This window comes from Chelonia mydas, chromosome 1 (genome assembly GCF_015237465.2).
Source record: "Chelonia mydas isolate rCheMyd1 chromosome 1, rCheMyd1.pri.v2, whole genome shotgun sequence".
Lineage (NCBI taxonomy): Eukaryota > Metazoa > Chordata > Testudines > Cheloniidae > Chelonia > Chelonia mydas.
The window spans coordinates 259385239-259498579 of NC_057849.1; the positions used below are offsets into that span (position 1 = coordinate 259385239).

The window sequence follows — 113341 nt, forward strand, 5'->3', positions numbered from 1 at the left end:
GTCGATCGTGTTTGACTGGTCGATCCTGGAGACTCTCCCAGTTGATCGTGATCTCTGACGGTGTAGTGGGGTGCCTGCTGCCTCTAAGGCAGGGTCCCTGCCTGCCCTGGGCCCACGCCACTCCCAGAGTGGCCAGCACGCCCCCACGGGCCCGGGGGAGGGGGAGCAGGGGTCTCTGCGCACTGCTCCTGCCTGCAAGCCCTGCCCCTGCAGTTCCCATTGGCCAGGAATGCGGAACTGTGGCCAATGGGAGCTGCAGAGGTGGTGCCTGCAGAGAGGGAGAGTGCGCGGCCACATGCCCCCTCCAGAGACCACAGGGGTGTGTTGACCCCTTCCAGGAGTGGTGCGGGGCTGGGGCAGGCAGGGAGCCTGCCTTATCCCCACTGCGCTGCCACCCGAGGTAAGTGCCGCCTGGTGGGAGTCCGCAGCACCCCAATCCCCACCCCTGAGCTCCCTCCCAGAGCCCCAAACCCCTACCTCCTCCTGCACCTCAACACTCTGCCCTAGCCCAGAGCCCCCTCTTGCACCCAAACTCCCTCCCAGAGCCCACACCCCTCCCCCCCTCCTGCACCCCAAACTCCTGCCCCAGACACTACAACTCCCCCGGCCCCAGCCCAGAGCCCACACCCCCTCCCGAACTCCAACCTCCTGCCCCAACCCCATGAAAGTGAGTGAGGGTGGGGAGAGCAAGCGACAGTGGGGGGGGGGGGGAAGGAGTGAGCAGGACAGGGCTTCGGGGAACGGGGGGGGTAGATCCCCTGGGTTGCCCTTAAATTCAAAAAGTAATCTTGGGCGTAAAAAGGTTGGACACCACTGGCTTAGAGCATCTTTACCAGAAATGCTACAGTAGCACAGCTGCATTGGTGCAGCTGCGGCGATGAAAGTTTCTAGTGTGGACCTGCCCTTAGTAAACTGGGTGCAAGCAAACAATAGGTATTTCAATAAGACCAAATGTAAAGGCATGCAGCCAGGAACAAAGAATACAGGCCATACCTAAGGGATGGGAAACTCTATTCTGGAAAACAGTGATTCTGAAAAAGACTTGGGAATTGTGTTGGATAATCAGCTGAACATAAACTCCCAGTGCAACACTGTGGCCAAAAAGGCTAAGGCAATCCTTGGACGTATAAACAGGGGAATCTGGAGTAGTGCAGAGGTTATTCTACTTCTGTATTTGATACTGGTGCAACCACTACTGGAATAGTGGGTCAAGTTTAGGTGCCCACAATTCAAGAAGAATGTTGCAAAATTGAAGCAGGTTCAGAGAAGAGCCACGAGAATGATGAGAGGATTGGAAAATATGAAAAAGATTTGAGGAGCTCAATCTATTTATTTATCAAAGAGAAGGTTAAGAGCTGACTTGATCACAGACCATGAGGAACAGAAATGTGATAATGGGCTCTTCAGCCTGGCTGACAAAGATGTAACAAGATCCAATGGCTGGAAGTTTCCTGGTGCAAGTGCTGGAGGAACCAACTAGGGGCAGAGCTCTTCTTGACCTGCTGCTCACAAACTGGGAAGAATTAGTAGGGGAAGCTAAAGTGGATGGGAACCTGGGAGGCAGTGACCATGAGATGGTCGAGTTCAGGATCCTGATACAGGGAAGAAAGGAGAGCAGCAGAATACGGACCCTGGACTTCAGAGAAGCAGACATTGACTCCCTCCAGGAACTGATGGGCAGGATCCCCTGGGAGAATAACATGAGGGGGAAAGGAGTCCAGGAGAGCTGGCTGTATTTTAAAGAATCCTTATTGAGGTTACAGGGACAAACCATCCCGATGTGTAGAAAGAATAGTAAATATGGCAGGCGACCAGCTTGGCTTAATAGTGAAATCCTTGCTGATCTTAAACACAAAAAAGAAGCTTACAAGAAGTGGAAGATTGGACAAATGACCAGGGAAGAGTATAAAAATATTGCTCGGGCATGCAGGAGTGAAATCAGGAAGGCCAAATCACACCTGGAGTTGCCGCTAGCAAGAGATGTTAAGCGTAACAAGAAAGGTTTCTTCAGCTATGTTAGCAACAAGAAGAAAGTCAAGAAAAGTGTGGGCCCCTTACTGAATGAGGGAGGCAACCTAGTGACAGAGGATGTGGAAAAAGCTAATGTACTCAATGCTTTTTTTGCCTCTGTCTTCATGAACAAGGTCAGCTCCCAGACTACTGCACTGGGCAGCACAGCATGGGGAGGAGGTGACCAGCCCGCTGTGGAGAAAGAAGTGGTTCGGGACTATTTAGAAAAGCTGGACGAGCACAAGTCCATGGGGCCGGATGCGATGCATCAAAGTGTGCTAAAGGAGTTGGCAGATGTGATTGCAGAGCCATTGGCCATTATCTTTGAAAACTCATGGTGATCGGGGGATGTCCCGGACGACTGGAAAAAGGCTAATGTAGTGCCCATCTTTAAAAAAGGGAAGAAGGAGGATCCTGAGAACTACAGGCCAGTCAGCCTCACCTCAGTCCCTGGAAAAATCATGGAGGAGGTCCTCAAGGAATCAATTCTGAAGCACTTAGAGGAGAGGAAAGTGATCAGGAACAGTCAGCATGGATTCACCAAGGGCAAGTCATGCCTGACTAATCTAATTGACTTCTATGACGAGATAACTGGCTCTGTGGATGAGGGGAAAGCGGTGGACGTGTTGTTCCTTGACTTTAGCAAAGCTTTTGACACGGTCTCCCACAGTATTCTTGCCAGCAAGTTAAAGAAGTATGGGCTGGATTAATGGACTATAAGGTGGATAGAAAGTTGGCTAGATTGTCGGGCTCAACGGGTAGTGATCAATGGCTCCATGTCTAGTTGGCAGCCGGTATCAAGTGGAGTGCCCCAAGGGTTGGTCCTGGGGCCGGTTTTGTTCAATATCTTCATAAATGATCTGGAGGATGGTGTGGATTGCACCCTCAGCAAGTTTGCAGATGACACTAACCTGGGAGGAGAGGTAGATACGCTGGAGGGTAGAGATAGGATACAGAGGGCCCTAGACAAATTAGAGGATTGGGCCAAAAGAAAGCTGATGAGGTTCAACAAGGACAAGTGCAGAGTCCTGCACTTAGGACGGAAGAATCCCATGCACCGCTATAGACTAGGGACTGAATGGCTCGCCAGCAGTTCTGCAGAAAAGGACCTAGGGGTTACAGTGGACGAGAAGCTGGATATGAGTCAACAGTGTGCCCTTGTTGCCAAGAAGGCCAATGGCATTTTGGGATGTATATGTAGGGACATTGCCAGCAGATCAAGGGATGTGATCGTTCCCCTCTATTCGACATTGGTGAGGCCTCATCTGGAGTACTGTGTCCAGTTTTGGGCCCCACACTACAAGAAGGATGTGGAAAAATTGGAAAGAGTCCAGCGGAGAGCAACAAAAATGATTAGGGGACTGGAACACATGAGTTATGAGGAGAGGCTGAGGGAACTGGGATTGTTTAGTTTGCGGAAGAGAAGAATAAGGGGGGATTTGATAGCTGCTTTCAACTACCTGAAAGGGGGTTCCAAAGAGGATGGATCTAGACTGTTCTCAGTGGTAGCTGATGACAGAACAAGGAGTAATGGTCTCAAGTTGCAGTGGGGGAGGTTTAGGTTGGATATTAGGAAAAACTTTTTCACTACGAAGGTGGTGAAACATTGGAATGCGTTACCTAGGGAGGTGGTGGAATCTCCTTCCTTAGATATTTTTAAGGTCAGGCTTGACAAAGCCCTGGCTGGGATGATTTAGTTGGGGATTGGTCCTGCTTTGAGCAGGGAGTTGGACTAGATGACCTCCTGAGGTCCCTTCCAACCCTGATATTCTATGATTCTATGAAGTTGAAGCTAGATACATTCAGACTAGAAATGAAGGGCAAATATTTAATAGTGAGGATAATTAACCATTGGAACAACTTACCAAGGGTCATGGCGGATTCTTCATCACTGGCATAACTACTGGAACTTGAGGTGGAAGGAGTGCTGCCGCACCTCTGGCTTGAAGTGGTTTTCATCATATGCAGGGTTTACAGTTTAGTTCAATGACTCTCAGCACCCCCCACTATACAAATTGTCCCAGCATCCCTGATCACTAGAAATTTTTAAATCAAGATTGGATGTTTTCTAAAAGATATGCTCTAGTTCAAACAAGAATTAATTCAGGGAAGTCCTATGATCTGTGATATCCAGGTGGTCATAGTAGATAATCACAATGGTACAAGTGATAGCAAAATAGCATGGTAGGATAAATATGAAATTAAAGAATTAGAGTTAGCTTAAGTTTGGTTAAGTATATATATGTTTTGTAAAAAATGGCCCTGACTACCAAGTAGAAGTAAAGCCTTGAAAATAATAAGTTATAAGGCCAGAAGGAATGAAGTAGGGCGGCTGTCTGGTTGAAAGAATAACAGATGAGATAAGAGGAAGTTTCTAAAAAGAAGGTCTCTGACCAGTAGGGATGAGTGCACATGGTTTTAAATAAAACAAAAAGAATCAGTCTTAAAATGAGCCAACACAACCTTTCCTATGTTAAAGCCTATGTGAGTCCAGGTGCAATGGGAAAACTGTAGGGACGTAAGAAGGAGGGGAGGAAAGGCCTGGGGAAGACAGCAGGTTGTAGTTTTTAGTTGCATTAAAACTGGAAATAAGGGTGAGCTGTCTCAAATTGGTTTTTAGATGAAGTCGGTAATTGAAAATGACATCACTTGCTTGTTAAAGGGTATAAAAAGTAAAGTCTTAAAAGGGTTCATTGTGAATCCCTGCCTGACCACATTGAAGCTGACCAATATGGATCTGAGCACCCCTTGGCTTAGGCCATTTGTAACTATCTTGAAAAAATGCTTATAAATGTTTTGTTACTGTTTGACTGTAGTAAATTGCTTATTAGCTAGGCTTTTTAGGCATGTCTAGAGCAATTGTATAAGTACCATGTGGCCTTTAGATTTTATAAAGGAATTTGTGTTTAAAATAGTCTTTGGTGGTTTCCCATATTAATAATTTCAAATATTATTAATAATTCTAACATGGGGTTTATAGCCTATCTGCAATTCTAGCTGCAGTCACTAGAGGGCAACATAGATAACACACTATGGACAAGTCACCGCTGTAGTTAGTGTAACTTTTAGCTATGTTAGGGAAAAGGCTCAAACCCATTTGAGCAGGTCTGGGATTCTAGCCAGTAGAAGACAGTGCTGCCACACACTGGGAGGACAGACAGACACATATAAATGAAGCATATTTCATAAACATATATGAGAGACAAGGTGGGTGAGGAAATATCTTTTATTGGACCAACGTTTGTTGGTGAAAGAGACAAGCTTCTGAGTTATACAGAAACTGCAATAAACATATGTGTGTTTTTATTCAGAAAGTTGGTACTGCTGGGATAGGAGAGTTGTAGCTACATTGTTGCCTGTATGTGCAGTTGAACTGTTTCGTCTCTTCTTCTTTTGTACATGAGTTGTATTTTATATGGATCTTTCCATGAGGTATTTAAAAAGTCAAGGTATTTTAAAAAACGTCATAATGAGTATCACCATGCAGTATCATGATGCAGTGAGAGGAACTCTTTGTCCTTCCTGGAGATGATCATTCTACATCCTGAACCATGAGTATTGCTTACACAGGAGCCGACTTCTAATGCTGCTGGTGGGTGCTCGACCCTCCCCCCACCTGCCCCCGGTATAGCATGCAATAACTACCCAGAACATTATTTCTTCCCTGTTTCCTGTGCTCAGGAGAGCAATAAAAGTCAATGAGATAGAGATGGCAAAATCAGTTCTTGATAAGCTGGACAGCTGGAGCCAAGATTTCCTGCAAGAAGTGGAGAAGATGGGGAAAAAAGTAAGCTCTTTTTCTCTAGAAACTTTTGGCAGTGAATCAGCTGGATGAGAGACAAGTCTAGTAAGTCATTTAGAGCCAAACATTTAAAGGTATTAAGGCACCTAAAGATGCAGATAGGTGCTTAGAAGGCACCTTGGAGGTGCTTTTGGAAATCCCACTATGGCCTAGATCCTCAAAGGCATTTAGGTGCCTAACTCCAATTGAAAGCAATGTAGGTTCAGCGCCTAAATATCTGTGAGGATCCGGCCTAGGTGCCGCTCTGGATCTTTAAGCACCTTTAAAAATCTGGTCCTTTGTCCCTCACCTCACACTGTAGCAGGCTTGGGTTTAATACCCCTGAACCAGCCATGTTAGGTACATGAAGAGTTTTGAATACTTCACCCCAGTGGTGAGCTGGAGCCAGTTCGCATCGATTCACGCAAACCGGTTCTTAAATTTTGATACAGTTTTAGAACCGGTTGTTAACCCGCTTCCTCTGAGGGGGGCGCTGAGGCTTTGATGGGCTCCAGCCGGGAAGTGATGTAATTCCTCCTCCGGCCGCTGGGGGTGCTGCGCTGCAGGAGCCATGTGGGCTGCTGTCTGGCCCTGGACACGAGCCCTGTTGCTGCTGCTGCTCCCCTGGCCCTGGGGCTCCCGCTGCGGCCTGGTGGGTCCCCGGCTGCTCTGCTGGGCCTGGGCTGCGTCCTGCTGCTCTCCCCACGAGTACCCACCACCCTGCCCACAGCCAGCCCCTGCCGCATCCCCTACCCTGCCCGCAGCCAGCCCCCGTCTCCAGCCACCCCCTGCCCTGCCCGCAGCCAGCCCCTGTCTCCAGCCGCCCCGCCCGCAGCCAGCCCCCGTCTCCAGCCCCTGCTGCACCCCCTGCCCTGCCCGCAGCCAGCCCCTGCCACACCCCCTGCCTGCAGCTAGCCCCCGTCTCCAGCCACCCCCGCCCTGCCTCCAGCCACCCCTGCACCCCCCGCCCTACCCGCACCAGCCCCTGCCGCACCCCCGTCCTGCCCGCAGCCAGCCCCTACCTCCAGTCAGCCCCTGCCCTGTCTCCAGCCAGCCCCAAACCCCCTTGCCTCCAGCCAACCCCGCACCCTCCTGTCTCCAGCCAGCTCCGCACCCCCTGCCCTGCCCGCAGCCAGCCCTGCACCCCCTGCCTCCAGCTAGCCCTGCCCCAGGCCCCTGTCTGCAGCTGGCCCCACATCCACTGGTGTCCTGCAGTTCCCAGAGCAGTAACCCTGCACACCTGCTTCAATGAGGGGGGGCAGGGAGCAGCTGGGACCCACACATGTGCACACCCTAGGGTGACGAGACAGCAAGTGTGAAAAATCAGGACAGGGGGTGGGGGGTAATAGGAGCCTATATAAGAAAAAGACCCCCAAAATCAGGACTGTCCCTATAAAATCGGGACACCTGGTCACCCTAGCACACCACCCTAGCACACATGTGAAACGGAGCTCATTTCTAGTTCAGGCCCATCTTTTAAAAAAAGAACTTTAGGCAGGGTTAACATACATCTGTATTTTCCTGGACAGGTCAGGCTTTTTGGTTCTTAAATCGCCGTCCAGGACATATGGTAACCCTGTTGGTACAAAAAATACATACTGGGGTACATCCCTTAAATCAGAACTTTTTATAGGGAACCGGTTGTTAAGATTTTGGCAGCTCATCACTGCTTTGCCCTGTCCTAAATAGTCCCACCACTGCTTCTTTAGCTGCTTATTTAAGTGCTTGCTCAATATTTGCTTCACCAGAAGCCACATTTGTATTTCAGCTTCTCTGACCTGAGGAAGGAATTTGAGAAACAGACTGACATCTCCAAACTGAGCATGAAAGCAAGTACAGGAGAAGGGCAGGAAGAAAGGACAGACAAGAAAAGAACAGGGGGCTCAAGGAGCCTAGCCCCTTATTTCATCTCCACCCATTACTTTCTCTCTTTGCTCTTAAATGATCTCCTCTTCCCGCATCATCATGGCTAGTTTTAAAATGCATTAGGGTCAGATTGCTTCTGGCCCCTACATGAGTATGTGTGTGTGTGGGAAGTGGGGGTGAGGGGGTCATAAGGAGCCTATTTAAGGGTCTGGCACAACTGTAGTCCCTGCAAATGTGGGAGCGTTCCCTCCAGATTCCTCAGGGATGCACAGAAAGAAGGGCTGAAGCAGTGTCACGGCCCCATTCCCTCCTCTACACCCTCTGGCCATGCAAGCTGGGTTTGCTGCAGCCCCTGAAAGGGTGTAGAAGTAGGGGCACTTCCCAAGCACACCATTACTCCTGGGGGAATTCTGCGCATCAGCGGACGCGCAGAATTCTTCTGTCCCGAATAATTTTGTATTTTCCCGCCTAAAATACATTTTGCCCAAGAAGTGCTGCAGTTCCACCTTTTCCCCACCAGAGACCGCTACGGCACCAGAACAGCCGGATGCATGAATGCCACTCGCTGTTTCTGGTGCCACAGCGGTCTCTGGTGGGAAAAAAGAGGAACTGCAGCACTTCTGGGGGAGAATGTATTTTCTGTGGCGGGGGGGAATTCTATGGCCAGTGCGGCAGAATTCCCCCAGGAGTAGAAGTTCATCACAGCACCCTGCTCATGGAGCCAGGGTTGGACAGAGTGGGGCACACAGAGCCGCTGGGAGGTCACAGACTGGGGTTCAGATCAGCTAATAGGGGGGACAGACTGGGGCATGGGCTCAGGAGCTAGTGGGATGACAACGCTGACCCTGGGGATGGCAGAGGGGGGCTGCAGAGACCCCTGGGGATGGGGAGTAGAAGTTCATCATAGATGGGGATGCGGAGTGTGGGGACAGGGGCAGACGTGCCTGGCTGAATGGGAGAAGCTTGGGGTCAGCCAGGGTCTGCATGGGGGAGGCTTCCCAACTTCCTAACAATCCCCCCTCCCCCTCAAAAAACCTTCTCCCACCGAACACCCTCCAGATTCACTCCTAGGCTCCTTTCCTCTCCTTCAGCACCTCCATTACCCCTGACTCCCCCAAGCCTTTGCACTACCTCTGACAGGTGCAGGAAATACAGTTCTGTATTTTAATTTAAATGAATTACTCAAAGTTCTGCATTGACATGCCTAGTAAGGAAGCTATTTGCCAAAAAAAAATTACCAGAATCTTTTTTTTTTGCTCTGTATTGTTACAGACATACTTGCTGACAGATATTTTGAAATAAATTACCAAAATAATTGAAACTGGCATGTGTTATTGTGACAAATAAAATATACGGAATTTTGCAGAATTTTCAAATAATGTGTGCAGAATTTTAAATTTTTTGGTGCAGAATTCCCCAAGGAGTAACACCATGCTCAGGACTTGGCTACACAAATGTGTTTGGCAATGTGGTAGCTTTACAGATGTAGCTACAGGTACTGCCACCAGGGTAATCTATACTGGGGTAAGTCACTTTTTACAGCACATCTCTGCTAGGGGGGATTGCGCAATGCAAAGCAGCGTGAAGTCAAGTCTCTATCACAAAGAACACTTCCATACAAGGCTTTCAAAATGACAGCTGCAGCTGCCAAGTCCTATAACAGAGGTGGGCAAATTACGGCCCGCGGGCCACATCTGGCCCGCAGGACCCTCCTGCCCGGCCCCTGAGCTCCTGCCCCTGGAATCTGTCCCCTGGCCCCTCCCCTGCTGTTCCCCCTCCCCCACAGCCTCACCTGGCTCCACCACTGGTGCAACGCTCTGGGCGGCTGTGCTGGGAGCTCCCAGGGCAGCGCAGCTACAGAGCCCAGCCTGACCCGGTGCTCTGTGCTGTGCGGTGGCGGCGGCAGCATGGCCCGGCTGTAGCGCCGCCAGCCACCGGTGCACCAGGCAGCGCGGTAAGGGGGCAGGGAGCGGGGGTTGGATAGAGGGCAGGGGAGTTTGGGGTGGTGGTCAGAGGGCGGGGGTGTGGATAGGGGTCGGGGCGGAAACAGGGGGTTGAGTGGGGGCAGGGGTCCCGGGGGAGGGCAGTAAGAAAGGAGGGGGGGTTGGATGGGGCAGCAGGGGGCAGTCAGGGGCAGGGGTTCTGGGGACAGTCAGGGGACAGTGAGAAGTGGTGGTTGGATGGGGCAGGGGTCCTGGGGGGCAGTCAGGAATGAGAGGAGGAGTTGGATGGGGCGGCAGGGGGCAGTCAGGTGACAGGGATCGGGGGGGGGATGGGGCAGGAGTCGCGGGGAGGGCAGTCAGGAAGGAGGGGGGGTTGAATGGGGTGGGGGGGCCAGTTAGGGGCGAAGGTTCCGGGGGCGGTCAGGGAGAAGGGGTGGTTGGATGGGACAGGGGTCCCGGGGGGGCAGTCAGGAATGAGAGGAGGGGTTGAATGGTGTGGTGGGGGGCAGTTAGGGGTGGAGGTCTGGGGGCAGTCAGGGGACAGGGAGCGGGGTGGTGCGGATAGGGCAGGTGTCCCGGGGGGCTGTCAGGGAACGGGGGTGGGGGTGGGTTGAATGGGGCAGGAGTCGGGGGGTGGGCGGATAGGAGGTGGGGGCCGGGCCACGACCCCCTCCCCTAGCCAGCCCTCCATACAATTTCCAAAACCCAATGCGGCCCTCAGGCCAAAAAGTTTGCCCGCCCCTGTCCTAGAATAACCAAGTGCAGCTCACAAAAAACAAGTCTTGTCTGATACAAGTGCCATACCTACACCACATGCTTCAGTCAGACATGTCCCCTGCCCATTTGTTCCTTTTGCTCAGGCCCAGCTATCTATCACCGTCTCACATTTCTTCCTAGTTAGTCTCACTTTCTGGCTGGCAAGTTCTAGCCCAGCATTTCCAGCATTGCAGGAGAAGAGTTAAAGTTAAAGAAGACGCTTCATCTTTGATATCTAACGTAATGGTAACACATCTATTTGTAATGCAGTTTAAAATAAGTTTGATGCAATGAGATTTGCCTGCCCTAAACTGACTGACCGTGTCTCTAACATTTAGTACAACATCTCTAGTTTGCAGCTTTGTTTGTTTCTTTTTCTTTTTCATAAAGCTGCAAAATGCTCTCTTTTCTACTTTCCTGCAAAGCATGCTTGGTCACCAAATAGGTAAGAACTGATTTTGTTTTAGTACCTTATGGAAAAGTCCTACAGAATTTAATAAGAATGAAACCCATAAAGTTTCATAGAAAATTACTTTGAAAACCTAAAAATTGCAATAGAGAATGAGATCTCTCCTATAAAAAATGTATAAATAGGATAGCTTTAACTAGCTATTCAATAATTTTTTTTCCAGAAGAGAGAGATGTTTATGCAAATCATTGTTTGCTGAAATGGCTTATGTTTGCATATTGTTCACTAGCTACTCTAGGGGACAATAAAGCACTTGAAAGAGGTATCCAAGCATTTAACCAGAATCCAGATAGTGATTTCGAAAGTGAAAACATTCTGGAAGGAGATTAATGTTATGAACAAAGGACTATGAAAGAGAAATGAGATGACAGAGATGTTGTTTCCTGGTCTGTCAAAATATATCTCTGAAGGTGTGGCATCTGCTGGAAAGGTAATGAGTCCTGTGCACGGTAGCAAGGCACACTTGGGCTGTGATTCTGGGCTGCTGTGTGGCTCCTTTACACTGCTCCTGCAGAGCAAAGAGGATGAAAACCAAACAGATCTTCCCACTGGGGAATCTGCTTCCACCAACCCAGTGTAAGAGGGATTCGCTAGTGGCATAGGGCCTGCAGAATGGGCCTTTACTGCTTCCCATTTGCAGCCCCAAGTTTCGTATTGTGCCGTGGGAGAGAAGAGGCATGTGGGGTGAGGGAGTGGGTATGGCTGCAGAACTCATAACTGGTATGTTTCAGAGTAACAGCCGTGTTAGTCTGTATTCGCAAAAAGAAAAGGAGGACTTGTGGCACCTTAGAGACTAACCAATTTATTTGAGCATGAGCTTTCGTGAGCTACAGCTCACTTCATCGGATGCATACTGTGGAAATTGCAGAAGACATTATATACACAGACACCATGAAACAATACCTCCCCCCACCCCACTCTCCTGCTGGTAATAGCTTATCTAAAGTGATCATCAAGTTGGGCCATTTCCAGCACAAATCCAGGTTTTCTCACCCTCCGCCCCCCCACAGACAAACTCACTCTCTTGCTGGTAATAGCCCATCCAAAGTGACCACTGTCTTCACAATGTGTATGATAATCAAGGTGGGCCATTTCCTGCAGAAATCCAGGTTCTCTCACCCCCTCACCCCCCTCCAAAAACCACACACACAAACTCACTCTCCTGCTGGTAATAGCCTATCCAAAGTGACCACTCTCCTTACAACCTGCATGAAAATCAAAGTGGGCCATTTCCAGCACAAATCCAGGTTTTCTCACTCCCCCACCCCCATACACACACAAACTCACTCTCCTGCTGGTAATAGCTCATCCGAAGTGACCACTCCCCCTACAATGTGCATGATAATCAAGGTGGGCCATTTGTGCTGGAAATGGGCCACCTTGATTATCATGCACATTGTAGGGGGAGTGGTCACTTCGGATGAGCTATTACCAGCAAGAGAGTGAGTTTGTCTGTGGGGGGGCGGAGGGTGAGAAAACCTGGATTTGTGCTGGAAATGGCCCAACTTGATGATCACTTTAGATAAGCTATTACCAGCAGGAGAGTGGGGTGGGGGGAGGTATTGTTTCATGGTGTCTGTGTATATAATGTCTTCTGCAATTTCCACAGTATGCATTCGATGAAGTGAGCTGTAGCTCACGAAAGCTCATGCTCAAATAAATTGGTTAGTCTCTAAGGTGCCACAAGTCCTCCTTTTCTTTTTGCATAACTGGTATGTAGAAAGTAAAAAAGGAAGTGTTATTTATTTATTCCTTCTCATAACACAAGAACTAGGGGTCACCAAATGAAAATAATAGGCAACAGGTTTAAAACAAACAAAAGGAAGTATTTTTTCATACAACGCACAGTCAACCTGTGGAACTCTTTGCCAGAGGATGTTGTAAAGGCCAAGACTATAACAGGGTTCAAAAAAGAACTAGTAAGTTCATGGAGGATAGGTCCATCAATGGCTATTAGCCAGGATGGGCAGAGGTGGTGTCCCTAGCCTCTGTTTGCGAGAAGCTGGGAATGGGTGACGGGGGATGGATCCCTGGATGATTACCTGTTCTGTTCATTCCCTCTGGGGCACCTGGCATTGGCCACTGTCGGAAGACAGGCTACTGGGCTAGATGAACCTTTAGTCTGACCCAGTATAGATGTTCTTATATTCTTATTAGGGCTGTTGATTAATCGTAGTTAACTCACGCAATTAATTCAACAAAATTAATTGCAATTAAAAAAATTAATCGCGATTAATTGCACTTAATAGAATACCAATTGAAAATGTATTAAATATTTTGGATGTTTTTCTACATTTTCATATATGTTGTATTCTGTCTTGTAATTGAAATCAAAGTGTATATTTTTCATTACAAATATTTACACTGTAAAAATGTTAAAGAAATAGTATTTTTCAGTTCACCTCATTCAAGTATTATAGTGCAATCTCTTTATCGTGAAAGTGCAACTTACAAATATAGATTATTTTTATTACATAACTGCACTCAAAAACAAAACAATGTAAAACTTCAGAGTCTACAAGTCCACTCAGTCCTACTTCTTGTTCAGCCAATCGCTAAGACAAACAAGTTTGTTTACATTTATAGAAGATAATGCTGCCTGCTTCTTATTTACAATGTCACCAGAAAGTGAGAACAGGCATTTCAATGGCACGTTTGTAGCTGGCATTGCAAGGTATTTATGTGCCAGATATACTAAACATTCGTATGCTCCTTCAAGCATTCCAGAGGACATGCTTTCATGCTGATGACGCTCATTAAAAAAACAGTGTGTTAATTAAATTTGTGACTGAACTCCCTGGGGGAGAACTGTATGTCCCCTGCTCTGTTTTACCCACATTCTGCCATATATTTCATGTTATAGCAGTATCGGATGATGACCCAGCACATGTTGTTCATTTTAAGAACACTTTCCCTGCAGATTTGACAAAATGCAAAAAAGGTACCAATGTGAGATTTCTAAAGATAGCTACATCACTCGACACAAGGTTTAAGAATCTGAAGTGCCTTCCAAAATCTGAGAGGGACGAGGTGTGGAGCATGCTTTCAGAAGTCTTAAAAGAGCAGCACGCCAATGCAGAAACTACAGAACCTGAACCACCAAAAAGGAAAATCAACCTTCTGCTAGTGGCATCTGACTTAGATAATGAAAATGAACATGCGTCAGTCTGCACTGCTTTGGATTGTTACGGAGCAGAACCCGTCATCAGCATGGAGGCATGTCCCTTGGAACAGTGGTTGAAGCATGAAGGGACATGTGAATCTTTAGCACAACTGGCAAGTAAACATCTTGTGATGCCGGCTACAACAGTGCCATGTGACCGCCTGTTCGCACTTTCAGGTGACACTGTAAACAAGAAGCGGGCAGCATTATCTCCTGCAAATGTAAACAAACTTATTTGTCTGAGTGACTGGCTGAACAAAAAGTAGGACTGAGTGGACTTGCAGGCTCTAAAATTTTACATTGTTTTATTTTTGAATGCAGTTTTTTTGTACATAATTCTACATTTGCAAGTTTAACTTTTTTGATAAAGAGATTGCACTACAGTGCTTGTACGAGGTGAATTGAAAAATAGCATTTATTTTGTTTACGGTGCAAATACTTGTAATCAAAAATAAATATAAAGTGAGCACTGTACACTTAGTATTCTGTGTTGTAATTGAAATCAGTATATCTGAAAATGTAGAAAACATCCAAAGATATTTAAATAAATGGTATTCTATTATTTAACAGTGCAATTCATCACAATTAAGTTTTTTAATCGCTTAACAGCCCTAATTCTTATGTTATGTTGAGCGTCTGAATGGTTCCTTGGGGATAGCTGCTGCCAGGACATAAGTTAGACCAGACTTTGGAGCTGCTCTAGCTTATGTTGGGGACTGAACTGGCTTATGGACCTCTTGTCTTTCTGAGGTATTACCCATTTCACTCTCTGTTGGTCAAGGCTGTTGGCAGCTATGATTATGTTAGGCACACCCTGCACTCTTTACACTGACTCGCTGCAAAGCAGGAGCTGGAGTTTAATTTGGCCCAGATAGTTTTTTAAAAGATTTTAGGTCACCTTCCCAGCTGGTGTAAATCATTGTCGCTCCATTACATCAGTGGAGCTGCAACAATTGACAACAGCTGGGGATCTGGGTTCTTAATGGTACAGACCCTGGCCAGATTCAAGATCTCATTCTGGAGCCTTTTTCTCTGGGTTATATTTATATTCTGAAGTCACCAGCTTTTCAGGGATCCCTCCACTACAGACCAGGTGGTAGGCATTTTTGTCCTCACTTGGGTGATCTTCTGAAAGTCACTCCTCCTTGAGATTTGTTTTAGCTCCTCCCTGACTATTTTTAAATGACACTAAAATGTGTAGTGCTTTGGGGGAGAGGTGCTTTATAAATACAAATAGTCACTGTGTTATTATATTGACTGATCGAATAGAAAAGAACAATGTAACTTGGATTAACCTTCAGCCTCTTTATTTTCATTTTATATTTTATTAACCAAGGCATGTTACACCATAATAAATAGTACATTGTGTTGGCTTGGACATTGTATTCTTGTCCTGTCTTATAATTCTAAGATGAGATGCTAGATAATTTGTTTGAAGATGGGAATCTTGGCGAGTCCAAAGTTAGATGCAGAAATTAATAGGTCAGTTTGAGTGGATAATACTGTGTCCATGTTTTGCATTCCAGGAGTAGAAAGGTGTGACAGGGCGAACAGAAATGAGAAACCAAACCATAATAGCCATGCGTTCTCACAACCTTCTAGGCATTGCAGTAGATATGGTGTTTGTTATGGCGGTTTGCAGGTCAGTTTGTCCATGCCTATCCCCATCCAGATTTAAATCTCGGGCCTTTCCCATCCCAATGTTTCTGTTCCCATTCAGATCTGGATTGTATCTTCTGTAAGGAGCATGTCTACTAGAAAGCATTTTGACAAGGAGCTGGATGGCATATTTCAGTTCCTGGAAGTGGACGTTGAAGAATTTCCCCCAGAGAGCATGCAGAGAAGCCAAGCACCTGCTGAGGAATATTAAGAGGGAATCTGATCGTTTACCAGCCCTTCAGTAACAAGACAAACAAGTGAGACTGATCACTTTCATTTAGTTCCTCGCATTGGATTTCATAAACTGCCTTCCCAAGCCAGATCTCCAAGCTTATGAGCACATGCTGAGAAACCTGCACAGGAGGGAGAGCATTTCTGGGGGGAAGAGGACTCTCTGACTTAATTGTCTGATTGGATCAGATACAATGGATGGTAATGATAAAGGGCCTGAAAAAATCATGTAAGTCCAGTACTTAAATGATCTGAGGCCCAGTCCTGCTGTACATAGCTGGGCAAAACTCCTATGGAAGTCAATACAAGTTTTGCCTGAGAAAGGATTGCTGGATCAGGGCCATTCATTCGTAGGTATTGATGGAAGGGCAGGAATGAAACATTTTAGTTCCAGTGGTCTTAACCAGGAACAAGCAATCAAATGTCTCCTATGCAGATGATGCTACAAAATAAAAGAACCGGGTCTCCTATTGTGTGTAGCATTTGTATAACTGAAGGGGCTGATCTGTTGCAAAAGCCTAGGACTGTGAGTCACCATGTTATTCCCCCATCCCCCACCTCCAGTGAGAGGGAAACTTGCTTGTGCTTAGCTGGGTGTCAGCTCCTTAATACCAATAGCCTTTTAGCCACCCAAATCTTGCAGGTTAGCAATAGGTGCACCCAAGTGCCCAAGCCCCTTTGAGGCATTCCCCTGTAGTGCCCAGCACTTTATCCACTGAACACTCACAGAAATACCAGGCCTGCTGTCCTCAAAAGGACAGTGCACGTACTAACTTGAATGATTTATCTCAGGATTACTGCTTTGCTTAACACCACCGCACTTAGATATATTTATAGTAAAAACAAGACTAAGCTATTAAACTATTAACAAAGAACAGAGATTCAAAGATTCAAATGATTAGTGAGTAAGGCTAATGGAAACAGAATGGTTACATATACAAGAAAATTAATACATGCTTTCTAGAGACTAAACTTAAGTTCACAAGCCAAACCCGTTTCTAAAGAAGTTTATTTTACCCAAAGCCTTTTCTGCAGCTTTTCAGCGAAGTTTGGTTGAGATCCTGTTTTCACAAATGTAAACTACTGTTGATTTACTTCCTAGGTGCAGGATAAAAGGGTGTCTTTTTGTCTTTTCCCTATATCTCCCAAAGTTCATTGTCTCTAGTCAGGGGCAGTATCACTTCCCCATCACTTGTTTTTTCCAGTGTGTTCTTCTCTATTGACTTCACGTGTCTCTGTTGACTTCCTTTGTAGATGGGGATTCCACTGTGCTAGATTACAATCTTAATTTACATTTTGGCAGAGAAAGACACATTATCTCCTGTCTGAAAGAAAACCTGCCTTCCTCTTTGGTTGGTGACTCATACCTTGATACTGAATCTAAACATATTTCCAGTACAGGCACATAACTCCTCACATAATATCTGTACATACATTTCACAATCCTATTAATGACCAGTGCAACCCTGGTTTTAATTTGAGACCTCTCATGGCATTCTTTATGGATAACTACTATGAAAGCTATGTGCAAAGTACAGTGAGCTTGTCAAACCTGTTAGGATTGCTGCTATAAAGCAGTGAACCCTTTGCCAGCAGGCACCAGTGGTCTCTGTGTGTCATCCCCTTCCAGATCATATGCTACAAGAGCTAAAACCTGGGCATTTCCTGACTAAAAAAGACAAACTGCAAGGCTGCTGTTTCACTATTTTTTTTATTGTTTTATAACACAGAGGTATAATTGAATTCCAAACACCATTCCATTTAATCATAGATTACAGCTTTCTTGTACACTAGTCTCCCACATGCCAGCACGGGCCACAGAAAGTTTAATGGCATCCTATCCTCCACGTTTTTATTGTCCACATGCTGTATGCAAGAGATTGGGATTCTTTCCTCTGTGGGCCACACAGCTTTAATGGGCGGGTTCTGAAGAAGCAACAAACAGTAAATTTTGTAGCACTCTGCTGTGAAATGTACAAGTGGCTGAAACGTCTGTAGATCAGGAGAAAGTGAAGGCTGAAAATAAAGTGAGGACAGTGAGTATCGTAGGGGTTTTGCAATGTTCTTATGCTAATTGTTAAGCAGATTCTACCACCACCCTTTGACTCAGTTTGCAGCTTATAAATATGAAGTAACTAACACCAGTAATGGAATTCATAAGCCAGAACTGATAGTAGTGAGAGAGACACATCCAGGGTTTTATTTAGTCTGATCTCCCCATCAGGAGAAGTTCTAGGTTATGGGACTCAGCCTGCCAGAGGCTGACAAAATTCATGGGCTGCCTTTTCTCCCACATATCCAAACAAAGCCTTTCCGGAGACCAGAGAAACCAGAGATTTTTGAAATGTCCAAATTGCAGGCTGACCACACAGCTCCATTTCAGTCCTGATAGACATTTACCACAAGAAACCGGACAGAATCTGGTTTTATAGAACTGAAATATAGGTATTGAAATCAGGGTTCCACCCACATACTCTTGTCCCAGTTCCACATAGCACAACGTAATGTATGCCCAGCTCTCATGGCCAAGCACAGAAGCCAGATGCACATTCTCTATCAGCCCGTTCTGGCTGATGGAAGGTGTGGCATCAACAGGGTGTGAAGGGAGGAGCATCTAGAGCTCCTCAGCCAGAGGCGTTACCATGATGTGCAGCTACACTACAAACATACTTTGGTATTTTAAATACATCCCTGAGGGGGTGTGAAAAATCTACTCCCCGAGAAAAGCATTTATACCAACCTAGCCCCCCGTGTAGTCAGTGCGAGGTCGACAGAAGGGCTTCTCCCGTCAACATAGCTACTTCCTCTCATAGAGGGATGTCTTCTGTAGGCGTAGTAGCATCTTCACTGAAGCGCTACAGTTGCACCGCTGCAGTGTTTTACGTGTAGACCTGCCCTTTGCGGGGTGGTGGTGGAAAGGGAGGGGCTGGACAGGAAAATTCTTGGGGTTTGGTGAATCCCACCCCCATGGTAGAAGTGGACAATACAGCACAGAACTCAGCGGTGTGTCTTTTAATACTGTGAGTTTCACAGACATGTTTGGAAATGGAACCCCCTTCCCAGGCTTGGCATTTACTCACCCCAATCTTGTCTTGGTAATAGTCTTCTCCATAGTTAAAATAGAGATTTTTAAGGTGATTCTTTATCTCTCTTGCCAGCCCAGGAGGCAACTACAAACCAAACAAAGAACAAAACAGCCTGAGTTAGCCAATATGAAATGGGAATAATCCACTTCCTGGTTATTGGCCCAACTGTGATTTGGAAACTTCCAGCGCCAAGGGTTTGGGCAAATGTCCAGACTGGGACATGGGGTTGAAAGGACACTTCTAACTCTTGTAAGTGCATTCCAGCCAGTCAATGGCAGGATTAGTGTCTCTCAGTCATGTGACCTACCACACTACATATGACTCAGTCATTCTCCTATCACACCAATTACAAATATAAAGGAATCACAGTTCTCCCCTCTGCTCTGCCTGTCCTGCACATCTCACAATTTAGCTCAGGTTATTTCCATTGTAGCTGCCTGTCTACGTTAGGGCTTCCAGCATCGCTCACGCTGGTGGCACTGAACCAGGTTGAAAGAAGAAAAGGAGTACTTGTGGCACCTTAGAGACTAACCAGTTTATTTGAGCATGAGCTTTCGTGAGCTACAGCTCACTTCATCGGATGCATAGCATATCGTGGAAACTGCAGAAGATATTATATACACACAGAGACCATGAAACAAAACTTCCTCCCACCCCACTCTCCTGCTGGTAACAGCTTATCAGCAACTGTGGGACACTTGATATATTTCCCTCTTGTGAATAAGGCGGTAGAGAGGTGGCAGATCTAAGCAGGTTACCCAGCTTCCTGCTGCTACCCAAGTCCTACTGCCCTATAATGTTAAATACCTGTTGGCTGTCAAAGAAGCTTGTAGTTTTCTTTGAAACTGGAATCTCAAGGAGTTCAAAAATTCGCTCCAGTCTTTGTGACAGCTCTTCTTCACATTTGGAAAACACAGTCTGCAGTGCAAAGGTAACAACAGAGCACTGTAAATTCTGATGAGGCTCAAGAGTCATGGTGCAGTACATACAAGACTCAAGCCTCATCTGCAGTAGAGAGGTCATTCGACTGAAACAACCCTTAATCAGTAAAAATGCAACTTGAATCCATGTGCAAAAATGCTTCAGGCAGCTGTCAGGGATTGAAGTTATCTCACTAATAGCTAAAAGTTAATCAATTAAGTGAGTGCCAGTGTGGGCGCCTCCCACTGCACAATTGGTGCAGACATTTCTGACAAAAGTTACTCCATTTCTGTGCACCTGTGCTGTCCTCTTAATTGTACAGTGATAGTTTTTTCCCCAATACACCCAGCCTTGAAGTAATAATTAAAAATCAAAATTAGATCTCCTATGTGGCTCGGCACAAGGAATCACAAGGAAACCAGACAAGATGCTGCAACACTCTCAGCTGATGCCTAGTTGGATTGAGAAATGGCAACGAGAAATTGAACCTGCTCGTCTGAATGCCAGGAATGTGCAGCACCATTAGGTTGGTCTCCATGGCATTCCATAGGCCCTGCTGGGCTGGAAAATAAGAGCTAACAACTCAGTAGCTGACCCTAGTGGGACACTTCCCAAGGGCATGCAGGGTTGTGACGCATCTCACTACCACTGGCCCTTAGCATGAGGACGTCTTGTCTCTACCTGCTGTGCGTCAGCTCCCCGACTCCCCCAGACTCTGGCAACACAAGCCCTGCTTTCCAGGCCTCTGCAGGCCTCACTTCTCTGTACAGGTTAGCAAGAGAAACCCAGCAACTCCTGAGTCCTCTGTGTGTCCCTCTGGAGCATCCAGCCTCTAATTCATTGAACACTCTTAGAACTCTCAGATTTTCTGCACCCAGGACACACCAGCTTACTAGAGTCAACTCAGGATCACCACTCCACTTAACATACAGCACTTAGATACATGGATAGTGAAACAAGAATAAGGCTTTTTTTATCAAAATGCACAGATTCAAATGATAGTAAGTAACAATACTGGTTACATATAAACCATAACATGCTTGTTACAGCCTAAGCTAAACTCACAAGGTATTCCCCTGTCTCTTACAGGAGAGTTTACTCCCAGGCTTTTCCCCAGCATTTTCAACCAAGATGGCTGAGATCCCCCTTTCATAAAATCAAGCCAGCTGGAAACTTGTCTTCACAGACTGAAGGATGCCAGAGCATCTCCCTGCACCCCCCAGATATACCAGGACAGACCTTTGATCTTCACCTGAAAAGAGGGCTCCCTTGCCTGTTTATCTCTTTCAGTTAATTTCCTTCTGAAGTCTCCGCAAACTCTTAATGAGCATTTGGCTTGGTATGGGAATAGAATTCTATTGTAAGACACATAACGGCCCACCAGAGAGATAAGTGTCGCCCTCCTCCTGTCTGGACAGTTTGGCTCATGATGCACTATATTTCAGTGACCTGCCTTCAACTACCAGTCCCACAGAGCCGAATTTTCAGCAGATACACTTAACTCCTCACGTATTCTCCATACATTCCTTTTACAATGATTATGATGTCACGTGTGACACAGGCTTTCATTAGAGACCACACCTGACATTCTTTTGATGAAACCAGCGGATCCCCGTACCTCTATGTCCTCGGCCAGTTGGCATCAAGAGGTGCTTAGGTCACATCTAGTTTCCTGCTTGAGTGTGCAAGTCCTAAATGCCAGGTCATTAGACTGGCTCCTGCAGTGCTATTATTTTTTCCAAGACTTTATACATTTGAGTTCTAGGATATGAACAGAAACAAACCTTAATTATGGTGCTACCTTTTTCATACGTCATTGGGAAGGCAGAGCCATTTGCAGCACATTTGGCTTTCTCCCATTCATGTGTCCTGAGCCTGTGGTACATCTCCAGCACATCTGATTCTTGACAAGGGTCATTCAGGTTCTCAGAGAACTTATGGCTTCCCATTGCATTGGTCAAGACAGGCTCCAATCCAGGGCTAAAAGGCGGGTTAAAAAGTTCATTTTAAAATGAAAGTGCTAGATACAAAGGAGAAACATCAAGAATAAAGGGATATTCATAAAGGGATAACTAATAATAATCTGGAAATACTTTATGAATTGCCATACAATTCACAAGACACAGCCTCTACTCTGCACTTCCCAACCCTAAACTGATATCTGCCTGACCCGGGAGCATCCGGGTGTGCCAGATTCTGCCTGGAAAAATATCACTCTCACAGCGATATTCTGCACGTGGCAGCTACCATGATCTAAACAGCACTTGGGTTTTGTCTCGAGAGCTTGCCTCTTTCATCTGCACTTGGGTATTGGGGCAGACACAGAGCTGCCATAGTCGCCCATCTCACTGTAGCCAGTAGCACACAGGCTCCATGGAGGCTGAGAATCTGGAGAGGGGACACTTCAGCTGCCAAGATGGCATAGAGGCGTTACAGCAGGGGCGGGCAAACTTTTTGGCCTGAGGGCCACATCGGGTTTCAGAAATTGTATGGAGGGTCGGTTAGGGGAGGCTGTGCCTCCCCAAACAGCCAGGCGTGGCCCGGCTTCCGCCCCCTATCCCCTCCCTGCTTCTCGCCCCCTGATGCCCCCCCTGGGACTCCTGCCCCATCCAACCCGCCCTGTTCCCTGTCAGCCCCCCCAGGACCTCTGCCCCATCCATACCCCCCCCCCGCTCACTGTCCCCTGACTGCCCCCGGAACCCCCGCCCCTGACTGACCCCGCTGTCCCATCCAACCCCTCCTCTCATTCCTGACAGCCCCCCCAGGACCTCTGCCCTATCCAACCCCCCTTCTTCCTGTCCCCTGACTGCCTCCGGAACCCCTGCCCCTGACTGCCCCCTGCCCCCCCATCCAACCCCCCTCTCTGTCCTGACTACCCCCCCGGGACCCCTGCCTCATCCAACCACCCCTTCTCCCTGACTGCCCCCAGAACCCCTGCCCCTGACTGCCCCCCTGGGACTCCTGCCCCATCCAAACCCCCTTCTCCCTGTCCCCTGACTGCCCCCGGAACCCCCACTGACCCATCCAACCCCCTCTCCTTCCTGACTGCCCCCCCGGGACCCCTGCCCCCACTCAACCCCCCTCTGACCACCCTGCCCCCTTACCCCCCTCCCCCCGAACTCCCCTGCTCCGTGCCCCCTTACCGCGCTGCCTGGAGCACCGGTGACTGGCGGAGCTACAGCTGCGCCGCCTGGCTGGAGCCAGCCATGCCACCGCGCAGCACAGAGCACCGAGTCAGGCCGGGCTCTGCAGCTGCGCTGCCCCAGGAGCTCGCAGCCCTGCTGCCCAGAGCATTGCGCCGGCAGCGCAGTGAGCTGAGGCTGTGGGGGAGGGGGAACAGCAGGAGAGGGGCCGGGGGCGAGCCTCCCAGGCCAGGAGCTCAGGGGCCGGCAGAAGGGTCTCGTGGGCCGGATGTGACCTGCAGGCCATTGTTTGCCCACCTCTGCTTTACAGTGTTGGGAAAAGGATCAGGCTCTTTGTAGAAAGATAAGCTCTGGAGGAAATATTTACAAATCCCCTACATTTGCTCGAAGACTCTTTTTTCTTTCTTCAGCTTTTCACATTCTTCCTCCTTCTGATGAAACTTTTCTGCACTGACCATTCTGGGAAGCTCCATGAAACAGATTCATGGACAAAATAAATATCACCAACCAACCAATGATGCACAAGAGAAGACGAGGGTTAGCCACCCATTCCAGAAGTTATGAGACAGTCCCAGCTTCTCACCCATCTATTCTGCAAGCCCAACTCACAGGACAGTTATTGTCCCAGATGTATTTATGGCCTTGCAATGTTGTGATGATGCCACCGCCAAATGCAGTGTTGTTACACTGTGGAGGCAGGATGTAATGTTGTCATCCAGTGACGCAATGTCATGACATGATTTCTTGTTTCACAGGTTGAATACATCAAGGCACTTAATAGGATTCATTTAGATACTGCAGGGATTTGCTAGCCCAGATATTTATACTCAGGAGGAAGTTAATGTGTATTACAAACTATGGTCTGATCCAGCACCCACTGAAGTCAATATCAAAACTCCCATTGACTTTGATAAGAGCAGGTTCAGGTCCAGTGTGTCAAAACCTTGGGTAATAAACATCTTTTGATGGACAAGCAACATTGCTTGTCCCTAACTCCCCAAAATCCCCTTTTCCCTGAGCACTGACATGTGTGCTGCTGTCTTCATGCACCTTCATGAAGTTTGTTCACAAGGTTGTATTTCTAGAGCCCCAACAAGTTCACAGGTGACAGATGTACTAGACAGATGGGAGGAGGGTGACTGGCCCCAGGTGAAGAGGCAATTCACAGAATAGCAACAAAAATACACAATACTCACAGCAATCAGTCTCACTTGCTGCTTCTTGACTACAGATGAGACAAACAATGTTGAATAAAAAACGCAGATGGGAATAAACCCAGAAAAAAAAACGCAGATGGGAATAAACCCAGAAAACTGAACTTTGGAGAAGTTCAGATCCAGATCCAGATCCAGATCCGGGTCCGGCCTTTATAACTAGCCTAATGTACTTGGTTGAACAAAATCTCTGGATCCAACTTGGTTTGAATTTGAGGGGGAATTTGGATCTAGCCCCAATCGCTGTATCATGGATCACTTTCTGTTAACAACTTGAACCTTTGTCCTACATCAACCAAGTCTTGAGTTTGACAAAATTCTAAAAAAAACACTGTACCTGTCCCATGAGGCATTGCAAACCCTCCCCAAAGCACCCTGAGGCCAGTTGCACAGTGGGATAGGTACCCACAGTGCACTGCTCTCTGTATTGATGCAACAGCTACTAGTGTGGATGCACTCTGCCTATACAAGGAGCTAGTGTGGACATGCAACAGCAGTTTTAACTTTTGCCAACCAAACTTTGTAGTGTAGACAAGGCCTCAGTGCCCCCATCTGTACAATGGGGATAACAGCACTGCTCTACCTCACCAGGGCTGTGAGGAGAAATAGGTTAGACATTGTGAGGTGCTCAGATACTATGGTGATGGGGCCACATAAGTACCACAGCTAGAGTGGGAACTTCTCTATATCACACTGCTATCCCTTCCCTGCGGTTTGGCCCCTTCTTTTCACCTACATCCCTCACATCTCCCTCTTTTCTGAATGTAACCTTGGCTCAGAGGGCTTCCCTGTATTTCTTCTGAGTTTCTTCTGCATTCTCTCTTCAACACCCCCTGCAGAGGGATTCCTGTTTTACAGGCTCATTAATGACTTCCAGATCCTTGATTTAATCACCAGCCCTTTCTTATCTTAATCCCCTGCCTCTGTTTGTAAACAAAATACTGACTCCCTGCCCCAGGGGCACAAGCTGAGAGCAGCCCCCCTCCTCTGAAGAACCTACATTCCACAAACATGCTGTGCTGCAGTGAAGAGTTTCTCCAGGGAACAAGAAACCTCCTGTTTTAAACTTGGGCAGGGGTGTGTGTGTGCCCCCCCGCTCTGCTCCCCTTAAATGGTGCCCACTGGCAGATTAGCCACTGGGGCAAGGGGGCCTGCACCCAGGGGCCCCAGCCAATTGGGGAGAAAAAGGGACACCCCCACACCCTAACGTGCTCTGCCCACCCAGCGCTCCTGCCCCTATTTTCCCAGCAGGAGGGTGGGGGGAGTGCAGGAGGAAGGAGTGGAGGGGCCCTACTTGCTCTGGCCAGAGCCCCACAAAAGCTTAATCTGCCACTGATGGTGCCCCTGGGGGGAAATTTGGATCTAGCTCCAATCTCTGTATCATGGATCACTTTCTGTTAACAACCTGAACCTTTGTGCTACATCAACCAAGTCTTGAGTTTGACAAAATTCTAAGAAAAACCTTTCAGGTTTGAAAAAGATTGCTTAGCTATTTCCCTTACCATAGAATATCAAAATTGGAAGGGACCTCACAACGTCAACTAGTCCAAACCCCACGCTCAAAGCAGGGCCAATCCCCAATTTTTGCCCCAAACGGCTCCCTCAAGGATTGAACTCCCAACCATGGATTTAGCAGGCCAATGCTCAAACCACTGAGCTATCCCTCCCCCTTATCTTGGCTGCCTCTGTATTTCCTTTTTCTAGCTGGGATTGGAAACTCCAAAATGCCATGGAGAGAGGCTGTTGTCATTGTAATGCCATCCTGACCAGGCACAGAAGTTGCAGGAAATCTCACACTAAAGCCTGTTCTTATCCAATTTCCAGCCCAGTTATATGGGACTCAGATAAGGTTAAAGAAAATCCTTACTTTTGTGTGTTAATTGGAACCAACCTGTTTGAAATTTGCTCATCACTATTCTTGATCTTTTTGGAGGATTCATTTTGGCATTTTATGCTTGTGAATTGCATCTCTAGGGTACTGCCTCTCTTCTCTCCCCCACAGTTCACCCCTTTCCACCCTCACCAGAATCCCAGCTGCCACCCTTCCTTTAGGAGCTTGTCAATGCCACCCCTTAAATAGCTGTTAAGATGTCACTGCTAAGTAATGCAGGACTCTCCCTTTCCTCTAGGAGCAGAATATGTCATGGCAGCTGCACTCACAGTCCTGCCAAGTATATGTTTACCACCTGCCCTTTCTATATCAGGAAGGGTGGCTTTATCCTGTGTCCCGCTGATGCACAAGGGGGTATTACCTATTCAGAAAACGATTTGGAATGGAGCTAAAATTCATCATAGTGTTTCACGACATGACATGATTTCAAGATGGAAATCACACAGCATTATAAGGCCGTGGTGTTACATCACACTGTCAGATTTGCATTGCAAGACAAACTGAAGTTGGTAGCAGCCTCAGGACCTGACCATGGACAGCGATACCAAGTCAGAGAAATGTAGCTGGTCCAATCACTAGGCATGTTGATATCTTAGTATCAACACCCACAAGCAAGGAGAAAGTCCACATGAAAACGTACAAGACTTCTTTGATATGGTAGATACTTGAGAAAGAATCACAATTCTTTTCACTCTCATTGAGGCCTGACCCTCTCCACTTACCTGAACCGTTCTTGCAAAACTTCTAGTCGTTTCTCTGCGCCTTCAAATCGAGCATTCATTTCCCTTCCGTCAGGCAAAGAATGATGCAAAGGGATTAGAGTTAATAAAATATCCATAAAGTAATAACATCTGCAAAAGCTGAAGCCCCTCCCAAAATTCTTAGTCAGCACTTCAGCAAAAAAATCGAAACAGTCAAGACTTATATGGCTAAAAACATATCTGCCTAGCTGGGTGGCCATGGCTCTGCCCTGCCATGTGGGAGACCTGTGATGATCTTAGCCACCCTCTCTCTGCCTCTTTCTCTAGGAGTCAGCGCCAAGCAATGGTGCCAAGGCAGATCACTGAGCCTCTGGAGACAAGAAGGGCCACACATTGTCCCTCTAGCCAAAGAAGGGAACAGCGTCTCAATAAAAGGCAAGGAGGACAAATGACAAGAACAGTGTGAACCTCAGGGATCCATTAGGAACATGAACACTAGTTTGGCCCCAGGTGTAGGCGTCTAAAATGGAATATAATTTCAGATCACCAAACTTACCTGAGTTTGTCTTCCACATATTTCACCCGTTGTTCCATCTTGGTTTCATCCAAATTTGTGAGCTCATCCTGTGGAGCCTCACTTTCACCGCTGGAAGGCAGAGAGCTACTGAGGATGACCGATAACTCATTAGAAGTCTTTCCAACATAAGAGTGACAACACTAACAACACTTCTATCCAGTAAACCCATACCATCACAGAAAAAAGAGGAAACTAATACAATCTAAAAATGTCAAAACAAAAAACCCTACACCAAGCAGATGTTTTACCCCAAAAAGAGTGAAGTGCCAGGGTCTCCGTGAAATCCACTCAAGACTTCACCATTACTACTGATTTTATGTGGAAGGGATGGGAGACAGTATAAAACCCTAAAATAGACAGATTAGCAATTATCACTAGGGCAGGATGAACTGGGCAAGATAAAATAAGAACTCACCACACAAAACTTAAACTGAATCTAAAACCATTTCAGAGGTTGGAAAAAAATCTGGCTTGCTATTTTGCTTAAACCCAGTGTTCAGTATTTTAAAGATACCTTTATTTTAGAGAGCATCAGTTAGAAAAAGAGAAAGATGGAAATAGGTTGTAGCATTCTAAAGATATTTTTCAGTTTCATGGATGCTTCTCTGTTTCCTGGTTCTTCCAAGGACCAGAAATGCCAATATTGTTCTGGAGAGATTTCCAGCTCAGTTTTGCAGGTTCAAGATATTCCTGCAATTCAGTTAATGACTGAGTAAGGATCTGACCCCCTGCCACCGAACCCCAGTGTCAGATAAAGGATGAGGGAGCCTGGGGCCATTGGTAACTGCAAGTCTATAATTCTCTTCTAAGGCTGGCTCATGAACTGCTGTCTAATATTAACGGAAGGAGCAGTTCTCTGGTTCTTCACTGGGTGTCACTGCGGTTGAAAACCTCTCTTTTGAAACTGAAACAGGTTCCAAACTGTGCAGCTTGAGCTTGCTCCATCTGTACAATGATCGGACCGAAAACTCCAGATTCAAATAACCGCAAATTTTAGGGGAAGTCCAGCTTTGGAGCTGAATTGTGCAGCTCCATTCCATCTATAGTTAAGACTTACTGCACAAACACATACTGGCCAAGCTTTTGCAGCTGACCATGGGATGATTCAGGATGTGTGTGTGTGTGTGGTGCCTGCGGGTGAACTCAAATGAGCAGAAAAGGTCAAGTTCAGCAGTGGTCAGTGAAAAAGCAAACCCTGTTCTCCCCTCACAGTATGTGCGGGAACAATCATTTTGCAGTGAAACCACTTTCAACAAAAATGGCAATTTTCTAACTGGGGGAAAATCAAGGCACTTTAAGATTTCATTCAGGGGGAGGACAGGGGACGTGCAGAATTTTGTCATTTTTGGTTGCAAATATCTGTGGTCTTCAACCTGGATTGAAATTTGCAAATGCTCAGATTAAAAAAAAATAAATGATGCTGTCTCTGCCTGCAAACACTGACAACAGGAAGAACTCTGCATGAGAGTTTCACAACCATTTTTAAACAGAAACTTAGAGCTCGTATTACACATGCTGTGATTACCCACTGAGTTCTCATTGCCCAGCATACCTGGTGGTCTCTTCTGAAGCCCCTGTTCTGCGATCCAACTCCTTGCACTGTGAAACCTCTGGCTGAGCTGTGCCTGGCTTAGGCAAAGCGCTTTGCTCCATGCTTCTATTAAAACAGCAAATGTCTCTTCCAAACTTTCCACACCGAATGCAAAACTAATTTCTTTGACTTCGCTTTCTTATGATAGTCTATTTGTACACTGTCCCCCTTCGCCCACTCACACTCCCCTGACCTAGAAGCAATTTAATGCAGCTCTCCTGCAGGCTGAAAAAGAGACTATTATTGCTATTTATAGTTTTAAATATGTGGGACGTGTTTAAATGTGTTGATGGTATCCAGAGCAGTGGACAGACAATCTCTTTGCAAAACCAGCGTAGAAGGCCAAGAGATTTGCTGCCTTGGTAGTGGGAGCTTGATTTCGGACACAATCCAATTTCTATTGAAGTAAATGGGAGTCTTCACAGTAGAACTGAGTGAAAAATTGATTTTTTGGCTTGTTGGAAGTTTCACAATTAAAAAAAAACGTTACAGTTCAAAATGAAAATGTAAATCTTGAACATTTTCAGCAAATTGAAAATTCAAAAATAAATCAACACAAAGTAAGTCTCATTTTGGCTCGATTGAAATGTTTTGTTTCCACAAAATTGAAATGTTTTATTTTGATTTGAGCTGTTGCATTTAAAAATAAAATTAAATGAACATTTGAAACAAAGTTGTCTCCAACTAAACTATCAAAATTCTTTGGTCAGAAAAATATTGAAACAGTCCATTTGGCATTTTTCAGCTTGACGTAAAAAACTCAAAATGAAAAACGTGGCAAAACTGACATGAATTTCCAAATGTTTGGCTGTTGCCAAATTTTTTGGTGTTTATTGCCCCAAAAAAGTTTCCTGTGAAAATTTGCTCAGCTCTATATACAACACCCCTCCTCAGTCACACCCACCAACAGAAGCAAGCCAATAAACACAAAGCCTACAGCCTGATCGAGCTTTTTCTCCTACAGCCAGGAAAGGACAAGAGAGAGTTTTTTATTGCTATTTCTAGTTTAAAATACTCAGGAGACGCTCAGATACTACGGCAACAGGGGCTAGATAAGTAGTGGACTAGACAGAATCTAGTTGTAATGCTAGAGAAGTGGGCAGCCAAGAGTTCTGATGATCCAGCAGCCGGAGGCTGGAGAAACATTAAATCCTTATCTGGACTCAGAATCTGTCGTGACCTCAGCCACCAACAGTCATCGGCCCATGAGAGGGATAATTGATTTAGGACCTGATCCAACTCCCATTTAAGTCACTGGAAATCTTCACACTGCCATCAGTGTGAGCTGAATTGGGACCTTACAGGCTTGGCCAGCCGTGATACTTATAGAGTTTAATGCAACAAAAACATCAGAGTTTAATACTGTTTGGTTTTTTTATTTTCTGGGTAACCCTGAGCAGGGCTGCTGAGTGCTTTAGCCATCGCTGGGAAGTTGCTGACCCTTCACATTGCTGGGGTGTGGCCAGGGCTGGATTAACCCTTTGTGGGCCCCTTCCAAGTGTGGGCCTGGTGCTATGGTGCCACCAGAGCCATTGTAAACCCAGTAGTGACCTTGAGGGACTTTTGGAAAACTAGCAGATTGCTACAGCTCTGCTGTCGTTTTGGACTTAGAAAATTTGACTCATTTATTAATGTATTTTACCTGCTTTACCTTCTCGTTTCTTTTTCTTAGTTGATAAATCTTTAGTTAGCTTAAAGTTAGTTGGCTGCCAGCATTGTTTTTGGTAACATCTAGAGTAGCAACTGATCTGAGGTAAGCAACTGATCTCTGGGATTGGGAGTAACCTAATGTGATGTGATATTTAGTATAGTGACCATTATCACAAAGTCCGGTTTATCTTCGTGGCAAGATAGGCTAGAGAGTCTAAGGGGACTGGCTGTGACTCCATGGTAAGACTAATATAGTGATCCAGGAATTCATGTTTGTTACTGGATTGGTGAAATCTGATTATAGAATATACCACCAGTTTGGGGTGTCTGCCCTGTTTCTGACACTCTGGCCCTAGATTGGCGCTCACAGTTGCTATGCCTTTGTGCAGGATTGGCCTCCAAAACTACCTATGGACCATGTGATCTCAGGGGCCCAACAATTCCCAGAGGTCCCCCAATGGAAGCAGGATGAAGACTGCAATAGTGAAGTGGGCACAGACATATGGAAGGTGCCAAAGCCCCTTTCTTGACATTTTCTGGGTTTGCTACCTTGTTTAAGTGGCTCCATCATTCCCCTTTTCCCAGCATTCATCCAAGATATCACTGAATGCAGGGAGCCAACATCTGAGACTTAGTTCCGAGCCATAAAAAGGTTAATCAGTTACACTTAATCTGAACCCATATTATGAATTTCCCCAGAAGTGGAAATTCTGTAAACTGCAAACATTAACATTTCCTCCTCTCTTTCTCTTCAGAAACACAATGTCAGGGGAAAGGAAAGCAAAGGTAGTGCTGGGCTGTCAAGGCTGATTCCCCACTCTGGCATTTCGAGTGCAGAATGTGGAGGCCTGCAAGGATTCTAAAAATTAATATTGGCCACTCCAGGCTTGTATTAAACTCCCAAGGTTACAGCTTTTCTCTGACCTTGGATGGGTAGATGCTGCCACCACCCAAGTGCAAAACCCCTTTGAGAACCCAGGAAGGCGCACTTGTGGGGTACCCTCAAGCTCTTTCCCCTCCCTTACGGGGAAGAGCAGAGAAAGAAAAAAAAAGGAAATCAGCTGTTGCCACCAGCTAATTAAACAACATGTGCACAAACCTCTTAGGACACAAAATCCAATCGCATTCTTTAAAAAGGTAAATTTTATTAAAAACAAAAAGAAAGAAAATAAATCTGGAAACTCAGGCTATTGCTAGATTTAAAAAAAAACCAACCACTTATAAGGATTAAGCGTCAAGAATAACTTTCTTGAGGTCCAGCTTAAAGGTTACAAGCAAAACAAAAACATTTGGGGTTAGCACAGAGGAGTCCACAAGCCATAAAGAAATAAAAAAAGAGATAAACCTAATCACGTCTTCCTAGATATTTCCTGATCTACTTACATATCTGGGGTTTCAAATGAGTAGTTTCTAGGTATGATACCAATGATTTTTCATATCTGGCCCCAAGCTTTTTAAAGCATAGTTACTTCCTGTCTGCTTCTCCTGAGAACAACCACAGACAGACAAAGGGGAAGATTTTGCCCCAGTTTTAAAAAGTTCTAGCCTTCCCATTGGCTCTTTTGGTCAGGTGCCCACTCCCTTCCTTTTACCTATACATCATAGAGTGACTTTTTAACCCTTTACAGGTAAAGCAAGTAAAGAACAGCTACTAAGAGGGATTTTATAGCTAACTGGCTGGCTGACTCCCCCCCACACACTTTCATTTATCACATGGGCTTTGGCAGAGGAGAGGGTTGGAAACTCCCATATTTTGGGGCAAGAGAGTCAGTCAACTTCTAATTTAGGAAGAAACAAAGCAACTGCTTATTCAGTTTGTTAAACACTGAAATCTCACATTCCTGCTGCCCTTTGCTTGAGGCTCATTCTATTTTGATTGGTGCTGTGGGAGCAGCAAGGCAGAAGGGCTCTTATTATTTTGCATCTCTTTCCCCATTCCTCCCCCCACCCGCACATTTTAGGCATCCAGTCCATGAAATCCATTCCTTAATAGGTCTAAGGGAGAGTGGTCACTTATGGAGGTCACTGACACCCCTGGAAGTGTGTGCATGGGATTACGTCTTTTAAAGGCACTCAGTGTTATTCAGGTTCTTATGACTTTTCTACATAGGGGGTGGGGGGTGTTATTCTGGGCTAATGCACATTAGTATGGATTAAAAATGCCTGTGTATACACATTGCAACCATATAGACATTGCAACCGACTCTCTATTTGATGTGAATTCTGGTGTCCTCTTTTAAAGTGGACTAAGTTTGGTGTGAATTGTATTAGTTCAGTCTATTCATGTACACGTTGTTGCTATGAATTACTTTGGTAGTCCTCCAACTGCTATACCACCCTGTTTTGCGGACATCGATGACTAGCTTTTCTGTTTACCTGCGTGGCTCCACTGCTACCATTTTTGGTGGATGTGAGCTAGAAGCGTTTCCATTCTTCAGGCCCCACTTAGGGATGCCAACTTTCTGATTGCAGAAAATGGAAACCCTTGCCACGCCCCTTCACAGAGGCCATGCCCACGCTCACTCCATCCCCCCCCCCCCCGTCACTCACTCTCCCCCATCCTTGCTCATTTTCACTGGTCTGGGGCAGGGGGTTTTGGTGTAGGAGGGGGTGAGGGCTTCAGCTAGGGGTGTGGGCTCTGGAGTAGGGCCAAGGGGTGCAGGAGGGGGCTCTGGGCTGCGGCACAGGGTTGGAGTGTGTGGGGGATGTGAGGGCTCCGGCTGGGGGTGCAGGCTCTGATGTGGGGTCAGGGATGGGATGGGGCTGAGGGGTTTGGAATGCAGGAGAGGGTGCAAAGTGTGGGGTCTGGGAGGGAGTTTGTGTGCAAGGGGAAGCTCAGGGCTGGAGCAGGGGGTTGGGATGTGTGAGGGGGTTCAGGGTGCAGGCTCTGGATGGTGCTTACCTCAGGCAGCTCCCAGAAGGGGCCGGTATGTCCCTGCGGCTCCTAGGCGTGGGACAGCCAGGCGGCTCTGTGCGCTGCCCCTGCCCAGAGGTGCTGCCCCTGCAGCTTCCATTGGCCGCCCCTGAACCTAGGGGCTGCAGGGACATGTCAGCGGCTTCCGGGAGCTGCACAGAGCTGGGTAGGGAGCCTACCTTAGCCCTGCTGCACTGCTGACAAGACTTTTATGGCCTAGTCAGTAGTACTGACCGGAGGCGACAGGGTGCCTTTTTGACTGGGCATTCCAGTCAAAAGCCAGATGCCTGGCAACTCTAGTCCCACCTTCCCCCCCTCCCTCACCAATGCCATTAGTTCTCACCTCTGAACATATTTTCAAAATGGCTGCTGGACTAGCTGGGCAATGGACTTCTATCTCATACTGAATCCTTGGCCATCAGCTCTCTACAAACCCATCCCACAGGGAGCACATATCCATCTGCCAATTTCCTTCTCCCTTCCCACATCTCTCCAGCCTGGTGAGTGCCACCCTTGCCCTAACCCCATTCACATGCTCAAAATGGTAGCCATATGGTGCAAGCACAGCCGCATCCTTTCCCTCCCATAATGCAGCAGAATCAAATAATGATACTATATAGTTGTGTGGAATTCAAAAGTTTGAGAGAGTTGTTACAGGAAAAAAAAGTTTGATTAATATTCACAGTTCACATGTGGCAGACGTAGGCACAGACACCGCATGCCCATAAAGGTAGTAAGGCTACTGCTCCTGGCTGAGGTACATATGCCTTGTACCTGGGAGTTGTACTGTTGCCACTGCTCGTCACGCCAGGTCTGAGAATGATTCTCTCCCACTAATCAATGCTGGTTTCTGAAGCCCAGAAACGGTGCAGCACTTTGTGAAGCTGCTCCAGGCACAGCTCAGTGTCGTCCTCTTCCTCCTCCTCCTCCCGCAGCTGCTGCTTTAGCTGAAATCCAAAACCACAGACACCCACTGCCAAGAGCTCATATAAAGTCCTCTCAGCCTCTGCGTATTGGCAGTAGAGCAGCACAACATGCTGTTGCATCCATGCTGGCCGACGGCAATTTGAAAATGGCACTAACTTGCCCAGAAAGAGAGGAAGCACGGGAAGGAGGGAGCAGATTTATGGGATTTGTGGAATTTAACCCCAGTCCCAGAATACCACTCTCTTCCACTATGTATCCCACAATGCACTGCAAGAAAAATCCCAGCACGTGCACAGCTCAGCAGCCAAGTAAGGACCATGGGATATGTGACACTACTCCCCATACTCTTCACAGAAATATTGTTATGATATGAACATGGCATAACTAAGATGTGTTTTATGCAAGATGGGTCACGTGAGGTATCATTGGAAAAGTTATGATTTACTGGATACGATGATCCTATCTGTATGCCTGTATCATTTCTGTATCTGAAGTTAGGAATATTGACTATGTACCCATTACAACTGTGTTTGCACCTGGGAATTGCCTACCAGACAGAATGCAATCAGCCTGGAATGGGTCATTAGGGAGAACAATAGGACTTTGAAGATGCTAATCTCCCTCCTTCCTGAGAAGCTTCCTGGGATGCTGCTTTGACACTGCAGGGTCATGTAATCATGTCACCTGGTACTGAATTCCATCTTGGACTTCTGGTATTTTTCCACTGGGAGGAGGTGGGGAGAATTCAAAACAAAGGATTCCCATCATATGTAAATCGTATTTAAGGCTGGGGAATGAGTTAATCTTGGTTCTTCTCTACTTTCTCCCCACCCAAGAAGAAAGACTTCTGAAAACACCTCAACAAACAAAGGGGGAGGGGGGCAGGGGCTGAGCCCAGGCAAGAAAGGTCTAGCCTGTGAAAGGAATTCCTGGAGATCGAAGCTGCAAGCAGTGCAGTTTACCTTCAAGAAACTTTGCAACCTGCCTAAAACAACACTTATGGTGAGAATTTGCTACTATTAACCAGTTACTTTAGTGTATTAAGCTTAGTTTTTGTGTTTTGTTTTATTTGCTCAGTAATCTGCTTTGATCTGTTTGCTATCCCTTATAATCACTTAACATTTATCCTTTGTTGTTAATAAACTTGTTTTGTTTTCTAAAACTCAGTTTGTGCAATTCATAACGGGGAGGGGGAAAAGCTGTGCAAATCTTCCTCCACATTGAGGGAGGGAGCGAATTTCATGAGCATACACTGTACAGTTTTCTGGGCAGCGCAAGACAATATAATTTTGGGTTTGCACCCCAAAGGAGGTGTGTACTTGAGTGCTAGGCAATCCCCGAGATGAGTCTTCCCACACAGAGTTGATCTCAGTGTCTGTGCGCCTTTGCAGCTTGGTGTGTCCCTACCTGTGTGCGCGCGCTAGAGGAAGCTTGAGGGCCTGGCACAGCAGGACTGGGTGAGGGGGCCAACGCTAGTTGAACGGACGGGCTCAGTGGGACCCCAGTACATCAGGTGGCACCCTGGAAGGGGGGTCCAACCCATCACAGGATACACACCTGAAATGCCACATCCTTAATGAGTACCAAGCCCCCACCATGTGTACACAATGATGCGAACTGAAAAAGGACACAGCTGTCCCATGGGTACACTATTAGCCAGCTTATATAGTGCATCAATTCAATGCAAACTAAACCCCTGTGTAGACAAGCCCTTATACTGCCCTTATCACTGTAGTATCTGAACACCTAAAGAATTTCTGTTTTAACCAGCGGATAACACTGATGTCTAGGGCACCAGGGGATGTTCGCAGTCACGTCCCACTGTAATAAAAAAAGTAATAAAATAGCTCAGATACATCAACGTACTCTAGCGCAGATTTATATAGCCCTAGGAACACCAGCTTTCTGTGCAAGCAAATACAATAGACACAGGACTTGGAGGGTTAATGCCAAGGGCGCCATTTAGGGAGGGCAGAGGGGGGGTTTCAGCCCCCCCTCGCGTTTCGTACCCTATCTGGGAGCAACACTGCTTACTTCTCTCCCCCCAGCCAGGAGTGAGACGCAAGCAGCTTGCGTCACTTACTCCTCTCCCCCACCCTCCCATCACCAGCCAGGAGCAATGTGGCTCACTCTTCTCCCCGCTTCCCTCCCTGGACTGGCTATTCCTTGCTCAGCCAATAGGAATGCAGAGGCGTGTTAGGGGGCTTATTCCTTCACCCACTTACTTCCCTGGTCCTTTTCGCATGAACAGAGAGCAACAGTACCCGAAGTCCAAAGGTGCAAACAATTCAATGTTTATTGCGGTGAACTTCCAGCAAGCATGATTCCAGTTTCCTTCCTTAGTGTCCCCCTTCCCATCTCTGACACCACAGAGCCTTACCTGTGTCACTGTTCCCCCCCTTAGCAAAACATGATTCCAATTTCCCCACCCCCATTCCCTCTTCCCATTTCCCCCTACTTCCTGACTGACTGCAGACTATATAGTAAAACTTGAGTTCTGCTTAGCTATACCTTAACCAATCATTTTACTGAAATTGAACTAACCAGTCCTAACATATTGTAACATGATTATTTAACCAATTATATCCCACCACCTTAATTAGTTTACACACAGCAAAATTAATTATACAGCAGACAGGAACAATCACAGAACCAGACAGAGATTATACAGACAGACAATAGCAAAGAGGGAACTATAATGACAAAACAATACAGAAGTGAGGATTTCACATCCCAGCTATTGATAAGTGAGTTCTTGCCAGACAGGATGCTATCAAACTAAGTTTCCTTTTACATTTTCTAGGCACTTCCCTTTCTCTGGAGGCGATAGGCATTATCAGGACAGGATTGTATTCCTAACAGCCCAATAGCACCTTCTTTCAATGTGACTAGGTTGGAATGTGAGGATGTGACCGGTCGCTTCCCAGCTTATGGCTGCCTCTGCTGCTTAGCCAAAGGCCTTAGCCTCAGAACAGGGCCTCAGACTGTCACAGTAAGAGAAGGCCCTTACACCGGCAGACAGTGATTTTGATTCTCTCTTTTATACCTCTGTAACTAGCTAAGTGATAAGAATACACCTAAATTCTTAGAGTATAGGCCTTTACAGACAGGTCGGAATATCTATATCCTAACAAGGTGTATCTGGCAGAGCCAATAGCAGGTCTGGGAGCTTTTGCAGCACTTTTTTCAAATTCATTTTCCGGAAACAAACAAGCTCAGGGGGAGTCATGGGGGGAAGGAAGCCCTGGGCTTAGGCTAGAAGATGCTTGCTGAAGATTTCATCATGATCTGCTATTCACCTTCACATGGTGACATGTTACAAAGGCAGGAGCAAGCCCCTTGTGCGACACCAGTAGACACAGGGCTACTCAGGACAGGACTGCTCAGGAGGGGGAGGGGGCTGCTGTCCCAGGCACATTCAGGAAATAACTATCCCCACAGACAGACAGACACCAGCTTTGGAAGTTTCAGGCTGCAAGAGCAGTGCTGGAGAATGACCATCTGAGGTCTTTCCCTGCTGTCAAGAAACAAAAATGTGCTGTCACATCACAAATATTGTTTAAATTACACTTAAAATGTTCCCATTTTTCCCCAACTCTATTTTCTGGGGGAATGGTAATACCCCAGCATGGCCATTTATTCTATGTGAGTCTTTCCTTTGTCTACAATGGGTTTGGGGTCAGGTTACCAGGTAGGGCCATACAGGCTGTTACATAAATGCTTGTGCTGATTCCTCTGTGAATGCTCTGATTTTACCAAATCTCCCCAGGGTTGCATTTTTCTAGGACCTTTTTCCCAGAACACCTTTTGAGGAGCTGCTGCCCCTCAAGCAGCCATCTTGCTCCTTTCTGCTGTATCTCCTCTTCCAGCTGGTAAATATTCTTATCTCTTTTCGTACTTACTGTTTAGTATTTCTGAGGGTGGCAGAGATCTCAGAAACTTGAGTATGATCAGTGAATTTCATGGAGGTGATATTCAGTCTATCAAATCCTTACAGCAACACACGAGAAACCTCCTTCCAACTTAATCCTTTGTATTTATCATAATTATTTGTATAAACTCTTCAGTGAACATAAACCTAAGCCAATGTGAACAATTTGTAAGATTTGGCTGCCAAAATTTGTTTGTTATAGATCTATGCTTCTAACATCCATCATTTAATTATACTCTAGGTAGTGATTCTTTTTAAAGGTACAGACCAGGGGTCGGCAACCTTTCAGAAGTGGTGTGCCAAGTCTTCATTTATTCACTTTAATTTAAGGTTTCGCATGTCAGTAATACATTTTAACATTTTTTAGAAGGTCTCTCTCTCTATAAGTCTATATATTATATAACTAAACTATTGTCATATGTAAAGTAAACAAGGTTTTCAAAATGTTTAAGAAGCTTCATTGAAAATTAAATTAAAATGCTGATCTTATGCCGCCCCTCAGCCCGCTGCCAGTCTGGGATCCCAGCCCTGCCCACATAGAGTGGGTACCTACCTTCTCCCTGGTTCTAGCCATTCTCTTCCTCTCTCTCTCTCTCTGCACTGAGCTGAGGGTGGGAGCGCACTGAGCACAGGGCTGGGGGTGAAGGAGCAGGCTGGGGGCTGGGGTGCAGGGTCTGTCCAGGAGCTAGAATGAGGGAGGGGGCTCAGGGTTGGGGCAGGAGGTTTGGGTGTGGAGTGCTTACCTGGGCAGCTCCCATTTGGTGCGAGGGTGCAGGTGGGAATGTGTGTGGGAGGGGTGCAGGAGCTCCCGTTTGGTGCTCAGGGTGGGGGTGGGAATGTGGGGGGTGCAAGAGTCAGGGCACAGAGTGTGGGAGGGCTGGGTGTGTGAGGAGGGTGCAGGAGTCAGGGCTGGGGTCGTGGGGGGATGCAGAGGTCAGGGCTGGAGCCTGGGGTGTGTGGGGGGTGCAGGGGTAAGGGCAGAGGACTGTGTGTGGGGGCGGTGCAGGGATCAGGGCAGAGGGCTGGGGGTGTGTGTGAGGGGGTGCAGGGGTCAGGGCAGAGGGCTGGGGTGTGTGTGTGGGGGGGTGTAGGAGTCAGGGCATGGGGCTGGGGTGTGTGGGGGGGTGCAGGGGTCAGGGCAGGTGGGTGTGGGCTAGGGTCATGGGGGTGCTCCCAGTCCCCTGCCCAGAGTGGCTCACGGCAGGGGGCTGGAGTGGATATGCCCTGATTCCACCCCCCTTCCCCAAGGCCCCGTCCCCACCTCTTCTCCGCCTCCTCCCCGAGCAGTGAGCAAGCTGCGGCTCTGCTTCTCCCCCTGCCCCGCAAGGGACATCAGCTGACCGGCGGCAGGGAGGGAGAGGAGGTGGGGCAGGAACCCAGCATGCTGGGGGAAGAGGCGGGGGGGGGGCGGGGGGGAGCTTGCCTGCCCTGCAGCAACAGCCAGCATGACCAAGCTTCTTCACCCTGCCCCCGCGGGGAGGGGGCAGGATTTTTAATGGCTCGCTGCTGCCTGCGGGGGTCTACAGTGGGCTGAGCAGGGCCGGGGGCTGGGACCTGGCAAGCAGCAGTGTGCCACTAAAAATCAGCTCCCATGCCATCTTTGGCAGGCATGCCATAGGTTGCCGACCCCTGGTATAGACCTTAGTGTTAATAAAAAAAAATTATTTAAATAAATAGATTGGGCTACTTTAGGGCTAGTTTTTAAGTGACTGTGGACTAGATGCAGTAGAAAATAGCCCCAGGAATCAAGGTTAAGGTTGCCCCCCCCCCTCAAAATCTGAAATGGCGCCCCTGATTAATGCCCAAAAGTGAAAGTCAGAAGATCTGTGTGACCTGATACAAAGTCACCACAACCAAAATTCTCTAATGTGCATACCCAAGGTTAGGCATCTGAATCCATATTTAGGCATCTAACATTTTCAGCGGTGCGGAGTTCCTGCAGCTCATATTGGCGCAGCAGGAGTTATAGATGCACAGCAACATTGAAAACCAAACCACTTAGGTGCCTAACTGTGCACTGCTTTGCCTAATTTTAGGTACCCAAGTTTGAAAGTTTTGGCCCTGGGCATTTATCACTCTCTGGTGCAGCTTCCCATCAGTAAAATGTCGAGAATATTTACCTCAGAGCGGTATTTGTGATGTTTAGTTCATTAATCTTTGAGGAGCACTTTGGAATGCTTGGATGAAGCCATTGGATTGTTTAGGATCATAGAAGATTAGCGTTGGAAGAGACCTCAGGAGATCGAGGCAAAAAAAGGATTGAGTACTTCAGCTTTTTCCTCATCTTCTGTCACTAGGTTACCTCCCCCATTCAGTAAGGCTCCCACACTTTCTCTGACCTTCTTCTTGTTGCTAACATACCTGTAGAAACCCTTCTTGTTACCCTTCACATCCCTTGCTAGTTGCAACGCCCATTGTGCTTTGGCCTTCCTGATTACACCCCTGGATGCTTGAGCAATATTTTTATACTCCTCCCTAGTCATCTGTCCAAGTTTACACTTCTTGTAAACTTCCTTTTTGTGTTTAAGCTCACCGAAGATTTCTCTGTTAAGCCAAGCTGGTTGCCTGCCATATTTGCTATTATTTCTGCACACTGGGATGGTTTGTTCCTGTGCCCTCAAAACGGCTTCTTTAAAATACAGTCAGCTCTCTTGGACTCCTTTCCCCCTCAGATTAGCCTCCCAGGGGATCCTGCCCATCAGTCCCTGAGGGAGTCAAGGTCTGCATTTCTGAAGTCCAGAGTCCATATTCTGCTGCTCTCCTTTCTTCCTTTTGACAGAATCCTGAACTTGACCATCTCATGGTCACTGCTGCCCAGGTTGCCACCCACTTCTACTTCCCCTACCAATTCTTCCCTGTTTGTGAGCAGTAGGTCAAGAGGAGCATGGCCCCTAGTTGGTTCCTCCAGCACTTGCACCAGGAAGTTGTCCCCAACACTCTCCAACAACTTCTTGGATTGTCTGTGCACTGCTGTATTGCTCTCCCAGCAGATGTCAGGGTGATTGAAGTCCCCCATGAGAACCAGGGCCTGTGATCTGGAAACTTCTGTTAGTTGTCCAAAGAAAGCCTTTCTACCTCCTTCTCCTGGTCTGGTGGTCTATACTGGACACCCACCACGACATCATCCTTGTTGCTCTCGCCTCTAAACTTAACCCAAAGACTCTCAACAGGCTTTTCTCCAGTTTCATACTGGAGTTCTGAGCAATCATACTGCTCTCTTACATACAGTGCAACTCCTCCACCTTTTCTCCCCTACCTGTCCTTCCTGAACAGTTTATACCCGTCCATGACAGTGCTCCAGTCATGTGAGTTACCCCTTCCAGTCTCTGTTATTTCAATCACATCATAGTTCCTTGACTGTGCCAGGACTTCCAATTCTTCCTGGCTTGTTTCCCAGGCTTTTTGCGTTCATGTACAGGCACCTAAGATAAATCATGGAGCAGGTCCTCAAGGAATCCATTTTGAAGCGCTTAGAGGAAAGGAAAGTGATCAGGAAGAGTTAGCATGGACTCACCAAGAGCAAGTCATGCGTGACTAACCTGATTGCCTTCTATGACGAGATAACTGGCTCTGAGGATGACGGGAAAGCAGTGGACATGTTATTCCTTGACTTTAGCAAAGCTTTTGATACGGTCTCCCACAGTATTCTTGCCAGCAAGTTAAAGAAGTATGGGCTGGATGAATGCACTATAAGGTGGGTAGAAAGTTGGCTAGATTGTCGGGCTCAAGGGGTAGTGATCAATGGCTCCATGTCTAGTTGGCAGCCGGTATCAAGCGGAGTGCCCCAAGCGTCAGTCCTGGGGCCGGTTTTATTCAATATCTTCATTAATGATCTGGAGGATGGTGTGGATTGCACCCTCAGCAAGTTTGCAGATGACACTAAACTGGGAGGAGTGGTAGATATGCTGGAGGATAGAGATAGGGTACAGAGGTGTAATAGTAGGATTTTATGTTTGTATTAATATAATTTAGAATGAAGGATAAAGAATAATAATGTAGCATGTATTAAATGTATTGGTGTATGATTTGATCATATCCTGCCAGCCACCCTTTTCGAATAACAGAAAGGAATGGCCTAATGGGCCATTGGTAGAAATACATCAGCCAGAATCTGTGTCTGGACTGATTTCAAGGCAGACACAGACCTTTGAGGGTCACCAATTTGTTGTAGGTTTAGCATTTTAAAGTAAGTAAAAGAATGCAATGATTGTCTTTCTTTTTCACTGCAATTTGATGTTTCTGTTCAAAATGTTCTGTGTAAATTAAGTCTGTTTTGTGTGTGAATGAGGAATGTACGTGTTAAGAGATAAATGTGAAGGCCATCACTGAACCAGATGTATGAAAGAGGAACCAGAGACAAACGCAAGGGCACCAGGAGGCTGCAATATGCTCCTATTGAAGTGTTAGAGGAGGGCAGATTGACGACTCTAAAGATGAGACAGGCACCTATCAATGGGGACAAGATAACTGTGATAAAGAATGAGAAGGTCAATTTAAGAAAACAAGCACTCGTCAAACAATTGATTACAGCATGACGGAGCAAAACTCATTGGTCCCAGTGAAGGAAAATCACTATATAAACCGGGTGCCTTGCCATGAAACTTTGGGTTCGTCCTGCCAAGACTTCGCTGGAGCATCGTGTCATGATCAACGGAACCCGGCTCCTCCCTACCACTGATCAACCTAGCTGGCCACTAGGTTGATCCGGACTGGTAACTATAACATTGACGGGCGGGACAGTGTGCATGGTGTGTGTACGTGTGACTGAAAAGCATATGCTAACTGCTGTATTCTCAATAAATGCGACGTGTTGCCTTCTCCCCTATAAAAGATCTCGTGTGCTTTGTATAAGCATAACAGAGGGACCTAGACAAATTGGAGGATTGGGCCAAAAGAAATCTGATGAGGTTCAACAAGGACAAGTGCAGAGTCATGCACTTAGGACGAAAGAATCCCATGCACCGCTACAGACTAGGGACCAAATGGCTAGACAGCAGTTCGGCAGAAAAGGACCTAGGGGTTACAGTGGACAAGAAGCTGGATATGAGTCAACAGTGTGCCCTTGTTGCCAAGAAGGCTATTGGCATTTTGGGCTGTATAAGTAGCAGCATTGCCAGCAGATCGAGGGACGTGATCATTCCCCTCTATTCGGCATTGGTGAGGCCTCATCTGGAGTACTGTGTCCAGTTTTGGGCCCCACACTACAAGAAGGATGTGGAAAAATTGGAAAGAGTCCAGCGGAGGGCAACAAAAATGATTAGGGGGCTGGAGCACATGATTTATGAGGAGAGGCTGAGGGAACTGGAATTATTTAATCTGCAGAAAAGAAGAATGAGGGGGGATTTGATAGTTGCTTTCAACTACCTGAAAGGGGGTTCCAAAGAGGATGGATCTAGACTGTTCTCAGTGGTAGCAGATGACAGAACAAGGAGTAATGGTCTCAAGTTGCAGTGGGGGAGGTTTAGGTTGGATATTAGGAAAAACTTTTTCACTAGGAGGGTGGTGAAGCACTGGAACGGGTTACCTAGGGAGGTGGTGATATCTCCTTCCTTAGAGGTTTGTAAGGTCACGCTTGACAAAGCCCTGACTGGGATGATTTAGTTGGGCATTGGTCGGGCATTTAGTTGGGCATTGGTCCTGCTTTGAGCGGGGGGTTGGACTAGATGACCTCCTGAGGTCCCTTTGAACGCTGATATTTTATGATTCTATGATAACTAGCCGATTGCCCTACTTTCTCAATATGAATTGGGAGGCCTCTCCTGTTGCACCCTCCTCCTTGTGTTTCCTCCCGGTATCCCACTTCCCCACTTACCTCATGGCTTAGGTACCCATCCACCGCAGTAGGAGTACAAACCATTATATATTTTCCTCTTGTAACCTCGGACTCTGTTCAGATTCTTAGGGGACAACTGAGTGTTGCTGATTGCTGTGGAGGGAGGACCTGGAATTAATCAGAATTTTGTTCTTAATAAGGTTGAAATGATTGAATAAATTAGATTTAATTATTTAAAAACCACAGCACACATTGAACTTGGCCTGACTTGTCACTCTGGTATAAATGCTGCTTAACGATGGTCAATTCTTACTCACAAACACAGAGCTAAATTGTCAGCACAATTTGGGGATTAGGAAGACCCTTGGGTATATTGGCAGGGTCTCCAGAGCATTGGTGGGATATTGCCCTTTTGGATCAGGGAGATGAGGCTGGGCTAGTGAGATTCTCTCTCTCTGATACACACACACACACTTACTCCTCCCACACCCCATTTTTCCCCTCAGCACGCCCCCTATTAGTAAAAAATACAACTTTTAGAGAAACTCCTTGTGACTTTTTATTTCTGCCGGTGGGTCTGAGAGCATTGTTTGTGCCTTTATAATAGCAGCTTTGTAGCAGCACTCTCCTCCCTGCCCAGCCTATCTAATCTGGGGATGAAGAAGAGAGGCAGGAATAGGGGACAGAGTAGCAGCTGTGTTAGTCTGTATACACAAAAAAAGAAAAGGAGGACTTGTGGCACCTTAGAGACTAACAAATTAGAGACTCACGAAAGCTTATGTTCAAATAAATTTGTTAGTCTCTAAGGTGCCACAAGTACTCCTGTTCTTTTTGAGGAATAGGGGACCAAATGTTACAGATGGTGGAAGGATTAGTTAAACCTAGCACTTCATGAGAAGCAGCTAGGCTGTAATGGGCGGATAGGAGGTGAGGCTGCATTTCTACTGGGCTCCAATCACCCTTTGACATCTACTACAACTGGTCACTTATGTATATTCAGCCTTTGATCTCTGTGATCCTGGTGAGTTCAGTGAGACCTGGAACTCAAGGTTTATATTTCCATATCCTGCATTTCCCTTTCCTTATTCTTAATTACTAAAGACATTTTCATGCAAACAAGATACTTGCTCCTTAACAGCTCATCTATATCTCCTCCCACGGCTTATTCTCCAGCAGAAGGCATGATCCTGTTTGTTGTGGAGCTACATTGTGATGATGTCACATGCAGTGAACTGTGACTCCCAACCGTGGAGAATAAGCAGCAGATAATTTAAAAATGGAGATTCTGTTTTCACGCAAATGACACTTGGAAGTAATCAGGGATGAAAAGTACCTACAAGTTGAGACAGGCAGGAGCAAAAGTATGTCTAAGAAAAATGTTTTCCATGAGGTATCTGGAGACATTTAATACCCTATTTGTAAATCCTACACTCTCCTGTGTGTGTCCCCCCTCCCCATCCGCCCCAAGCTAAATTACAAGAACTGAAACCCAGGCATTTGCTGGATTAAAAAAAAAAAGACACATACCACCAGGCTGCAGATTTACTTGCTTTTTATTGCTTTTTGACACAGGGGTATAATTTGACTCCAAACAGCCATTACTTTTAACCATAGATTACACCCTTTCTAATTAGCTCTTCCCCACAGACCAGCACGGGCCACAGAAAGTTTAATGGCATCCTATCCTCCACGTTTTTATTGTCCACGTGCTGTATGCAAGAGATTAGGTTTCTTTCCTCTGTGTGCCACACAGCTTTAATGGGCGGGTTCTGAAGAAGCAACAAACAGTAAATTTTGTAGCACTCTGCTGTGAACTTTACAAGTGGCTGAAACATCTGTTGATCACAAGAAGGAGCAGGCTGAAATAAAGCAAGGACAGGGATTTTTATCTTATGTGCTCTGTGATGTTATGATAATTGTTAAACAGACTCTACCACCACCCTTTAACTCACTTTGCCGCTTCTAAATATGGATTAATATCAGTAACTGAATTCCTAAGCCAGAACTGATGGTAGTGGGAAAGGCATGTCTGAGGATCCTTTATTTTCTCTGATCTCCCATCCGGAGAAGTTCTAGGTTCTGGGGCTCAGCATACCAGAGGCCTGGCATAATTCTAGTAGCCATGGGCTGCCTTTGATCCCCATATCCAAGCAGAGCTTTGCAGGCGGCGGGAGAAAGAAGAGCTGCAAAGTGATGCAGCAGCTCCATTGCAGCCCACATAGACTTTTACCACAAGAAACAGGACAGAGTCTGGTTTTGTAGAGTTGGAATATGGTTATTGAAACTTGGATTCCACCCACTTACTGCTTTCCCAGTTCCACATAACATAAGGTAGTATACGTCCACCTCTCATGACCCAACATGGAAACCAGATATAGACACTCTATGAGCCCCTTCTGACTGATGTAAGGAGTGGTATCAGTGGGGTGTGAAGGGAGGAATATCCAGACCTCCTCAGCCAGAGAGGTTTCCACAATGTCAGCTTTGAGGGGGGGTGGAAAGAGGAGTAAAAGGGAGGGGCTGGACAGGAAAATTCTTGGGGTTTGGTGAATCCCACCCCCATGGTAGAAGTGGATGGTACAGCACAGAACTCAGTGGTGTGACTTTTAATACCGTGAGTTTCACAGACATGTTTGGAAATGGAACCCCCTTCCCAGGCTTGGTATTTACTCACCCAAATCTTGTCTTGGTAATAGTCTTCTCCATAGTTAAAATAGAGATTTTTAAGGTGATTCTTTATCTCTCTTGCCAGCCCAGGGATCAACTACAAACCAAACAAAGAACAAAACAGCCTGAGTTAGCTGATATGAAATGGGAATAATCCACTTCCTGGTTATTGGCCCAACTGTGATTTGGAAACTTCCAGCGCCAAGGGTTCGGGCAAATGTCCAGACTGGGACATGGGGTTGAAAGGACACTTCTAACTCTTGTAAGTGCATTCCAGGCAGTCAATGACAGGATTAATGTGTCTCAATCATGTGACCTACCACACTACATATGACTCAGCCATTCTCCTATCACACCAATTACAAATATAAAGGAATCACAGTTCTCCCCTCTGCTCTGCTTGTCCTGCACATCTCACAATTTAGCTCAGGTTATTTCCATTGTAGCTGCCTGTCTACGTTAGGGCTTCCAGCATCGCTCACACTGGTGGCGCTGAACCAGGTTGAGCAACTGTGGGACACTTGATATATTTCCCTCTTGTGAATAAGGCGGTAGAGAGGTGGCAGATCTAAACAGGTTACCCAGCTTCCCACTGCTACCCAAGTCCTGCTGCCCTATAATGTTAAATACCTGTTGGCTGTCAAAGGGGCTTGTAGTTTTCTTTGAAACTGGAATCTCAAGGGGTTCAAAAATTTTCTCCTGTTTTTGTGACAGCTCTTCTTCACATTTGGAAAACACAGTCTGCAGTGCAAAGATAACAATAGATCACTGTAAATACCGATGAGGATCAAATTAGAAGCATGGTGCAGTACGTATAAGACTTAAACCTCATCTGCAGTAGAGAGGTCATTCAACCATAACATCCCTCAACCAACATAAATGCACCTTGAATCCAAGTGCAAAAATGCTTCAGACAGCTGTCAGGGATTGAAGCTATCGCGGTAATCTGTGGAGGTTAATCAATTCAGTGAGTGCCAGGGTGGGCACCTCCCACTGCACAAGTGGTGCAGACATTTCGGACAGCAGTCACTCCATTTCTGTGCACCTGTGCTGTCCTCTTAATTGCACAGTGATGATTTTTCCCCCAATACACCCAGCATTGGAGCAATAATTAGAAATCAAAGCTAGATCTCCTAAGTGGCATGGCAGAGCACTAGTCACAAGGAAACCAGACAAGATGCTGCAACACTCTCAGCTGATGCCTAGTTGGATTGAGAAATGGCAACAAGAAATTGAACCTGCTCGTCTGAATGCCAGGACTGTGCAGCACCATTAGGTTGGTCTCCATGGCATTCCATAGGCCTTGCTGGGCTGGAAAATAAGAGCTAACAACTGAGTAGTCAACATGGGGGGCGCATGAACCACCTGTTCAGGGAGGCTTCAGAGTGGAGTCTGCTGCTGAGGATACTGGAATTAATCTGAAAACTGGACAGGTAAGTATCTCCCTCCTCCTGTCTGGACAGTTTGTCTCATGGTGCGCTACATTTGAGTGACCTGCCTTCAACTACCAGTCCTACAGAACCTAATTTTCAGCAGATATACTTAACTCCTCACACATTCTCCATACATTCCTTTTACAATGATTATGATGTGACGTGTGACACAGGCTTTCATTAGAGACCATACATGACATTCTTTTGATGAACCCAGGGGATCCCTGTACCCCTATATCCTCCGCCAGTTGGCATCAAGAGGTGCTTGGGTCATATCTAGTTTCCTACAGTGCTATTATTTTTTCAAGACTTTATACATTTGAGTTCTAGGATATGAACAGGAACAAACCTTAATTATGGTGCTACCGTCTTCATACGTCATTGGAAAGGTGGAGAATCTTGCAGCACATTTGACTTTCTGCCATTCAAGTGTCGTGAGCTTGTCGTACATCTCCAGCACAGCTGATAATCGACAGGGGTCATTCAAATTCTCAGAGAACTTATGGCTGCTCATTGCATTGGCCAAGACATGGTCCAATCTAGGGCCAGAAGGGAGTTAAAAACTTCATATTAAAATGAAAGAGCTAGATACAAAGGACACATACCAAGACTAATGGGCTTTTAATTCATAAAGAGATAACTAATAATAAACCTGAACTACTTTAAGAATTGCCATGTAATTCACAAGCACACAACCTCTGCACTTCCCAACCCCAAACTCATATTCCCCTGACCAGTAAGCATCTGAGTGTGCCAGCTTCTGTCTGGAAAAATATCACTCTCACAGCGATATTCCACATGTGGCAGCAAGCATGATCTAAACAGCACTTGGGTTTTGTCTTGAGAGCTTGCCTCTTTCATCTGCACTTGGACACTGGGACAGACACAGAACTGCCATAATCCCCCATCTCACTGTAGCCAATAGTACACATGCCCCAGGGAGGCTGAGAATCTGGGGAGGGGATACTTCGGCTGCCAAGGTGGCATAGAGGGGTTATAGCATTGGGAAAAGGATCAGGCTCTTTGTAGAAAGATGAGCTCTGGAGGAAATATTTACAAATCCCCTACTTTTGCTCCAAGACTCCTTTCTGTTCCTTCAGCTTTTCACATTCTTCCTCCTTCTGATGAAACTCTTCTGCGCTGACCATTCTGGAAAGTTCCCTGGAATTGATTCACGAACAAAATAAATATCACTAACCAACCAATGATGCACAAGGCAAGACTAGGGTTAGCCACCCATTCCAGAATCAAGTTATGAGATAGTCCCAACTTCTCTGCAAGCCCAGCTCACAGGGTGGCAAAGTTTGCAGATGATACTAAACTGCTCAAGATAGTTAAGACCAAAATAGACTGTGAAGAACTTCAAAAAGATCTCAAAAAACTAAGTGATTGGGCAACAAAATGGCAAATGAAATTTAATGTGGATAAATGTAAAGTAATGAACAATGGAAAAAATAACCCCAACTATACATACAATATGATGGGGGATAATTTAGCTACAACTAATCAGGAAAACGATCTTGGAGTCATCGTGGATAGTTCTCTGAAGACGTCCACACAGTGTGCAGCGGCAGTCAAAAAAGCAAACAGGATGTTAGGAATCATTAAAAAAGGGATAGAGAATAAGACTGAGAATATCTTATTGCCCTTTTATAAATCCATGGTACGCCCACATCTTGAGTACTGCATACAGATGTGGTCTCCTCATCTCAAAAAAAGATATACTGGCATTGGAAAAGATTCAGAGAAGAGCAACTAAAATGATTAGGGGTTTGGAACGGGTCCCATATGAGGGGAGATTAAAGAGGCTAGGACTTTTCAGCTTGGAAAAGAGGAGACTCAGGGGGGATATGATAGAGGTATATAAAATCATGAGTGGTGTGGAGAAAGTGAATAAGGAAAAGATATTTACTTGTTCCCATAATATAAGAACTAGGGGCCACCAAATGAAATTAATGGGCAGCAGGTTTAAAAGAAATAAAAGGAAGTTCTTCTTCACTCAGCACACAGTCAACCTGTGGAACTCCTTGCCTGAGGAGGTTGTGAAGGCTAGGACTATAACAGGGTTTAAAAGAGAACTGGATAAATTCATGGGGGTTAAGTCCATTAATGGCTATTAGCCAGGATGGGTAAGGAATGGTGTCCCTAGCCTCTGTTTGTCAGAGGGTGGAGATGGATGGCAGGAGAGAGATCACTTGATCATTACCTGTTAGGTTCACTCCCTCTGGGGCACCTGGCATTGGCCACTGTCGGTAGACAGGATACTGGGCTGGATGGACCTTTGGTCTGACCCAGTATGGACATTCTTATGTTCTTATGACAGTCATTGTCCCAGATGTATTTATGGCCTTGCAACGCTGTGATGCTGCTGCCACCTCACGTGACATTGTTGCATTGTAGTAGAAGGATGCAATGTTGTCGTACAATGATGTAACGTCATGACATGATTATTTGTCTCACAAGGCACAAGATGGGATTCATTTAGATATTACAGGGATTTGCTAGCCCAGATATGTAGGAGAAAGATAATGTGTATTACAAACTACGGTCTGATCCAGCATCCACTGATGTCAACATCAAAAATCCCATTTACTTTGTTAGGAGCAGGTTCAGGTCCTGTGTGTCATAACCTTGGGTAATAAACATCATTTGATGGACAAGCAACATTGCTTGTCCCTCCCTCCTGACAATCCCCTTTTCCCTGAGCACTGACCTCTGTGCTGCTGTCTTCATGCACCTTCATGGATGTTGTTCAAAAGGTTGTGTTTGTAGACTCCGAACAAGTTCAAAGGTGACAGATGTACTAGATTAACAGTTCTCTAACTGTGGGGCAGGACCCCAAAGTGGGTCGTGACCCCATTTTAATGGGATCGCCTGGACTGGCTTAGACTTGCTGGGGCCTGGGGGATAGCTACCCATAGTGCACTGCTCTGTGTCGATGCAAGAGTTCCAAGTGTGGATGCACTCTATCGACACAAGGAGCTAGTGTGGACATGCAACAGCGGTTTTAATTAAAGCGGCATAACTTTTGCCGACCAAACAAGACCTCAGTGCCCGATCTGTACAATGGGGATAACAGCACTGCTGTACCTCACCAGGGCTATGAGGAGAAATAGGTTAGACGTTGTCAGGTGCTCAGATACTATGGTGATGGGGCCACATAAGTACCACAGGTAGAGTGAAAACTTCTTCATACCACACTGCTATCCCTTCCCTGGGTTTTGACCCCTGCTTTTCACATACATCCCTCAAATTTCCCTCTTTTCTGAATGTAAACTTGGCTCAGAGGGCTTCACTGTATTTCTTCTGAGACCCCTGCATTCTCTCTTCAACACCCCCTGCAGAGGGATTCCTGTTTTACAGGCTCATTAATGACTTCCAGATCCTTGATCTAATCACCAGCCCTTTCTTATCTTAATCTTGCCTCTGTTTGTAAACAAAATACTGACACCCTGCCCCAGGGGCACAAGCTGGGAGCGACACCTGCGGGGGGAGGAGCAGAAGCCCTCCCTGCTCCCTTTAAATGGTGCCCACTGGCAGATTAGCCACTGGGGCAAGGGAGCCCACGCCCAGGGGCTCTGGCCAATTGGGGGGCCCTGGAAAAAGGGGCACACCTACACCCCGACGTGCTCCACTTGCCTAGCGCTCCTGTGGGGGGAGCGGGGGGAGCCCGAATTTCCCTGGCAGGAGGGGCAGGGGACTGCAGGAGGAAGGGGTGGGGAGTTCCCACTTGGTCTGGCCCAGGGCCCCACCAAAGCTTAATCTGCCACTGATGGCGCCCCTGTCCAAATTGGTCTGAAATTGGGGGAAAATCTGGATCTAGCTCCAATCTCTGTATCATGGATTACTTTCTGTTAACAACCTGAACCTTTGTCCTACATCAATCAAGTCTTGAGTTGACAAAATTCTAAGAAAAACTTTCAGCTTTGAAAAAGATTCATTAGCTATTTCCCTCATCCTGGCTGCCTCTGTATTTCCTTTTTCTAGCTGGGATTGAAAGCTCCAAAATGATATGGAGAGATGCTGCTATCATTGCAATGCCATCCAGAGCAGGCACAGAAGTTGCAGGAAATCTCACACCAAAACCTGTTCTCACAGAATTTCCAACCCAGTTATATGGGGTTCAGATAAGGCTCAAAAAACGTCTTTATTTTTGAGTGTTTATTGGAACCAACCTGTTTGAAATTTGCTCATCACTATTCTTGATCTTTTCGGAGGTTTCATTTTCGCATTTTATGCTTGTGAACTGTGTCTCTAGGATACCGCCTCTCTCCTCTCCCCCACAATTCACCCCTTTCCACCCTCACCAGAATCCTAGCTGACACCCTTCCCTTTAGGAACTTGTCCAAGCCACCCCTTAATTAACTGTTAGGAGGGCACTGTATAAAAGATACTCCCTTCCCTCTAGCCCCAAGAACAGTGTATGCTACCACGGCAGCTGCACTCACAGTCTCTGCCAAATATAAGTTTATTACCTGCCCTTACTGTATCAGACTAGGTGGCTTTATCCTCTGTCCTGCTGATGTGCAAGGGGGTATTACTTACTTAGAAAATTCTTTGCAATGGAAATAAAAGTCATCATATTGCCTCACACCATGACATGATTTCAAGATGCCAATCACATGGCAAAATAAGGCTGTGGTGTTACATCACACTGTCAGATTTGCCCTTCAAGACAAATTGAAGTTGGTGGCAGCTCTGGACCTGACCCTCCAGCGTCAAACATTCCCTGGACTGGTGGAAAGAAACATACAACAACTGTGCAGGCATTCCGTTTGCACAACCCCCATTGACGGAGAGAGATGCCCAGCAGGAGAAATGGAGCTAGTCCAATCACTGGGCATGTTGATATTTTAGTATCAACACCCACAAGCACTCCGTAAACTTGGTGAAGAGAAAACCACACTTGGAAACTTTCAAGACTTCTTTTCTATAGTAGATATTTAAGAAGGAGTCACAATATTTTTCACTGTCATCGAGGCCTGAACCTCCCCACTTACCTGAATCTTCCTTCCAAAACCTCTTGGCGATCCGCCATACATTTAACTAGAGCATTCATGTTACTTCTGTTGGGCAGAGAATAATGAAAAGGGATTAGAGTTAATAAAATATCCATAAAAGTAATAACATCTGCAAAAGCAAAAGCTAAAGCCCCTTCCAAAATTATTAGTCAGCCCTTCAGCAAAAAAACGAAACAGCCAAGACTTATATGGTTAAAAACATATTTGCTTGGGCTGGTGGCTTAGAGATCACTGCTCTGCCCTGCCCTGTGGGAGACCTGTGATGATCTGAGCCACCCTCTCTCTGTCTCTTTCTCTAGGAGTTAGCGCCAAGCAATGGCGCCAAGGCACAGCACAGAGCCTCTGGAGACAAGGAGGGCCACACATTGTCTCTCTCGGCAAAGAAAGGGCTAGCGTCTCAGTAAAGGGCAAGGAGGACAAATGACAAGAATGGTGCAAACCTCAGGGATCCATTATGAACATGAACAATTGTTTGGAGACCCCAAGGGTAGGGGTCTAAAATGGAATAAAATTTCATATCACCAAACTTATCTAAGTTTGTCTTCCACAGATTTCACCAATTGTTCCTTCTTGGTTCCATCCAAATTTGTGAGCTTGCCCTGGGGAGCCTCACTTTCACCTTTGTAGGGCACAGATGTATCAGGGATGACAGTTAACTCATTAGAAGCCTTCCCAACATAAGAGCGGCAGCACCAACACCACCTTCTACCCAGTAAACCCGTACCATCACAGAAAAGAAGAGGAAGTTAATAAAACATATATATAAAAAAAATAAAAAACCCTACCCCAAGCAAAGTTACCCTAGAAAGAGAAGTGCCAGAGCCTCCGTGAAATCCACTCGAGATTTTGCATTTGCGACTCATTTTTATGTGGAAAGTGCTAAGATACTACCATGACGGGTGGCAGGATAGAACCTTAAAATAGGTTAATGCTAGCAATAATCACTGGGGCAGGATGAACTGGGCAAGATAAAATAAGAACTCACTACACAAAACTCAAACTGACACTAAAACCATTTCAGTTATGAAAAAAAATCTGTCTAGCTGTTTTGCTTAAAGCGGATTTCTTTTTCGTTAAAGGCACTTTTTTTTATTTTGTAGAATCCCATTTCGAGAAGGAGAGAGGCGCAAATAGATTGTAACATTACAAAGATATTTTTCAGTTTCATGGATGCTTCTCAGTTTCCTGGTTCTTCCTAGGAGGATAAATGCCAATATTGTTCTGGAGCGATTTCCAGCTCAGGTTTATAGGTTCAAGATGTTCCTGCAATTCAATTAATGACTGAGCAAGGATCTGACACCCCTAGCCCCCATATAAATGCAGCTTGATGAATTTTGTTAGAAATATTGTGTTTGTAGAGTCCCAACAAGTTCAAAGGTGACAGATGCACTAGACAGATGGGAGGAGGGTGACTGGCCCCAGGTGAAGCGGCAATTTACAGAATAGCAAGGAAAATACACAATTCACACTTCTGATCACTATTCTAGATCTTTTCGGAGGTTTCATTTTGGCATTTTATGCTTGTGAACTGCGTGTCTAGGATACCGCCTCTCTTCTCTCCCCGACAGTTCACCCCTTTTCACCCTCACCAGAATCCTAGCTGACACCCTTCCCTTTAGGAGCTTGTCCAAGCCACCCCTTATTTAACTGTTAGGAGGGCACCGTATACAAGATTCTCCTTTCCCTCTAGCCCCAAGAGCAGTGTATGCTACCACGGCAGCTGCACTCACAGTCCCTGCCAAAAATAAGTTTACTACCTGCCCTTACTGTAACAGACTGGGTGGCTTTATCCTCTGTCCTGCTGATGTGCAAGGGGGTATTACTTAGAAAATTCTTTGCAATGGAAATAAAAGTCATCATATTGCCTCACACCATGACATGATTTCAAGATGCCAATCATATGGCATAATAAGCCTATGGTGTTACATCACACTGTCAGATTTGCCCTTCAAGACAAATTGAAGTTGGTGGCAGCCTCTGGACCTGACCCTCCAGTGTCAAACACTCCCTGGACTGGTGGAAAGAAACATACAACAACTGTGCAGGCATTCCGTTCCCACAACCCCCATTGACAGAGAGAGATGCCAAGCTGGACAAATGGAACTAATCCAATCACTGGGCATGTTGATATTTTAGTATCAACACCCACAAGCACTCCGTAAACTTGGTGAAGAGAAAACCACACTTGGAAACTTTCAAGACTTCTTTTCTATAGTAGATATTTAAGAAGGAGTCACAATATTTTTCACTGTCATCAAGGCCTGAACCTCCCCACTTACCTGAATCTTCCTTCCAAAACCTCTTGGCGATCCGCCATACATTTAACTAGAGCATTCATGTTACTCTGTTGGGCAGAGAATAACGAAAAGGGATTAGAGTTAATAAAATATCCATAAAAGTAATAACATCTGCAAAAGCAAAAGCTAAAGCCCCTTCCAAAATTATTAGTCAGCCCTTCAACAAAAAAATGAAACAGCCAAGACTTATATGGTAAAAACATATCTGCTTGGGCTGGTGGCTTAGAGATCACTGCTCTGCCCTGCCCTGTGGGAGACCTGTGATGATCTGAGCCACCCTCTCTCTGTCTCTTTCTCTAGGGGTCAGCACAGTGGTGAGCTGGAGCCGGTTTGCTAGAACCGGTTGTTAAATTTAGAAGCCCTTTTAGAACCGGTTGTTCCATGAGGGACAACTGGTTCTAAAAGGGCTTCTAAATTTAACCGGCCAAAAGTGGCGCATTAGGCGCCGTCTCCACGGGTGCTCCAGCCCTGGAGCACACAAGGGGAAAATTTGGTGGGTGCAGAGCACCCACCAGCAGCTCCCCACCCCACCCCCAACCCCAGCTCACCTCCGCTCCTCCTCCTCCCCTGAACGTGCCGCCCCGCTCTGCTTCTCCACCCCCCCAAGGCTTCCCGCAAATCAGCTGTTCGCGCAGGAAGCCGGGGCAGGCTGAGAAGCAAGCGGCAGCTTCCCGCTCAGGCCCAGGGAGGCGGAGGTGAGCTGGGGGGGGGGGGGCGCAAGGAGGGCAGCCCACGCCACAGCAGATAACCCGTTGTCAAGGTTCCTCCCCCACTCTGAACTCTAGGGTACAGATGTGGGGACCTGCATGAAAAACCTCCTAAGCTTATCTTTACCAGCTAAGGGCAAAACTTCCCCAAGGTACAAAATATTCCACCCTTTGTCCTTGGATTGGCCGCTACCACCACCAAACAAATACTGGTTACTGGGGAAGAGCTGTTTGGACACGTCTTTCCCCCCAAAATACTTCCCAAAACCTTGCACCCCACTTCCTGGACTTACCTTTAGCTTCTTAACCCTTTACAGGTGAGAGGAGATTTCCTCTGGCCAGGAGGGATTTTAAAGGGGTTTACCCTTCCCTTTATATTTATGACACCCGTGGAGGGGGGCGTGCAGGGGAACCGCTCCCCACCCCAGCTCACCTCCGCCACCCTCGGCCTGAGTGGGAAGCCGCGGCCTGCTTCTCAGTCCTCCCCGGCTTCCTGCCGAACAGCTGATTCACGGGAAGCCGGGGGGTGCGGAGAAGCAGAGCGGGGCGGTGGCTTCAGGGGAGCGGAGGTGAGCTGGGGCCAGGCATGGGGTGGGGAGCTGCCGGTGGGTGCTCTGCACCCACCAAATTTTCCCCGTGGGTGTTGGCACCTAAGGCGCCACTTTTGATGTGATCAGTGGGGGGAGCGGCCACTCCCCCCCAGCTACGCTCCCCCGCCCCTAGGATCCAGAGGGACCTGTTGGATGCTTCCTGGGAGTTGCCCCAGATAAGCACTGCCGGGACTCTCCACCTCGCCCCCCGGCAGGTGCCTCTGGCTCTTAGGGGTGGGGTGGGCACCCACTACGGTGGCCCACGAGACCCTCCTGCCCGGTTCTGAGGACAGTCAGGGGACAGGGGTGAGGGGTGGATGGGACAGGAGTTCTGGGGGGGGTGTCAAGGAACGCGGGGGGGTTGGATGGGGCAGGAGTCCCGGGGGGGTGGGGGGGGCAACGACCCCCTTGTGGGGTGAGGTGGGAACCCGTTGTTAAGATTTTGGCAGCTCATCACTGGGTCAGCACCAAGCAATGGCGCCAAGGCACAGCACGGAGCCTCTGGAGACAAGGAGGGCCACACATTGTCTCTCTAGGCAAAGAAGGGGCTGGCGTCCCAATAAAGGGCAAGGAGGACAAATGACAAGATCGGTGCAAACCTCAGGGATCCATTATGAACATGAACAATTGGTTGTAGGCCCCAAGCGTAGGGGTCTAAAATGGAATAAAATTTCATATCACCAAACTTATCTAAGTTTGTCTTCCACAGATTTCACCAATTGTTCCATCTTGGTTCCATCCAAATTTGTGAGCTTGCCCTGGGGAGCCTCACTTTCACCTTTGTAGGGTACAGATGTATCGGGGCTGACAGTTAACTCATTAGAAGCCTTCCCAACATAAGAGCGGCAGCACCAACACCACCTTCTACCCAGTAAACCCGTACCATCACAGAAAAGAAGGGGTAGTTAATAAAATATATATAAAGAAATAAAAAAAAATAAAAACCCTACCCCAAGCAAAGTTACCCCAGAAAGAGAAGTGCCAGAGTCTCCATGAAATCCACTCGAGACTTCGCTATTGCTACTCATTTTTATGTGGAAAGTGCTAAGATACTACCATGACGGGTGGCAGAATAGAACCTTAAAATAGGTTAATGCTAGCAATAATCACTGGGGCAGGATGAACTGGGCAAGATAAAATAAGAACTCACTACACAAAACTCAAACTGACACTAAAACCATTTCAGTTATGAAAAAAAAAATCTGTCTAGCTGTTTTGCTTAAAGCAGATTTCTTTTTTGTTAAAGGCACTTTTTTTTTATTTTGTAGAATCCCATTTAGAGAAGGAGAGAGGTGCAAATAGATTGTAACATTATAAAGATATTTTTCAGTTTCATGGATGCTTCTCTGTTTCCTGGTTCTTCCTAGGAGCAGAAATTCCAAATTGTTCTGGAGCGATTTCCAGCTCAGGTTTATAGGTTCAAGATGTTTCTGCAATTCAGTTAATGACTGAGCAAGGATCTGACACTCCTTGCCCCCATATAAATGCAGCTTGATGAATTTTGTTATAAATATTGTGTTTGTAGAGTCCCAACAATTTCAAAGGTGACAGATGCACTAGATAGATGGGAGGAGGGTGATTGGCCCCAGGTGAAGCGGCAATTTACAGAATAGCAAGGAAAATACACAATGCACACTTCTGATCACTATTCCTGATCTTTTCGGAGGATTCATTTTGGCATTTTATGCTTGTGAACTGCATGTCTAGGGTATCGCCTCTTTTCTCTCCCCCACAGTTCACCCCTTTCCACCCTCACCAGAATTCCAGCTGACACCCTACCCTTAAGGAGCTTGTCCAAGCCACCCCTTATTTAACTGTTAGGAGGGCACTGTATACAAGATTCTCCCTTCCCTCTAGCCCCAAGTGCAGTGTATACTACCACGGCACCTGCACTTACAGTCCCTGCCAAATACAAGTTTACTACTGAGCAAGGATCTGAAACCCCTCTCCCCCATATAAAGCATGAGGGAGCCAGGGGCCAGTTGGAACCACAAGTCTATAATTCTCCACGAGGGTTCAGAGATAAAACAAAATACAAGGATGAAAGCAATGATACTCTTCAGTGAGACTTAGGTTCAACACCACCACTGGCTTATGAACTACTGTTTAATATTAACGGAAGGAGCAGTTCTCTAGCTTTTCAGTGGGTGTCACTGCTGTTGAAAACCTCTCTTTTAAAACTGAAACAGGATCCAAACTGTGCAGCTTGAGCTTGCTCCATCGTACAATGATCAGAGCCAAAACTCCAGATCCAAATACGCTCAAATTTTAGGGGAAGTCCAGCTTTGGCACTGAACTGTGCAGCTTCGCTCCATCCATAGTTAAGACTTACTGCACAAACACATACTGGCCAAACTTTTGCAGCTGACCATGGGATGATACAGGATGCATGTGTGTGGTGCCTGCGGGTGAACTCAAATGAGCAGAAAAGATCAAGTTCAGCAGTGGTCAGTGAAAAAGCAAACCCTGTTCTCCTCTCGCAGTATGTGCGGGAACAATCATTTTGCAGTGAAACCACTTTAAACAAAAATGTCAATTTTCCAGCGGGGGCAAAAGCAAGGCACTTTAAGGTTTCATACAGGGGGAGGGCAGGGGAAGTGCAGAATCTTGTCATTTTGGTTGCAAATCTGTGTTCTTCTATCCCGGATTGAAATGTGCAAATATTAGCAAACAAAAACATGCAGTCTCTTCTGCATGCAAGTTTCACAAGTATTTTTAAACAGAAAATTAGAGCTCCTATTAAACATGCTGCGATTACCCACTGAATTCCCATTCCCCAACATACCTGCAGATCTCCTCTGAAGCCCTTCTACTTTGTTGTTGGTTCTTCAAGTGTGAAGTATCTGCATGAGCTCTGCCAGGCTTAGTCAACTTGATTTGATCCATGCTCCTATTAAAATAGCAAATGTGTCTTCCAAACAGGAGGGGACAGAAGAGAGGAGTTGCATGGAAGCTGATCCACAGGAGTGTGGGGAAGAGCTCCAAGTATCAAGCATGTTCTTGCTTGCACAAACAAGCAGGGAAAGCAGCCCTAACTAGGTCCTTGGTGCTTTCAAGATCCTTTGCAGCTCAAAACCTCAATAGAGTTAGGCTGACCCCTCCTTGGAGAATTTATGCAGAGAGCCCTGGCTCCCACGCCCTGCATCAGAGTCTGCAGTGATCACCCAGCCAATTGAAAAGTAGGGGTAGGGTTTCATACTGCAGAGTTAACTGTAAAACTGTTTCACTTTCAGTAGTCTGTTCTAACTGGCTGTGTAAGAGTCTCTCCCTCTCTCAAGTTCATGAGCAAGGCAAGCAAGTCCTTGTTCATTGTTGCCATTGATTTTGGCACATCTTACAGTGGCTACTGCTTTTCTCTTGCGACATGCATGGATCATCATTTTGTTCTGTTTGCACAGTACCGAGCACAAAGGGACCCTGGTCCATGGCTCCTAGGGTGCTACTGTACCGCACTGATGAGTACACCACTCCACTGTACACTGCCCTGCTACATCAGCAATGGGTGCTGTCATAAATATAAAGGGAAGGGTAACCATCTTTCTGTATACAGTGCTATAAAATCCCTCCTGGCCAGAGGCAAAGTCCTTCTACCTGTAAAGGGCTAAGAAGCTAAAGAGAACCTCGCTGGCACCTGACCAAAATGACCAATGAGGAGACAAGATACTTTAAAATCTGGAGGGGGGGGGGAACAAAGGGTCCTCTCTGTCTGTGTGATGCTTTTGCCGGGACCAGAGCAGGAATGCAGGTCAGAACTCCTGTAAAGAGTTAGTAAGCAATCTAGTTAGATATGCGTTAGATTCTGTTTTGTTTAAATGGCTGATAAAATAAGTTGTGCTGAATGGAATGTATATTCCTGCTTTTGTGTCTTTTTGTAACTTAAGATTTTGCCTAGAGGGATTCTCTATGTTTTGAATCTGATTACCCTGTGAGGTATTTACCATCCTGATTTTACAGAAGTGATTCTTTTACTTTTTCTTTAATTAAAATTCTCTTTTAAGAACCTGATTGTTTTTTCATTGTTCTTAAGTTCCAAGGGTTTGGGTCTGTGTTCACCTATGCAAATTGGTGAGGATTTTTATCAAGCCTTCCCCAGGTAAGGGGGTGTAGTGCTTGGGGGGATTTTTTTTTTGGGGGGGGGAGACGTTTCCAAGTGGGCACTTCCCCTGTTATTTTTGTTAGACGTTTGGTGGTGGCAGCAATAAGGTCCAGGGACAAAAGGTAAAATAGTTTGTACCTTGGGGAAGTCATAAGCTTAGGGGGTTTTTCATGCAGGTCCCCACATCTGTACCCTAGAGTTCAGAGTGGGGAAGGAACCTTGACATGGTGGCAGAGGTGGGATCAATTTGAGATTTTTTGGGGGGATCATTTTGAGATCAATTTGAGATTTTTTGAACCAGATGCACAGATTTTAAAAGGACATTTTTTTCTTTCCTTTGGGCTGCTTGGAAACAGGTTTTAAGCTGAAAGCAGTTAGAGTTTTTTTTGTCTCTGCCTGGGGGCCAGAGCAGAGACAAAAGAGAGCTTGCTTTTGCGAGCTGGAGTTTTCTCTACCTAAAGGCAGTGTAGTTAACCTCCTGCAGGGAAATTTACAAGTTCTTCACAGACCTGAAGAGGTGGGGGTTTTTTTTAGCTAAGAGCAACTAGAGGGTTTTTCTGTCTATTTGCCTGGAGGCAAAGGAAAAAGAAATGGAGGAAAAGGAAAAAGCCCAAGAGACTGCCCACAGGAGAGCTATGGAGGCAAAGGAAAAAGAATGGAAGCATGCTGAGGAGGAAAGGGAGGCTGCTCACAGGAGAGCTATGGAGGCAAGGGAAAAAGAACTGGAGGAAAAGGAAAAAGAGAGGAAGCATGCTGAGGAGGAGAGGAAGCATGCTGAGGCAGAGAAGGAAAAAGAGAGGAAGCATGCACTGGAGATGGAGAAGGCAAAGGCTGAGCGGAATCTACTGGATAACCCTAACCATCCTTCCCCAACAATCCACAAATGGGAGTGACTATGTCCACAGTATGATGAATGCAGTGATATTGCTGAATATTTTCTAACCTTTGAGAGATTGTGCACTCTCCATAAAATTCCTGAAGCTCACAAGATGACCACATTGGTCGCAAAATTGACTGGAAGAGCTCTGGACATATTCAATAAGATGCCTATTGATGAGGCTTCTGACTATAATAAGTTCAAGGATTTGGTTTTAAAGCAATTTCAAATTACATCTGAAACGTACAGAGTAAAATTTCGAACCCTTAAGAGAGGGCCTGAACTAAGTAATGTGCCTTATCTAAACAAGATGAAGGATCTGTTAGATAAATGGGTTCAAGGAAGGGGTGTCACTAGCTTTAACGGAATGTATGATTTGATAGCTCAGGAGCAATTCCTGAATATGTCCAAGGAGGAAATAAAACAGGTGTTTATGGGATAAGGAAATGGACTCAGCAGAAAGTCTTGCTTCTTATGCTGATCGATACGAGCAGTCCCAGACCGCCAGAGAGGTGGGGCAAGCTGGAACAAAATGGGTGGAGGGAGGAGAGAGGAACAACCCTGGTTGCAGTTGAAACGGATACCAGAAGGGACACTCTCAGACCACACCCTACTACCGGGGGGCAGCCCAAGGCCCCAACTACACACCAAGGAATACTCCAGACACCTTATCGTCCTGCCATCCTGCCACACCATTCTCCAGCAACCCACCTCGCGCCAGTGACCCGTCAGCTGGACGATGTTTTAAATGTAATGAGCCGGGGCATGTAAAGGCCAACTGCCCCAAGAACCCCAACAGATTACAGTTCATTGCACCGGAATCACACCAGAGGTCCTCAGGCCCAGATACCTCCCAGATACCCTTGGAGCGGAGGGAAACTCTGAGTGTGAGCGGGAAGAAGGCCACCGCGTGGAGGGACACCGGAGCACAAGTGTCGGCTATCCATGCTTCCTTAGTGGACCCCAATTTAATCGACCCAGAGATCCAAGTGACAATTCAGCCCTTCAAGTCCAGCTCTTTCAATTTGCCTACAGCCAAGTTGCCTGTCCAGTACAAGGACTGGTCAGGAACGTGGACTTTTGCAGTCTATAATGATTATCCCATCCCCATGCTGTTGGGGGAAGACTTGGCCAATCATGTGAAACTAGCCAAGAGGATGAGAATGGTCACCCGCAGCCAGGCTAAGCATGCCTAGCTCTGTTCCGGAAACTTCTACCAGGTCCCGGTCAGAGGTGATGGAACCGGACCCCATGCCAGCATCTGTAACAGCAGTAGTGGATTCAGTCCCAGAGACCCAGACAGAGCCAGTCCCAGAACTGGAACCGGCGGAACAACCAGCACCAGACCCATTGCCAGCACTGAATCCAGTACTTGCAACCTCAACACCAGGGCCCCACCGAACCTGAACCGGCAGCAGCCGATATCCCTACACAAGAGGCTCAGCCGGAGCCTGAAACCCAACATAGTGCCCCAGTGGAGAGCGGTTCACAGTCAACGGAAACAGCCCCATCCCCTACATCGCTTCCAGAGGGACCAAGCCTAGGTCCACACTCCAATGAGGAGCTGATGTCTCCAGCATCAAGTGAACAGTTCCAGACCGAACAGGAAGCAGATGAACGCCTCCAGAGAGCTTGGACGGCGGCACGGAGCAACCCACCGTCTCTCAGCTCTTCTAATCGATCCAGGTTTGTTGTAGAAAGAGGATTTTATACAGGTAACTCTTTCTGGTGGACATCAGGAAGACTGGCATCCTCAGAGACAGTTGGTAGTTCCAACTAAGTAATGGGCCAAGCTCTTGAGCTTAGCCGACGATCATCCTAGTGGCCACGCTGGGGTGAACAGGACCAAAGACCGTTTGGGGAGGTCATTCCACTGGGAGGGAATGGGCAAGGATGTTTCTACCTATGTCCGGTCTTGTGAGGTATGCCAAAGAGTGGGAAAATCCAAGATCAGGTCAAAGCCCCTCTCCAGCCACTCCCCATCATTGAAGTTCCATTTCAGCAAGTAGCTGTGGATATTCTGGGTCCTTTTCCGAAAAAGACACCCAGAGGAAAGCAATACATACTGACTTTCATGGATTTTGCCCCCCAATGGCCGGAAGCAGTAGCTCTAAGAAACACCAAGGCTAAAAGTGTGTGCCAGGCACTAGCAGACATTTTTGCCAGGGTAGGTTGGCCCTCCGACATCCTCACAGATGCAGGAACTAATTTCCTGGCAGGAACTATGGAAAGCCTTGGGAAACTCATGGGGTGAACCACTTGGTTGCCACCCCTTACCATCATCAAACAAATGGCCTGGTGGAGAAATTTAATGGAACTTTGGGGGCCATGATACATAAATGAGCACTCCAGTGATTGGGACCTAGTGTTGCAGCAGTTGCTCTTTGCCTACAGAGCTGTACCACATCCCAGTTTAGGGTTTTCACCATTTGAACTTGTATATGGCTGCGAGGTTAAGGGGCCATTACAGTTGGTGAAGCAGCAATGGGAGGAGTTTACACCTTCTCCAGGAACTAACATTCTGGACTTTGTAACCAACCTACAAAACACCCTCCGAACCTCTTCAGCCCTTGCTAAAGAAAACCTAAAGGATACTCAAAAAGAGCAAAAAGCCTGGTATGATAAACATGCCAGAGAGCGTTCCTTCAAAGTAGGGGACCAGGTCATGGTCTTAAAGGCGCTCCAGGCCCATAAAATGGAAGCATCGAGGGAAGGGCCATTCACGGTCCAGGAGCGCCTGGGAGCTGTTAATTATCTCATAGCCTTCCCCACCTCCAACCAAAAGCCTAAGGTGTACCATATTAATTCTCTAAAACCCTTTTATTCCAGAGAATTAAAGGTTTATCAGTTTACAGCCCAGGGAGGAGATGACACTGAGTGGCATGAAGGTGTCTACTATGAAGGGAAAAGCGATGGTGGCATGGAAGAGGTGAACCTCTCCATGATCCTTGGGTGTATGCAGCGACAGCAGATCAAGAAGCTGTGCACTAGCTATGTGCCGATGTTCTCAGCCACCCCAAGACTGACTGAACAGGCATACCACTCCATTGACACAGGTAATGCTCACCCAATTAAAGACCAACCTTACCGGGTGTCTCCTCAAGCTAAAACTGCTATAGAACGGGAGATCCAGGATATGCTACAGATGGGGGTAATCTGCCCCTCTGGCAGTGCATGGGCATCTCCAGTGGTTCTAGTTCCCAAACCAGATGGGGATACGTTTCTGCGTGGACTACCGTAAGCTAAATGCTGTAACTCACCCAGACAACTGTCCAATGCCACGCACAGATGAACTATTGGGCAAACTGGGACGGGCCCAGTTCATCTCTACCTTGGACTTAACCAAGGGGTACTGGCAGGTACCGCTAGATGAATCTGCCAAGGAAAGGTCAGCCTTCACCACACATGTCGGGCTGTATGAATTTAATGTACTCCCTTTCAGGCTGCGGAATGCACCCGCCACCTTCCAAAGTCTTGAAGATGGTCTCCTAGTGGGACTGGGAGAAAATGTAGTTGCCTACCTTGACGATGTGGATATATTTTTGGATTCCTGGGCAGAACACCTGGAACATCTATAAAAAGTCTTCGAGCACATAAGGGAGGCAGAACTAACTGTTAAGGCTAAGAAGTGTCAAATAGGCCTAAACAGAGTGACTTATCTTGGACACCTGGTGGGTCAAGGAACTATCAACCCCCTACAGGCCAAAGTGGATGCTCTCCAAAAGTGGCCTGTCCCAAAGTCAAAGAAACAGGTCCAATCCTTCTTAGGCTTGGCCGGATATTACAGGCGATTTGTACTGCAATACAGCCAAATCGCCGCCCCACTGACAGACCTAACCAAAAAGAAACAGCCAAATGCCGTTCAGTGGGCCGAAGAGTGTCAGAAGGCCTTTAACCAGCGTAAAACGACACTCATGTCTGACCCTGTGTTAAGGCCCCCAGACTTTGACAAACCGTTCCTAGTAACCACAGATGCGTCCGAGCGTGGTGTGGGAGCCGTTTTAATGTGGTGTAACATGTGAACTTAGTGCTAAGGACAGACTGACATCCCTGGGAGACAGAAGTCTGTGTTTCTCGCAGAACAAATTCAGGACGGGCAGTGGCAGTGTAAGCTTCCTACAGACAACCTATGCTCCGCATTGTGCCCCAACTCGGCCAGAGAGTGTGGGTATCACAAGATGTCAGTTTTCACACACATTCAGTTCTGACATCTCAGCAGACTACTCAGAAGGGACTTAGCATCAACTGGGATGTGGACACTTGGCCTCTGGGTACTAGACTGAGACCTACCAACTCATTTCGTACAGGCCACTGAACTTCTAGCAGATGGTAATATCTCGCAGCTATTACCAACTTTGGGCTGGGTTTGAGTAAACTATTTATTGGACACCAACAGTGTGCTTGGTATTGCATCAACTCATCTAGACATTTGCCTAGTTTTACAACAGGCTACATCAAAAGCACTAGCAAAGACAGTACAAACTAAAATTTCATACAGACAAAATGAGAAAGGAAGCAATTTTTCAGTAACAGTGTGGCTGTGACACTTCTGTATTTTTATGTCTGATTTTGCAAGCAAGTAATTTTTAAGTGAGATGAAACTTGGGGTATGCAAGACAAATCTGACTCTTGAAAGGGGTACAGTAGTGTGGGAAGGTTGAGAACCTCTGCTCCACAGCATGCAGAAATTAAGGCTGTGTCTACAGTAGGGACCTTACAGCAGCACAGCTGTACCGCCACAACTGTGCTGTTGTAAGGTCTCCTGTGTAGCCACTCTTTCTCAGCAGGAGACAGCTCTCCTGCCAGCATAATTAAACCACCCCCAAAGAGCAGCGTTAGCTATGCGGGCAGGAGAGCTTCTCCTGCAGACATAGCGCTGTCCCCACCAACACTTTTGCCAGTGAAACTTACGTCAGTCAGGGGGAGGTGTTTTTCACACCCCTGACTGACAAAAATTTTACCAACAAAAGTGGTAGTGCAGACAAAGACTAAGACTCCTTGGGCAAGGAAAGATTATAAGCTAAAGAACGGGCAGCTCTGTATCCCAATTTGCAGAGCACATTTGCCAATTGTGAGATTTTTTTTTTACTTTTGTAAAGATACAGACTCTCTTTAGGAAGCAGCCTTTTATTCAGCTAAAGTGAAGGCAATAACTTCTTTTTAAAAATTAACTAATTTTACTCATTTTGGGGGGCTTAGGTGGAACCATAGACATCACAGTACATGAAATCCAAGAAAACCAATCCCTGAAAGAATTACATAAGGCATCAGGAGGAGGATGGGGAGGCGATACAGTGGATGAAAACTTCAAAGAGTTCCTGAAGGAGATCTTCCAAGATGGAGTATGGGAGGAATATACACAGAATCACCCAGCAGAATGCCATAAAATGATGTACGACTTTGGCCTTCAGAAATGCTCTTCCAACAGAGAAGAGGTCTACATGCATTGCTACCACAACCTAACAAAAGTGGGAGAACACAAGCAAAAAGACATCTCCCTCTTCTTTGACGGTATAGAGGGAGCTCTGTGGTGCAATGGGACTATCATGATTACATACGAAAAAATGAAGAGCTTTTTTGCCTACAGTCTCAGACAAACCATTGGTGCCTTGCAGCAAATCCTCAACAAGCCTGAGATGGCCAAAGTCCAATATATTATACTGGTTGGGGGCTTTGCTTCCAGCATTATCCTGAGGGACGAGATCTATCAGACCTTTAGGAAGTACCATATCCTGTGTCCACAGGAATCTCAGGCAGCTATTATAAAGGGAGCCATTTTATTTGGGCACAATCCACAAACTGTTGCCTCGAGAATCAGCGCTCTGACATATGGAGTAAAGATATCTGAGGCATTTGATATTGCTGTCCATGATATACAGAAAAAGACAGTCTCAAAAGCTGATAATTATGTATATTGCACAGATCTCTTCAAGAAGTTGGTGGGAACTGGGGATTTGGTTGAGGCAGATGAGGTTGCCAGTTATACTTTCACTCCCACAGAACCAGATCAGACAAGTGTGATTTTTAGTTTCTATTGCACAGAAAAGGAGGATGCAAAATACATAGATGAGGAAGGGCTGAAGATGCTCGGCTCCCGTACCGTGCCAACACCAAACACAGAGCTGGGGAAAAACCGCCAACTGAGACTGGATATTAAATTTGGGCTAACGGAATTTAAAGCCACAGGTACTGATGTTACGTCTGGTGAAAGTCGGACGGTTATGATAGATTTTTTAACAGTGTAAAGATTCCACAGTTCAAGGACACGTAAGAAGAGCATCAGACTTGGATGATTCAAGGGACTATAGGGCTCAATTAGGAGAATATATGAGCTGTCACAGTGGAATAGCCAAGTGGACCATACAGTCCAGTAACTCACTTCCTGCCACACTGGAACAAACCAATAGTCTGTCTAGTCTGATAATCCTGCCTCTTCCCAGACTAGTCACCCATTTAGTCTGATATTCTGCTACCTGCCATTCCTGACTGGACCAACACAATTTGTCTAGTTCAGTATTCTGTCCCCTCTCATGCTAGATTAGACCAATGGTGCAATATCTAGTCCGGCACCCTGCATGCTACACTACTGGATCTGAACACAGTGGTCCATGTAGTCCAGTATAATTATCTATATCCCACTAGATCAGATTTATCGCCATCTAGCCTGGTATCCTGTTTGCTGCCAGACCAGGCCAATGGTCTCTCTAGTCCAGTATTTTTTCTGCAGCTGTATTTTCTTATGCTAGCATCTTGTCAGACATGATTTTCTAAAGACTGAAGTTAATTCTGCTTGCTGTGATTTTACTGTATTATGACAAATATTCAAATATATGATTGTATTTTTTTTTAAAAATCAGAGAAAGTGTAAACATGTAATATTTTGCAACAGTGAAATTATGTTAAAGAAATCATAGAATCGTAGGACTGGAAGGGATCTCGAGGTGTCATCTAGACCAGACCCCTGCACTCCTGGCAGGACTAAGTATTATCTTGAATTAAATATCTTAACTACTAACTAAATATAGGTATATTGAACAGGTTGAAAGACAAAAAAACTCTGAACCATCGTACATGGACAATTACAAAATGTTATGAATTTTGGGGCTTTTAGATATGAAATTGTGAGAATGTGGTGATAATTTAACTACATCATTTAAGCAAATTGGCATCATTAATTGAATAGATATTCATGGGCAGATTGTACCACACAGCTCTGAATAATAATGCTGCTGCAAACCCACTTTGGGGCACTAGCAGTCTCTGTTTAGGGGAGTACAGGGCTTAGATTGTAACCAACCCTTTCTTAGTAACCAGATTAGTTAGAGCCAGACTCCTTGGCCTTTGCACAGAGGAGCCTGAGACAGTTGAGAGTCAATCTCAACTGTCTCAGCTCCTCTGTGCAAAGGCCAAGGAGTCTGGCTCTAACTAATCTGGTTACTAAGAAAGAGTTGGTTACAATCTAAGGCTCTGATCCTGCTGTCTGATCTGTGTGAGAAGACCCCTACACCAGTTTACTTTAATAGGGCTTTGCATGGACAGAAGGATCTGCCTACACAGATCCACTGCAGAATCAGGGCCTAATTAACTATTATTGAGGTCCTGTATTGTACATTTCTACACTCTCAGAAGTGAAAATTACCATGTCAAAATACAAACTGTTACCTAGGTTGATACACTGTATTAGAATTAGCTCTTGGGATATTTTACATTAGATTTCTGTCCCCTGCCCTAGAGTGATCACTTTAATTTTACTAGCTGTCCCTGGCATATGAAAAGTAGCATTCAAACAGATAAATTGTCACCTTTTTTGACTGCCTTACCGGGTATAAAGGCTTGAAAGATTTTTTTTTTTTTAAAGAAAAAACCTTGATGGTTTTTACATTCAAAATTGTGTCTACAACAAAAGGTTTTGCTGCAGGACTCTGGACAATTGGATTGTCTCTTATGCTGGTTGACTGGAGCCCATGCAAGGGCCATTCTGGGAGCTAGGGATCAGCAAGGTGCAGCACTACCCTGGTCATAGCTCCTTTTGTTTGCCATGCCCCCTACCCTGGGGGCTAGATAGGGGTTGGCATATAAACCCCTGTATAAAGCGATCTTCCACTGGCCAGGTAAGCCAGCTTTTGTGTTTGTTTTGTGTCACTGGAGAGACAAGGTAGAGTCAATGGGTGTCACATAATCTCCCCTTTTTTATTCTTTAAGAAAGGAATTTGTATTTACACCCTTGCAAAGCACAACAGTTCCCCTGCCTCTACTGATCTGTATGTTGTTCTCTTACAATGAAGGAAGTCCAATCTGATCACAGGACTGGAAGCTAGGTACTCTCGAATTCTAACTCCAACTCTGCCACTGATTTGCTATTTGACCTCGGACAAGTCATTTAGGGTATGTCTACACTACGAAATTAGGTTGAATTTATAGAAGTCGGTTTTGTAGAAAGTGGTTTTATACAGTTGATTGTGTGTGTCCCCACACAAATGCTTTAAGTGCATGTAGTCGGCGGAGTGTGTCCACAGTACCGAGGCAACTGTCGACTTCCGGAGCGTTGCACTGTGGGTGGCTATCCCACAGTTCCCTCAGTCTCCGCCGGCATTTGAATTCAGGGTAGAAATCCCAGCGCCTGATGGGGCTAAAACATTGTCGTGGGTGGTTCTGGGTACATATCGTCAGGCCCCCGTTCCCTCCCTCCCCCCGTGGAAGCAGGGGCAGACAATCGTTTTGCGCCTTTTTTCTTGAGTTACCTGTGCAGACGCCATACCACGGCAAGCATGGGCCCGCTCAGCTAACCGTCACCGTTTGTCTCCTGGGTGCTGGCAGACGTGGTACTGCATTGCTACACAGCAGCAGTTAATTGCCTTTTGGCAGCAGACAGTGCAGTATGACTGGTAGCCGTCATCGACGTAGTCCTGGGTGCTCTTTTAATCAGGCGCCTGGGAAAAAATGGGAGTGACTCAGCCAGGTCATTTCCCTTGTTTCGTCTCGTGGCGATTCAGTCCTACAGGCAATGCGCTGTCTTTTAACCTCCAGCCAGCAGAAGATAATGGCTAGTCGTTATACTGCACTGTCTTCTGCCGAGCACCCAGGAGATGATGATGGCTAGCAGTCGTACTGCACAGTCTGCTGCCAGCAAGATGTATAAAGATAGATGAAGTGGCTCAAAACAAGAAATAGACCAGATTTGTTTTGTATTCATTTTCTCCTCCCTCCCTCCTTCCCTCTGTGAAATCAACGGCCTGTTAAACCCAGTTTTGAGTTCTATCCTTGAGGTTTTGAGTTCTATCCTTGAGGAGGCCATTCAGTTTCTCGCAAAGCCACCCCCTTTGTTGATTTTAATTCCCTGTAAGCCAACCCTGTAAGCTATGTTGTCAGTCGCCCCTCCCTCCGTCAGGGCAACGGCAGACAATCGTTCCGCGCCTTTTTTCTGTGCAGACACCATACCACAGCAAGCATGGACCCCGCTCAGATCACTTTGGCAATTAGGAGCACATTAAACACCACACGCATTATCCAGCAGTATATGCAGCACCAGAACCTGGCAAAGCGATACCGGGTGAGTAGGCGACATCAGCATGGTGACGTGAGTGATGAGGACATGGACACAGACTTCTCTCAAAGCATGGGCCCTGGCAATGTGGGCATCATGGTGCTAATGGGGCAGGTTCATGCAGTGGAACGCCGATTCTGGGCTCGGGAAACAAGCACAGACTGGTGGGACCACATAGTGTTGCAGGTCTGGGACGATTCCCAGTGGTTGCGAAACTTTCGCATGCGTAAGGGCACTTTCATGGAACTTTGTGACTTGCTTTCCCCTGCCCTGAGGCACAAGAATACCAAGATGAGAGCAGCCCTCACAGTTGAGAAGCAAGTGGCAATAGCCCTGTGGAAGCTTGCAACGCCAGACAGCTACCGGTCAGTCAGGAATCAATTTGGAGTGGGCAAATCTACTGTGGGGGCTGCTGTGGTGCAAGTAGCCCACGCAATCAAAGATCTGCTGATATCAAGGGTAGTGACCCTGGGAAACGTGCAGGTCATAGTGGATGGCTTTGCTGCAATGGGATTCCCTAACTGTGGTGGGGCCACAGTTGGAACCCATATCCCTATCTGGGCACCGGAGCACCAAGCCGGCGAGTACATAAACCGTAAGGGGTACTTTTCAATAGTGCTGCAAGCACTGGTGGATCACAAGGAACGTTTCACCAACATCAACGTGGGATGGCCAGGAAAGGTACATGAGGCTCGCATCTTCAGGAACTCTGGTCTGTTTCAAAAGCTGCAGGAAGGGACTTTATTCCCAGACCAGAAAATAACCGTTGGGGATGTTGAAATGCCTGTATGTATCCTTGGGGACCCAGCCTACCCCTTAATGCCATGGCTTATGATGCCATACACAGGCAGCCTGGACAGTAGTCAGGAGCTGTTCAACTACAGGCTGAGCAAGTGCAGAATGGTGGTAGAATGTGCATTTGGACGTTTAAAAGCGCACTGGCGCAGTTTACTGACTCGGTTAGACCTCAGCGAAACCAATATTCCCACTGTTATTACTGCTTGCTGTGTGCTCCACAATATCTGTGAGAGTAAGGGGGAGACGTTTATGGCGGGGTGGGAGGTTGAAGCAAATCGCCTGGCTGCTGGTTTCACACAGCCAGACACCAGGGTGGTTAGAAGAGCACAGGAGGGCGCGGTGCACATCAGAGAAGCTTTGAAAACCAGTTTCATGACTGGCCAGGCTACGATGTGAAAGTTCTGTTTGTTTCTCCTTGATGAAACCCACCGCCCCTTGGTTCACTTTACTTCCCTGTAAGCTAACCACCCTCCCCTCCTCCCTTCGATCACCGCTTGCAGAGGCAATAAAGTCATTGTTGCTTCACATTCATGCATTCTTTATTCATTCATCACACAAATAGGGGGATAACTACCAAGGTAGCCCAGGAGGGGTGGTGGAGGAGAGAAGCACCAGGAGGGGTGGTGGAGGAGGGAAGGACAAGGCCACACAGCACTTTAAAAGTTTAAAACTTTAAAACTTATTGAATGCCAGCCTTCTGTTGCTTGGGCAATCCTCTGGGATGGAGTAGCTGGGTGGCCAGAGGCCACCCCACCGCGTTCTTGGGCGTCTGGGTGAGGAAGCTATGGAACTTGGGGAGGAGGGCAGTTGGTTACACAGGGGCTGTAGCGGTGGTCTGTGCTCCTGCTGCCTTTCCTGCAGCTCAACCATACACTGGAGCATATTGGTTTGATCCTCCAGCAGCCTCAGCATTGAATCCTGCCTCCTCTCATCATGCTGCCGCCACCTTTCAGCTTCAGCCCTCTCTTCAGCCCGCCACTTACTCTCTTCAGCCCGCCACCTCTCCTCCCGGTCATATTGTGCTTTCCTGCACTCTGACATTGTCTGCGTCCACGCATTTGTCTGTGCTATGTCAGTGTGGGAGGACAGCATGAGCTCAGAGAACATTTCATCACAAGTGCGTTTTTTTTGCCTTCTAATCTTCACTAGCCTCTGGGAAGGAGAAGATTCTGTAATCCTTGAAACACATGCAGCTGGTGGAGAAAAAAAAAAGAGGCAGTGGTATTTAAAGAGAGACATTTTCTAGAACAATGGCTACACTCTTTCACGGTAAACCTTGCTGTTAACATTACATACACAGCACATGTGCTTTCGTTCCAAGGTCGCATTTTGCCCCCCCCCCACATGGCTAACAGCGGGGAACATTTCTGTTCAGCCACAGGCAAACAGCCCAGCAGGAACAGGCACCTCTGAATGTCCCCTTAAGAAAAGCCTGTTTCAACCAGGTGACCATGAATGATGTCACTCTCCTGAGGATAACACTGACAGATAAAGAATGGATGTTGTTTGAATGCCAGCAAACATACACTGCAATGCTTTGTTCTACAATGATTCCCGAGTACGTGCTGCTGGCCTGGTGTGGTAAAGTGTCCTACCATGGTGGGTGGAATAAGGCTGCCCTCCCCAGAAACCTTTGCAAAGGCTTTGGGAGTACATCCAGGAGAGCTGCAAATGCCAGGGCAAATTAATCATTAAACATGCTTGCTTTTAAACCATGTATAGTATTTTAAAAGGTACACTCACCGGAGGTCCCTTCTCCGCCTGGCGGGTCCGGGAGGCAGCCTTGGGTGGATTCAGGGGGGGACTGCTTCCAGGTCCAGGGTGAGAAACAGTTCCTGGCTGTCGGGAAAACCGGTTTCTCCGCTTGCTTGCTGTGAGCTATCTACAACCTCATCATCATCATCATCTTCCTTGTCCCCAAAACCTGCTTCTCTGTTGCCTCCATCTCCATTGAAGGAGTCAAACAACACGGCTGGGGTAGTGGTGGCTGAACCCCCTAAAATGGCATGCAGCTCATCATAGAAGTGGCATGTCTGGGGCTCTGACCTGGAGCAGCCGTTTGCCTCTCTGGTTTTCTGGTAGGCTTGCCTCAGCTCCTTAAGTTTCACGTGGCATTGCTTCAGGTCCCTGTTATGGCTTCTGTCCTTCATGCCCTGGGAGATTTTGACAAATGTTTTGGCATTTCGAAAACTGGAACGGAGTTCTGATAGCACGGATTCCTCTCCCCATACAGCAATCAGATCCTGTACCTCCTGTTCGGTCCATGCTGGAGCTCTTTTGTGATTCTGGGACTCCATCATGGTCACCTCTGCTGATGAGCTCTGCCTGGTCACCTCTGCTGATGAGCTCTGGCCAGCGTGGCAAGCTGCAGGTGACCATGCAAACAGGAAATTGAAATTCAAAAGTTTGCAGGCCTTTTCCTGTCTACCTGGCCAGTGCATCTGAGTTGAGAGTGCTGTCCAGAGCGGTCACAATAGAGCACTCTGGGATAGCTCCCGGAGGCCAATACCATCTAATTGCGTCCACAGTACCCCAAATTCGACCCGGCAAGGCCGATTTAAGCGCTAATCCACTTGTCAGAGGTGAATTAAGGAAATCGATTTTAAGAGCCCTTTAAGTCAAAAAAAAAAAAAAAAAGGGCTTCATCGTGTGGACGGGTGCAGGTTTACATCGATTTAACGCTGCTAAATTTGACCTAAACTCCTAGTGTAGACCAGGGCTTAGGCCAACTTTTTAAGAGTGTCTCCGCTAACTTTGGTTGTTTGACTTTTGGGAGGCCCCATTTGAGACACTTAGGGCCTGATATTCAGAAGCATTGAGTGACTGGCGAGCTATGAGTGCTCATCGCCTCTGAAAAACAGGCACTAGGTGTTGGTGTCTAAAGCTGAGCACCCAAGAAGTCAGGCAACCAAAGTTAGGAAACATTTTTGAAAAATTTAGCCTTAACCTGCGTTCCCCAGGGATGGGGATAATACAATTCACTATCAAAGACACATGCCACCATGGTTGCTAAAAGGGGTCTGTGAAAATTAGTTATTTGTTGCAAAAAGCATTGAAGATGGAGAGAATAATATAAAAGATCATGTTTATCATTATTAAACATGTCCAGATAAAGTAAGCAACACCCACACACTACCTCCAGATCCTTCTTCACCCAAATTTCATATTGAGATTCCAGATAGCTTGATTACATTCTACAGTCTTTAATCACCTCTGAGTTGCCTGGTTTTAGGGAGGACCAGAAACTAATAACCTGAGGAAAAGCTGTTCTCAAGGTATTTACAATTTACAACTGGGAAGTACTTGCTATTACACAAGAGCAGATATTTGTACTAGCATTAAACATTAGATAAGTATTTGAGCTTTGGGATTCTGGTCCAGTCCAACATTTATTCACTAAACATAATTGCCAACACTCCCACATTTACTTCACATTCAGGCACTGCACCTCTGTGAGTTAATGCTGTGTCAGAGCAAAGGGACCAAGACATGTTTTAGTCCTGTAATTTGTGTCTCCTGCCACTAGGGGTACTTTTTTGTGTCTCCTGGCAGAGCCCAGGAGGCAATGTGAATTGCCAAGGAGTGGCAGATGTAGCCTTCGCCGGCCAGTAGTGACATCAGCAGTGGCAAGCTGAACAAATAATCTCCGCTGAATGGTCCAAGTGTCTCATCGATGCATTAGATGCAGAATGGTGGCTTTGGTAAACTTAGCTTCAACTCAAAAAAATACTGATTATGTGGTGGAGATTATACAGTTAACAAAAACAGCTAGATGTTGGTCACAGTGGGGTAAGATTACTTTTACAACAAAATGTATGTTTTTAAAATGAAGTTGACTCAAACCATCACTTGCAAGTGGATTGAGTTTATTTATTGTGCCTGGCTTTCACATTAACAGGATTGTAATACATTTTAGAAAAGAGCTAAGTCCAAGGGTTACCAGGTGATAAAGCCGATCTGATATTTCACAGATTTTTACCATATCCAATGCCCTTTACATGACAGAGTGGCTGACTCTTTCCCTATAGATTCATAGATACTAAGATCAGAAGGGACCATTATGATCATCTAGTCCGACCTCCTGCACAACGCAGGCCACAGAATCTCACTCACCCACTCCTGCAAAAAACCTCTCACCTATGTCTGAGCTACTGAAGTCCTTAAATCATGGTTTAAAGACTTCAAGGAGCAGAGAATCCTCCAGCAAGTGACCTGTGCCCCATGCTACAGAGGAAGGCGAAAAACCTCCAGGGCCTCTTCCAATCTGCCCTGGAGGAAAATTCATTCCCAACCCCAAATATGGCGATCAGCTAAACCCTGAGCATATGGGCAAGATTCACCAGCCAGATACTACAGAAAATTTTTTCCTGGGTAACTCAGATCCCACCCCATCTAACATCCCATCACAGGCCATTAGGCCTATTTACCATGAATATTTAAAGATCAATTAATTGCCAAAATCATGTTATCCCATCATACCATCTCCTCCATAAACTTATCGGGTTTAATCTTAAAGCCAGATAGATCTTTTGCCCCCACTGCTTCCCTTGGAAGGCTATTCCAAAACTTCACTTCTCCGATGGTTAGAAACCTACGTCTAATTTCAAGTCTAAACTTCCCAATGACCGGTTTATATCCATTTATTCTTGTGTCCACATTGGTACTGAGCTTAAATAATTCCTCTCCCTCTCCGGTATTTATCTCTCTGATATATTTATAGAGAGCAATCATATCTCCCCTCAACCTTCTTTTGGTTAGGCTAAACAAGCCAGGCTCCTTGAGTCTCCTTTCATAGGACAAGTTTTCCATTCCTCGGATCATCCTAGTAGCCCTTCTCTGTACCTGTTCCGGTTTGAATTCATCCTTCTTAAATATGGGAGACCAGAACTGCACACAGTATTCCAGGTGAGGTCTCACCAGTGCCCTGTATAACGGTACTAAAACCTCCTTATCTCTACTGGAAATACCTCTCCTGATGCATCCCAAGACCACATTAGCTTTTTTCACGGCCATATCACATTGACGGCTCATAGTCATCCTATGATCAACCAATACTCCAAGGTCCTTCTCCTCCTCCGTTACTTCTAATTGATGCGTCCCCAGCTTATAACTAAAATTCTTGTTATTAATCCCTAAATGTATAACCTTACACTTCTCACTATTAAATTTCATCCTATTACTATTACTCCAGTTTACAAGGTCATCCAGATCCTCCTGTATGATATCTTGGTCCTTCTCTAAATTGGCAATACCTCCAAGCTTTGTATCATTCGCAAACTTTATTAGCGCACTCCCACTTTTTGTGCCGAGGTCAGTAATAAAAAGATTAAATAAGATTGGTCCCAAAACTAATCCTTGAGGAACTCCACTGGTAACCTCCCTCCAGCCTGACAGTTCACCTTTCAGTAGGACCCGTTGTAGTCTCCCCTTTAACCAATTCCTTATCCACCTTTCAATTTTCATATTGATCCCCATCTTTTCCAATTTAACTAATAATTCCCCATGTGGCACGGTATTAAACGCCTTACTGAAATCTAGGTAAATTAGATCCACTGCATTTCCTTTGTCTAAAAAATCTGTTACTTTCTCAAAGAAGGAGATCAGGTTGGTTTGGCACGATCTACCTTTTGTAAAACCATGTTGTATTTTGTCCCATTTACCATTGACTTCAATGTCCTTAACTACTTTCTCCTTCAAAATTTTTTCCAAGACCTTGCATACTACAGATGTCAAACTAACAGGCCTGTAGTTACCCGGATCACTTTTTTCCCCTTTCTTAAAAATAGGAACTATGTTAGCAATTCTCCAATCATACGGTACAACCCCTGAGTTTACAGATTCATTAAAAATTCTTGCTAATGGGCTTGCAATTTCATGTGCCAATTCCTTTAATATTCTTGGATGAAGATTATCTGGGCCCCCTGATTTAGTCCCATTAAACTGCTTGAGTTTCACTTCTAACTCAGATATGGTAATATCTACCTCCATATCCTCATTCCCATTTGTCATGCTACCATTATCCCTAAGATCCTCTTTAGCCTTATTAAAGACTGAGGCAAAGTATTTATTTAGATATTGGGCCATGCCTAGATTATCCTTGACCTCCACTCCATCCTCAGTGTTTAGAGGTCCCACTTCTTCTTTCTTTGTTTTCTTCTTATTTATATGGCTATAGAACCTTTTACTATTGGTTTTAATTCCCTTTGCAAGGTCCAACTCTACTTGACTTTTAGCCTGTCTCACTTTATCCCTACATGTTCTGATCTCAATAAGGTAGCTCTCCTTGCTGATCCCTCCCATCTTCCACTCCCTCTATGCTTTCTGCTTTTTCTTAATCACCTCTCTGAGATGCTTGCTCATCCAGCTTGGTCTCCAACTCCTGCCTATGAATTTTTTCCCCTTTCTTGGGATCCAGGCTTCCGATATCTTCTGCATCTTTGATTTAAAGTAATCCCAGGCCTCCTCTGCCTTTAGATCCATAAATTCTTCAGTCCAATCCACTTCCCTAACTAATTTCCTTAATTTTTGAAAGTCAGCCCTTTTGAAATCAAAAACCCTAGTTGCAGATTTATTTTTGTTAATCCTTCCGTTCAGTTTGAACTGAATTAGCTCATGATCACTTGAGCCAAGATTATCCCCTACAACCATTTCTTCTATGAGGTCCTCACTACTCACCAAAACCAAATCTAAAATGGCATTCCCTCTAGTCGGTTCAGCAACTACTTGATGAAGGAATCCATCAGCTACCGCATCTAGGAAAATCTGAGCCCTATTATTATTACTAGCACTCGTCCTCCAGTCTATATCTGGGAAGTTAAAGTCTCCCATGATCATGCAGTTTCCATTAGTATTTACTTTATTAAAAACATTTAAAAGGGCTCTATCCATATCCAGATTAGATCCCAGCGGTCTATAGCACACCCCAAGCACTATCCCAGGGGAGGCTCTAATAGTTTGCTTCCCCAGTGTAATTTTTGCCCAGACGGACTCTGTCTTATCCATTCCATTGCTTCTCATTTCTTTACATTCTACCTCATCATTGATATACAATGCTACTCCACCACCTTTACCTTTATTTCGGTCTTTCCTAAACAGCACATACCCTTCAATACCTGTAGTTCAGTCATGACTACTATTCCACCATGTTTCTGTTATCCCTATAATATCTGGTTTCACTTCCTGTACCAGTAGCTCTAGTTCCTCCATTTTATTACCTAGGCTCCTCGCACTGGTGTACAAACATCTTAATTTGTGCTGTTTGGCCTCGCTCACATTCTGTACCCTATTAGGCACGGTCATTCTAGAGCCAGTATAACCTATTAGACTGGTATCCACACTGCCCTTCCTCCTTATATACATTCTCCTACTCACGGCTGTATCCTTTCTTACTTCGTTTTCTTCCCTCTCAATGCTAAAATCCGGCATGGAGATTACGTGGACATCTCCCAACCATCTCCCCCAAATTCCTAGTTTAAAGCTCTCTTCATCAATTGTGCCAGCCTCCATCCTAGAAGTCTATTTCCTTCCCTACTCAGATGAAGTCCATCCCGAGAGAACCGTCCTCTGTCCATGAATGCCTCCCAGTAGCCATACATCCCAAAGCCCTCCTTATAGCACCACTGCCTAAGCCATCTGTTGATAGTCATAATCTTGTCACACCTTTGTTGTCCTTCTCTAGGAACAGGCAGAATCCCACTAAAGATCACCTGAGCCTCGATTTCCTTAAGCGTCTTCCCCAGCCTAGCATAGTCTCCCTTAATACTTTCCAGCGAGAATCTAGCCATATCATTTGTTCCCACATGAAGGATAATTAGGGGATTCTTTCCTGCTCCCTTTAGAATCCTTTTCAACCTCAGGTCTACATCCCGTATCTTAGCACCTGGAAGACAACATACCCTTCTATTCTCTGGATCAGCTCTGGTTACAGGCCTGTCTATTCTTCTCAGTAAAGAGTCCCCGATCACATAGACCTGCCTTTTCCTGGTGACGGTGCTATTCTCCAGTCTATCCCCTGTTCCCTCTGGCTGCAAGTTCTTTCCATTCCTATTCTCCCTTGTAATCCTCTTCAACCAATCCTGTATCCTCTGGGGCTCATATTTGGTGTAGTCTCCATTGACTCTTCCCCTTTTCCTATAGGACTAGCCGTTCTTCTCTTCTTCCTTGCCCTTCCACCTTCAGTGACTACCTGCTGAGCCCCTTCTTCATTTTCCAACTCTGCAAACCTGTTCTTGAGCTCTATTTCTCCTTCACTAGCCCGTCTTTTCCTCTGCCTGGTTCTTTTAGTCGCATGCTTCCACTGAGCACTTTCCTCACCCAGTCTCCCCTCAGAATTCCCCAGCCCTGATTCCACCTGCACGTCTGAGCTTTTCCCTTCAGATACCTCATGTCTTTGCTCCATAATCTGCTCAAACCCCTTCCTAAACTTAACCAGACTTTCTACCTGCATCTCCAAACCTCGGATCTTTTCCTCCATCAGCTCTATCAGACGGCATTTCATGCAGACAAAACTCTTACCAGGTGCCCCCTCCAGGATCATGTACATACCGCAGCTTCCACATCCAGTCATCTTCACTGTGTCTTCCACTACATGGGTCACTCCCACTGCTGCCTCTGTATCTGTCATTGCCTTCCCACCTAAATCCTGTTAATCTGGGAAACACAAACTACACCAAAACACCACCCCCCACAGCAAAAACAAACCCCAAACAAGCACCACAAGACAAACTCCCCTTCCAAACTCCCACTCCCCTGTTTACAGCTCTGTTTGCTGGCTCCTGTGCCGCTGCCTGACTGGCTGGCTGCCTTTTAGGACCCCTAGTCAGAGAAGCCCCGCCCCCTAATCAGGGCTCAGCTTCTCTCCCAGCACAAAGCCCCTACAAGCCTCTCCACATACAAATACTACCAATACAAAACCAAACACAAATACCTTCTCCTCCAACAGAACTCCCACTCACACTCCCCTGTGTACAGCTCTGTTTGCTGGCTCCTGTGCCGCTGCAGCTGTCCTATGTCCTAGTTGAGGCTGGTAAGTGCACTCGGGTTCCTACTTGCAAGCGGTGGTGTCTGCATGTTGGCAAACACAATTAACAAGGAAGCTTTCATCCTTCTAGTTATGGGTCAGTTGTCCTGAACATGGAAGAATTAGAGAGGGGCCAAACTGGGAATCTTAAATCCAAACTCATTTGAATTTCTAGGATGGGAAAGAGACAGCATAGTTGAGAGGAGAGGCCTGTGTTCTGTCTCTGCTGCTGATCTGCTATGTGGCCGTAGGCAAGCCACTAAACCTGTCTGTGCCTTGGTTTTCCCATCTGTAAAATGTGGATAATAATATTTCCTCTCCTTTGCAAAGGGCTCTAAGGTCTGTGGATGAAAAGTTGTACCTAAAAGTATTATTATGTAATCCTCAAACCTTGCCCCACCCCCACTATGGTTTTTACTGAAAGCCAGAAGAGGTCTGTTTTCCAGCAGCAAGTCACATGCGGCTGAACTCTTATGAGCAGCGCTCATGAGATGATGACACCATCACACCCCCAGTCCTAACACTTGTTCAATCTTGAAGCCAAGAGCTTGCCTAAATCTATTCCAGATCTGAATGTGACCAGCACCTCCTCAGCCCACCTCTAATTAGAACTGTTGCAGCCCCCTCAGCAGAGGAATACATCGCTATTAATGCCATAACCTGCTTTTTACTATGAAAACTGAACAAATGAAGCCGATGGTTTCTACTAAAGCATTTCTCAATTAGAATAAAAGGAAATCTTAGCTTCTTCTGAAACCACTGCCCAGAAATAATATGATGGTTCTTACAGACAAAGACAGTCCATGCTATGAAAAATGTATAATCTCAATGCACTGTTTCAGTTTAACTCTTTGAATGATAGGGTCCCCCTTCCCCCACCCTACACAGGCCGCATCTTCTGAAGAGGTTTCTAGATGAGGCCCTACCTAAATCCTGGTTCAAAATATCAAAAGTCACAGATTGATAAAAGGGGGAAAACAGGCAAAAGTCACAAGAGTCACTGACATATTGCTATTTCTTGTAAAATGCAGAAGAAAAAACAAAGCTGCATATTTTTGACTTCAACCCATTTCCCCAACAAGTGCCCCTGCCAGGTGCCAGATCAGCTCGCAGCCTCTCTGACAAGCATCCCGTCCTCTCCCTACTGCTGAACTGCTCACAACTGCCCATCGTACAGGCCCTCAATCTAATGGCAGCTATTGAACCCCTATGAAATATTACCTCGCTTTCATTCTCCCAACTGCTGAACACTTCCTCAGCCTTCCCCCACCACAAGTGCCCCAGGTGAGTTAAGAGTTACACAGAAATATAAAATTGAATATGAAAATATCAAATAAAAAATGTAACACAAAACGGGCAACTTCACCCTGTCTGTGATATTGTGACTTGGGTAGGGCCTTAGGTAGAGGCAGTAAAGTAAAATGTAGAGACCCTCAGGACCCTGTCCTTCCCTCATTGTCTAAAACACATATGGACAGAACAAGTTTCCATGACCAAACTGACTGACTTATAGTGCCTACCACTGTAGCAAATACCACACAAATGACATGAAATTACCCATGGTGGGAGCATCAGTTAAAAACACTGCCGCTGTTGCCACCACCAATATTTGCATCTAGCTGGTAAGGGGATCAAAACAGTCAGCCAAAAGCATTTCACCTCCACCACCTCCCCCAAAAAGAGAAAGGTTGTTGTATTGTGCCCTGGAACCTGTCACAATGGGCTCTGGCAGAGTCACTCCAAAGGCATTAAAACAGCTTTTTTCTCTCTCTTCCCAAATTGGTTAGAGATGATTTATCAGAACTAGAGAGTGAAAGCAGACAGTTGCCCTAACATAGGGTGTCTGGTTTTTGACCGGAACGCTGGTCAAAAAGAGTCCCTGGTGGCTCCGGTCAGCACAGCTGACCAGGCCGTTAAAAGTCCAGCTGGTGGCGCAACAGGTCTAAGGCAAGCTCCCTGCCTCCCGTGGCTCTGCACAGCTCCCAGAAGTAGTGGCATGTCCCCAGTCCGGCTCCTAGGCATAAGGGCAGCCGGGGGCTCTGCGCGCTGCCCCTGCCCCAAACACCAGCTCTGCAGCTGCCACTGGCTGGGAACCACAGCCAATGGGAGTTGCAGGGGTGGTGCCTGCAGACAGGGCAGGATGCAGAGCCACCTGGCCATGCCTCCGCTTAGGAGCTGGAGAGGGGACATGCCGCTGCTTCCAGGAGCTGCCAGAGGTAAGTGCTGCCCGGAGCCTGCACCCCAACCCCCTCCCACGCCCCAACCCTTATCCCCCTCCCACCCTCCGAACCCCTCGGGCCCAGCCCAGAGCACCCTCCTACACCCCAAACCCTTCACCCCCAGCCCCACCTCAGAGTCCGCACCCCCAGCTGCAGCCCTTACCCCCCCCCCACCCTGATCCCTCTCCCACCGTCCAAACTCCTTGGTCCCAGCCCGGACCCCTCTCCTGCACCCCAAATCCCTCATCCCCGGCCCCATACCAGAGCCTGCACATCCAGCCAGAGCCCTCACCTCAACGCCCTGCCACAGCCTGGAGTCCCCTCCCACACTTCGAACCCCTCAGCACCAGCCCAGAGCCCCCTCCTGCACCCCAAATCCCTCAGCCCCAGCCCCAAACCAGATCTTGCACCCCCCAGCCGGAGCCCAACCCCCCCCACCCCAACACCCTGCCCAACCCCAGAGCCCCCTCCCATACTCCAAACCCCTCGGCTCCACCCCCCAACCCAGAGCCCCCTCCTGCACCCCAAACCCCTCATCCCTAGCCCCACCCTAGAGCCCTCACCCCCTCCCGCATCCCAACCCACTGCCTCAGCCTGGAGCCCCCTCCCACACCCTGAACTCATTTCTGGCCCCACCTTGGAGCCCCTCACCCCCAGCTGGAGCCCTCACCCTCTCCCACACCCCAACCCCCTGAGCTAGCCTGGTGACAATGAGCGAGTGAGTGAGGGTGGGGAGAGAGAGCAACCGGGGGGGGGGATGGAGTGAGTGGGGGGGGCCTCAGAGAAGGGGTGGGGCCTTGGAGGAAGGGCGGGGCAAGGGTGTTCAGTTTTGTGCGAGTAGAAAGTTGGCAACCCTACAGTAGTACCTCTCACTCCCCACCATGGGGAGCCATTACACTAACAGGGACAGCTCCCTTGGATAATTTTAGTATCATTATACTAAAGAGGGCAGCTGAAGAGCACCTGAGACAAGCAACACAGGTTGCCTCTGATCTGCCCATGACTCTCATTCAATATAAAGTGATATAAATTTAAGAGGGAATTACAAAGGAAAAGTTAGCCCGGTCGATTTAAAGGTTTGCCAAGCCAGCTTAGGGCAAACACTTCCAACCAGGACCAATATAAGAAAAAAGCCTGTTTGTTAGGACAAAAGGCAGATGGGCATTCTGAAGTCTGGCCATGGGAGGCAGGTGCGGGGTGAGATCTTTATTTGGAAATAAGGCGCAAAGCTGGGCTGGGAGACAACTATTCTCCTTAGAAAGACTTTTTAAATTGTGCAGGAAAATCAAAAATAGTTTGTCCAAAGCAATAAATACCATAGTTAATGGACTGAAGAGACATACAAAGGATGTTTCAACAGAGATAGTGATAATCTCTTCAGATCTTCAGTGTCTAATATCTCTCTGGGAGGTGTCATGTCTGACAGTATAATTAGGGCTCCGTGTCTGTCACGAAGGTTGCGGAAGTCCATGACTTTCTGTGACCTCTGTGACTTCTGCAGAGGCCAGTGTGGCTGACCCCAGGGCAGCCCAAGCAGCTGGCTCGGGGGACTGCCTGAGCAGTGGCCGGTGTGGCTGGCCCAGGGGACCACCCAAGCAGCTGCTGCTCTGGCAGCTGATGCCGCTGCCCCCCCCCACCGCCCCAAGCTGGTGCCGCTGCCCCATCCTGCAGCAGCAGCCGCCCCAGGGTGGCCAGAGCAGCCGCTGCTCTGGCGGCTCCGGGCAGCGGTCCCTGGGGCGCACTCTACAGCAGCGGCTGCCCCAAGATTTAGTCAGGCGTATTTATAGTAAAAGTCATGAACGGTCATGGGCCATGAATTTTTGTTTATTGCCCAGGACCTGTCCATGACTTTACTACAAATACCAGTGACTAAATCGTAGCCTTAATTATAATATACAGATTAATACTTTAGAAATTAAAAGGACCACAGGCTGTAACTAGGAAGCCTGAGGGAGAAGGGAAAAGACCGCTATCTGTGGAACCAAGATTTGTCTCTGACATGCTGCCTACGAAAAGGAGATAGAGAAGAACAGGACAAGCTGGAGAGAAGAGAATGTACCCTCAAAGCAATGGATATTGTTACTGCAAGTGCCCCGAGAGTACCCATCTAGATGAGCTGTTGCAGAGTTTCAGGTAAATGTATTATGCGCTCACCACTTCTGTGGCCTGCCCCACTGGAAGAAGTTATCTGGGACTGAGTGCTGCTCCCTGGGTCTCCCCTTCCCTAGAGGTGATCACAACTAGACAGAACGGTCTAAGTTCTAACCAAGAGAAAAACTTAATACTTCTAGCATGAAGAAAATACAGAAAGCTGAGAACAGGGCATCTCACAACACAAAAGAACATTCCAATGGAAAGTAAATTCTACCTCCATGCCCTGAGCAGGTCTAATCCTTTAACATAAGGAAAATGAATGTTCCCATTCTCTTCTTTAGAAGTCCTTCCTCTCAGGGCACCTTGAAAAAGAAAACCTCTCTGTAATCAGGGAGGACTGTGGCCCTCAAGACCCTCACTGCACCTTCACTTGGTAGTTCTCCCATTCCTGGCTTCTAACAGGATGTTGTAGCTCTAAGGCATGGGAGGCCCCAACACCTCATGTCATCTTAACGTTACTCTTCCCTTCGAGCTTCTGTGACTACTTGCTGGTCTGTGTTGGTCAGAATTTCCCTGACCCAGTTTTGCAGTTACCTTCAAAGACCTATTTGTGCAGAAATTCCAACAACACAGCTGCTCCCTCCCAACCTTCAGGAGCTTTCCTGAAATCCAGGACATTTTGCTGAGGATTTAGTACAAGAAAACAGAAGTCCCCATTCTTAAGGCTCTACCTCAATCTGCTCTTTGTTAGAGTGGGAACAGGAGGGGGCTTTCACTTTCAATGGAGTCATTTGAGATCATCTATAGTGTGCTGGAGCCCTCCGTCATTACTTACCCAACACAACAGGATCGCCTCCCATCCTTTAGACATAGCATACTCCCACACCTTTCCACTCCCTCCCTACCTCCACTATACACACAGCCTCTAGATCCACCTGTCTGTACCCCCATATAGACACAAAGCACTCCCCACTCCTCTCGGTACAGAAACACAACTCCTGTCTATACAGACCTCTCAGACATCACCCAGAGATCCCCACGCCTACACACACCAACTCCCTTTGCCTTGTGCACAAATTTCCACACATGCTCCATTCCAGACCATATACACATACCACCAGAGAGACTTGCAGGCCAGAGGAGGTCTTCACCTCACAGTGTAACTGACATCTGCTGATATAGATGGACAAGTCTGGAGTAGCGCTGAAGTGATCTTTGCCCCATCCAATGAAATTGAACTGGCATGAATTTACCAGGCAGGTGCTGAAGATGCCTTGCAGCAGGGCTGAGATGGAGAAAGACTCTTGGAAAGTGCAACATGTGAAACTAAGGAGCCCCAGAGCTGGGCTGTAACAGCCTCAGTGCTGGTGCCCTGGTTCATTGCTTGGTTAAGCACCTTTCCTTTGTCTCTGTTGATATTACTAATGCACGCATCACTGCAGTATCTAGACCCATCTACACGAAGGCTTCTGGCTGTGTGTTTGGAACTACTGTTTCTTTTTGTTTATGATGCCAGATCCATATCAGTGTATTACACCAGACACACTGAAACACCTTGCTTGCTATCATGGTAGGATCAGTTCCTTTCCTCCCCCTAAATCATCCCTTATACGTGGGATTTTGTCCCTCATTTGAATAGTTCCAGAAACACTGCTTCCTCCACCTCCCGCTGCAGTGTTTTTGTGTCCTGAACTTTTCTTCATTAAAAAAATTCTCCTAGTGTTTAACCTGAATTACTCATGCAGCAGTTTAAGCCCCTTTGCTTCCTGTTCTGCCCTAAGTGACTAATAAGAATAATTAGCCTCTGTTCTCTTTCTACAACCTCTTTATACCACCTCATGTTAGGTTTCTAACAGACACTTGTCTCTCTCTCCATCAGTTGTCTCCCCCTTACCCTGAGCAGGTTGTGCTGTAGTGTGCTCATCAGTTTTTTCTTTCTTTTAAACCTCTTAGGGAGCCATGTGAGGAGGATCATAACTGTAAACCAGTAGGATTAGGGTAATGAAAGGGAAAGAAACACGTACGCTCTGGATCTTCAGTGCTGTTGATTTCCTATTGTGCTAGAATTACATGGCCCACTGGGGGTGCAGTGAGCTCAGGTAATGGCAGCCTGAACTTCTAAGGACGTGCCATCAAAGATAGAACTAAGGTCATTAATGAAAAGGGTCAGGTGATCTCAGCCTAGGCTCCAGCAGACGTTTTGCCCATACTGCCAACCTATGACACGGTAGAACATAATTCTATATTTGCTCAGATCAGGAGCTGCCAAGGACTGGAATAGCAGGAAAGTTAGAAGATAAGGTGGAAGTGTATTGAGGGGCAGGCCTGGAAAAGCAGCGTTCCTGCCAGGCAGGAGTAAGGTGAATTACTAGAGCTGAGTGAGGGACCTGAGCACTGGAACAGCAGAAATGCTGGAAAGTCACGACTGTGGTGAACTGTGGTGCCTAGGATAGCAGTAGCCCTCTCTGATTAAACAAACAGCAGCAGCAAAGGGCTCCAGAGCTCTGTGTACAACCCTCCCACTGATATGGATGGTCATCACCATAAAAAGCCTTCAAAGGAGGTGGAGCAGCATAGGCAGAATAAATGTTCAGACTGGGACCACAGAGACTCTCCCAGCCCAAGCCCTCCAATTTGAGGGATACAAAGGCCAAGATGGGGAGTGGGCTGTGATGGCCAGATTAGTGGAGTTTGATTCAGATGCCAGTTCTCAGCAATGGATGAGTTGAAAAAAATCCCCTTCTTGTCAGAGTTGCCAGCATGGAATGGTCAAACCACGAAGAACTATAAAAGCATCTTGTCTACATCCCCGATGACGTAGGGAGGTCACTGCTCTGACAGTGACAGATGCTGTGGAGTGGAGCTGGCAGGTCAGGGACACACTAGAAAGGGATCAGCGTAAGCTCACTGGCGCTCTGTGAAGAACGTGGGAGATGTCTATTATTCATTGATAGTATGTGTACCTCTGTCTATTTGAATGCTACCATGCTGCCTGCTGTATGGGTGCAAAGAGTTAACTCAGTCCTGGGTGGTTTTTGCAGGTCTGCAGATAGCACAATCACCGATACTCATTACAGGTATCAATGCCTTTGCAGGTTTGCCCCCACCAGGCTCTGCTCAGCAGGCTCGCCAGTAACCCCAAGTGGTGGTGGTGATAGTGAGAATCCAAGTGGAAAAAGGAAACAAAGCTAGGAAGGAGTTAAAAGCCTGAGCCCTGAAGCTGAGTGTGTCCAAAGGAGGAGTTACAGCTGGGGAAACACTGACCCTCCTCTCATGGCTCCCTAAGTTTGGGGGGGAAGGCTAAGCTTAGGTAAGACATTATGTGGATGCAGGGCTTTTTTCCTCCTGATTGCTACATTCCTGTAGATAAATAAATACTTTGTTTTGAAGAAGCTGTTGGGTGTCACTGTGTTTACCTTGTGTTCATGGCTCCTGAGGGGAAGTCTATAGCAGGGGCTAATCCCAACTGGACCATCTGAGGAAACGTGGTTGGTAACAGGTGTGCTGTAGCCTGGAGACCCAGTCTAAAGATGGGGTGAATCTCAGGATTTCACTCAGACGTGTGGGCGCTGGGCCCGTCACTTGGAAAAATGGCCACAGAGACACTGAGTGAGGGGTCAAAGATATAACTTACCCTGCAACTGTGATACCCACAGCAGTGTGGGGGTGTCTTTATGGAAGAAAATGGACACACTGCCATGGCTGAAAAGCCATTGGATAGGCCAGCCCAAACCCCATCCTTGCCCACTGAAACCCCAACCCTTCTTCTCTGTGTACTGTGGTCCCCTGCTCTCACAGTGAGAATTCTATCCCTCCCTCTCCACATGGTAACCTCCTTTCCTGATTAGAGGTGATTAGAGAGCACTAAAACCTGCAGAAATGTGACTGACTGAAGTGGAAACAAAGCACCCATTCAAAAGCCCTTAAATCCCTAGGGTAGTATATAGAGAGCTCTGAAGCAGAGAGCAGGAGCACAAATCACACTACCTGCAACTCCCTACCCTTCCTCTCTCATCTCACTGCACTCTGATCTCAACATGGCATTCTCTGAAGCAGAAGTGCAGAGGGCTCGTGGGGCCTGGGAGAAGATGTATGCCAATGCTGAAGACAATGGGACAACTGTGCTGGTCAGGTAAAGAATGATCCCATTCCATTGCTAGCCAAGATGGGAGGAAAAGAGACTGATAGAACTACATGCTAGGAACTTGTTCTGGTGCACTTCGCACAATTCCTTGCCTGGAAACATTAGCAGCTATAGATACCGCACCTCAGTGGGAAATAGATGAGACAAAAGAGGTTCAGAGAAATAAAAGTAAAAGAGGAGTGTGGAGAAATGGGTTGGAAAAGATGAAAGAAACTAGAACTATTTCACTTGAAAAGAAGAGATATAACTGAGGTATATACAATAATGAACAGTAAAAAAGAAAAGGCCAGCTAGTCAGACACTCCTCTTCACTCTGTCCCATAAGCAGCTAACAATGGGACAGACAAAACAGAAAGTTAACTGACTTTCCTTAGTCCACATACAAGTCTGTGATAGAACCAGGAACAGAATCCAGATCCTATATCCCTCTAAACTCCTTTAATGAGCTGTTTACTTCTATGTCCTCAAAACTTCTCTTTCAATTCTCCTTGACCCTTTCCAATCTAGCTTTCACCTATTTCATTCCACAGAAATTGCTCTCACTACTGATCTCCTCTTACATAACTAATAGCTTTGTTTCTAGTCTCATTCTCCTTGGATCTTTTCCTCTAGAGAATCTTAACAATGGCTTTCCTTCTACTTCCCAAAAATTCAAACTTCTTCTCTTCATCTTCAAAGCACCCAATAACTCAGCTGGCATTTACATCTCTGCCTTTACCCACTCTAACCCTGCTATGGATCTGCCCGGGTGTGATTCCTTACCGTTTCTGGTGTCTCTTTCACTCACTCCTTCCTCCTTTCACACCACTCTGAATGCCTGCATCAGCCTCAGTAAATGTACATAAAGCTCTTTCCCTCTCCATCCTAGAATATTGTAAAGTACAACTAAGGTCAGAAAAGAGATAATTTTAAAAATGGTGCTATCTCATTCAACAGATCTGTTCCCTGTGGTATTTACTGTAAAAGATTTAGCACTTTTTATTACTGTTAGCTTTGAGCCAACACAGCTTGTGGAGAATGAGTTGGATTCTATTCCTTTCCATGCACTAACTGCACAATTGCTGACTAACATCTGATTGCAGAAGTTTTTTTGTTTTTACTGGCAATGATGCCCAAGACAGGAGTCCTGGCTTTAGTCTCAGATCCTGGGTAAACTTGCAGGGCTGGAAGTTTTGGGGAAATAAAAAAACATCTTTACAAAAAAATGATATGATAGTCACGGAGTCCCAAACCTAGAACCACACAATGCAATTTTTAGAGTCACTTCTCATGTATATAGCTGCACTCTGAACCTCAGCTATTCTGTGAGGCATTTCAATTACAATGACCACCTTCCACTCCATTTCTGTATTTCATTCCTCTGTAGTGTATTAACTTGTGCCCCTTTAAACCATAAGCCCTTCTGCCCAGGGAATCTTAGTTCGAACTTTCTGTGGCCAGACTAAATAAATTATTAGTTTGGTCCAGCGAGGGAAATATTGCGTTCTTACATGATTTGTCAAGGTGCCACTAAACTTTGGATGGGATTATAGAAAGAAGCCTCATTTCCTTCACATGTGACTTCAGTCTAAACCATCTTTTGAGTGAATGATGCCAGTGGTACCTAACACTTAACCATCTGAAGGCAGGCAGCAAACTGCAGTCTGGGCCTTCCCCAAACTAGGGGTTCCCTCCATCTATTCATGTATTTAGATAAAGGGAAGAGCCTACCACTTGGATTCCCTGTTTCCATTTTCTTGGGCTCTTGCAACATCCTTGGTGGGACTGAATTCCCAATTTCCAATGGATTTCGGCTTTTTATTTTTTGTAATTTGTTTTATAAAACATCCATTTAAGTGGGCAAACTGGACAAGGTAGGATTTTAATCCAGGTACAGAAGGTGAATGTGCTTCCTGGCCTCACACTCCGGAGGCATTTTCTGTTACATACTTTTGTTAAATGATGAGAGAAACTAGCTAGGAAGAGAAGACGACAGGTAGGCTGTGAGCATTTGGTATTAGCAAGCGTCATTGTGGTTACTGGGTTTCTGGCTGGCAGCAGCCTGAGCAAGTTTTAAGGTGTAATTAACAAAGAAAAAATCCTGGAGGTGGACGAGTGGAGGGAATGGCAGACTGCTACAGGACAGTGGTCTGGAGTTAGCAGGGATCTGCTTTTGACTTGCTAGGAAAGAAGGCCAGAGGTGACACAGAAAAGGGAGCAAGTGATGACTATAGTTAAGGAGAGAAGTCAAGGAAGTACATGAGACAAGGTCTTGAACATGAAGCTACACCAGTGTCAATGCCTCAGTGCTCAGCTCTTTAGGAAAAACAAAAAGTAGCTCAACTGTCTTGTATTCCTCTCCCATTTCTTCTCTGACCCACTGCAGAATGTTTACAGAACACCCAGACACCAAGTCCTACTTCACCCACTTTAAAGGGATGGGCACAGCTGAAGAGATGGAACAGTCAGATCAAGTCAGGAGTCATGGCAAGAGGGTCCTCACCACCATCAATGACTTGGTCCAACACCTTGACAGCACTGATGCTTTCCTTGGAATAGTGAACCCATTGGGCAAGAAACATGCCATGCAGCTCAAGGTTGACCCCAAGAACTTTAGGGTGAGTCAGCAGACTTCCCCCCTCAAATGTACCACATGTAATGGGATGCACATCTTTCCTGTGAGACAGCACAGGTGTCAATCGGCTTTGATGATGCTTATGCATTTGGGGTTGCTGAAAGGTCATAATTAGAACTGACAAATGTGCTGCCAGTCATGTCCTTTCCTCCACCCCTATATCCCCCTGCATCACATTACCCAGGCTTGTAATATAGTACTATATAGAATGTACATAGAACTTTTAACCTTCAAAGCATTCTGGTAGCATTAATTAAATCTCAAGACTTGCCTAGGAAGTAGGTTAGTATTGTAATGACATTACCGATATATTTAAAAAGAGATAAAGACTCTCATTGTTACAGAGCATAAGACACCTAGTAAATGAGGAGGATCAGGAGAAAGCTTACCTTACGGGCAGGCTAATCCATAATTGTTCAGTACATGGTTTCTTGCACCTTACACTGAAACATCTAGGACCGTGTCTACACTCGAGAGCTTACAGTGGCTCAGCTGTACTGATGCAGCTGCGCCACTGCAAGATCGCTCATCTAGCCACTCGATGGCCATGGGAGCAAGCTTTCCTGTCGGCATAATAAAACCGCCTCCATGAGCAGCGATAGCTATATCAGTGGGAGAAGCTCTCTCAATATAGCACTGTCCACACCAGTGCTTCTCTTGGTCTAACGTATGTCGCTCAGAGGTGTGTTTTTTCACACCCCTGAGCAACATAAATTATACCAACAAAAGTGGTAGTGTAAATATGGCCCAATACTGGTCAGAGACTGGTCAATCTCCTTCCTTAGAGGTTTTTAAGGCCCAGCTTGACAAAGCCCTGGCTGGGATGATTTAGTTGGGGATTGGCCCTGCTCTGAGCAGGGGGTTGGACTAGATGACCTCCTGAGGTCCCTTCCAACCCTGATAGTCTATGATTCTATGACAGGATAATGGACTAGATGGACCACTGATTTATCTTATATGGCAATTCATATGCTCTTATGACTACGTATACAAGTGTGGCCAAAATTAATCCATCAGATATGGGATAGATTTACACAAACAGTGGTAATGGTGCAGAGTGGGTTTTGCACCAAGGCTCATTTTCATTACCCATTTCCAGTTCTGAATGCCACACATTGCAAAGCTGTTTGTGTGTCCCTTTCCCTTCTCCAAAGAGAGTCAGACAACTTTTTTCTTATTAGGAGGAATCCAATTGACAAACAGCTATTCTTATTCACAGATAGAATGGAGGGAGTTCACATGGTCTGCTTCTTTCCCTCCCTCCCTTCTCCTTTAGATAATCTGTGATATTATCTTGCAACTGATGGAGGAGAAATATGGTGGAGACTGCAAGGCTTCCTTTGAGAAGGTGACCAACGAAATCTGCACTCGCCTGAACAATGCCTACAAAGAAGCTGGCTGGTGAGGAAGTGCCATCTCTGGGCTCCTAAAACCTCTCACCAGCACCAAGACTCAGCACTGAATCACTGACTTTGAACTTCCAGCCACAGTTGAAAGTGAAGAAAAAAAACAGGAAAAGCTAACATGAACATAGGAACGTAAATACATATAGGAAAATAAAAACATATATATCAAAAGCAACCAACAAATCTTCATGCACTTTGCACCTAGAGATGTCCCAGTTTGATCCTTCTGTCAATATGTATGTAAGTTAGCAATAACCTTGAAAGCCCATGTAATACATTTTAAGGTAGATACTTCTGGATAGAAGACTCATCACTTCACCTGCTACTAGAATAGAAAGGAACCAACCTCTCTATCACCTCCCATCTTTCCACCCTTGAGTGATGGAGCAGTATTCCCTTTCAGAGCATCTCATCCTCTGGTCAGCAACCTGAAGGGGTAATTTTTGAAGTGACATGAGAGGTGTTCCTTTCTCCAACTGCCCTGCTTGTGAAATACTGAATGGAAGGCTCCAGGTGCGTGAGCAATTAACTACTGAGAAACCATGAGGGAAGTCACCAGATTGGCTTGTGCAAGGATGGTGAGATTTCCAGAAGCATGGGGTGATAGTCATCATCAGGCCAAACAAGGCCACCCACCCCTTCACGGTGGTAAACGAAGGCAGATCTCAAATGAAGTACAGGCTTTAGCAGCAGAGTGTAATGCTTAATCTGTCCACTAGATGGCAGTGGTATCACACATACTAGCTTGTATACTATGTAAACAATGCCTTAAAATTAATCCAGCTGAGAGAGTCTTTCCTTCATCAGCTGAGTGGGGCCTGGCAGGTTTGACTTTGGTGTAAATTCCTCCATAGTCCTTCCCCTCTTCCTTCTCAGCGTTCCTGTTCCATCACGATGCCTCAGCCTCTCTTCAGCAGTAAATGACTCAGTGTCTGCTTGATTGTTTTTCCTTGTGCTTAAAGGAAGTGGTGAAATCGTTAGTTACTATATTTAACAGCATGTGTCCTTCTGCTTAAGTGTAACTGCAGATATCACCTGATTGTAATAAACAGAATTAAAGAAAGTGAATGTCTCTCCTCACTTGTAAAACCAGAGCGGAATATTTCATAACACAGAGGCCCTGTCAAGGGAGTGGGTAGTCAGCTGTGGTGCCTGGTTATAAATGCACTATTACTGGTAGTTGTGTGGCATTTATATTAACCCATCTAGGGTGCAATTCCCAGGCACCTAACAAGTCTACAGTGCTTGGGCTCCTAAAGTGGTGGAAGGGGAGCTTCTATCTTGTCCAGGGTCACAACCATGGGATAAAACAAACGTTTAAAACCAAACAAAACCAGAACTTGAAGTTTCTCCCACATTCCACAGTTTCGTTCACAGATCGCATCCACTCAGCAGTAGACGCTGAACTCCCAACATCCAGAAGCTAAACTGCTCCAGGAAAATGAGGACTGACTAGATAGTCTTTGCTTCAGTGCCCTATGCTGCCCACTGAATCCATTTATATTCTCAGCACTCAGACACCTAAAGTGAGTTACCCAGGAGGCAGGAGAGGAGAGTGATGAAGTGGTTTTGTCAGAGATCAGGATCATTCCAGTTCTCACACCTAGCATGAACACACTTGATTATTTACACTTCAGATCAAAATGGAAGTGAGTAGGACTTTAAGATAACTCTGGGAAGGGGAAACAAAGGAAGTAACCAAGCTTTAGGGCACCTGGAGACTGGAAGAACTTGGTGACAAGATGCTTGCATCTGGGCAGGCTGCAGGGAGTGAAGCCAGGGTCTGGGAAGGGTAAGAGATAGGTTCAGATGCTTGTCTGTGGGTAGAATACAAGAAAGACCATCAGGCATTTTTGTGGGGGTCAAATTACAAGCAAGTGTGCTCCACTGCAGTTTTAAGTGTTGAGGGAAGGAGCAAAACTTGTAAAAACTATTTATGGTCCCAAATGCATCACAGAGGTTATACACAGAGTCAAGTTAAACATGTTGAAACATTATAAATAAATTTCTCCTTTATTTACCTGCTACAACCCAAGTGAAGGGTTCTATTTTCTCCAAGGCAAAATAAGATACACAGTCCCTGATACACCTGATGTAGACAGAAAGACAGATACAGATGCACAGAAGGGTCTGGTACTTGAAAACGGTGGTTTGGGTTTTGGGGTTCTTGTCATCTCACCTGCTGCTGCTGCATTGGGAGGAGTACAGAAGAAGAATTTACAAAGAATCCCGAATTCAAGCCTTGGCAGGGATGTAAAGCAGGAACTCATTTTCAACTTCTTTGTTTAAAAATGTTAATAGGTTTGTAATTTAAGATTTATGTATGTGATGTGAATGATTTGAGACCATAAAAACAGTTTAAGGTCTGCAGTTCATTTTTAAAAGGGTGCCAGGTGGCAGGTAACTACCGCAAAATAGGGCTGAAGGATGGTGTTGTCGTCAAGATGCTGGACCGGGACACTGGAGATTTGGTTTCAATTCTCAGTTCTGTCTTTTGTAACCTCAGTTCTCCATCTGTAAAGTGAGGATACTACTACTTCCCCACATATCCCAGTGTTCGGGAGGCAAACCATATAAAGTTATTGTTATCTAGGTGAACTAATATCAGTATACACACTTACAAATACTGTAATTACTGTGAAGAAAAGGTTACGGGAAAAACCTCAGATCTAAAGATGGCAGGGAGAGAACTTTATTTTCTGTGGAACTATTCCACAGCATGAGCGAAGCCTTCATGTCTAGCTGCATAGCTTTCATATGACCCATGGCAGGAACACCTTTGGTGAAAGATTGCCATGATGTTTAATATTATGGCTAGCACTACTTGTTTTTGTGCCTGTAGTAAAACGTTATACCAGCTTTGTGTCACATGATTGAGTTTGCATTTGATAAGCTTCTCTCCCCCAAGCCCATGGCCACAATGGGGAAAATAGAGCAGACGATGAAAACTATAGGGGAAACCGGAAGAAGACTCAAAGGACTCTCAATAAAGGAAAATCCTCACTTTACTCTAAAACAAAATGTTTTGCCAATAATATTTCTCTTCTTTTCAGGTAATATATAGAGGGACCCAGGAAGCAGAATTCATATTTAGACTTTTAGAGGAAAGTAGGTTATTTGCACTTTCCAAGATCTCAAAAATGATCACCTAAGCATCGTACAAACAACCTATACTCTCAAATGATCAGTCTCTCCACTAAACTCTGACCTTTCAGTGCTTTTCCTTTGGGCTTAGAAGGTGGGGAGCAAAGAAAGATAAAGAAACAGTTGCAAGCAGGATGAAGCAAATGTAATTGGAAACTATCTGGCCTCTACCATTGCCAAGCAATAACTTACCAGATGAGAGTTGCATTGGTAAAGCCTTGCCACAGGAAGGTGCAAATTCCAAAACACCCAATCATCAGCAGGTGTGTTTCCACAAGCAGTGAGTGAAACATAACAAGAGGTTGCAGTGGGGTCTATGTCCCTGGTGTTGCCAATTCTCATCTGTTTCTTCCTACAACGCCCCCAAAAATTGAAAAATTACATATGCAGCAACATTGCGATATTGGAAAGGTTAATTTCTACTACATCTCTAAGTGAGGATTACTTTGATCTTTACAGTACCTGTCATCTGGAAGGATCCCAAGTATTTCACACTACACAGGAATCATTTCTCCTCACTACTGACATGCAGCCAACCTTGGGATGAAACATCAAAAAAGTCTAAAGGTGCACAGCAATGCTACAGAACAGTTTTGGACAAGAGGCGAAATATACCGGAACCATTTGAAACTGCAGAGTGAATTTCACACTGGTGAAGTAAGTACCCAACACATTTATACACCTGGGTTTAATATTTTCCAGGTGGCAGAGGGGATACTCGGGGTCTTTATGAGGAAATGTTATCTCAAAGGGGAACCAAAATAACTCTGAATGTGTAAAGTGGTGTAGGTATCGGAATAGAAACAAGCCCCTTCTTCTCAAAAGAGCAGATTTGCCCTCTGCCGTATCTGTCATGGGTGGACTGGGGCAGATCTCCTCCCCTCTCCCCTTGTGTGGTGCACAATAAATATAACTGACAAGACATAAGGTTCAAAACAAACAGGTAAATGTATTAGGAGATAGAATTACACAGATATGGAAGGGGTCAATGTAAATGACTAGTGGCTATATAACAAACCAACCCAGTGACACAGCAGCTCTTCCCTGCAAGCGTGAAGCTCAGGCCCAAGAATAAAACTAAACCCACCCTGGCATTCAAGAAATATGACCCCCAACTTAGAAACCCTAATTGCTCTCTCACTCAATTCCCAGCACTTCAGTGGCGGTGGCGAAGTCCAGGACCTCTACTCCATAGGTAATTGAAACCCTGGAGGAGGAACACTGGAGAGTCCCTCGATGAATGTCAGGACAGAAGAAGCGGACCAGGAACTCTCTGGATGGTGATGTTCTCCAGGTGAAGGACAGATAAGATGGTAATGTGTCTTCTTTTCTTTTCACTCCGGGAACGAAGGGGGTTCTTCGCTGATGCACAAGTGCTATGAAGACCCGAAACCGCGCACACAGTCGCTATGATGGACTGCCCCGTCAGCCTGTGATCACAGTTCTTTTATAGAATCTAGAGCGGGAAAACATGGTACAATCTGTAGAAAGGCGGGAAACAGTCTGAGGTGATGGAACCTTGGGGATCGCCCAGTGGCAGGAAAAACCCGTTCAGTCCAGTTTCATCCAGACCAGGCTGACAGTGTACAGAGGTCACAAGATGGAGTCACAAGATGACAGTTTTCAGACTCCATCTTGGATTGCCACAGTGTCCTTAAAATCACTGATCATTGGGTCTGATACCCACACAATAAACCATGTGTAATGAACCAGAGAACAATACAACAGTCCATACCCAACAGAAAGGGCAGCCTGCAATTATAAATTTAATAAAAACATACTTAGAAGAGCCTAGGAGCTAGTGAGGAGAACTAATAAGGATGTCCTATCAGCTGTAGAAAGTTCGAGAAGAGCATGGAGCTGGTCAGAGTAGCAGTTAGTGAAATCACAAAGCATTTGGGGAAGCATCTATAACAGGGGTCTCAAGGTCCCGGCCTGTGGGCCATCCATGGCCTGAGAACCTCCCCACTGCAGCCCGCGGAGGAGAGACGCATACAGTCACCATGTTGCCGGCTCTGCCTGCTGTAGGCACCGCCCCCCGCAGCTCCCATTGGCGGGGGGAGAGGGACAGAGATACCATTGCTAGTCGCCGGGCAGAGTCAGCCATGGAGGCAGAGTCACTTTTTTCCACAATGAATATAAACAAGTCAAAATACCTGTCATAAACATACACCTACAGGCAGCATAAAATCCCTCCTTTATCTGTAAGGGATTAAGAAGTTCAAATAACCTGGTTGGCACCTCACCAAAAAGAAAAGAAGATACTTTCAAATCTGGGAGGGGAGGTTTTGTTTGTGCTTTGTTTGTTCTCTCTCTGGGTGAGAGAGGGACCAGGCAGGAAAAAACATCTCCTAAAAACCTACCTGAAATGAGCATCTAAGATGACAAAAATGGTAAGTAAAGGCAAGGAAATGCATTAGAGTATCTTTTGTTTTAGCTTGTGAATTTTCCCGATGCTAATAGCGAGTTTTATTCCTGTTTTTTGTAACTTTGAAGCTAAGCCTAGAGAGGAATCCTCTGTGTTTTAAATCTTTTTATTTACCATGTAAAGTTACTTTCCATCCCAATTTTGCAGGTGTGATTTTTTTACCTTTTTTTTTTTTTTTAAATAAAATTCTTCTTCTAAGAACCTGATTGATTTTCAGTGTCCTAAAAACCCAGGGGTTTGGTCTGTGCTCACTTGTAAGCAATTGGTTAGTATATTATTCTCAAGCCTCCTCAGGAAAGGGGGTGAAGGGGCTTGGGGGAATATTTTGGGGAAACAGGGACTCCAAGTGGCCCCTTTTCCTGGATTTTTATCTAAATCACTTGGTAGTGGCAGCAATACCATTCAAGGACAAGGAAAGGATTTGTGCCTTGGGAAAGTTTTAACCTAGGCGGGTAGAAATAAGCTTAGGGGGTCTTTCATGTGGGTCCCCATATCTGCACCTCAGAGTTCAGAGTGGGGAGGGAACCCTGACAATACTGAACACAACTATCTGATGCACACCTTGCTGCAATCCTGAAGGTTTCAACTGCTCAGTCACTGAGGCCAAACATCAACAAACTGATAGAACTGAAGCATTGCCAGGTGTCTGACAAACACTAAAAACTCTCTGGCAGGTGAAGAATTGTATAAAGTTGTATGACAGTTTTATTATTTCTAAGAAATTTGAAATAAAAAGTACAATATAAATGTTTTCTTTTCTGAACACGATCTTCAGTGACATTATATGCCTGCTAGGAGGATTTGAGGATTGGCACTGGCCCTATGGTAAATTGAGTTTGAGACCCTTGATCTATAAGAATGAGAGCTGGTCAGAGAGAAACTTGCCATCAGGTGTGAAGGTAGAAGTAATGAATCTGTACTAGCCCATGGTAAACAAGTGAGAACTGACGCAGCAACCAACCACTAGTGAAATGCCACACCAGAAAATGATGCTCAGAAGCTCCAAGGAAGTATATGCAAGGACCATGCTGCCAGCAGAGAAAAGAAAACCAACAACCCCCAGTTATTTAGTTCCAATCCCTGCCTTTTTGTCTCAACATACCTACCAAGTTTGATAAATCTTTAATTACCACACCGTTAAAAAAAAGCTTGCAATGAAAATAGATAGCGACGGCCAGTTTGTTCAAGTGGAGAATGCAGGTTTGTAGTCCGCAAGTGAACTTCATTTGAACAGCCATGCTGAAGCCCAGCAAACAGTCCCAGTTTAATGGCTTTATTTTGTTGTGTTGACTTCAATATTCTGAGCATTGGGCATTACTCTGTATCCCCTTGTGAGGCAGCAGAAGCCGATCAGGATCCCTTTAATGGTTGCCAGGAGTGAGCAAGCCACCAGCCTCAGACATCAAGGCCAATGTCACACTAAGCTGGCCAGCAGGAACTATTCAGATAAGCAGCTCATACTGTTTCTTCCCCCTAAGAATCACCTGTTTAAGGGAGCTTGGTTCCATTACAGCTTGTGGAGAAGGGAGGGAGGGTCGTTATTTGTAGGGTGCATCCGTGCAGTCTCCCTACCGGCTAGAGTTTAGGTGATCCCAGTTCTGAAGGAGAGGAAGAATGGCCTTGTAGTTAAGGCACTGGTAATCAGACTTAGGTTGTACTCCTGTCTCTATCACAATCTTCCTGTTAGTCTGGTCTGCTGTGTTAGCTATCTGCGCAGAGCTGGGGCAGCACACAGAGGGAACACGCGTGCAGCTGACTGTTATCATCATCGAACAAGAGCAGAGCACCAGACTGGTAGCATCTGACAACACGTACTTTGCAGGAAAAATGCTCCAGCATGTAAAGAATTGCTCAAAGAATTTCATAGTCACATGGCATAATGAAGCAGCTGCCTCGCACTGTTCAGTGGAAATACTTTGTAGTCACCATGAGGAGGCTAACAAAAAATTATCTTGCATGCCATAAATGCCACAGGGAGACTACTAAACTCGAAATTTTTGTGCTAGACACAGATGTTCTAGTACTTTCTGTGAGAAGCTACCCAAGACTTCCACTGGATTCCGGTTTTGTGCCTGCTGGGGAACAGAATTACTGTACATCCATCAGAGATGTGTTCCTATCACTCAGGCCATTAAAAGCCACTCCACTGCCAGGTTTCCATACCCTTTCAAAATGTGACACTACTGGAAGGTTGGCTAGAAAGACCAAGTTTTCTTACCGGAAGGCATTTGATTCAGCCTCCAAAGAGTCTCTCCTCACTCGTAAGGAGCTCGGAATGGCTGAGACAATCACTGATGAGGTCATAAATGCACGGGAGGCATTCATATGCCAAGTTTACCATTTGAAGATCAACATTATGACACTTGCAGAACTACACTGGTGGATGTTTTCCTAAAAGTAGACAAATGGAGACAGAATGGCCACTGACAAGGGATGTATTTATACCTACTATCAAGAGGGTAAATTATCAAGCAATGGAGTGGCTCTAGGATGATCAAGCACATCCAAAACTACCCTCCCCTATTGGGCATGGATGGGCCTTGGAAGATGGACTGATCACACTAGTTGCGTGTGAAATAACATGTGATCGTGAATCAATCCTTCGGTTAATCAAATGCTCATTTGCAAAGACCAGATTTTCACCACCCTACAAATGTTTGGCCAGCAGCCTTCCTTGTTTGGATGTGTGAGTGCTGTGTGGACGAGGATCAGTGTGACAACATGTCTAGCAGTGGTGCCCGAGATAGACATGACACTGATGATGACCTGATGAATAAATGTTTTCAGTCCTATATATCAAGGATAACTTTCCTAGGATTACCAAAGATCAATGACCTTTTTTATGTAAGCAATGTACCCCTGTGTTAAAGTTAATTTTTAAACATTTTCTCAAATATATATCTACGTAATTGTTCTAGGCTGTTCACATTGGATACCGCTGTGTTTGTGGCAGAAAGGGCTTTCAAACGATTCCCACCTCAACCCATTTCTGATGACACTATATTATCAATTTTTCCACCAACTGAAGGAGCTGGCACTGGGGAGGTAGTGAGTCCCTGCTGCTACGCCAGGTGACACCACTGAAATTATGATTCTGTAGATTTTTATGAATCAAATTACATCAATAACTTGCCTGCGGAATGAGATTTCATTACATTATGCTCCCAGATGTGAGACACCCTGGAGAAGTCATGAAACCTCCCTTTACCTCATGCTCCTTAGCAGTAAAATGGAGATACTTACCCTACCTCACAGGGTGGTTGCAAGACAAATCCTTTAGTGTCTGTGAGGTGCACAGATACTACAGTCACAAGCTCCATAGTAAAGCCTATAATAAATAAATAAATATAAGGAAGAGGCCCAAGTTCAAACATCCCCTCACCCATCCCATCAGGATCTTTTGCATAATTTAATGTAATTTTTCCCCTTGGTCTCTACTACTGATGAATCTAAGCAGATAAAGTGTTTTCATACATTAAACAGAAATAAAAATTTTATTAAAGCTAATGTTAAAAAAATATATAATACACAGGTTGAGAAGAGTGTGTCTGTACATCTGGGTATAGTGCTTAAATTATCCACAAATACACAGTTTTTTGTAAAAGTCATAAGATACATATAGTGCATAATCAGCAATAACCCACATTTAGGTGAATAAATTTAATACAGTTTAGATATTAGCATTCAAGTATTTGGATACATCACTCATGGAAAGTTATACAGAGAGTTGGTTGTGGAAAGAAAATATACCAATGAGTGAAGATTGCCCCTCAGTAATTGAGAATTTAGGGTAGGCTGTCTATTTAGAAAATCCATCAAGAAAGCATTTCAGTTACTTTCCTGACTACACTTCTCATCGGCACTCCAGCTCATCCCTCTTGGTATTGCCGATATCCCGTGATGTGTTCTATGTAGGTGACCCTCGACCACCAGATGGCAGCTGACACCATGAGTTGCTGCATCAGCCGGGCACAGCGCTGACCGAGTCCGCATTCTCACAACACTCGCGCGTTACTGGGATCCCATGCGCCCAGGGCTCCGACAATCAGCGCATGTCTGAACCTGGTAACCCTTAGCTCTCAAGGTTTTGGCCAGAGGGGCATATTTCTCCACCTTTCAAGCTCTGGCGTTGTAGAAGGCCGGGGTCCCGTTCTCAAAGGGCACTGTGATGTCCACCATCATGATCTTCTTCTGGTCCTCTTTGGTGATGATGTCGTCGTCCGGTTGCAGTTGGCTGTCAGTTCTGGGGATGGTGGAGTTCATGGTCACCTTCCCTATGCGTGGCAGGATGGCTTTGACTAGTCGATCTTGGATGGCATTGTGTCGCAGCTGCCAAGCTCTGGAATGGGGCTTGCAGCTACAGAGGACGTGGGGTAGGGTCTTGTTGGCATAGCAGCACTTCTTGCATGGCTTGTTCCGATTTCCATGATGGACTGCTCCATTTAGTGGAACACAGTTGAGCCGGGCCCGGTGGATGAACCTCCAGTCAGCAAATCGGGTTAAACTGCCCCAGGGGAGAAAGTGGTTGCTGGCATCCCACTTGCACGTCCCCTTGAATGCCTTGCCCTGGGTCTGGCTTCCGTTTCAGGTTTTCCACGTATTGGCAGTGGATGGCATCCTTCAGGGTCCTTTCCGGCACGGTTCTGGCTTTCAGCGTGAGGATTGTGTGCTCTGCATTCTTCACCTGTTGCACCAGGACTCCCTAATACTGCAAGCTAAAATCAGCGAGATAAGAATGAAGTCATTCTCTATAAGCCATAAAGCCAAACAAGTCCTCCTTACCCTTGTAAGAAAACATCTCAGAAGCTAAAGGACATTCTACTAAAGTGGAGTGTTCCTGTACAAGATGCAATTCAAACTGACTATCTTATTTGGGTGATTGATATGCCATTACCAATTTAAGGACATGTAGGTGTGATGGGTTCCCTCCGGGTGCCACCTGGAACTGGGGTACCACTGAGCCCTCTGACCTACCAGCCTGGGCTTCCTTTCACACTGTACTGCTGTGACAAGCTTCAAAGCCCTCCAGCCTGCATTTTCACTACCATTCACACAGGTAGGGATAAACTCAGAGGCAGTGATACACAGGCTCTCTAACCACCAGCTTTCCCAGCCTAGGACCCCAGAGCAGTACCATCCTGCCATGGTCAAATCTGGTCAGTATATGGGTTTAATGCCCGGTCCACCTCTCCTTCAATGTGAAGAGGACAATGCACACTTGTGGTGACCAAGCAGAGATTTTCCCCAAGCACTCCAGTCAAAACTCAGATCCAGCACTTCCCCCAGTTCAGTCTTTATTCCTCAGGTGTTTCCAAGAGCCTTCTTTTGTGGGGAGTGACCCCACCAGATGATGTCACTCCCTGCTTTATATAGCTTTAGCATATGGCGGAAACCCTTTGTTTCAAAACTTGGTTCCCCAACCAGTTTGTGGAAAAATACAGACATCCCAAGATGGAGTCCAGAATCACGTGGCCTGGTCACATGTCCTTGTAGAGTCATATCAGCCATTACTTACAGCATTCTCAGGAAGGCTCACCAGGTGGGAGATAAGCTTCTCCTAAGGCCTATTTCTTTTGCTAATGGCTCATTGCCCTGAATAGGTCCTTTCCAACCAGCTATCTAGACTGAAAGTATCTTATCTAGTGGGTGTTACCCAAGTGTAACTACATTTGACGTACAGATACATAGTCCGTATTTATAACTTCAGATACAAAAATGATGCATGCATACAAGTAGGATAATCATATTCAGCAAATCATAACCTTTTCAATGACACCTTACATGACCCATCTTGCACACAATGCATAGAATTATGCCATAATTATAATCACATCCCCCCTTAGATTACTGCCAGAGAATTAGTCACTGACTAATACGTAGGCAGTGAGCCCAATTTCTTCTTTCCTAGACAGGGCATCTGCTACCATGTCCTCCTCCCCCTTTATGTGCACAATCTCCATGTCAAACTCTTGCAGGATTAGGCTTCAGTGTAGCAATTTGGAAATTGTGCCCTTGGTTCTGTTTAGCCATATTAAGGTCGAGTGGTCTGATAAAATCTTGAATTTTCTATGGAAGAGGTAAGGCTTCAGTTGCTTAACAGCCCACATTATGGCATAGCACTCCTTTTCTATGACAGAATAATTCTGTTCAGAGGGGGACAGCTTTTTACTTAAGACGACAATAGGGTGCTTCTTGTTGTCCTCCCCTGCTTGCATCAGTACAGCACCCAAGCAAGTGTCAGATGCATCAGTATATAGGCGACTAGTAAATGCTGATAGTAAGGGGGCACAATTTAAAGCTTATGGTAGTGCAAATTAGACAACAGAATGGGGACTTAGAAGCAAATTAGCAAGATCTTGCTCAGATGGTGCACAAAAATGTGTCATTGATTTGCTATCTAGCTGGCTTTGAACTCTGCTAAAGTGAATGAGAATTTTATGCCCTTGAGCTGCTATATCCCCATCAAACCAGTGAGACAGCTGATCCATCTTTACTTCTGTATTACTTATTTTAAAAGACCAGCCATGGGCTAAAATGTAAGAGACCGTTTTCCTGTAACAATAGCTATATAAATGGGGATACCAGGCCAAGATGCTTATTTCAGTGATCAATTACTCTGGTCTATTTCAGAGATTTGGGCTTAATTCTCCACTGTGCCCAAACGGAAGCATCCCCAAGGACCTTAAGCCAGCTGAAAACTGGGTATATTAGAGCCTAGCTCTGCCTCCTCCCCTTCCCTCACATGCTCTGTCTCGTCCTTGCCTCCGAGACGCCTTTGCTTTCCGTTATGCCACACAGTGGGTTCCAGCACAGTAGATGGCAGATGCAGAAGGCAGCAGAACCATCACGGCCACTAGGGAGATTTTTTTGGCTGTTTCAAGTTCACTTTGTGTTGCATAAGCAGAGAGCTGTCCCTTTAGGTCTGTAATACCAGGGACGGATAATGGTGTGATCATCTTAGACCACTGACCTGCTACCTTCTGTTCGGCTTTGGGAGCAGAGCAGATTTATTTCATCTCTCCACCAGACACCACATTCTTCTTAGCAGCTCAGCTTTTGGAAACCTACTGTGTTGCTCAGTCACTTCAATTATACATTTGACCTTCTTGCTTTATGGCTTAAGCCTTAAATTTCTCTTTTCATTTTAGTTTTCGTTACACTAAAGTGCAGGGAACAAACAATAACTAACTAGGTTTGCTGAGGAATTCTGAAACAATGTAAGCCATAAGATATTTTTGCAGCAGTACCGAAAAAGAATTAAATCTACTAGGCCAATTTTACTCCCGTGAAATTTCACTGGAGTCAGTGAAATTACAACAGATTAATTATACCCCTGGCTTTCAAAGTGCAACAATATACCGTACCTTTCAATACCTCATTGTATACAATACAGTATAGCATACCTTCCAATACCCCACTGTACACAATATGCCATACCTTCCAACCCACCACTGTATACAATACAGCATACCTTCTAATACCCTACTCTGTATACAGTATTTTCAGAGCTTGTAATTTATAAGCCCCTATGAGGTATCCACGTATTGTAATAGAAATAATATTGAAGTATGTATCTTTGTAACACTCAGCCACTGCAAGGATAGATCCAGTAAGGTGACACTGAGGATCACTGCACATCGGTTGTATACTTTGCACCTGGTGGGCAAGAGCAGCCAACTGCACTTTGTCCTTATCCTTTCTTGGCAAACTCTTTGCAATGAAAACATTGCCATCAATGCTACTTTCTGTACTTCCAGTGTGAGCTGGCCGTGGCTCTCTTGTTACATAGCAAGACCACCAAAATGCTACTATGGGAATAGGGCGCATACACTGTAGACCTACAGAAACCGGAGTGCTAATGCAAACAAACCACCTGACCCGTCCAAACTTCTTCAATCAAAAGACTTTACATATGAAATGAGGGGCCACCTCGGAATGTTCTGCTAAGGACATAGTGTGAAAGGAAACCATCAGCTAAATATGCTGTACAGCTCAGATACAAATCACACTCCCAGCAAAAACAGGAGAGGGGTTTGTGGCTCTCAGAGGAGCTAAGAGTCAGAAACTGCTTCTCTCTCAAGGCTAGGAGAGAGGGTGAATAATGAAAACCAAAAGACGCATTGCTGGAAAACACACCCACAGCCCTGCTTACTATACAACAGAGCAATTTCCCTCTTAAAGCCTGTACCTGAGAGAAGAATGGAATGTGGGGATATGACATTGACCCATCCGGTCTAGACTAGGAAATAGGTTGTACTGAAAAATGTGATTGTTTAAAAACATGCTTGCTAACATGCTTGAACACTGCCTATTTTCCCAGTTTAGACCCACCCATTCAGAAGAGGGGCAAGGAAACAAGGAAGGGGCACTGGGCACGTTAGAAGTCCCAGTTCAAACCACTTGAGCATCCAACCAGAGAGCTCAAGCAATTACACCCCAGCCCAGAGAACTCAGCTGGCCCATGGCCTTGAGCTGCTCGTCAACCCCAATAGTAGGGGCCTTAGCAAGGTGAAGTTCACTTGTCTGCAGACACGATGTCATGAACATAAAATCCTTGGGAATCGTGGTCCTACTGTTGCGGTTCAAATACAAGACAGAACAAGGCTTTAAGCAAGCAAGCAGGCTGGTCTGCCGACGGGCTGGTCTGCCTATCAGCTTTCCACCCTCTCTTTTATTTCTCTCCCTCCTCCTGTGCATTACATACTCCAACAGATAAAAGGAATACACTGGCTTTGTTTAATATTCTTATTTACCAATTTCTATCTACCGCATTCCTTGCTCTCGGGCCTTAAGCCCAGTCCTGGGAGGCTTCCCATGGTTCATGTCATCTGGGTGAGATTCCAAGGTTCATGCCCTTGAGAGGAGCCGTGTGTGCTCTGCTCCTACACAACACTCTGGGTGTGCCCTGAATGTTGCCAAGTGCACGAACCTTGCATGAATGCTACATCCCCTCCTTTTTTGTTTATTTGTGCTCGGCCACCTCATGGTAGCCAAAATTTGCTTTTGCAAGCCATTAACTCCCGGACAGACAAGGTCATAACTCGTGGAGCCTGCCAGGGCGGTTCTCGACAAAGCCTTAACAAAAAGGAAATACGTTGCACACAGCAACAGCAAGAAATAAGCCCAAGAAGATAAAGTGTAGTTGGCCGGGCCCCAGTTAGCCATGCTAGAGTACTGGGAAGAGAGGTTCGCGTAAGCAGGGAGCATCATCTCATTCCCTATTTCCTCAGGGTGATGACATACTGGAATAAGGCACGTACCTAACAATTCTTCAGCTGCTACAAAATCAGATAAACAAAAGTGGGTAACATTTGCTATTGAAGCCAATCTTTCCCATAGGTTATATGTCATTCGGGTCCGTAACAGAGGAGGCGCTCCCGAGCCAACCCCTACAGGAAATAGCAGGCACATAAGGCACACAATCAATACAGAATTAGCAGTGATTTGGGTGAGAATGGCCACAAACAGAGTCTCAGGAGTCTCTGGCTGTTGGTTTGCTGCCAGTCTTCGTTGAGCCGCGGCGACCAATGCTTTCACTGCTCCCCATGTCACGGGCTGGCTTGGGACGCTACGTCTCCTCCGTCTCCGTCCCGCCATTGTCGACCCGGGAGGCACCGCGTTCTCCTCCAAGGAGGGCTGAAACTCCGGTATGGGGTTCGACAGCCCCTGGTGCCACGCCATGCTGTTTCAGTGCCAGTCGCACACACCGGGCCGGAACCCACAACGGTCCTGCAGGGAGAGACACAGCAGCATATCCCCGACCCCAAGTAATTAAAGGCACTGGGCCCAACCATTGCGGATCGGGCAGCTGACGGTAATAGACACGCGGTCTTTCCAGTACCTCGGACTTATGAAAATGCCAACCCGCGGGGGTCTGCTGATCTGTATTCAGTGTTAAATTATTTAAGGTAAACAAAAGGACATGCAATTGTTGCTGAATGTCTCCTAAGGTTCGGAGACGCAGCTCCCCTTGTTTTAATTGTTTGTCAAGCAAGGTTTTTAGCGTGCGATTTGCACGTTCAACAATAGCTTGGCCTGTGGAATTATAAGGGATCCCGTGTTTGAGACGGACGTCCCATTGGGCACAAAAGGTGGAAAGGGCTGTGGAGCAATAGGCTGGGGCATTATCCGTTTTTATCTGGCTCGGGCGACCCATAACAGCAAAACAGGCTAGCAAATGGTGAATAACTTTGGGAGTGGCTTCCCCACGCTGTGGGGTCACCCAGAGAAATCCAGAATAGGTATCAATGGAAACATGTAAAAACGAATCGGGGCGGAATTGTGGCACGTGAGTGACATCCATTTGCCACAGCTGATTCGCTGCGGTACCTCTGGGGTTAATGGCATAAGAAAAGGTAGGGGCAGCAGCGGCACAGTGGGGGCAGGAACGAACAATAGAACGTGCATGATCAGCAGAAATGTAAAACTGTCGGGCCAAAACAGAGGCAGACTGATGAAAAAAGGAATGGCTTTCGATGGGGTCAGAAAAAAGGGAATTTACCTGACCACATAACGCGTGATCGGCATGCGCATTGCCCTCAGTGAGTAGCCCAGGCAGAGGGGTATGACTGCGAATATGAGCAACAAAATAAGGGAAATTACGAGTGGTGATGAGATACTGTAAGGACAAAAACAGGCGGAGGAGGTCCGCATCGACCTGAGGGGTAATGAGGGCAAGGGGTAAATGATCAATTACCTGATAAACATAATGCGTGTCCACGATCAAATTAAAGGGACTATCAGCAAAAAATTGAAAGGCCAAAATAACAGCAGCTAGTTCCAAGGACTAGTGAAGCTCTCCAAGCGCTGTGCATGCAAATGTTGTTGTACAAGTGAATGAAGCGCTTTCAGCTTTTCTAGGGGGAGGGGCCACTGGTCAATCCATACAGGCTCTAAGGATTGCCATACCAATGGTAATGCGGAGGGCAAGGTGGGTGGGGGAGGGTTTTGGGCCATTATATATTAATATCGAGGGTGGTGTCCAGCTTTACAAGTAAGTCACGGCCCCAAATATTGAGGTGGACAGGGAGCACAAAAGGGCGGATTGTAACAAGGGCACGGCCTCCTGGTTTAGAGACCGTGACCCAAGATAAACTTTGGCGCCCGGGTTTGCTACCCCCGATCCCCCACAACTCTTTAGAAGGAACTGTTGGCCAACTGACCGGCCAGTCCTGATCACGAATCACCGTAACGTCAGCTCCAGTGTCCACCAGCCCTGTAAAAGGAAAATTATTTAAAAGAAGTGTTAACTGAGGTTTCGAGGGGCGGAGCGACATTGTTAGAGCAACAAGTTGAGAGGACGTGTCGTGAGGCGGCGACTGAAACAGCGTCGATCCAAAGCCGCCTCCGCCCCGGGCTCGATCCGCTGCGGCTGGCACCTGATAGGGGACTAAAATCAATCGTGCAATTGACCGTCCACGCGGGAGCGACTGCGGAAGATGGGTCCACACCTGAACCTTAATAACGCCGGTGTAATTGGCGTCAATGACCCCTGGGATGACAAAAAACCCCTGTTTCCCAGCGTGTGAGCGAGGGAGAACCAGACCCACAAATCCGGCAGGGAGAGGTCCCGTCACCTGTGTAGGTATGGCGCAAACCTCCCTTGGCAACTGAAAATCAGCGTCCTCCTGCATAATCAAATCAAGCCCTGCACTTCCGGCAGTCGCCGCCCTCATAGAGTCTATGGATTTTAAGGCAGAGGAACAGTTGTCTGAGTGGGAAACACCCCCGTTTGGCCCTAGGTTCGGGGGGGACCCGTCGTGCGGTTTCCCGACCCGCTACGACACTGATTAGCCCAGTGATAGCCCTTCCGACACTTGGGGCACTTCTTTGAGGGGCGGGCGGGTGCCGTCGATGAGCGGCACTCCCGCTGAAAGTGACCCTCCTTACCACAGTGATAACAACACTTCCCCTCCTTCCCGCTTTTCCGCAGGGCGGTGGCCAGCACCCCAGCTTTATGTGCTTGTGTGCCGATGTTTTGGCACGCCCGCAGCATGTCCGACAGCTCTAGAACGCCAGCGGCTTGTGCCGCCTGGAGAGCGCGGCAGCAATCCTCGTTCGCATTTTCAACTGCCATTTTTAACAGAATCTCCTGAGCTGCCGCAGGGTTATCCACCTGTCGGAGGATAGCAATCTGTTGGTAAAATCCATAAAGGACTCTGATGCACCCTGACGGATACTGGCAAAGCTTTTGGTAGGCTTGCCTGAATCCGGGACCTTCCAGAAAGCATGCTGGGCGCAGGCAGAAATAATGGGGAAGACAACCTGCTGGAGTTGAGACTGCATCTGAATGGTAGCAAACGGGCCCTCCCCTGCTAACTGCTCATAAGTGATACCTTGCGCTATATATACCTGGGCTTGGCGTTCCGCCATCTGCCGATACTCACTAAGCCAAATAACATACTGACTGGGCGTCAGCATCACGCGCAACAGCGCCTTCCAATCTTCAGGGACCAGGGTGTACCGAGTACCTAGCCCTTCAAGGAGACCACGTACATACGTGCTAGTGAGGCCGAACTCGCGAATCGCTTTCTTTACCTCTCTGATCACTGAGTAAGGCAAACTGACCCAGTTTGCAAGCTGGTTGCCCTGGCCATCATCCTGCCAGGTCACTGGGCAAACTGAGACCAGATCAGCTAATTCCTCTGCTGTAAGATCTGGGCAAGTCTTCGCTGCGTGAACCATTTGTTGCACCAGCGAAAGCCACTGAGCAGACGCGGATGACCCCCCGGGGGGCCCCGGAGCATGGGGCCCCACTGGGGGACAGTGACTACTCACCGGCTCCAGAGGGGAAGACAAAGGAGGCGGCAGTAATTGAGGCACTGGGGGCGAAGCAGGGGGAGGGATGGCTGCAGGAGCGGACGGGGGTGGCGAGATCGGCAGCCCCTCTATTGGCGCAGGAGAGGGTCTTTCCGAGGCGACACGCTGCGTCGCATCGCCAGGAGGGGGGATGGCTGCAGGAGCGGACGGGAGTGGCGAGATCACCAGCCTCTCTATTGGCGCGAGGGAGGGCCTTTCCAAGGCGACACGCTGTATCACGTCGCGGCAGAGGTGCCAGGCATGTAAAGCCTGCATGGGCGCCTGAGGCTCTTTGTGCAATGTCTGGCCCAACCGCTCCCAGTCCGCTAGCTTAAGGGTTCCGGCTTCAGGGTACCACGGGCATTGGGCACTCACCTCCTGTAGCAGGAGAGTGAGGTCTTGAGTGGGGCAGTCATGCTGAGCCTTACGCAGCAAATACTGTAGCTCATTGTGGTGTTGCACTTGCAAAGCAGAGAGGGAGCTTCCCATACTTACCACGATGAAAAATACTCACTGGGATCCGCGAAGCGGATGAGTGACGCATCTGAAACCCTTGCTGGGCGAGGTGAGTGCTGAGGGCCCCACGTTTGGGTGCCAGATGTTGCGGTTCAAATACAAGACGGAACAAGGCTTTAAGCAAGCAAGCAGGGTGGTCTGCCGACGGGCTGGTCTGCCTGTCAGCTTTCCACCCTCTCTTTTATTTCTCTCCCTCCTCCTGCGCATTACATACTCCAACAGATAAAAGGAATACACTGGCTTTGTTTAATATTCCTATTTACCAATTTCTATCTACTGCATTCCTTGCTCTCGGGCCTTGAGCCCAGTCCTGGGAGGCTTCCCACGGTCCATGTCATCTGGGCGAGATTCCAAGGTTCATGCCCTTGAGAGGAGCCGTGTGTGCTCTGCTCCTACACAACACTCCGGGTGTGCCCTGAACGTTGCCAAGTGCATGAACCTTGCATGAATGCTACAGTCCTACCATAATTAATCTTAAGGGATTCAACATGTGAGGGAGGAAATCCAGGGTATTTTAATTCTGACTTGGGATTCATAGATATTTAGGTCAGAAGGGACCATTATGATTATCTAGTCTGACCTCCTGCACAACGCAGGCCACAGAATCTCACCCACCACTCCTGCAAAAAACCTCACACCTATATCTGTGCTATTGAAGTCCTCAAATTGTAGTTTAAAGACTTCAAGGAGCAGAGAATCCTCCAGCAAGTGACCCATGCCCCATGCTACAGA

The 113341-nt window shown here is 46.4% G+C and overlaps 4 protein-coding genes across 8 annotated transcripts; 2 read left to right on the forward strand and 2 right to left on the reverse strand.

Annotated features, from left to right (window-relative positions):
- Positions 1 to 17578: 17578 nt before the first annotated feature.
- Positions 17579 to 32221, reverse strand: LOC119566222. Of its 3 annotated transcripts, XM_043544504.1 has the most exons (8): positions 32036 to 32221; positions 28964 to 29036; positions 27391 to 27480; positions 26856 to 26918; positions 21670 to 21865; positions 19772 to 19882; positions 18959 to 19048; positions 17579 to 17894 (listed from the first exon to the last, which is right to left on the reverse strand). In XM_043544504.1, exons 3-8 carry the CDS (start codon positions 27426 to 27428, stop codon positions 17640 to 17642), a joined length of 753 nt encoding a protein of 250 aa, XP_043400439.1. In that variant the 5' UTR covers positions 27429 to 27480; positions 28964 to 29036; positions 32036 to 32221; the 3' UTR covers positions 17579 to 17639. The 3 variants fall into 3 exon arrangements, with proteins under 3 accessions (XP_043400439.1, XP_043400434.1, XP_043400428.1); XM_043544499.1 differs by lacking the exon at positions 28964 to 29036; XM_043544493.1 differs by lacking the exon at positions 32036 to 32221 and having other exon boundaries at positions 28964 to 29197.
- Positions 32222 to 45721: 13500 nt separating this feature from the next.
- LOC114020423 lies at positions 45722 to 60010 on the reverse strand. Of its 3 annotated transcripts, XM_037883191.2 has the most exons (8): positions 59698 to 60010; positions 55598 to 55662; positions 53298 to 53363; positions 49366 to 49458; positions 48647 to 48836; positions 47495 to 47605; positions 46872 to 46961; positions 45722 to 46056 (listed from the first exon to the last, which is right to left on the reverse strand). In XM_037883191.2, exons 2-8 carry the CDS (start codon positions 55654 to 55656, stop codon positions 45802 to 45804), a joined length of 864 nt encoding a protein of 287 aa, XP_037739119.1. In that variant the 5' UTR covers positions 55657 to 55662; positions 59698 to 60010; the 3' UTR covers positions 45722 to 45801. The 3 variants fall into 3 exon arrangements, with proteins under 3 accessions (XP_037739119.1, XP_043400446.1, XP_043400454.1); XM_043544511.1 differs by lacking the exon at positions 55598 to 55662; XM_043544519.1 differs by lacking the exon at positions 53298 to 53363 and having other exon boundaries at positions 59698 to 60009.
- Positions 60011 to 60159: 149 nt separating this feature from the next.
- Positions 60160 to 69159, forward strand: LOC102945929 (heat shock 70 kDa protein 12A). The gene is made up of 2 exons (XM_043546951.1): positions 60160 to 60356; positions 67085 to 69159. Exons 1-2 carry the CDS (start codon positions 60194 to 60196, stop codon positions 68128 to 68130), a joined length of 1209 nt encoding a protein of 402 aa, XP_043402886.1. The 5' UTR covers positions 60160 to 60193; the 3' UTR covers positions 68131 to 69159.
- A 20344-nt stretch (positions 69160 to 89503) lies between these two features.
- On the forward strand, positions 89504 to 94781 carry LOC102941961 (cytoglobin-1). Its single transcript, XM_007064067.2, has 3 exons — positions 89504 to 89691; positions 92069 to 92300; positions 93594 to 94781. The coding sequence occupies exons 1-3, from the start codon at positions 89597 to 89599 to the stop codon at positions 93720 to 93722; spliced, it is 456 nt and encodes a 151-aa protein (XP_007064129.1). The 5' UTR covers positions 89504 to 89596; the 3' UTR covers positions 93723 to 94781.
- Positions 94782 to 113341: the final 18560 nt, after the last annotated feature.

Coding starts and splice junctions, on each gene's coding strand:
- LOC102945929 (XM_043546951.1), top strand. CDS start 60,194: ATGAGCAAGGCAAGCAAGTCCTTGTTCATTGTTGCCATTGATTTTGGC. Junction 60,357..67,084: donor ATGGCTCCTAGGGTGCTACT/GTACCGCACTGA, acceptor TGGGGGGCTTAG/GTGGAACCATAGACATCACA.
- LOC114020423 (XM_043544511.1), bottom strand. CDS start 59,798: ATGGATCAAATCAAGTTGACTAAGCCTGGCAGAGCTCATGCAGATACT. Junction 53,364..59,697: donor GCTTCAGAGGAGATCTGCAG/GTATGTTGGGGA, acceptor TCTGCCCAACAG/AAGTAACATGAATGCTCTAG. Junction 46,962..47,494: donor GCCCCTTTGACAGCCAACAG/GTATTTAACATT, acceptor TTTGGTTTGTAG/TTGATCCCTGGGCTGGCAAG.
- LOC119566222 (XM_043544493.1), bottom strand. CDS start 29,064: ATGGAGCAAAGCGCTTTGCCTAAGCCAGGCACAGCTCAGCCAGAGGTT. Junction 27,481..28,963: donor GCTTCAGAAGAGACCACCAG/GTATGCTGGGCA, acceptor TCTGCCTTCCAG/CGGTGAAAGTGAGGCTCCAC. Junction 19,049..19,771: donor GCTTCTTTGACAGCCAACAG/GTATTTAACATT, acceptor TTTGGTTTGTAG/TTGCCTCCTGGGCTGGCAAG.
- LOC102941961 (XM_007064067.2), top strand. CDS start 89,597: ATGGCATTCTCTGAAGCAGAAGTGCAGAGGGCTCGTGGGGCCTGGGAG. Junction 89,692..92,068: donor GGGACAACTGTGCTGGTCAG/GTAAAGAATGAT, acceptor GACCCACTGCAG/AATGTTTACAGAACACCCAG. Junction 92,301..93,593: donor TTGACCCCAAGAACTTTAGG/GTGAGTCAGCAG, acceptor CTTCTCCTTTAG/ATAATCTGTGATATTATCTT.